This window comes from Chenopodium album, chromosome 17 (assembly GCF_948465745.1).
Source record: "Chenopodium album chromosome 17, dcCheAlbu1.1, whole genome shotgun sequence".
Classification (NCBI taxonomy): Eukaryota; Viridiplantae; Streptophyta; class Magnoliopsida; order Caryophyllales; family Amaranthaceae; genus Chenopodium; species Chenopodium album.
The window spans coordinates 922,935-1,065,632 of record NC_137850.1 but is presented as its reverse complement, the minus strand read 5'-3'; the positions used below and the strand labels follow the sequence as shown (position 1 = coordinate 1,065,632).

At 35.0% G+C, this 142,698-nt stretch overlaps 13 protein-coding genes, 1 long non-coding RNA gene and 2 other non-coding genes across 22 annotated transcripts in view; 13 read left to right on the top strand and 3 right to left on the bottom strand.

The window, feature by feature from the left end:
* Positions 1 to 9,659, top strand: part of LOC145589324 (lysine-specific demethylase JMJ26-like) — a 15,110-nt gene extending 5,451 nt beyond the window's left edge. The window contains exons 6-12 of one of the 2 annotated variants that reach the window (XM_081645851.1): positions 1 to 143; positions 1,219 to 1,548; positions 3,018 to 3,221; positions 7,933 to 8,005; positions 8,122 to 8,207; positions 8,956 to 9,075; positions 9,189 to 9,659. The exon at positions 1 to 143 is cut by the window's left edge and continues 689 nt beyond it. In XM_081645851.1, the coding sequence (XP_081501977.1) occupies positions 1 to 143; positions 1,219 to 1,548; positions 3,018 to 3,221; positions 7,933 to 8,005; positions 8,122 to 8,207; positions 8,956 to 9,075; positions 9,189 to 9,248 (1,016 nt within the window). In that variant the 3' untranslated portion in view covers positions 9,249 to 9,659. Of the gene's footprint in view, positions 144 to 1,218; positions 1,549 to 3,017; positions 3,222 to 7,932; positions 8,006 to 8,121; positions 8,208 to 8,955; positions 9,076 to 9,188 lie in introns of those variants that run through there. The other variant, XR_014101643.1, reaches the window with a different exon arrangement.
* Positions 9,660 to 12,698: 3,039 nt separating this feature from the next.
* On the top strand, positions 12,699 to 21,744 carry LOC145587316 (lysine-specific demethylase JMJ26-like). Its single transcript, XM_081644048.1, has 13 exons — positions 12,699 to 13,326; positions 13,403 to 13,518; positions 14,633 to 14,716; positions 14,792 to 14,934; positions 15,813 to 15,875; positions 15,980 to 16,826; positions 17,400 to 17,729; positions 18,152 to 18,466; positions 18,889 to 18,961; positions 19,078 to 19,163; positions 20,057 to 20,176; positions 20,292 to 20,341; positions 21,151 to 21,744. Exons 2-13 carry the CDS (start codon positions 13,504 to 13,506, stop codon positions 21,227 to 21,229), a joined length of 2,205 nt encoding a protein of 734 aa, XP_081500174.1. The 5' UTR covers positions 12,699 to 13,326; positions 13,403 to 13,503; the 3' UTR covers positions 21,230 to 21,744.
* A 2,120-nt stretch (positions 21,745 to 23,864) lies between these two features.
* LOC145589323 (threonine--tRNA ligase, mitochondrial 1-like) lies at positions 23,865 to 40,578 on the bottom strand. The gene is made up of 20 exons (XM_081645850.1): positions 40,339 to 40,578; positions 40,020 to 40,257; positions 39,834 to 39,893; positions 38,385 to 38,474; positions 36,851 to 36,925; positions 36,558 to 36,686; positions 36,390 to 36,479; positions 35,861 to 35,949; positions 35,678 to 35,774; positions 35,508 to 35,594; positions 33,463 to 33,547; positions 33,005 to 33,099; positions 32,560 to 32,592; positions 32,388 to 32,474; positions 28,173 to 28,265; positions 25,210 to 25,302; positions 24,906 to 25,127; positions 24,648 to 24,719; positions 24,442 to 24,513; positions 23,865 to 24,169 (listed from the first exon to the last, which is right to left on the bottom strand). Exons 1-20 carry the CDS (start codon positions 40,503 to 40,505, stop codon positions 24,074 to 24,076), a joined length of 2,070 nt encoding a protein of 689 aa, XP_081501976.1. The 5' UTR covers positions 40,506 to 40,578; the 3' UTR covers positions 23,865 to 24,073.
* Positions 40,579 to 40,723: 145 nt separating this feature from the next.
* Positions 40,724 to 40,796, top strand: TRNAF-GAA (transfer RNA phenylalanine (anticodon GAA)). The gene has a single exon. It is a non-coding gene; the product is annotated as a tRNA-Phe (tRNA).
* A 3,244-nt stretch (positions 40,797 to 44,040) lies between these two features.
* LOC145589322 (peptidyl-prolyl cis-trans isomerase FKBP43-like) lies at positions 44,041 to 53,987 on the bottom strand. The gene is made up of 11 exons (XM_081645849.1): positions 53,700 to 53,987; positions 53,364 to 53,437; positions 53,003 to 53,238; positions 51,738 to 51,871; positions 50,925 to 51,138; positions 46,493 to 46,745; positions 46,323 to 46,410; positions 46,212 to 46,253; positions 45,932 to 45,980; positions 45,700 to 45,793; positions 44,041 to 45,615 (listed from the first exon to the last, which is right to left on the bottom strand). The coding sequence occupies exons 1-10, from the start codon at positions 53,710 to 53,712 to the stop codon at positions 45,715 to 45,717; spliced, it is 1,182 nt and encodes a 393-aa protein (XP_081501975.1). The 5' UTR covers positions 53,713 to 53,987; the 3' UTR covers positions 44,041 to 45,615; positions 45,700 to 45,714.
* On the top strand, positions 44,320 to 44,392 carry TRNAF-GAA (transfer RNA phenylalanine (anticodon GAA)). The gene has a single exon. It is a non-coding gene; the product is annotated as a tRNA-Phe (tRNA).
* Positions 53,988 to 55,059: 1,072 nt separating the features above from the next.
* LOC145590200 (uncharacterized) lies at positions 55,060 to 58,338 on the top strand. The gene is made up of 3 exons (XM_081646950.1): positions 55,060 to 55,606; positions 56,961 to 57,537; positions 58,025 to 58,338. Exons 1-3 carry the CDS (start codon positions 55,073 to 55,075, stop codon positions 58,333 to 58,335), a joined length of 1,422 nt encoding a protein of 473 aa, XP_081503076.1. The 5' UTR covers positions 55,060 to 55,072; the 3' UTR covers positions 58,336 to 58,338.
* Positions 58,339 to 74,972: 16,634 nt separating this feature from the next.
* Positions 74,973 to 80,430, top strand: LOC145587315 (E3 ubiquitin ligase BIG BROTHER-related-like). The gene is made up of 7 exons (XM_081644047.1): positions 74,973 to 75,391; positions 76,124 to 76,499; positions 76,608 to 76,657; positions 78,215 to 78,256; positions 78,378 to 78,499; positions 78,579 to 78,687; positions 80,161 to 80,430. The coding sequence occupies exons 1-7, from the start codon at positions 75,107 to 75,109 to the stop codon at positions 80,206 to 80,208; spliced, it is 1,032 nt and encodes a 343-aa protein (XP_081500173.1). The 5' UTR covers positions 74,973 to 75,106; the 3' UTR covers positions 80,209 to 80,430.
* A 1,269-nt stretch (positions 80,431 to 81,699) lies between these two features.
* On the bottom strand, positions 81,700 to 85,953 carry LOC145587314 (putative pentatricopeptide repeat-containing protein At5g08310, mitochondrial). Its single transcript, XM_081644046.1, has 2 exons — positions 83,112 to 85,953; positions 81,700 to 82,444 (listed from the first exon to the last, which is right to left on the bottom strand). The coding sequence occupies exon 1, from the start codon at positions 85,921 to 85,923 to the stop codon at positions 83,347 to 83,349; it is 2,577 nt and encodes an 858-aa protein (XP_081500172.1). The 5' UTR covers positions 85,924 to 85,953; the 3' UTR covers positions 81,700 to 82,444; positions 83,112 to 83,346.
* Positions 85,954 to 87,110: 1,157 nt separating this feature from the next.
* Positions 87,111 to 89,819, top strand: LOC145587313 (sugar transport protein 10-like). Its single transcript, XM_081644045.1, has 3 exons — positions 87,111 to 87,569; positions 88,088 to 88,714; positions 89,171 to 89,819. The coding sequence occupies exons 1-3, from the start codon at positions 87,111 to 87,113 to the stop codon at positions 89,636 to 89,638; spliced, it is 1,554 nt and encodes a 517-aa protein (XP_081500171.1). The 3' UTR covers positions 89,639 to 89,819.
* Positions 89,820 to 90,697: 878 nt separating this feature from the next.
* On the top strand, positions 90,698 to 94,126 carry LOC145589321 (E3 ubiquitin-protein ligase RING1-like). Of its 4 annotated transcripts, none has more exons than XM_081645847.1 (2): positions 90,698 to 91,917; positions 93,630 to 94,126. In XM_081645847.1, the coding sequence occupies exon 1, from the start codon at positions 90,860 to 90,862 to the stop codon at positions 91,904 to 91,906; it is 1,047 nt and encodes a 348-aa protein (XP_081501973.1). In that variant the 5' UTR covers positions 90,698 to 90,859; the 3' UTR covers positions 91,907 to 91,917; positions 93,630 to 94,126. The 4 variants fall into 4 exon arrangements, with proteins under 4 accessions (XP_081501973.1, XP_081501972.1, XP_081501974.1 ...); XM_081645846.1 differs by lacking the exon at positions 93,630 to 94,126 and adding an exon at positions 92,905 to 93,588; XM_081645848.1 differs by lacking the exon at positions 93,630 to 94,126 and adding an exon at positions 93,203 to 93,586.
* Positions 94,127 to 104,438: 10,312 nt separating this feature from the next.
* Positions 104,439 to 106,497, top strand: LOC145587312 (uncharacterized). The gene is made up of 5 exons (XM_081644043.1): positions 104,439 to 104,598; positions 104,676 to 104,771; positions 105,709 to 105,779; positions 105,869 to 105,931; positions 106,022 to 106,497. Exons 1-5 carry the CDS (start codon positions 104,535 to 104,537, stop codon positions 106,301 to 106,303), a joined length of 576 nt encoding a protein of 191 aa, XP_081500169.1. The 5' UTR covers positions 104,439 to 104,534; the 3' UTR covers positions 106,304 to 106,497.
* Positions 106,498 to 107,224: 727 nt separating this feature from the next.
* On the top strand, positions 107,225 to 111,784 carry LOC145587311 (uncharacterized). The gene is made up of 3 exons (XM_081644042.1): positions 107,225 to 107,441; positions 107,858 to 108,023; positions 111,347 to 111,784. The coding sequence occupies exons 1-3, from the start codon at positions 107,363 to 107,365 to the stop codon at positions 111,603 to 111,605; spliced, it is 504 nt and encodes a 167-aa protein (XP_081500168.1). The 5' UTR covers positions 107,225 to 107,362; the 3' UTR covers positions 111,606 to 111,784.
* Positions 111,785 to 117,704: 5,920 nt separating this feature from the next.
* LOC145587309 (quinolinate phosphoribosyltransferase [decarboxylating] 1a-like) lies at positions 117,705 to 122,832 on the top strand. 3 transcript variants are annotated; one of them, XM_081644040.1, is made up of 11 exons: positions 117,705 to 117,809; positions 117,963 to 118,106; positions 118,988 to 119,121; positions 119,208 to 119,271; positions 119,356 to 119,438; positions 120,179 to 120,262; positions 120,343 to 120,495; positions 120,658 to 120,834; positions 121,525 to 121,592; positions 122,261 to 122,376; positions 122,659 to 122,830. In XM_081644040.1, the coding sequence occupies exons 2-10, from the start codon at positions 118,019 to 118,021 to the stop codon at positions 122,355 to 122,357; spliced, it is 948 nt and encodes a 315-aa protein (XP_081500166.1). In that variant the 5' UTR covers positions 117,705 to 117,809; positions 117,963 to 118,018; the 3' UTR covers positions 122,358 to 122,376; positions 122,659 to 122,830. The 3 variants fall into 3 exon arrangements, with proteins under 3 accessions (XP_081500166.1, XP_081500165.1, XP_081500167.1); XM_081644039.1 differs by having other exon boundaries at positions 122,261 to 122,832; XM_081644041.1 differs by having other exon boundaries at positions 117,710 to 117,809; positions 117,972 to 118,106; positions 122,261 to 122,832.
* A 10,172-nt stretch (positions 122,833 to 133,004) lies between these two features.
* Positions 133,005 to 135,050, top strand: LOC145589320 (transcription factor TCP21-like). Its single transcript, XM_081645843.1, has one exon. The coding sequence runs from the start codon at positions 133,198 to 133,200 to the stop codon at positions 134,083 to 134,085; it is 888 nt and encodes a 295-aa protein (XP_081501969.1). The 5' UTR covers positions 133,005 to 133,197; the 3' UTR covers positions 134,086 to 135,050.
* Positions 135,051 to 138,495: 3,445 nt separating this feature from the next.
* LOC145587308 (uncharacterized) lies at positions 138,496 to 139,821 on the top strand. Its single transcript, XR_014101246.1, has 2 exons — positions 138,496 to 138,755; positions 139,293 to 139,821. It is a non-coding gene; the product is annotated as an uncharacterized LOC145587308 (long non-coding RNA).
* The last annotated feature ends 2,877 nt before the right edge of the window (positions 139,822 to 142,698 follow it).

Below are 142,698 nucleotides of genomic sequence, written 5' to 3'. Positions count from 1 at the left end.
TAGGAGAACCAATTATCGTCAGGAATGCTCTTGAGACTAATCCTGGTTTAAGTTGGGAACCAATGGTCATGTGGCGTGCTTTTCGTGAAGTTGGAAACAGGGTATTGAAGGTGAAAGCTGTTAATTGCTCAGATTGGTCTGAGGTAACTGCTATGCTACTTGCATCTCAGGACAAACTAATTTACCTGCTTAAATTAATGACCTACATTGCCATTTTATGTTATCTGTTGCTTTGAGTGTTTCTAAGCTCGGTGTTTTTTTAAACCTTATCAAAATCCTATATTATTTAATGTATGGGGCATTTTTTGCTTCTAATCTATATGCAGTTATAATCTGTGATCTTCCTGTTGATATGGAGCCACGATTTGTCTTGATATGCTTTGGACTGAAATGAACTCACTTATATGTCCCTGTTGTCTCTCTTCTGCTTTTCATATCTCCATTCACCCTATAAATGATGAATTTCATCTGGTTCAGGATTTTAATAGGTAGTTTCAGACAATTACTGGTATACTTATGATAGTCATGGATATCGTACGACCTACAAAGTAATTTTAGCAGTCTTCATCTAATAATAAATATTAAATTAAAATCATCATACAGAAATAAACATTGAATTTTTTTTCTTGATCTATCTCTTATTGATGAGGAAAAATTATAAGGAATACTCGTCTATAAGTGAACACGGTTTATTGTCTAAATAGTAAGTACAGAATATGTGAATTTGGAAACAAGCGCACTTCATTGTGGAAGACTTTCTTCCAAATTGTATATGAGGTATGCAATTATAAATACATTTGAATATTCTTTTCATGTTAGCTAATAAATACGTCCAAGTTTGAAATGTTCCAATATGATAGGACTATAAAGAACTAATAAAATAAATGTAACTATTTCACAAAAACTCTGGATTGTAACATTCATCACTCCTTGTGACCTTGCATCCCAAGTTGTGTACTTTTCTATTTTAGTCAATTCTGCAGAAGTCAAGACTTTGGCAAGCTATTCGACCATCATTGATAACAAACGCCCACGTTATTCTCTTAAATTTTAACTTTTGTTTATTTTTTATTAAGTCAACTAGTCAAGCTTTTATAGTGTGTTTTATTTTGTCCTTTGTTTTAGCTTTTGTCAATGCTGTGAGTCTCAATTGTATAGTTTTTTTTTTGTTCTCTGTTGTTTATAATGTGATAAATATTGGGTACCCATTCGCTGTAGGTTGATCTCAACTCTCACCAATTTTTTAAAGATTATTCACGAGGTCGATTGGAGAGCGCTAAGTGGCCTGGCTTACTGAAGTTGAAAGACTGGCCACCTATTGGTAAATTTGAGCAGCGTTTACCACGTCATAGTGCTGAATTTATCAAAGCATTGCCATTTAAAGAGTATACACATCCCAGGAATGGAGTTCTGAACCTAGCTGCCAAGTGGCCTTCAAGAACTTTGAAGCCAGACTTGGGTCCAAAGGCCTATATTGCTTATGGATGTGCCCAAGAATTGGGTTGTGGAGACTCTGTCACCAAGCTTCACTATCATATGTCTGATGTGGTACGTATTTTTATCTGTACTATCTATTTTCTTTGCACCTTGAATGATGCATGAATGTTCTTCCATGCAATCAACATTAATACAAAATTTGAAACTGCCTATAGTGTGTACGAATAGGCAACAAACTAGCTGGTAATGGGTCTGTGTTTGTTAAAGCTCTACTATTTCATACTCCCTCTATTTGCAAGTAGCTGTTCCACTTCCTTTTTCAAGCTCGAAGTTTGTTACTCCTTTTGTTTCCTAATGTTAGTCCCATTTATGTATATCAATGCAAATCTTTGATCGTAAATATCTTTAATCTCACACTAAATTATAAAAATTAGATATTAATAAAGTACTCATCAAGGCGAATAAACTAGATCTCATATGACTATGTTTGTTTCTATATATAGAGAGAAATTTAGAAGATTCCCTCTAATTTTTAATAGTCAAAAGATTCTAAATGGGACTAACAAACAAAAACGGAGGGAGTATTATTGACTCCGTATATTAACTAATATATATGAAAAGTATTAGTATATACAAAAATTTCTTGTTATGTCCTTTTTCTATATTGGATGGTTCTCTGTGACGATTTATGTTAGCTAATCCCTAATCATTTTGGGACTAAGGCTTTTTTGTGTTGTTTGTTTGTTATACAAAAATTTGTATTTACCAAGAATTATTTGATTCTTATATACAAACAGTATACTTTGTATTTTTGTAAAATATGTAACTAAAGGTAGTAATGGTCAAGCTAGATGATTAATTACTTACTAATGGAGGGAGCATTTGTTTTGAGCACTGCAAGGTCTGCAACATCCTCCATTGCTGTTTATACTGATGACTGAATGTTATATTGTCATTATGTTGACTTTAATGGCAAGGACTCCTAAATTAGAACTTGTCTGTTTAATTTAGTGATGACAGTGCTAGAAGAGATATGTCAGCTGTAAAGTTATTCATTACTACTATGCTGTAATGCGATGGTTGTCCTGTTTGGAGATATTGTATATATCTTGCAAGCACAATGAGCTAAATTATAATATTATGCTTTTAATATATGTAGTTATATCATTTTTTTGTTTCTGATTGATGTATTGTTTTTTCACTGGTTAATGGTCAAACCGTTGAAGTTGGCAGGGTTTATGTAATAAATGCGATCATTTGAATTATGCAATAAAATTGGATAAGAATGTGTGTGTGTGTGATTGGCTGATTGCAACCCGATACCAATGAACTAGGTCTGTTAGAGTTCTACAATAATGTCTTGGCCATTTGAGAACTTTTGTATTGCTATGTGTTGAAGTTCTGCTCATTACCAAAGCAAACAATACGCTTTACTAACAAGCAATGTCTTGCGTTTGACATCAATCAGTTCTAAACTTCTAGATGATAGTTTTATTGGAAGGTTGAAGGTTTTTACTCAGTTTATTTTGTTTGAAATGTGCTGAGTCTACTTACTGCTATTTTGTTTATTGGATTTCTAGGTCAATATTTTGACACATACTACTGAAGGTACTCCGCATCTTGGTAAAGGTGCTCATCCATCTGGGATCTTGGAAGGTTCAAAGGATAAAAGTGAAGGTGCTCTTTGGGACATCTTTCGTAGAGAAGATGTTCTTAAGCTACAGGAATATTTGAATGGACATTATATGGAATTTAGGCACGATCATTGCTCCCCATTGAGCCAGGTAATACTACTATTCATTCATTTATTAAGGCATGTAAACTACATAAAGCAAGTGATTGATTTCAGGTTGCAAGTAATATTGTTCCTGTGAGGATTGAAAAATTTCTAATATAAATAAAGATGACATATGTGTAAAATTTTAATTCTTGAGTATTTAATAATTTAATAGATTATACTAAGACTTGATACAAAGAACAAAAGCTTAGCCAATGGCAATAGATGCTAAGGCTTCTGGTTCATTATTTTAATATCTATATAGTGAATCTAAAATTTCTATGGAAACTTTATGAATTGGATACATCTTGCAACACTTTAATAAATGGCATATACCCTCAATTTTTTACTACTCCCTCCTATCCTTATTTTTTATTTTTATTTTTTTTATTTTTATTTTTTTTCATTTGGAATCTTGGCACCATTTATGATATTTTCTTCTAAATTACTCTCAATATATAAAACAAAACGTAGTCATATTGGGTCTTATTTGATTTGTAATTCATTTTTTTAATTGTTTTACTAATATGAAACTAAAAAATATTTTTGGCCAAAGTAATTATTGGCAAGCATGTAAAGTCAAATTGGGAAGAACATTTACATTATAAAAATAAACCCCTCACTCACATCCTTGAAAAGTAATGGCACATTTCCCACTAATTGCATTGAAAAGATGACTCCACTCCCAACTACCATCCATTTCTTTATTACTTAAATTCATCTACACAATAGTAGACTATATAAGTTCAGCTCCCCCCCCCCCCCCCCCCCCCTCTTCTCTCTCTCCCTCTCCCAACAATGGTCCATTTTCAATCTTAGCTTTGTAATGTGGACTACAAAATGAGATGGGATTTTCAGGAGTCAGTTAAAGTATATAAATCTATGCAATTGTACCTAAAACCGATTGGTGGACCAAAATAAATCAATGCATTCTTCTTTTGCTAGCGTTGGAATTAGTCCTTAATCAAGATTTAAATTGCATTGGGCCTTCAAAATGATTAGGCAAAATTACAACCATTGACACCAACTTTGAGGGGTGTTACAATTATTGACACCAACTTGTACCACTAGTTGGATTGACACCAATTTTGATTAAAAAAACATAAATAACATTAATGATACTTGAGTGGGGTCTACTTGACAAGTAAATTAATCATTTACTGTATTAAAATCATTTTTAGTATTATAAAACGGATTATTAAAAAAGTAATAAGTTTCATGTGTTAATTATTGTTTTATAAAAAAAAATCCCCAAATTAAAATATCAAAACCCCAATTTTCTCTCTTTCCTCCTTTATTTTGTTAGTCATCTTCTTTGTTGATCTTCTTATGTTTCCTCTTCATTGATTATTTTTCCCATCCTTCATCATCTATTGGTAAAGATATGAAGTCAATGGTAGATTATTGTAAATTAGTATGCTATTTTTACCAAATTTGGAAGACAAACAATTTGAAGCTGATTATTATTAGGCTCTACTTTCAGCGAAGTGGGTAGGCTTTAATGAATAAGGATTAAGTTTTGTGTTTTTAGTTTACATTTTTTAATTCATTTAATATTGATGAAAGTTTGGTAATTTTAAGTGCAATTGTGAATCTAGCGTCCTAAGTTTAATTTGCAGCCATTTGCTTATTTTATTTTTTTTAATTGAAAATTATGTTTTATTTGAATGGATTATAATGTGTTGTTGGGTTATGAAAATCTATATTATGTGTTGTTAGGTTTGATTTTGTTTCAATTTTGTGTTGAATTATGCCTTCGGAGGTTGAGAAGGGATAAATGAGAGCCCGAGATGATGAAGATAGAAACAACAAATAAGCAAAAAAAAAAAAAAAAAAATGGCCGAAGAAAGGAGGAGAGAGAAAAAATTGGGGTTTAGTTACTTTAATTTGGGGATTTTTTTTAAAACACTAATTGACACATTTTTTTTTTTTATTGATTTTATAATCTATTTCAAAATACTAAAAAATATTTTAATACATAAATTTCATACAAGTGAATTCCACTCAGGCATCATTAATGTTATTTACGTTTTTTTTTTGGCAAAATTGGCCGTAACACCTTGAAGTATATCTTAGGTGCACTGTGCACCCTAAACTTTGTGTAGTAGCCAAAACACCACCAACTATGGTGTTAGGTGCGTCGCGTGCCTTAAATGAAAATTTTCGGCCACTTATTTCACTAGAGGAAGTGAATTTTCACTCTCCAGAACCATCTAAAGAAATGGTGAACCGTTCCTATCCACTTAGCATGCACGAATTCACCTTGTTCAGAGGAATATGTGGCCGAAATTTTTCATTAAAGGCACACGTCGCACCTAACACCATAGTTGGTGGTGTTTTGGCTACTACGCAAAGTTCAGGGTGCTCAGTGTACCTAGGCCATATTTCAGGGTGTTGCGGCCAATTTTGCCTTTTTTATTATCAAAGTTAGTGTCAATTGTCAATCTAGTTAGTATTACAAGTTGGTGTCAATAATTGTAACACCCTTTAATCTTGGTGTCAATGGTTGTAATTTTGCCAAATGATTATCATCAGCTGGTGAAATTGGTCTTGAGGTCTCTTGTCTGTTGTCTTCTTTGCCAAATTCAATGTCTCAACTTGGACTACGAAGGTATAATGTCTATTTACCAGTATGAGCTATCCCATAACACTTTCAAATGTGTAAATTTACTATAACTTAATTCATAGATACCCAAAAGGGAGTAATCTCCTATAATATCAATATAGGGGTGAATTGGCTTCAAAAGCTTACCAAATTAATTTTCAAAACACCCCCAATCTGCCACTACCCTCAAGCTGACAATTTGGAGAGTGTTTGGGGAGATGAAGGGAATGAATATATGTGGAGACTAGGAGATGGTGGGAATGATTTCCCAGATGAAAGCTACCCATTGCCTTGGGGCTAGGGAGAAGAACAGGGAGAGCTGTAAAAAGGGACATACTGCCATATTACAGAGTATAAAAAACAGAAGGGGGCAGTGTCAATAACCTGGAAGCTACCTGAGAAAAAAAGATGGAAAACTACATTGACCATTTTTTGTCACTAAATGTGCATTCCCACAAAAACATACGAGGTATCTCCCTACATATATTGACCAAAAAAAAAAAAAAAATCCTTATATATGCTATCCACCTACGTCCTACGCTATAATTTATACTACCTTTTTGTGGTCACCATTTGCACACAAATTAATGCAATTGGTGAGAAAGTGTTGATGTGGTGAGTGGGTGTAAGAAATTGGCGAACATACTCAAGAAAGTAGGAGAGAGTATAAAAAGGTGGGTGAGTGTAAGAAAAAGGTGGAAAAGTGAGAGAGAGAGAGAGAGAGTAAAAAGAAGAAAAAAGAAGAAATGTTGGAAAAAAGTATGAGAAAGTGCGTAGGAAAGTGTTTGCTAAAAATAGAATAGAGTGAAAGTGAACTTTCGGGAACGGACTAAAACTGAAAGTGCACAGAATTTTCAAGAAAGGAGGACGTAATAGAATAGCTGCAAAATTTTCATTGACATAAGCTATTATAAAAAGTTACTTGCCAGGCATGTACTCTTTCACATGATTCACGTAAAATAAAAGTCGATCTACCTTCTATTACTGTTAAGAACCATAACATATACTCACATGAAATTAAAATTAATTATTGGTATAAAATTAAAATTAATTATTGTATGTGTGGCTGTACTAATACCCTACAATATAGAAGTAGTTGTATGTGTGGCTGCACTAATGCTCTCCAAATAATCCCACACTCCACTTCTCTCTGTTTTGTGCTCACTGACCTGTTGTTGTGTTAAATTTCTTTTGCTCTTGAATCCTCTCTAAGAAAAAAAAAAAGAAAACTGAAGCAGCATCTTTCTTAAGGAAAATTCCACCCCTAACCTACATTGTTCAGCCTTTTCTATTCTTTGGAAAGTGGTCAACTTGTTAGCCTTACTGCATTCATTCTTGCAAAGACATTAGGGTTTTTCTTACTTTTGCCTGCACCAATAAAGTTGAGCTTCATGGGAATTATTTTTCCTTCCTGCCATTCAGGTGCTGTTGGAAATGGTTTATACATCTACTAGTTTAGTTCCCGGATGCACGGTTTTAAACAAAATACATTGTAAGATTTATTTATAATATGTATAAAGAAAGTTTTACTCTCTAATTTTTTTGTATACATGGTAAGTAATTTCTACAGTAAGCATATTACTTATAAAATAAATGTGAAAAAGTCTTAATGAACACTTTTGAACATTGAAATATTAATATACCTGTAAAAAAAAGGATTTGGTAACAACGAAGGTATATGAAAAGTTTATTTTGTTTTAGTATTAGTTAATAGATTTGCTGTTGGAAGTGTTCATGTGCTAGTAAAATATCAAGGATTACTCTCTTTCTTATTGCTTGAGACGTGAGCATTGACATGCTTTCCTTTCCTTTTCTTTTAAAATTTTGACACCCATCCATGTAATTGGAGACCCAAATTTTTACAAAAGGTGAATTGAAATCTATTTTAAGTTCATTAATTGCTAGCATACTTCCCTTTTGGTTGATATCTGGAGATTCGCCAATGCTGTAAGTCTATAACTATATGCGCGTTCTAAGGACCATAGGAATTTTTGGGTTTTGAGCTTTCTTTATGATGACATTAGTTTTAATTTATAATGTTAGCTATCCATAATCTTATTGATATATTCTGCTTAAGTTTCATTGTTTGTTTTGTTTTGTTTTGAAAGTGTAGGTCTTTCACCCTATTCATGACCAGACATTTTACTTGAATGAGGAGCATAAAAGAAAGCTGAAGGAAGTATATGGTAGGTTTAAGATTGTTTTCTGTAGCTCTCCCAATATTTTTTTACTCAGCGTTTTTTAATCATTTAACTCTTCTCTGTTGCTGCTTATATCGGCTTGAGTTCTATGCTACTTACAGGAATTGAGCCATGGACATTTGTTCAAAAGCTTGGAGAAGCAGTCTTAATCCCTGCTGGCTGTCCTCACCAAGTTAGAAACTTGAAGGTAACCATGTCGATTCCTGTAGCCTTGTTTACTTTCACCTGGTGAATTTTTTTAATAATCATTATATCATCTTATTCTACTAAAATTTTGAGTTATTGGTTATTGATGTATGCCTCCTACTATAAGCATGTAATGCATTTGTCAAGCCCTAAGGGTTTGTATGCATGTAAATCAGTATATGTCATTTTCCTTTTTATTTTTATGGATCAAAGCTAGTTTCTTGGTTAATTCGGTCTTCTTTTTTTGTTCAGTACTCATGTTAAGAAGTTTAATAGGGGTGGGTCAAAATGTGTAATAAATTAAAAGTTGATAAAATGGGTTTATGTGATGGAGAGAAAAGGTGATAACAGAAAATGGTGGACTTTATCCGTTATATACAAGTGAAAGATAAATGTGGTGTGTGTGAGTGTGTGTGTGTGTGTTTATAAATACCTTTTTGAAGGGTATAGCAAGTGTCATGTAAGAAAATATCTCTCAAACAAAATGTAGGAATGTAATATTGTCATTCCAAAAAAAAAAACCAATTGTGCAGGGGAATAAATACTTTGCAGCTATATTTAGAGTTTAGCTAATAAAATATTAAGGAAGAATATGAATAGAAGATGTCACATTAGTATTTTTAAGTATTCATTCTTTAACCTCATGCATCATGTGTAAGCTAGTTGTTAAGTTGTATAATAAAAGATAATATGCTATGGAGGGAGTATTATGGATAATTTTGATGAATTGACCTGTCTGTATGCTCCAGTCATGCATAAAGGTTGCGCTTGATTTTATCTCTCCTGAGAATGTTCACGAGTGTATCCGTCTTACTGGGGAGCTTCGCAGTCTGCCTCGAAATCACCAAGCCAGGGAGGATAAATTGGAGGTATGTCTTTTGCCGCTGATTGCATATTTTCTAGTGCTTCCTTAGCATCATTGACTAAAACATAGACTAGAAGAATGTGAACTGGGAAAAATCTGATTCTCTTCTTGGTGTAGGTTTGGAAAATGATTTTATATGCTGTAAAGCAGGCTATGAACGACTTGAAGACCATATAGGAGTCAGATGAAGAATTGGTTGCCTGAGCTAGACCTGAGTAATTTTTCTCGTAATTCAGGTCTGCGGTTAAGGATGACTTGAACAGATTTAAGGCTTCTATGTTGTACAAATTATGTTAACTGATCTGTATCTTGGAATTTAGTTTGACTGATACTTTGATAGTATAGCTTGAACACTCAAAGCAATTCTAATTGGTGACAGTAGCGCGAGTTTCAAGGAATGTGGCACATCATTCCAAGAGTCCAAACTTTGGAACAAAATATTGACCCTTGCAGAAAATCTTAGGCCATTTTATGAAGCTGCTTGTATTTTGTACAAGGTAGAGACAGAGTATAATCAAATACGTAATATGTAGTATAATTCAAAACCTGAATTGTTGATTGATTATCTCAGATTTTTATTTTATTTTATTTTTTATTTTTCACTTCTGTTTTTAAGACACAAATATGCAGAATAGTTGATACTCTGCAGTCTGTAACCGGATAACCCACTTGATGCCAAAATTTACTTAAAGTTGGATACATATTAATCAACCCCACTCGATCTGAAATTTGATATATTTGAACTTAGTTGGTACTTATGTTCTCATGAATTCATGATACAATGTTCTGACTCAATCAAAAATCATAAATCAATGATAGACATGTGCACAAGGACTAGGCATAAAAACACCTATTTTTAGCAATTGAGGCTAGCTTCTTAGCTTGCCTTAGGCAAAGCAAAGGCAACGCAAACCCAAGGCAAAAGACAAGATAAAGTGTGATGATAGAAGGGTGGAGCAATGCGCGAATGAGATGGTTTAGGCCACCAAGAAGACCTCCAAGGCTCTTTGGGAACCGTTGAAAGGACCTCGATTCATAACGTAGTTGGGTCAAAAAAATATTTTATAGAAACCAAATTTGAACGATGTAATACAGTATATATGGACAGCCCCGTTCTTAGAAATTTATGGGCCCTAGACATAATGTGAGAAAAAGACCCCTAAATTACATAAACAAATTTTTTTTATACGCAATAGCATTAAATATAAAACAATGAAAATAACTTACATTATTTGAATAGTATGTCTCCATACACAATACTAGAGTAATAACTTTGCATAATGTTTCAACAATTAAATAAATATGAAACGGTGTAATTGAAAAGATTAATATTTTGGAGTAGATACTCATAGAATCCGGAAGATTAGAAGAAGAAGTGAAGAGATTATATTGCATTGTTATCTCCACCTAATTGACATCTAAGTAATTTAATGTTAATTGCTAATTAAATGCAGTAATTATCTTTCTACAAAGTAGCTTTTTTCTAATGAGTAAAAACTACAGAGTAAAATTCTACAACTATACAAACTGATTTTTTTTGGGCCCCTTTCTGGCATGGGCCCTAGGCGCTCGCACTCGAGGCCTACCCCTCCGGACCGGCCCTGTATATGGAGATCACCTAATCTCATTGTGAGAAACAAGTTCATTAATCAAAGAGTTAAAATTGTAATGTATGCTCCACAATATAATTATCGAATCGTCTATAAAATATCATTACGAAGTATATAAATATCTATAAAATAATTTATGTTACTTGATAAAAAAATGTAATACTTCGTTGTCAACAAAATTTAACATATTGCGAGCTTAAATAGTTAAATCTAGTATAATACTATAATTACATAAATCTATTTTAATAATATTTATATTTTAATATTTCAAATAATTAACCAAACCTCAATACTACATATTTATTTTATACACTTTTATAATCAACTAAATCTTATCACAATTTTTTTTTTTTTTCATTCTTTGAAACTAACTTCATTTCTCCACTTCCTAAAAAAAAGAAAAAAAAAATTGTCTGACTAAATTTTCGATTTTTTTTTCGAGTCTATTTTTTTTTAAATTATTATTTTATTTTATTATGAGTGCAAGACTAAAATGAGTAGAGTAAAAGAGTGGAAGAATTACTTGATATTTCATTGAACCTGTTCATAAAAAAGTTTGACGCATACTCAAAACATTAAGCCATGCATGTTTCAACAATCCACACAATCTCTACGTGATCATTTTGAATATTACGGAATCTCACTGCTATTACTGCTACTAGATTGCAGATTCTCAAACCCTAAATAATTTCCCCCTTTTTTCTGCTACAATGTCTTCCTACGTTCGAAAATAATCAAGATCCAAACAACAACAACAAGATGATGCAGCAGCATTGCGCAAGAATTCTGGCAATAATGGAGACGAGCAGAAAGCATCCTCGAGTAGAAGGGTAACTAGGCGTAATAGTACGATCAAGGGGAAATCCGAAGAAGATGAAGCAATTCGCAGGTATTTTGAAGAAGATGGGGATGATAAACAGAGCTCGAAACGGCGAAGGGGTGGCAGGAGGTTGAAGGGTGTTAAGTATGTTGTTAATGGTGTTGAAGAAGAAGGTGGAAAAAGGGGTAGGAAGAAAGTGGTTGAGAAATGCACACCAAGTGTTCGTGAAAATGTCGCTGAGAAAAGTGATCAGTTTTCTCGGGTTTAAAAGGTAGTGAGGATGGTGGGATGGGACGGCGTAATTCTGTGCAAAAGTCGGTACACGAAGAGGAAGAGGAAGATGATGATGATGATGAAGTGCCGAGGCATTCGAGGAAGCGAAGGAGTGGGAAGGGTCTTGAGGAGGTAAGAGAAATTGGAATGGCTAAGAAGAAGAAGATGAAGCAAAATGTGTTCTTTGAATTTCCAAGAGAAGATATTGTGACTAGGGAGTTGAATAAAAAGACTAAAAGCCAAAAGAATGTAGAAGAAAGTGGCAAGAAAATCATAGTAGAGGTAAGTGAGGATGATGAAGATGAGGAAGAGAGAGAAGCCGAACTTCCTACAAAAGAAATGGAGCTGCAGGATGGCCTAGAAAAGCAAGAAAGAAGAATGTGCCCTGGTAGTAGTCAGGGAAAACAAAGTTTGGAAGTTAATGTTGGTGATCATGGAGAAGAGTTTCATTGTAGTAAGAAAAGAAAAGGAGAGGAAGTTCCAAGGGATGAACAACAATGTGAGAGAATATTGAGGTGTGATTGTAGTGAGTGCATGGGACGTAGAATGTGTTATCAACAAATTGTATCATATTTGTTTCCGGAGACGGAGAAAAAGGTTTCTTCCGAGTCCAGAATATTCACAGATAAAACTGCCCAACACATAATCTCAGCAAAACCAAAAGAGAATCTCTGTAAGATTAACAAGGGAGAAGAAGATAAAGGTTCAGGTGGAGGAAAAGAGTTTGATATTGATTCGAGCATCTGCCCTCTTTGCCAGAAGAATGACAAGCAAAGAGTGGTTAGGTGCACCAAGTGTAAGACAAAATTGTGTTGCATCCCTCAGGATAATATAGAAATCGATAGTGAGGAGGAGGAGGAAGAAGAGGATGGGGAAGAAGGAGGAGGAGGAGGAGGAGGAGGAAGAAGAAGTCGATGAGGAAGAGGTAGAAGAAGAAGTCGATGAGGAAGAGGAGGAGGAAGAAGAAGAAGTCGAAGAGGAAGAGGAAGATGAAGAAAATAAAAATGTCCAACGGAAAGAAATAGAAGATATAGATGTAGATGAAGAGGAAGAAGAAAAAGAAGAGAGGACTCTGAGGAAGAATGAGAGCAGGAAGGGGATGGGCAAGAAGCCTAAAGATAGTATAGCTGAACCTAATGTAGAAGAAAGATCCGAGGGGAATGATGACAATATTAATATTAATAATATATATAGTGACTGTGAAGGAGAACAGGCAGAGGAATGATGTATGACAAATGAAGGGAATTTATGGAGGTGTACAAGTTGCAGGGTTGATGGTCGCAAAATGTGTAAAAAACATATTGAGAGGAAGAATAACAAGCAAAGGTTTCCTCTATATAATAAGAAGCCATGGGTTATGAAGCCTACAGCTATGAAAGGGCTAGAGAATGGTACACTGGGTGTTTGTAAAAATGGCACTGAGAACAAAGAGATCGAGAAAGATACACATGCTGTTTTTGGGGGAAGGCTAACAAAGGCTAGCAAAAATGCCAAAGCTCCTATTCTAATCCAGGAGAAAAAACTAAAGCCACAGAATGTGTATGATGAAAATGTAATACTCCGTACTAGTTACCCCCCAACTAAAGCCACATACCTTTGTTGACGTGTTTTTGGTATTTTATTGTCAGGGGATCAAAATGGATTCGGATATGTGTCATCAGTGCCAGAGGAATGACAAGGGGAGAGTTGTGAGGTGCACTAAGTGCAAGACCCAACGGTTTTGCATTCCATGCATTGGGAATTGGTTCGTTTCTTAATATTTATTGTGCTCCTTATTTAACATGCATTATCTGATTGAAAAGATATACTTCGAAATTTAATATTAAATCCTGATTTTCTACCGAGTTCAAATTGTTCCTTTGCATGTTGAAGGTTTTATATTTTTTTATATATTTTTATTTTTTAATTTTTATTTTATATCAATGTTATAGCTCAAATGGTGATTATAAGCATGAGAAAGATCCCCATCATGCAATTGAAAAGTGGCATGAGTATGACAAATTTTTCTTCTTGCTTGGTGCACAATTCTTAGTTAGACTCACCTTGCATAGGTTGGTTGTTTTTTCCCTTTAGGCAAGGTTCTTTCTGTTTTGTTGGAATCATTTTCTTCTTAATCATCCAGTCATCCTTTTCCAAGCTTTCATGTCAACTAGTCGGGTGATTCTGGGTACATACCTTCGTCTTTTCTGTGCAACTTTAAAATTCAAAGGTATATTATGTGTACCATTCGTAGCATACATAGTACCATTAGAGTCTTATTGATACTGTTAAATACCTCATTGGTACCTTGTAATTTTCCTAGTACATAAAACTCTATTTGTACTACTAGAAAAATATCATGATATATTTAATATTTATACCATCAAAGCTATTATAATACCATTACACCATCTAATGGTACAATTTATTCACTTAATGGTGTCTTTATTTTCTTATGAAAAGTTCACATTACTTACAAAAATACCCCGGTATGTGTTTGCAAATACATACCGGATATGTACCACGAGACTTATTCCAACTAGTCATGTTATAAGCTGATTTGAGGATCAGTCTTTATCTAATTGGTCAAGATTGTGCAGCATAGTCTGCTCTATGTGCCTATCTGAAACCTTTAAATTAGCTTCATACAGGGATGACAAACATGAAGCATCTCCTAATTAAGCTATTGTGCCCTATATTTCCCTTTTTTTTTTTGTTTCCATTACCTTTGAGTAAATGTCATTAAATGTATTGTTGCTAGTTCTTTACCCATGACCTGAAACAACACTGTTGAATTGATATTTTTTTATTTAATTTTAATTTTTATTTGCACAAATAAAGGATGTCAAAATATTCGTGATATTTATTGCATGGACCAGGTATCCACGGATGTCAAAATATGCCCAGTCTGCCTTCAGAACTGCAATTGCAAGGCATGCTTGCGGATGGAGGAACCTATCAAAGTGTGTTTCCTGTCTAGCAGCTCCTTATGTGTGAGATTTTAATATTGAAATTGACATTTTGATAACTTTGTGTAGAATCAGATGAAGGATTATTTTTATTCGAGCCAAAAGGAAAAGATTGAGCAATCCTCAAATTTATTGAAGACTATTCTCCCTTTTTTTGAAGCAATTCAATCAGGAACAGATGATAGAAAAGGAAATAGAGGCCAAAATTCAGGGTATATCATCATATTCTCCATATAGTTCTTGTTTTGCGTTTGCCTTTTTATGCAAGTTATCGGTTAGGTCAATTCCTTTTTACTGTCATTATGTAATTAGCTGCATTATTTAAAAAATCAGCCATAAATGTTATCAGACGCACCATTACAAATGCCTTGAGCCTCAATATGGTTAGGCCAATTCCTTTACTACAGGATTCATCAACTTCATCTCTGGATTCTGTCTTGTGCAATGGAATATATGTTGGAACTTGAGTCTACTATCATGAATATATCTTCTGTGGTGCCAATATACTATCGATCCTATCCTTTTAACTTTTATAACTAGCTAACCTTTGATGTTTAGGAAAAAAAAAAAAAAAAAGAAGGGAAAAAAAAAATTCAGGTGCTGAAAATCATTCACGTGTGTTCTTAAATTGGTGGATAGTTTTTTAGGCATATGTGTATTACAGTACTAAACTATATTTTCTGTGATTAAATTCTTTCGCTGGTGAAATTTCTTTCATGTACCTTGCCTTTTAAACTTACCTGTGCGTCGTGTTTGGAATTTGGAGCCTGTCAAGTGAAGTATTGCATAAAAGTTGATGAACTTCTCTCTGCATACTGTATTGGTATTTTATCTATGAAAATTTCTAGGTTCTTCCAAGTGCCACTTAATATTTGGGCTTGTTGTTGCCTACTCCTTACTAGCTATTCAGACTCAAATCATTCAATGCTTTTATATTTGATTTATTGAGCCATGATGAATATTAGGAAGTGGGACAGCACTTTAGTTTATGGTTTCAGATTTATTCATTACTGTGCATCCACACTTTGGAATATGACTTGATGAAGCTTACTTGGTGACACCCTCTATAATTGATTGTTTCTCCCTGTAGGCTCATCAGTATCCGAAGTGAAGTCCAGAGGAAAACTCAGAAAATAAATACTATTTTTTCCTGGTAAATAGTTTACAGTTTAAATTGCAGGTCTTTTCTACTGTTCATGAAGAAATTTTTTTACTTTTCTTTGTCTTCGAGGAATAATTTGGTGTACTATGGCTCAGCAACAAATGCAGAGCCTCCATTGCGGATTTTCACAGAAGCTGCCCGGAGTGTGCATATAAAATGTGTCTCAGTTGCTGTTCAGAAATTCGTTCTGGGCAGCTTCAGGGTTGTGAAGAGGTGAATGTGGAATATATTGACATGGGTTTCAATTATTTACATGGTGAATTTACTCCTTCCTCTTCAAGAAGAGCAAGTGGAGGTGAAGATGCTCTTGCCCCAAAGAGACTAATTAGAAGGAAAAAAACTGGAGTCCAATCAGTGAACACTAATTCAGGCAAAGATGCTCCTGCTCGATCAATGAGAACTGCTGGAAGCAATTTTCTTGAGCCACAACCTGAAAAAGATAAGGGAAAACTGGAATGGAAAGCGGATGAAAACGGTAGCATAAGCTGTCCATCTCTACAACATGGTGGTTGTCGTGTAATGCTGGAATTATACTCAATATTGTCTGATGGTTGGGTTTCGGATTTGGTGAAGGAAGCAGAGGAGGTAGTAGCAAACTGGGGAAATGAGAATTCATTCCAAACTCCTAGTGGGTGCTCATGTTCTGATTTCGTATGTAATGTTGAATGTGGAAGTATTAAGAAGAAATGTGCTTCAAGAGAAGGCTCTGGTGACAATTATTTGTATTATCCAGATTCCAGGGATATTCAACATGGAGATCTTAAACACTTTCAGTGCCACTGGGTCCAAGGAGAACCAATAATTGTTAGGAGTGTTCTTGAAACTACCCCTGGCTTAAGTTGGGAACCTATGGTCATGTGGCGTGCTGTTCGCCAAATTCGAAACAATAATTATTCCCAGCTATTGGATGTTAATGCTATTGATTGCTTGGATTGGTGTGAGGTGATTGTTGTGTTTCTTGTTGACTGTCGAAAAGTTATACTTAGTTTGATTGATTTGAACTGGTTGATGTTTGTCTTTCTTTACACTAATACATTGCCTTGCATTTGTATTTTCTTCTTCTTAGTTGATAATTTTTCTCTTTTTCAATGTGTAATTAATTGTGATTCCATTTTGTTTGTGACCTGTCTTTCATTTTTGGGTTTCGTTTCTAGCTGTTGACAATGTTGTTACCTGATCCACTATCCTCTGCAAACTGTAAAAGGCAGCATGAAAGTGGTAATTTTGTCCCAATTTAACAAGTTAGGTAGCAAACTTGCAAACCTTTTTTAATCTCAACATAGTAAATCAGGTAACAGTGCTCCATATTGAAGGTTTATATAGCCCTAGTATTGACAGAAATTTACACAGTATGTATCTGAGTAGAACATAGTGTTTAAGTATTCTGTAATATCTGTTTACGAATAAAATATTTTGATGTTTTTGACTTTTAATATTTCTTGTTATATGCTGATATTTTTGGTTTCATTTCCACTTAGTTCTTCTTGATCACTTTTGAAATAAAACTAACTGCAGATTGAAGTCAATCTTCACCAATTCTTCAAAGGGTATTCCATATGTCAATTTGATCGTTCTGAGTGGCCTGTGATACTGAAGTTAAAAGATCAGCAATATGCTAGTAAATTTGAGAAGCAATTGCCACGCCATAGTGCTGAATTTATTCGTGCACTACCATTTAAAGAGTACACACATCCACAAAAAGGAGTATTGAATCTAGCAACCAAATTGCCCAAGAATGCTTTTAGGCCAAGCATGGGGCCAAAGACCTATATAGCTCATGGATATTTCGAAGAATTGGGTCGTGGAGACTCTGTTACAAAGCGTCATTGTGATATGTCTGATGTGGTATGATGGAATTTCTACTTGTGTGGGTGTCTTCATGTCGTTGTCAGTGTTTTCTTACTGCGTCCAACTTATTTTTTGTTTTTTTGTGGGCTAGCAGGTTGTAATAGTTGTCTTTTAAATACCCCCCCCCCCCCCCCAAAAAAAAAAAAAAAAAAATCAATTTAACTTTATGCTAATGTAAGTTTATTGAGACGGAGTTTTTCCCATGCTCAAAATTCTTATATTGCAGCTATGCAAACTCGTCCATTGTTAGACCAAATAACTTGCTCTAATTTACAGTTGTTATTTTCTTTCTATGGAGGCTGGTGGTTTTTGAAAGAAAGTTTTGTTAAGCTTTCAGAGGAATAGGGTTTTAGTTACTACTGAACATGTCTTGTTTGAGGTGTCTTGAATTTGTACTTAATGCTAATTATGTTCTATAGGTTAATATTTTGGTACATACTGCTGAAGTTGATGTGCCTATCCATAATCGTGAGGCTATTTCTGAATTGAAAAGGCAGCATTTTGCTCAGGGCCAAAAAGAAATCTTTGGTGTTGAATCCAAAGACGTTGATGGGGTAGATGGGTCCGAGTTGAAGCAACTTCATGATGGTAGCAGGGTGGTAGAAGGTTCAGAACCTCATAGTGGAGGTGCTCTTTGGGACATATTCTGGAGAGAAGATGTTCCTAAGCTACAAGAATATTTGAGGAGACATTATAAGGAATTCAGACATATTCATTGTAATCCATTGAAGCAGGTAGTATATTGGAAAAAGGTAGAAAAAATTGCATGTAAGGAGCAAAGATATAATTAGTGTGCACTTCCTTTTTTTTTTTTTTTTTTTTTTTCATGTCTCCTTCATTTCCTATTTTAAATCTCTCGTAATTTTTTTTTTTTACTCTTCATGTTTCTCACTTTACACCTTTTTTTTTTTCAACTTTTATTCAATTGATTCTTGCTATGCTCTATTTCCTTTTCAGACTGAATAGCTGACCCCAAATAATTTTGGGACTAAGGCTTTGTTTTTGTTATAGTCTCCAGTATCATTTTTATTGTATATTCAATATCTACTGTCAAAAGATGTTAATTTAAGTTGTCAGTAACAATGTTATTCCATTTGAGGCTCATTCTTGATGTGTCCTGTTTAAGCTTCATTGTCTACCTGCTGTCAATGATTAGGTCGTTCATCCAATTTATGATCAGACATTTTACCTTACTGAGGAGCATAAAAGGAAGCTGAAGGAAGAATGTGGTAAGGTTCTCAATATTTACATGTGATGTCTCTCCTTGTTCCTGTTCATTCGGTCTGGAATTTGTAGACCACCTAATGCCTACTCAAGTTGGGCTAATTTTAATGCTATATTGTAGGAATTGAGGCATGGACATTTGTTCAAAATCTTGGAGAAGCAGTCTTTATTCCAGCTGGCTGTCCTCATCAAGTTAGAAATTTGAAGGTAGTGTAGTTTGTCTCAGTCTCAGGCTAGGTTCTATTTTGAACGATGTTTAGTACCTCTGCTAGTTTATTTATTGTTCGGCTCTCTGTAGATATTTAAGAAAATTTTGGAAAAGATGATCGAGTGTCAGAAAAAGTAAGGGTGTAAAAAGGTGGGTGGGTGTAAGATAAAGAAAAAGATAGTGTATAAAGGTGCAAATATTGTGTGTAATAGGGGTATCATGGTAAAGATAGTATGCCAAAAATAAAATTGAGTTAGTAGAACAATTAAAAAAAAAAAAAAAAGAAATGAAAGAAAGAAACCATAAACAGATAGTGAGTATACCATAAACAGATAGTGAGTATTAAAAAATAAAAAAGTAGTAAATTATTGCAGCTTCTAAATGGTTTGGTTTGTAGTAACCTACATAAATTAGGAGCTCATAAAAATATGCAATTGTAACTTAAGGAGTTATGTTACTTGGACTCGGGTACCCATGTCCGACACGAGTACGTGTCCAAGCGTCTGACTCGGCTATTTTGTGAAAAAAAATCCATGATTTTGAACTAAAAGTGAAGTGTCCGGGTGTCATACCCAATTATCCATGTCCGAGTGTCGAGGATCTGACACGGGTACGTGAGGTGAAATGAAGAGTCCGAGTAACATAGTTAAGGAGATGATACATCTAGAATCTATTACATGAATTTAATTTTTGTAGGCGTTGGTCATTTGATACTAAACTCTATGGTTTTGACAAGTTTGTCCCTAATGCTTACATCAAATGATTTGTGGAATTCTGTTGTTCAGTCATGCATAATGTGGCGCTTGACATGTATGTGATGCTAACCTCTATGGTTTTGATGAGTTTGTCCTTGATATTTATGTCAAATGATTTGTTGAATTCTGTTGTCCAGTCATGCATAAAAGTGGCGCTTAATTTTGTGTCCCCTGAGAATGTTGGCGAGTGCATTCGCCTGGCTGGGGAGCTCCGAAATCTGCCACAAAACCACAAGGCCAAGAAGGATAAGTTGGAGGTATGTCTGTTACAGTTTGTGGTGTAATTGAAGTGATTTTGTATTTTCAGGTTGCACCAATTACCAATGAATACTATTCAAATTGCTAGAAGGTTTAATTCTCTTCTTGATGCAGGTAAAGAAAATGATTCTTTATGCTGTAAAGAATGCTATTAGTAGCCTGAAGTAAGTCATTCTTAGTTAACTGGATCATTCTTCTTATAAATGACTGAACATTTTCCCTTTTTTTGGGACTATAGACAAATTACTGTTTTTCTCTGCCTTTGCTAGTATTGCTACACCTGACTTTAGAAACATTGTTTTGTAAGCACATACAGTCACGAGTACCTGAACGTAATAACTTTTCATCATGAGGGTAAACATCTTTAACTGCTTAGGATATCATGTTATTTCTGTACTTGACATGTGATGTGGTAAATGAAGTGCTTTCTTTAGATACCTTTATATCTCCGCCCCCCACCCCCCACTCCCCCCTCTCTTCTCCCCAAGCTAAGGTTTAGCAGACACCTTAGCTACACCCGACTCTGGAAGCATGTTTTGCAAGCATATACAATCATGTACTTCCTCCGTTTTTTTTATTGCAACAATTGATTTTCATGCTTATTAATGCATAACATTGACCAAAATAGCATCAATTGCATTTTAATAATATTATTAAACATTGATATTTGTAAGTTTATATCGGGATGAATCTAGCAGAAACAACACGATTATGTTTTTCTTAACATAGAGATCCTATTAGATGGTCTAATGTATGAATAATGTACAAAGTCTATTGTTGCAATAAATAAAGGACAAAGGAAACTTATCGTCATTAGTGCCTAGGAAATTATGCCATCTTCTGTTTTTGACATGTGATGTGGTATATGAACTGTTTTCTCCTGATACCTTTATATCCTCCCCTATCCCAGTTTTTATTGTTTTAATGGACTGCAGTTGGAGAACTGATGATGTGTGGTTTTCTGGTTCTACAGTCCTGAAAAACAAAACGATTGGTCAGACACTAGTGAAGAACCTGAGCTTTGGCCTGAGTCTGAGCCAGCTGCCAACTAATTACATAATTAGTTCTGCAGTTATTATTCATATGCTGGGGAAATATATGGGATGTAGTCGAACTGTGTAAGTAACGCTGACAAAAGACTAGGGCATTTTGTGAAAGCTCCATTGTACAGAACTTACAGGGTGGAGATTTTTTACTACTAAGTACTCTATTGGGAACAAAAGCATAATCTAATGTAAGTCCTTCAGCCCTTCTGGCTTGAACTCCCTCCTTTTCACCTTTGTCAAAGATATAGTAGTTGCGCTTTAGTCACCAGTAATCTCAATTTCCTTCTCCTCCTAACCCCTAGCCTTATAAACAAGTACATGTGCATGCCGGGCTATACATACATCATGCGAGGCTGGTGTCTTGGATCAATTTTGCTTTGGAAGTTGTAAAAGATCAATTACGGATGAAACCTGGCTATTTTGTAGGCTGGTGTCTTGGATCACTTTTGCTTACAAAGTTGTAAAAGATCAGTTTTATGGATGAAATCTGGCTATTTTGGTTTGTTGGTTAATTAGGGTGGACGAAGGCCTTTCTACGCCTCTTCAACTTGATTGTTTGATTGTTTAGTATATATTCCCTCTGTTCCTATTTATTTATTGCTCTATAGCCATTATTTGAGTCAACTTTTCATAACTTTGACCACAAATTCCCATTAATCTATAAGATATCATAGTCATATGGAATATTGTTGGATTCGTCTAATTGTGTATTTTTATTAATATTAAGTTTTTATAATTTTTACGCTTTTAGAAATGGAGATATATACGTTTTAACTCACGTCTCAAAGAGCGTGAAAAGTAAAATGGGTCAAACAAAATTAGGGACGGAGGGAGTAGTAGACAAAATTGATAAGGTATATAGAAGTGGATTGCAGAAATTACATGTATCGTCTAATAATGCCTTTAAATCATTAATTTAGCTATTTATGTACACAACTCTTTTCATCAACTCAAGGCCATAATGGGATTTTATATGATCGAATAATGATCATTTATGCGATCCAAACAAAATTATATGATTTCAAGATGCAACCCCTTCAATATTGAGATTTTTTATGCTATTTACCGAAACTTTAGAAATTGGACTAAAGAAGTGGATTATATCATTTAGATTGGACAATTTTGGACTTTTTTAAACTTGGAAAGGAAAGAGGTTGAGATATTTTCCTTGGACCCTACAAAACCCGGAGAGGCCATTTGAGTAATTGAAATCGTCTACTTTGCCTTTAAACAATAAATATGGTTGTTTTTTTTAGTGTGCCTCATTTTATTGGCTTTAGACCACCACGAGCCAATAAAATTCAAAACAACATTATATACTTAGGAAGTATACCATATGGTTCCATGAGTCATCTACACCAGGTTCTAAAACCTTGGAAATTGATCTGATTTTGTGTAATAGATTTTAAATTTTCCTTCTATAATATTTTCTTTTTTTGGCAAGCAAGATTATGCATAGAGGTTCCTGGGACTAGGGAGTCCTACTTTAGTCTCCATCCAGTGGTCCATCCTTAATAATCATGTCTTAAGACGCCTTTCCTTATCTTGCCTTTGCCTTGTTACATTGTTTTAGTCTTGTGTTGCTTTGTTTGTGTTGCCTTGCCTTTACTTTGGCATTATGACTGTCCAATACAAAAAATACACTAACGTCAATTGCTAAAAGTCTAAAAATAAGTGTTTTATATTTTTTTTTATTTTTTTTTTTTTAAGGATGAGGTTTTTATGTCTTGTTCTTGTGCACATATTTTGCCCATGCCACACGCCTGGAACATGGTCATGCCTTGGCTAGGATCAACATCCAACGCCCAACACTTAGGTATTGTGCCTTGATTAGTCTCATACTTAGCGTATAAATCACAAAAAATGTTCAAAGAGTGTAATTAGTGTAAATTCTCAAACATTGAAATTGAAAAAAAAACGATGGAAATATAAAATCATTTCTTGTCAAGGATTAGAAAAGTGGACAACTACTTAAATCAAATAATATATTGTCGAGTTGTTGGGTTCCACTCAATTTCATAATGCCTCAATTGCTCATGGTCGAAGTATTTTGCCGTACTGTGCTTCAGTGACAATTATTTTTAGTGAAATCTAAGGGATATTCTAATATTCATCACGGAGAACAGATGGTTGTTTACATGAGTATGCATACTGTCTGTCAAAGTTTTTTTTTTTTTTTTTTTTTAGGTTTATGCCATTTACAGTTTGCTACTCTTCTAGCTTTCATCCAGGAAAAAAAAATTAAAAAAATTACTACAGCTGCTAAGATGTAATGAACAAACTAATTTAGTTGACTGATTATAATGAAATACATCTATGTTTGCTGTAACTCGGCAATTTATTTGATATTTAGGTCTCTGTTTACTGGAACCATTATAACTTCATAAGGTCGATTAATATTTAACAATATTTTGCCTGTTAATAAAAGTAAAGAAAGCTAAACATTTCCAAATACAGAATTGGATGAATTTAATTTGATCCAACACAATAATGATATTTCTCTTACTTGAGTGTATATTAGAATAAAACATGAAATAGAACAATTTAGACCGAACAAAACCAGTCCTTCGAAAAATGTCAATTGAGAACAGAAGACAATCAAGACAAACATTAATAAAATGCCAATAGTAAATACTGCTCATTTTGAAAGTTGAATAATAGATTACCAATCCAAAATTGTGATTCCACTCTAATAATTGTATTCCGAAAATTCTCAAGCTTGTTCGAAGTAATTAAACATCAATGGTCAGTAAAAGAGTGATCTACAAACACTATGGAACTCATCCAAAACTAGCAACAACCAATATTTGACAATGCTGCTGCAAAATAACATGTGAGCTACTCGAAGAACTAATGAAATGCTTTTACTTCTTCGCCAAAGTGGCTAAGTAGATCCTCCAGAGACATTGGGGAGTGATCATTCTTATCTCTTACCCTAACAGTCACCTGTATACAACAGGATATAAGACAAAAACCCCAAAAGGTAGATAATATCAATTCCAGACAGATAAAATAACAGTGCATAACATATGTACAAATACTTAAACCACGCAGTGCTCAATAAATCAGTAACATTTATCAGAAGGTAGAAATTTTGGGGTGCAATTGTGGGAAACTGAGATTGAATATGAAGCCCAAAAGTTTAGAAATATAGCCAAGCGCAACTTAGTGATATACAAAAAAGTGAAAAAATAAATAAATTTGAGCCTAAGACATACCACTTGGTTTTCGGCATCTTTCTCCCCAACTACCAGTATGTAGTTATACTGTGACATCTGAGCTTCTCGTACCTGCAGGGCCCAAAAATTATAGGCACACATACACATCATGTATATACATGAGCAAACAACACATCATATATATATAAGATTAATAAAAAGGAACCAACTACATTGGAAGACACTCCATAGGAAAAACTGTGTACCTTTTTATTGATGGTTTTATCACTTGTATCTACATCAACATGGTATCCAGCCTGGTGGATGTGATCGCGCACCTAAAACATATTAAGTCATTATTTAGAAAATAACCATACACACTTCAAGCACTAAGCAGACTGATTAAATATTTAGATTCGGGGCTGCAGGGTATTCCTAATAATGCATAGATATAAGTGATGCCGTCAAACAATCCAAATAAGCATCTAAATATTACACAAATACACAACGGTGACCTCCAATACCTCATGGGCGTAAGCTGAAGATTTTTCTGAGACAGTGCATACAATTGCTTGTCGTGGACTTAGCCAAAAAGGCCATTTACCCTTAAAGTGCTCCAGAAGAATTGCAAACATACGTTCCACAGAGCCAAGGATGGCTCTATGGATGATCACAGGTCGCTCCCTTTTAGCTTCATCTTCTGCTGAGTAGGACAAATTAAATCGCGATGGAAGTTGAAAATCCAACTGCAATTAGATTCATATTGTCAGAAATTTCTATGCCAAAAACCAGTCTTCTAAATTAATCTGGAAGCAAAGCACAACATACCTGCAAAGTTGCACACTGGAATTTCCTCTTTAAAGCGTCAGAAACACTGATATCTATCTTTGGTCCGTAAAATGCACCATCTCCTTCATTTAGCTGTACCATATGATTCAGGAACAATAATTTATTAATAGAAACATGAAGGCTCATGTTGTAATGTAATTAACAGAGAAAACGCAAGCCCTTCACTTCAAACCACAAAATACAGCATATTCTACCTTTACCGTAATTCATCCTTCTCATGACAACAGGTATTCTATATTTTAAGTGGAATATAAGGTACAAGCATCACCACAAAAGCAGCCTCTCTCATGAAACCTTCTACGCTAAACCAATCATACACATCAGATCTTTCATTCTACATCAGCCATCAGATGCTAGTATGATACCACGGTACATTGGTACAAGATCATGCAGAATACAAATTCCATACAACCCTAATATATGTTGATTTTCTTTATGGGTGGAGGATGGATGAGAGTAGTATTTTGCACTGAGACATTCAATACATCAAAAGTTCAGGATATTCATTCCATAAAAAAAAAAGGGGGCAGTGATACTAGCATAAGTTGCAAATGCGAGGGATGTGACTTAGAAGAGGCATGCAAGATTTAAATTTAGAGATAGCAAATATTTGTTGAAAGAAATTAGATGTAACTGAGCAAAAAGCAATGTACACTCAGACACGACGGGTATGAGTAAATCTTCAAGCATAAGACATCTTAGGGTTGAAAATTTTAAGCATAGGGACAGGCCTAATCTTGGACACGGATGCAAAGAGTTCTTGTTTACATGAGGCGTTTTGTACTTTACAAATAACAAACATACACACATTTCAAATTACTTATTTCTTAATTTTACATATTTGCTAATGTAAATCTCACGCACATTTAAAAGTGTTGCATAATTATCTCTCCTTTTCCTCTGGTATATTTATTTAACTATAATGTGTTTCAAGATAAACACAGTAGCTAATTATTAATTAAAGAGTTGGGTAAGGCCGTAAGGATACCAAGTAACCATACACAGCTGCATGAGACAAAATGATGAGCTGAAGTAACATAAATAAATGCTTTGCTTGCAACATTGCTTGACAAAGTGTATTAAAGCCAGCCAAATTAGGAATATGACTAATTACAACTCCACTCCAAGATAGCACACAGTACAAACATACCATAGAAGAAATCCGTCATTGAGCTGGAAAATGCCACTTACATGGTTACTAAATAAAAGAAAAAAAAAAAGGACCAAAATTTCTTCAAGGTTTGCAACATCTACCACTCAAAGACGTTTCACAAATATACCATTTCCCTTTCAGGAAACTAATATCTTCGCTCACAATACAATTATCCAATATAGCAACACTGACGTTTCCTATGTTCCTTAACCACCTTGGATTTTGTGGAAGATTTAAATGACTTTTTTGGTCCTTTTATGTTGCAATATTTTGGGCATCATTTCAAAATGGATCAAAATTTCTCAAATCATTCAAAACTTTATCATTCTCAGCTACAAAGCAATAGCTCTAATCTGGGAAAACAAACTCTAATTTGTAAACTTCATTGGTTGTAAATCTTGTAATCAGTTCTGAAAGACTGTTGCCATTTCTGGCACCAGGGCAGGTCAAGCGTTTTTAGGGAAATTCTCTATATCTTTCTTCGATCTGCGTTTCTCAATCTTCCTGTCATAGAAATTCAATTTTGATCTTTTTATCATATCTTCCTCTCCAATGTGGGACTGTGGGAGTTTCAGCAATCTCTTCACTCTGACAGGCATATATTTCTGTACAACATTTCTACTAGTTTTTCATCCTCTTATTTTATTTTGAGCTTAATTAGGTATCCCCAGTTCCCCACTCCTCATTAGTCAAGTGAAGTCCTGCTCCCTATCTGGTTTCTGTAAAGGCTAATAATAGGAGTGCTAGCATAAATTAAACCACATCTAATAATTAAAAGAAATTCTCCACAGTAGCCACAAAAAAAAAAAAAAAAAAAAAAAAAAAAAAAAACAAACAAACAAACAAAAGGTTATCCTCTATGGTAGCTCCATGTTATTTCTTTTTCACTAATTGTCTTAAGTAGGGGTTTTTATGAATTATGATTACATGAGTATGAGACCAATTACCATATCTCATTCATGGAATTAACAGTGTGTTTGGAAGTTTGGATAGAGAAAGGGGAAGGAAAAGAAAGGAGGGAAGGGAAGAATGATTAGGTTTCCTTCCAAATCTCTCCATTGTTGGAGAGATCAATTTCGTACAATTTAATCATTCCATCACCCCCCCCCCTCTCTCTCAATTCCTTCCCTTCCTTGTTTGTTATCCAAATGAAGGATAATATATCCCTCCGTTTCCTTTCCCTTATTTTCCATCCATTTCCTTTAATCCAAACAAAGTGTAAAACTCAGCCATTGCATAACAAATAGGCCATTATTGTAACAAATTCGTGATTTTGGACTAGACATCCCACGAAGACTTGTTATAATGCCGCATCTTTTTCACCGTGCCATTTGCTATATAATGGTGACTCACCAGTCACCACATAGAATGCATTTATACCCATTACACCTGATTTTTATTTAAATTGACCAAAGATATTTTAGCAATTAGTTAGAAAACATGATTCTTTCATTCACCAAAAAACTGTACACACCCATATTATGATAGATTTGGTAATATTAAAGTAACTTTCATAAACTTAAGAAAATGTAAACAAATTTTAATAACATTAATATGATTTATTTGTAAAAACAGACCGCATCAGCTATTAATTGTGACCATACTCTTGATTTTTTTCTATGGCCTCAATGCAAGAAATATTACAAGTTGAGTTGACACTATACAATGCATTAAACAACTAGTTCCACAACAGATAGCACAGATCCCATATTCCTTTCCTTTGAATTTGGGGGAGAGGGGATTAGGGAAAAAAAAAAGGGGGAATAACTGAGAAAAGGTGAAAATTTACCTGCCATGGCTTGCCAAACTCATCTAAAGCTTCAGTAAGTGCAGCCTCCGCCTTATCCCATGTCTCCTTTTCTCCTAGGAAACTCTCTGGTCTCTATGTATTTTATAGGAAAAAAAAAAAAAAAGGAAAACGTGAGAATTATATATTGCATTAAACTAAATCAAGTAAAGGATACAAAGAAAATTAAATGATAATGTAAAACAGAAATAAGATCATATCAATCGACTTAAGGGGGTAACGGTTTATGGAACTTAGGTATGGGTTTAAAATACTTAAAACCCACGCCAAGCATTTGGTTTAGGATTTTAAGAATTTTAAACCCATAGGCCATACCTCAAACCCCCTAGGTAGGGTTTAATAACCTTTTTTTTTTTTTTTTGGAGAGGGGGAGGGGGGTGGGGGGGAGTTGAGTTTGGCTCATACCTATATTTTTAGGTATCAAACGTATTGTATAAAAAAATCAAGTTCCAAACCCATACCATTATGATTTCACTTTTGAATCCAACCCCATACCACTTTGCAAACTAAACACCCCCTAAATTATTTTCATAGTCTAAGTAAACATGTACATCATATAGTACAATGTAACATTAATATATTCTAGAAATTCAACAAAGATGGAGAGTTCAAAAGTTGTGTATTCTTCAAGCTCTCTAATAGACTAAGTCACACTTGGTAATCTCATGCACTCAAGTATAACAAGGGGGTGTTTGGTTCGCATAGTTGTATGAGTTTGGAATAATAAATGAGACTAGGAAAGTCTAGAGTTAAAACTTGATTCGTTATAGTATGTGTTTGCAGTGTTTAAGAATAAATAGTTCTCTTTCATTTTATACTTAAAAGGTTTGGTATGAGTCAAATCAACCAGGTTTCTAAACCCCATAACTTGTGGGTTTGAGATATGGGTTCAAAATTCTTAAGCTAATAATAGGTATAGGTTTCGCCCATTATAAATCCATACCTCACACTAAAATTCCACAAATCAGACCAATTTAGAAGGCCAACCTTTCTTGTTAGAATACCAGCAAGATATATGACAAAATTAGAGCTAGTAAAACTAAGACCGCAATTTTTCCTCTAAATGACTAGCAAAAGTGTGGCTTCCCAAACTAACATAAGCCCAAACATCCTATTGCATGAAATCATGAGAAGGTTTCACTACTTAAAAGTAAGGAATAAGCATAAGTATAAAAACATATAAAAAGAAAATCATATGGGTCAAGGAGAAAATCCATAAGTTATTAAGAGGAAAACAGTAAATCAAGGGATAGTATCATACTCCAAGTTTCTTTTCCAGAATTCTCCAACTCTCATTAAAGGAAACAGTTATCATACTTCCACATCAAAAACAGATTCTAAAGACTCTAATAGTGTGTTTGGATAAATAAAGGGGAAGGAAAAGAAGGGAGGGAGGAGAAGAGGAGGGGAGGGAAGAATGGTGAGGTTTTTTTCCAAATCTTTCCATTGTCAGAGGGATCAATTTCCTACAATTTAATCCCTTCATTTCTCTCCCCTCTACATTTGTTATCCAAATGAAAGATACCCCATCTCTCCATTTCTCTTCCCTTCCTTTCCCTCCATTTCCTTCTATCCAAACACACCGTAAATGTTAGCCAGATGGAGAGAAGTAAATCCTATAAGCACTTTAACATTTAGGTTCCCTTCTGTGTCTAGGTCAGAATAATCAATTCTAGGAATCGAGGCAATGAACCTCAAAGCCTCCCCTCTATGTCTAGCCATGCCTGTTAAAACAGTATTCACAAGTCAAAAATATAGCATCCAAAAAGGTTGTAGATGTGCTCCCTGTTATGTCTGGATTGAATTTCCTACACAAGATTAAAGGCTAAATTATGAAACTATGTCATGCTGATGAGATATGAAAGCCTTAAAGATGAAAAGGATGAAATGCTCCAACAATCATCACTACAAAGCTACTTCCCGAGTTTAGCCTTCAAGGTTAAATATCTAGAGTAAGTGTGTGATGTGAGCAACCCTCAAAACTGCTCCAGCTTTCATAATAATGATTTATTCATCTTTTATATAAGCAGTTGAAAAATATCACATCATTTAAACTAACTTGAAAAACCTCCATCTATCATGTGATAAATTGGTTGTGGATAATGTAAGTGTTTGACAAAGTATTGGTTAGGGTAGCTTTTAGTGGTGAAGGTAGCTTTTGTGAAAAGTTAGAAATATTAGCTTTTGAAATTAGAGGTAGCTTTCGAGGTAGCTTTTAAAATTTTAATCTATAGTATTAAATATAAAATATTGATTTTATATGTAACAGCTAGTCAACCGCTACTTTACTGAACACTCATACCTAAATTATCTATCTTTAACAACTAACAGCTTGTTGACAGCTAAAAGCTACCAACACGTCTAACAGCTATCTTCACAGCTATATTTTCCGAACACACCCATCAGACACAAAAAAATTTCAAAAAAAAAAAAATAAACAAAACAATAAAAGAGGGGGAAGAGGGTAAAAGGACCTCCCCTTTGGTCCTATATCATTCACTAAATTCATTAACACCAATAGGTAGGGAAAAAAAAATTAGTGTCAATACTTGGAATTTTTGGGCGTGGCTAACCACACTTCATCCCCCCTAGTTGTTTTTATTGTTTTGTTTTTGGGGCCTAACTCCTCGAGAGCACCCAAAAAAAAAAAAAAAAGTAGGAACAAAAACACTATATAATCTCTCCCTCATGATGCCAAATATGTTCTGCCTTATAGCTTCGTCAAACTTAAAAAGGATGTGATAAGCTATTCCACACAGTCAAACCTTCTTTTGTACCATATCCCTTGTGAACCACAAAGGACACCAATATAGCATTAATAATTCCCCTTAATGAATGCATCAAGATTCAGATAGTAAATACAAAACACATCACCAATCTTATAGGCATATGACACAAGGTACTGACCAAGTCCTTCAATTAAATAGATTCCTCCAAACAATCCTTCACGTGATGCTAAATTGCTAATGAATGATGATACATTCTCAACCATTGTGAAAACCACCACCTGTACACTTCAATAATTCATCCTCGGTATGATCTCACCACCTACGTTACACGAGTGCTACACAAGCACCATTTAACATTTACCTCGCACAAGAAAAATGTGTTGTTTCTACGGATACGAAAAAGGGTAATCTCACGTTATTTTTTAGAAAACATATCAGGGGGTAGCAGATGTTTTCTATGGACTATGGAGATTAAAAAAGACCTAAAACAATTCAACATAGCTGAAAGTTCACAAACTTGCAGCCAAGTGTTCAACAGGTCACAAGAAGAAAAAGAAGAATGTATCAAAATGCACCTTCTTTGTAACAGGATACATTAATTGAGAACGGAACTTATAAAAATTTTACACAGCAAACAGAGATTGTGGCATCAGAGTTTATCTACATGAAAACACTCGGTATTTATTTAACTTAGACGGTAAAATCATCTTGAGGCTTCCAACAAGTAGAATCAATTATATACGCAAAAGCTTATATAAACTTAAAGGTCTCGGACAAAACCAGCAGATCTAAAAGATCAGCATCAGCAACCAATAAATATCAGATAATCATGGTAATTGATTTGCTTCTGAAGTTCAAAACTATCCTATCTTTCAGATTAACAAGCGTTTTCACAACATAACTCTCCATCTATTTACTCAAAATCAACACACCTTACACAGCTAATTTAGAATAAGTCAAACAAATATTAAAGCAAAATTGCTCCCCTCAGCTGAAACCCCAACCCCTACCCCCTCTTTATCTTCCAGAATCTGGCAAATTGACAAAAGGTCTATGTAACGACGTAAAGCTGAGAAATGACCAGACATCACATAAAAACAAAAATCAAGAGAATTGAAACATAAATTCATTTTACAAACATTGTTACATACTTCCTCCGTTTTTTAATAGTTGCAACACACACTTTTTCACAATATTTAAGAAATGTGGGGTTCATATGATATAATATTTAATTTGATATGGGGTGAGTGGTTGTTAGGAGTGTAGTTTAGTGGGTCATGTGATTTAAATAAGGGAAATAGTATAGCTTTTCCCTTAAATGACTTTCCATTTATAGTGTGTTGCAAGTATTGCGAAATTTCCATTTTAGGGAAGTGTTGCAACTCTTGCAAGTATTAAAAAACGGAGGAAGTATATACTAATGCTGACTACAGAAATTACTACAAAGAAAATGAGAAAATTATCATACGGTTGAAAGTTTTAGCTCGAAGGTAAACCCAAATTTTCCATACACATAATTAATAAAATCCAGTGCAGCCCTGACTTCATCCTTCACCTGAACGTATACAAACACAAGTTAGTATTTGGCACATGCAAAAGTAACAGAATTCAATTTACAACCATCAGCAGATCCAACTTACTTGGCCTTCCCTGCAGAAGATATGAGCATCATCCTGAAACAGTTGGGAGCTAAATATTAGGACCAGATCAATTAAACCACATGAATTGCAAAAGATTCAGGGATCAAAACAATGGCAACATGAAAGCTTTGTGAAACCATCACGGCATCACGCTTAGCAACTCGCGAAGAAGAATTGTTATACCCTATAATATACAACTATGCAGTTAAGTGATGAAACCAATGCTCACAATTGATTGGATCACATCTAGACATCATATACGATTCACTGGTTAACATTTTGGGAGCTCCAGGCCTCCAGCTTTTAATTTCCACATTATTCTTGGTTAAAATTATTTTTTTGGCCTAATCCCCTTCATCAGAGAGATCTTCCAATAAGGAACTAAAAATTACGTCACCCCAACAAGACTAAGTTGCAGAATATCGTTCATTATACAGTATCGTACCTGCTGGAATCTCCTAACACGAGTCAATCCAGTGAGGGCACCACTAGCCTCATTCCTGTGAAGCACCCCAAAATCAGCAAAGCGGAGAGGGAGTTCTGCATATGGTCAAAATTGTTAGGTAGAACTTTGAATCAGAAGTTGCAAGATGATAATATGACCAGAACCGAAATTAAATTGTAAGCAGCAGGAAGTTCTTAATTCATATCACCAAGGAAAAGATTAAGCAATATAAAATTATAATTCACAATTAGTACTTAAAATGGCCAATTTTTTTGATGATTGACTATAAAAATACGTTGCGTTTTTCCAAGCAGATAGTCTAAGCTCCTGAAGACAAATTTCACATCAGTAAAGTCCAATATTCAAGATAGAGTTCAACTAATTTTAAGGCACGCACAAAATAAGATTAAATCCAACCATCTCTATAGCATACCAACAGTGATATGTCAAATGAATACCTCTGTATGAACGTACTCTATGCTCGAACATCAAACAATGACCGGGACAGTTCATAGGCTTAAGCCCGAACTCCTGTTTCTCAATCTGCAAGAGCAAGAATTCAGCCAAAACATCAATAGGAAAATCCACTATCTTATTTGTATATAATGAATACAAATTTCAACAACCCAAACAATAACCTGTGGAACTTTCTCTTTTTCTTTTAAATAAGCCAAAGCATTGAGAAGATAAAACAAGCAAGATTTAAATGAACCAAGGAACTATACAAATTTCAGTCTGATGTCAGGGAGAAATCAGTTAAAGCAAAAAAAATTTAAAAGGAAGCCAATCACCAATTCTCCATATACCTTATTTAAACTTTAAAGTCTAAGGACCATGTGCTTTGAGGAATTCATGTGCATATACAGCGTATACAGCGTATGAAGAGCGCGCGCCAGTTTCACAAGTTAAGTATTTAATCACTATATATAAGTCACAACTTCACAGATTACTAACATTAAAAGTTGAAATATAAGATTTTTGTGCCAAGGGCTTCCACTATTCCTTCCATTTGTTGATACAGGAATACCAGTTTAAAAAAACCTCTCTCATATTGGAACAATACAACCTTAATGAATTGATAGCCATATGGCTTCTCTGATACACTTAATAGAGTTTCCTCATTCTAACATGAATAGTGAGCAAACTCCCTAAGCCATCATCACCTCTAGGATAATGTAACAAATGCCTAGAGCAACAAGCACAAGAGCTTGATCACATACACAAGAAGGGGAAGGAAAGGACAGAAGGAGCAGCTGTTAGGGGATGAAAAAGTGGAGCAGCAGCTGGTAGCGGATTAGCAACCAAATCAGTGAGCAGTGAATGGCCGTGAAGGGTTAGCAGCCCATCACAATGTGACAGTTGCAGCTTTACCCTGCTTTTGTCTTTATCTTCTTTTGGCTGATTATGTATATATAAAAAAGGGAGGTAGGAACTTGCTTAGGTAGCTGAAGTATTGTAGTCATTTGAGAGTATAGACTTGGAGAAAATTCAAGTTTATACCCAGGATAAACAAGCTTCGTTTATCCTGGGGTAAGGTCGTCATTTACTCACTTTAAGGTGAGGGCATGCTTGTCATTTTTAATGTGAATGCAAGTTGGGGTAACTAACGCCACTTAACTCTGTCAAAGTGTCAAGCTTGTGATAACCAGTACTCTTCTTCAATAAGGGCGAAGAACACGAGGAAACCACCAGCCCACCACCATCTTCTTCCTCAACAACTAGAATAACCATTATTTTTTATCTCCTACCCGCAAACCTACCACGAGCATCAATGGTGGAAATTTCATAGCTTCAATGGTAGGGAGATATCAAAGCTCAATTTCAAGCTTTCAATGGAGAAAACAATAGAGGAGGGTAGCACACTTACCCTTTGGGGTTCACCATGCCCTGAATTACTCCATTTTTCTTAGGGTTGTCGTTTTATTTGGCCGCGAAGCTGCCATCAATGTCGGTGTCGGTACGGTGGTCGATTTGCAACAAAAGGATGAAGATGGTGGTTAAATTTCGGTTGTGGATTGAAGGACGAAGGAGATGAAAGAGGAAGATGGTGATGGTAAAACAGAAAGAGGGAAGAACAGAAAGACTGAAGAATAGAAAAACCATGGTTAATTCACAACGACTAAGGTCAAAATAGAGGTAACGGCTGTTATTTCGAGTGTGGGGCCCACACTTATTACTTTCCACTTACTTTTTACATGTTTTATAATTTTTTAATTACATGTCACTGTTTTGTGGGGTTCTATAGCTGAGATTCACAAGTTTTTTATATCCCCGAGATCAATGGGGACTTGCTCATAGACTTGTGTCCTCGAGACACTAGAGAGAGTGGTGGCCTCAAGACTCCTTGTATATAAGTTTTGCTCTTTATTAATGAATGAAATAGCAGCCTACTTCCCTCAATCAATCTTTTAATTGCTTCCTTGAATACTCTAGTCGTTTAAGTAATCTAGTTCGTTACAGATAACAAAAAAAACATAATGCCACGATATGAAGAAACGCTCACCTCAAGCACAAACATATTCTCCTTGTAGTTTGCAGCATGCCCAGATGTTTCCCAGAGTTGCATGTTGTAGATATTCGGACTGATTACCTAATATATCAGGATGACATCACTAAGCCCAATCAGAAACATATTTTCACAAGTCATGAGCATGAAACTAAGTTAATATCAACCTCCTCATAGCCTCTATTCCTGTATTCACTTCGAATAAAATCCATCAATTTATTGTATATCCGAGCACCAAGTGGAAGAAAAAACCAGCTTCCTGGGCTGAAATTTAGAAGAGGTAAAGTAGAATCATTAAAGACCACACAAAATATCATAACTCGCTGTCAAGAATATTCACAGCCACATACCTGAGAGGGTGACAAAAGAAAAGCTCCTGTTTTACACCCAGTATCCTGTGATCATATTTTTTAGCTTCCTCCAGCTGCCTTAAATATTCCTGATGAGGAAAATATTTTTAATTTATTATAGTAATACACACTAGCTCAAGTATAACCACCCTACCTAACATCTAAAAAGTCATGAACTAGCTAAAATTTCAGTAAATATTGTACCATTAGCTCCACTTACAACAACAGCAATAAAGCCTTAGTCCTTAAATGATTTAGGGTCTGCTAATCAAACCATCATAAGGACCCATCCACAAAGAAAAAGCAAACAAACAAAAGGTACTTCCAAAATTAAAGTCCAAATTCACTGAATCAGAAAAAAGTTACTAATAGAGTAGAATCTGCAAGAACTTTCAGCAAAGAATAGAGCTGCAATCCAGATAAAATGTAGTGCATAATCATTCCACAGCTTCAAAATGCCACCATACAAATCTACAGGCAAAAAAATGGTTATAGAAATGCAAAGGAATCTATCACAATTATTAAATACCTTTAAACGCTTTGAATCAGGATAAGAAATTCCATAGACCCTTTGCAAGCTTTCCCGATTTTTGTCACCCCTCCAATAAGCAGATGAAGCCTGATCAAAGAGAGATTTTTAAGAAAATAGAAATACCAATTGCAACAATTTATAGAACAAAACCTAATTTAGCATCACCTTTAAGCAACTAAAAGCTTTAGCAAAGGATGTATTGGGTATATGGGGCCCACGACAAAGATCAACCAAAGGGCCACATCTATAGACTGTTATAGTTTTGTCTTCAGGTAGATCATTGATAATTTCAACCTAAAACCACAAACAAACCAACCACAAGCATGAAATAAAGAGCGAGTAGAAATGGTTAACATGTGATCACGAGACCTCTCAACAAACACGCCCAACCCTAACCCCCCCCCCCCCCCCCCACCCTAACACACAAAAATACAAACAAAATATAGTTCTCAGCTTGCCTTAAATTGGTTGTCAGAAAATATCTCAAGTGCTTGTTGTCTTGTCACTTCAATTCGCTCAAATGGTTGTTTCTCCTGCAAATTAAGTAAATCATGAAGAAAAAAAAAAATCAAACAGAAACTACGAACAGCAAAGTGCTACTAATATATATCCATGCCTAAAAGAGATAGTAAGTACGTAAAGGGCACGAATTAAACTAAAGAGTAATGACAAACAGCAATATTCTATATCTTAATGAGCAACGAAATTGAATGATAGTTTAAATCTTCCTCAGGAGACTACTTGGATAGTCTTCAATCCTTTGGAGGTTCAACTTTTTGCTAAGGTAATGAATAGTAATTTAGTCAGAAAATTGGTTTTTCTTTTCCTTTCAGTACTTCTTTAATTTCAACCCACACCACCCTGCAACCCTACAATTATTGCTCCTCAAAATCTTCAATCGTCTCACTCTCAAAATACAAACCTTTGAATGATTCGACTAGGAAGAGTAAGAAGGCTGAGAACTACCACCTACAAGTCTTTTTAAAGTTTTCAACTTGTTTCATTCGTAATTTTTTTATATGTACTTATTACCTTCACCCCCCACCACTTTGCACCTCTGCAATTGGTTTCCCTTAAATTCTTCAATTGGCTTTTGCTCACTCCACAGATACAAGCCTTTGAATGATTAAACTGAGAACTGGGAAGAGTTATGAGACTGAGAACTACCACCCAATTTTCTTTTTAAATTCTTCAACATATTTCATCCTTTTTTATTTTTTTTTTGTTGTTGTTGTGCCAATCCATCAAGGATCAACAAAAAAAGTTGTGAGTAGAAGGATATTCAGTTTTAACCCATTACTACTAACCTCAGTAACCTAACCTTCTGTGCTCTAATTTCTATTTTAGTTTTTGATCTTTTACCATGTTGGTTTTCACTCTTGTTATTTATTCATAGAAGTGTTCCAACATTTTCCCAATAGAATTTACTATATCCTCTTCCCTCTCATTATTCACCCTTGAGATTTACTTTAAATCATGGCATCAACCACATGAATTAACTAAAAGGAAAATTTTGCAGTTTTTTGTTTGTGTAGGGGTGTGAGGCCGCAAGTTAGCAAGCGAAGAAATCAACAGCTAACATTTTGTTTATATTAAAAAAGGAAGAAAAAAAAACTCAACCATGTATAACTAACTATAGACACATGAAAGTGCAAAGTTTAATCAACTAGAACTCCGGTTCCTTTTAGGATCCTTACCCAATTTGTAAAAGTCAATCCCAGATCAAGAATATAGAAAGAAAATGGTAGCAAAACATTAATGAGAAATAAATGAATCACACATAACATCCTATTAAATAGCTAAATTCATTTTACAAAGCGATCATCCATGAGTCAGATTATTGCAATTAAATATTGCATCTACAATCAACAACTAAGTAGTAAGGCAGTAAGACTACATCAACACAAAGTTATGGCTTCAACAACTAAAAGATGTTTTCTTAAAAATACCTACAAACAATTAGAAAGTAGCTTGTTAATAGAAATACTATACCGCAACAGCTTTTGCTGCCACTGCCTCAATTTGTTTGAAGTGATCCTCATTCAAGCTCATTTCTCCATAAAATGCATCATAAAAAAAACCCTGTCCAAACATGAAAGTATTAAAAGGGTGGAAAACTTATTAAAAAAAATGCTTATAGAGATGTATAAAGATATTACTTCCACTTCTTACGTTCTTAATATTTCAGTTGAGCTCTCAATAATCATAACCCCCAGCACTTCCCACCATAAATCAATCAATTACATACAAGCACTATGATAGGCTAATCTAATATGCTCTAATACCAACAGCAAGATTAACATTTCTACAAAATGATATATGAATTCCATGTCTTGATGAGCTGCATAATTTTAACAACACTCTGTGTACTATATATATCTAATTTATTAAATATTCCTGAATCCTGATTGTCCTTACAAGAGCAGCCAGGACCAAAAAAACTCAATGTCTAAATCAGGCTTACAAAGTCTAAGCTCAAATATAAAAATAGTTACAGACTTAGAGTAGCTTTATTGGTATGGTAGAGCCAAAAAATATAAAAGCAATATTTATAGCTAGATGATGTAAGAGCACTCCCCACTTATCTTACACTTAAGTTACTTTACTGCACGATGGGCAAAATTGCTTGTTGAAATGCCTTACATATTAGACCTCAAGCACGACAGAGTACAGGGATACAAAGAAGCATTCACATCATAAGGAAAACAATGGCCAAGCACCTTGGCACTTGTAATATCTTTCCAGATTTCTATAAAAATAGAAGATGCCTCTATGTGGGGAAGTTGATATACATAACCTTCACTTCCATTTTGACTGTCCATCAAACTATCCGTCAGCATTGAAGTTTCTTAGACATTTCATATTTCGACCAGCGCATCAAACATTAAATTAGTCATATGCACCTTTGCTTTTAATGTTGTATTTACGTTTTTAAACGTCACATTCTCATCCAGTTTCCTTCTTAATGTACCACCTTCTCACACATTACAACCAAAACCCTAAAGTTGCAGACTTTATTCACAGCTAACACTTTTGTCACCAATAACAAAAGTGATTCATCTAACTAAAAGAGAGCTATGACAGAAAATCTCTGAGCTAATAAATGGATAAGAATACAAGCTCACTTTACAATCCTGATATGTGGAGAGAGAATTTATCCTTAAATATTTGCTTGGAATGAGGCAACAATCACCCTAGAGTTGTAAAGAAGTTTTACAGATAACTTTGAGATGAAAGACAGTCCTGATTCAGCAGCCACTTCGAGACTGTTTTCACATTGACAAGGGACACATCACTAGCAGAAAGTAGCTAATTTTTTTAGCAAGACTGGATTATGGCTTGATTTCCCAAAAGTACAGCACATTATCAAGGAATCTGATTAATTTGTATTACCTAAGAGCACAACAACTTACATAGAACCATAAGCAATACTTAACTCACCTCGCCACGAGTAGTACACGGTCCAATACAAAGCTTGCATCCATATTCCGTCTCTAGAGCCTAACAAATCACAATAAACCAAAACACCAATCAATCAATAATTCAAAAATGAACCCAGTAATTCACAAATGAAAAATCTAAGGAAAACTCAAAATTAATGAGAAAAAAAGAAAGATTGAATTGTACCTGACCGAGAATATGAGCACTGGAATGCCAAAAAGTATCTCTACCTTGATCAGAATCAAAAGTATACAACTTCAAATCAGAATCCTGTTCAAGAGGCCTAGTCATATCCCAAAGAACACCATTAACCCCAGAAATCAACGAATTGGAAGCCAAACTCTTGGAAATCTGCGCCGCAATGTCAAGTGGAGTAGTAACCCATTTTTTCCCTTCCTTGACATTTCCATCGGGCAATGTAATCCTAAAATGAGTCAAAATCGGTCAAAGGAGAGAGAAAGAGAAGGAAGAAGAAGAAAGAAAGAAAGAAAGAAAGAGAGAGAACTTGATGGGTTCGCCGGAAATGGAGAGACGTTCGAGATCTTGCGCAGCTTTAATGGTTTCGAATTTAGTGATTCGCTTAGGGATGACTTCTGCGAGGTAAGTGTCGTCTCGAGGGTGAGATGCGGGGGTTGGTTTGGTGGTGTTGGGAGCTTTGTCGCCGCCTGCCATGGAAGCTAAGCTCTGCAGATATGGCGGCTGAGAGAGGAGAGAGAATTTGCAGAGAATGAATTGGGGGGTTTTAGGAAACGAAAGGGTTTCATAGGTGTGTTAAACTCTTAGGGAGTGTTTGGTTCATTTAATTAGAGTAAAGGAAAGGAATGGAAAGTAGTTCAATTATTTATACTACGTATATATATTTATTTAAAAGTGAAAAACAAAATTAACAAGCGGGGATAGCTCAGTTGGGAGAGCGTCAGACTGAAGATCTGAAGGTCGCGTGTTCGATCCACGCTCACCGCATTTTTTATTTTTATAGTTTTTTTTTAGGTGAAAAGTGTATTGGCCCCTACTTGCATTTCAAATACCCGTCAAAAAAAAAAAAAAAAAAAAAAAAACTACTTACATTTCAAATTACTTTCCTCTTTTGTAATTTAATGTGAAACAAATAGAGATTACTATGTATATATGGCGTCTTAACTTACATGTAAACTATTCTCTTCCGTTCCAATTTCTTTGCAATCTAGGAAGGTTATAATAGATCAACATCGAGCTCTAATGCATGTTAACTTCCAACATAATTGGTGTATTATTAGTCTAGCATTAAGAGTATACAATCCCTCTAGACAAATGGGTATTTGGTGTGTGTATATATATATACAGAGAGCAAGATTTGATCCACATCAAATCCTTATCTTATATGCTGCTCTTTCATTATCAATTACTCTCTTCCTTCTTTAGTGTTTGCACTATAACTTTTTTTTTTATTGGTCCTGTTTGGTAATTAGCGGTTAGCTGATTGGTAAGAGCTGGTTGCATTACCTGTTTTGACTAGCTGATTGCATTAGCTGTTTTGACTAGCTGATTTATAAGAGTTTTTTTATGTAGAGTTGTTTGGTAAAATTAGCTTATTATTTGTAGTTGTTTGTTAGTTGAACATATGAAATGACAATTTAGAATATTGATAATTTTTTTTTTTTTACTTGACTAGGATAAGAAATTGGGAGGGCAAGAATGTGAATTAGAGTAACTTTTAGGATAAAATTGTCTTTTAACATTCATTACTCAATAAGCTAATCTAAAAAGCTCTATTTTGTAGCTTTTTACAAATTAGCTTATTTGCCTCAATAAGCTCATTTAAAAAGCTCTTTTACCAAATAACCAAATTAGATAATTTATGTAGTCAAACCTCTAACTTGGTCAAATAAGCTCATTTTTTGTCAAAACTTTAATTACCAAACATGGCCATTGTCTTAAAAAAAAAACATATTTTAAATGTTAATTAATACTACCGTTGTTTTTTTTAAGTTGACACATTTTGACTTTAGCATTAATCATACATTCCCCTTTAACCTTATTTTGTGCTTTGAGCAAGTTTAGCCCCAAGTCTTAAGACTTGAGGTGACATCATCATCTTGACTCTTAAGACTTATGTTTAAGACTTCCCCTATTTTTCTTCTTAAATCTCAAGTTGAATCTTGAGTCTTGAGATTCCATAACTTAACTTAAGACTTGAGATTGGGACCCTCAACTTAAGACTTGAGATTAGGACCCTCAACTTAAGACTTGAGATTGGGACTCATCTCAATTTTATATTTATTGTCCTTTTTTTTTTACACTTTTCTACATACAATACGTCATATTGAGTCTTAGGACTAAAGTGATAAATTTGGGCAAATCTTAGGCCATGTTCTCATCAGATTATTTTCAATTCAGCTCTAATAAATTCAGTTCAATTCAGTTTAGTTTAGTTCAGTTCAGTTCAGCTCAGCTCTAATAAGTTCAGTTCAGTTCAGTTCAGCTTAGTTCAGTCAATGAGAACAGGCCCTTAGTGAGTCTTAACAAGAATTTGATGACATCATTTTCAATGGGGACCACAAACAAATGATGTCACATTCAAGTCTTAAGACTTGGCGCTAAAATTACTTATACGTAATGAAAAATATAGTAATGTGGAATTTTGTTAGATTCGTCACGATATAAATTTTTAAAATATCAAAATTTTATAATTTTTGCTTATCGATAATCAAAGATATAAATGGTTAAACTTATGCATTGGCAAACGTAATTAAAGAAACGTATCAACTAAAAAGAAACGGAGGAAGTAATTTTTAAACTAAATTTTATTGATATTTTAAAACGTCTATGACCATTAGATTCATTAGGTTTGTCTTACCGCGCGTGTAGTTTGTTCAAGTTATTTTGGAACTTAAAAGATAGATGAACAATTATATTAAAGTAATGGTTATGATATATTGGTATTCAAGGATGTGTACCATTATTTATTAATGATGTAAGACATGAACTTTCCAGGAAATTTCTATGAAAATTATTATTTGTCTTTTGAAGATAAAACAAATTTAACTCCAAGTTTGCATTTAAATTAGTCACTTGGACAATTAAGAAATTTACAATAGATGACCTTACTACTTTGTATACTCCATCCCAATATAAATGAATCAATTACCGGTCATAAAGTTCATATTATTATCTTCTCTGATATTATTCCACAACTCTTTCTTTTTAATGTAAAAATCAAATTGACACGTGTATTTGCCAAGACATAACTCTGACCATTTAATTTTAATAAGATACATTTATGCGCCTACACAACACTTGTTAAAACATTTTTCCTAATTCTAATTAAAACAAAATAAAAAAGAATTGTGAATTATACGTTTTGATGGAAGCTTCCTCGGATATAGTCAAACCCAAAAAAAATGCAGTTTTGGAAGTACCGATGATTCTAGTATAGTGAATTTCAACCAATGATAATTTTACTTGCTTTCAATATTTCTCTAATCATAAGTTATCAAGTATACATTGTCAGGTAACCAATAGCATCATCAGATAGATTCATCATATCACGTTGTCATGCATGTAAACCATGTTTTTTTTTTTATTTTTTTTTTTTTATTATTATCTACTGTCAATGTGTTATAATCATGTATTGTACAAATACTTAATAAGTTAATAGTATCATAAATTATCCTAAAGAGAATATACGTACCATATATTCTCTATCACATACATTCACGGTTCGCCTCTATAAAAATAAAAGAGAGGCACACTCTTACTAATAACAACACTTACAATTACAACCTGATAACAACTATATAGTGTTAAGGGAAGAGTTTTTTTTTTTTTTTTTTATTTGTTCGATTTTTTTTAGTGAGGAGGAAGATGGAGATGATCAAGAAAGCGAGCATGATCCTGCTAGTAGTTGCTCTTGTAGTTGCAACAAGGCCGACAACCATGGCTACTGAACCCGGCTTGGGTGAGTTGGGTCAAGGCCAGTTGGTTCGATTGTCAATCACTGCTACCCTTTATTACGATATTCCCTTTGGACAAATTATGGAATTTGCTGCTGCTGCTGCTGCAGCCGCGGCTGACAAAAGCAATGGTGGTGCGCTTACTTGCAAGAATGTAGGCCAAGGTTGCAACGTCGCCTCACCATGTTGTGCCGGGTTGTGGTGTGACAACCCTATGTTGGTATTAGGGGTATGCAAATTCGAAGTTGATAAACCATCAATGCAGCAACCTTAGCCTTTATTTTTTTCCAAGCTAAGCATGCATTCATGAAAAATTATATGGTACTTTGGAATAAATTATTGGATGCAATGTGTTGTATTAGTAAAAATAAGTGAAGTTGTGATTCTCAATATAATAAAATGAAGTTGTGGTTTATTTTTAAATTTTTATCATCTATGTTTGAGTAGTTTTTATAGTACTGTTCCGTTGTTTTGTTGGTTGGAACTATAGCTTCAATCTTAGCTAAAATACCGTTAAACTTTATATATTTTTATTTTAACATTTCATTCAACTTGCGGGGATAGCTCAGTTGGGAGAGCGTCAGACTGAAGATCTGAAGGTCGCGTGTTCGATCCACGCTCACCGCATTTTTCATTTTTATAAAAAAGAAAATTTTTGGCCCTCTTTTACTCTTTCAGATTATATCTAAAGGAAGGACGCAGCTCTCCTCGCCCTTTTAGGAGGCAACTGTGACCAGCCAACGACCCTACTCAGTGGCCAGATGGTTTAATGATAAGGAGCGTAAGGGGATGGGCAGTGGCAAGCATTTGACGGAAGGTTCGTTCAGCACCACCAATCGGTTTCCAGTGTGAAACGAGTTTGGAGGCTGAACTTTGGCTACACTACGATGGTTAGCCACCTATATCAAAGGCTAATGTGGTTTGTTTGGTGGTTGTCGACTTGGAGGAGAGATGTGGATAGTGTGTCAAGGGGTAAGACGGAGTCGAGGATAGCAAGGATAGAAGCATCATTAAGCACCCTTAATATGGGCATTTAGAAGTAAGCGTGGGCATCAAATATCGCTACACTATGTAAATAATTTCTACTAGTATAACTGTGAGGTTGCCCATATCTTCCACCAATAAATTTCATTATTTCTTGGTTCAACAGAAATGGTAAAATTCTATACAAGGATTACAAGTACATTACTCAAAGCGTCATAGCATGTAACTCTACACCAAATACCGCCTCAATGCTGCTCATACTTGCCCCCGTGTCCACTGTAAGCCTGTAACCATGCTTGGATGTTCACTAGTACATCCTGCAGTTTAAGAGAGCTGATGCTGTTGCTCCAAACAGCAGCACTACTTTTGCTCGCCAAAGAGAGGGCGGAAGATGCATCCTTAGAATAAGATGCCGAAAATCCCATTAATCAATGTATACGGCATTTTCTTCACCCATCTTCAAGAAATAATAATGAAAAAAAAAAAAAAAAAAATCCATTGTTCAATTTTCTCACCCTTGCCACACTTTGATGCAAGGTTTCCAAAGTTGACACTTCTAATTTCGTACCTATGGTCGTTTAGCTGACATAAAATTAACTAATTAATACGAGATCAGATATGAGAATCAGGATTACTGCATTTGCAATAACAGAACAATCCATTTCCATGAAACCGAAACAAAAAGTTGGTAATAGTCATCTTTCTATTATACCAAAACCAACGACACAAGGTCGGTAAATAATTGCCACAAAAAATTGCCCCTTGTAAGACATGTACAAAACATATAATCCCCAAAACTGAATCTGATGCATCCTCTCATGAGTCTCAACAGTCTAGTGATGTAAACAAAAATTGCCGAATCCAACCTGTTAAACATATGAAAGTACTCGATTACTGTATAAGTATAATAAAGTAGCAGTAGTTAACCAAACAGGTAAGTTTGTACTGACCAACTCTATAGCCCATTAGCGAACACGGACTAACTCAACATCCATTATTAACCATGAATTTGGGGGTACGAGATTCGTGCCCTCACTTCCGTATCTGCAAAAATACGCCAGGAACATATTATGCAATAAGTACATCATGCAAAACATTTTGAAAGATAGCCAAACGAACTTGCATATTGATTAAAAAAGAATAATAAAAAAATAAAAAAGATCACAGTATAAGAAACATTACCCCAATTCAGGCGGTATTTGAAGCCTTCTCTTACCACCAACACGCATTCCTGCAAATCAAAAGTGACAAAATCATCCTTTATACACTTTTCTTTTACTAGAAGTACAATATAAATGTGTGACAGTTATGGAACCCTAATTCAATACCAGCACAATTTGATAATTTTGAAGAGCTATTTTCAGCTATGTTAAAGGAACAGTATAAAATAACATTTTGAAATATTGAGTTATTGAATTAAATACAGATATGACTGTTATGCACTGTGGACAGATCATATTACCTTCTACTCCAAGCTCAAGCCCATCCATAACATGACCTTTACCTGGAAGACATTAGCAAGTGTTAGAAATTGAGACTGTTAAGGAAATGAGCTCATATATGTATAGCATACCAAGGCGAAATTTGAGAGGATCTTTTCCAGCACTTGAATCAAAAATCTGGTTCCCTTTCTTCAGTTTACCAGTATAATGAATAGAGACCTGAAATCAGTAGAAAGTCAGTAATCAATCCAAAGCAGCCACACTAAATGATAAAGAATCAGCAAACAGTTATCAGACTTACCTTTTTTCCCCTGGAAGCCACTTTTTCATCTTCTTCACCAACCTCAAGTTCCTCAACAATCAAGCCGCCTGATATTGTCCTTGTGTTGCAATTTATTTTTCCACCAGTCTCTGTCAGAGGGTCAGTCACATTTTTAGCTGGGCTTGAAAGGGTTAAGGCTCCAGTTTCTTTTCTATTCTTTCTTTTCTTCTTCTTAACCTTTTTATCTTCAGTTTGGTGTTCATCAGTTGTATCTCCAGAAACACACCTCTTTCTGCATAAAGACAAGTTCATAATCTTAATAAAATCACATCTGAGACATCTATAAAAGACCACAAGCAAAATCCAAGCATGAAAAAGGAAGTACATTAGATCTTTCATGCCACAATTAATCTGAGAATGAAGACAAATCAATCAATCAATCAATCAAAGCCTTAATCCCAAAAGTGGGGTCGGCTAACATGAACCAAATTTGATTATTCCGTGTAGTCATCAACATAAATCTTTCTCCTCCATCCCTTACGATCCAAAACTTCATCCTCACGTAAATCCATGCACTTCATATCCTTCCTCACTCCTTCCAACCAAGTCATCTTTGGTCTCCCTCTTCCTCGTTTAATCCCTCCATGGTCCCACTCTTCCACTCTTCGCACCGGTGCACCCTCGGGTCTCCGTCTTACATGTCCAAACCAACGCAGACGATTTTCCCTTAATTTATCTACAATGCCCGCCACACCTACTTTCTTGCGAATAACCTCATTTCTGATTCTATCTCTTAAAGTGTTTCCACACATCCACCTTAACATGCGCATTTCCGTAACCTCCATCTTTTTAATATGCTCTTTCTTAGAAGCCCAACATTCTGTACCATAGAGCAACACTGGTCTTATGGCAGTCCTGTAGAATTTTCCCTTCAACTTTAAGGGAATGCTGCGGTCGCATAACACTCCCGTGGCCGCTCTCCATTTAAGCCACCCTGACTTAATCCTGTGGGTCACGTCTTGATCAATGTCACCATTCTTCTGGATGATCGACCCTAGGTACTTAAAACATTCACTCATGGTCAAATCCTTTCCATCCAAACTCACCACTTCATTGCTTGTCCCCCTCTGAGTGCCAAAACGACATACCAAATATTCAGTCTTACTCCGACTTAGCTTAAACCCTCTAGATTCCAACCTTTGCCTCCATTGCTCCAACTTGACATTAACCCCATCCTTAGTCTCATCCACCAAAACGATATCATCTGCGAACAGCATACACCATGGAACCTCATCTTGAATTGGTCTAGTTAATTCATCTAGAACCGTTGCAAAAAGAAAAGGGCTTAATGCAGACCCTTGATGCAATCCGATTGTAATAGGGAAATCTTTTGTCAACCCTCCGCATGTCCTCACATTTGTTGACACATCCCGATACATATCCTTAACTAGGTCTACATACCTTCGTGGGATACCTTTCTTCAACATTGCCCACCAAAGTATCTCTCTTGGCACCTTGTCATATGCCTTCTCTAAATCAATAAAGACCATATGAAGATCTTTCTTCTTTACCCTATAAAACTCCATCATTTGTCTTATCAAATGGATTGCCTCCATAGTAGATCTCCCAGGCATAAAACCAAATTGGTTATCTGAAATGCTTGTGCATGCCCTCAACCTTTGTTCAATCACCCTTTCCCACAACTTCATAGTATGGCTCATAAGCTTAATTCCTCGATAGTTAGAACAATCTTGAGCGTCTCCTTTGTTTTTATAAACCGGGACCAAGGTGCTCTTCCTCCAATCTTGTGGGATCCTTGTAGCCGTCCATATCTTGTTGAAAAGGTTTGTTAACCAATCAATACCAATCTTACCCAAACACCTCCACACCTCTATCGGTACCCCATCAGGGCCAACCGCCTTCTTAGGTTTCATCTTCCTCAGTGCAATCTCCACCTCTACTCTCCTAATCCTTCGCACATACTCCATGTTGATTTCTTCATCACTCATAGAGGTATCTCCTATCACAACTCCATTACTTCCATTAAATAATTCATCGAAGTACCCCTTCCACCTGTCCTTGATGCCCTCCTCTTGCACTAGGACCATTTGGTTCTTATCTTTGACACACTTCACCATGCCAATATCCTTCCTTGCCTCTTGTCTTCTCTTTGCCATCTTATAAATGATCCTTTCTCCCTCCTTGGAATCAAGCTTTTCATAAACCTCCTGATATGCCTTTTCTTTTGCTTGGCGAACAGCTGCCTTTGCCTTACTCTTAGCCTCCTTATACGCTGCAAAGGTTTCATCACTCCTACATTTTCCTAAGGCTTGATAGCATTCCCTTTTTTGCTTAATTACTGCTTTCACCTCTTCATTCCACCACGAAGTATCTCTCTGTACCGAAGTTCTTCCCCTTACTTCCCCTAAGACCTCTTTGGCCACTCTTAGGAAACAGTTCTTCATTCGTAACCAAGTCATGTCCGGATCCACCTCTCCATCCCAATCCGCTTCTTCAATTACCTTTTCTGTAAAAACCTTAGCTTTTGCATCCCTTAGGGTCCACCATCTTATCCTTGGTTCTTCTTGTCTAACTTTTTCTTCGCCTTCTCTTTCAGACGAATAGTCATTACCAATAGCCGGTGTTGGGTGACCACACTCTCCCCTGGGATAACCTTACAGTTTATGCAACTTTGTCTATCTATGCTCCTTGTGAGCAGGAAGTCTATTTGAGTTGCATTTGCTCCATTCCGAAAAGTTATCAAGTGTGAATCCCTCTTCTTAAACCAAGTATTAGCCAAAATTAAATCATATGATTGGGCAAAATCCATAATAGCTTCACCACCGGCGTCCCTCTGCCCATACCCAAAGCCTCCATGGACACTCTCATAGCCATCTCGGCTCGCCCCAACGTGCCCATTTAGATCCCCTCCAATATATAACTTCTCTGAGTGGTGGACACCCTGCACCACCTCGTCTAGGTCCTCCCAAAATTGTCGTTTCTCTTCTGCATCTAAACCCACTTGGGGAGCATAAGCACTGATAACATTCACAATCTCCTTGCCACATAGCAACTTCAGCCTTATCAACCTATCGTTCTTCCGATAGACCTCGATCACCTCTTTTGCCAACCTCTCATCGAGAACCACACCAACTCCGTTCCTAGCTCCACCATTCCTTGTTCTGTGGCTCGTTTCTTGCCCAACATACCATACCTTATACCCCAAAACCAAGCCTCGAGCTCCTTCTCCTGTCCATCTTGTCTCTTGGAGGCACATGATGTTCACGCGTCGTCTTTTCATTACTTCTACCAATTCTGCTGATTTTCCCGTAAGAGACCCCACATTCCAAGAACCAATCCGCAAACTAAATTCTTTTCTCCCACGCTCCCTCCTGATCCCAACTCCAAGCCCTTGATTATTTGACACCACAATTGGGCAATATGGCGCGTCGCTTCTGGGCGACGACCTAGCAACCCTTACATACTTATCACTGCACCCGGGTCTGGGAAGTGCAGCGCGTCGCTCAGTAGGGAACGCCCCAATGGCACGCCCTTGCTCATTTGACACCACACTCGGGCAATGTGGCGCGTCGCTTCTGGGCGACGACCTAGCAACCCTTGCATACTTATCACTACACCCGGGTCTAGGAAGTGCAGCGCGTCGCTGAGTAGGGAACGCCCCCACGAAAATATCTGTTTGGCTCATGTCATGGGATGTGACGAAGTTTTATACTGGCTGTCACTGGCCTACCGTAACCCTCCTCCTTTATCCAGGCTTGGGACTGGCAGCGGGAAACCCACTGGCGGAGTTTGAGAATGAAGACAAAGAAAACTAGAAATGTGTAGCCTTGCACCCTTGCCAACTAGTAGCCCAAATTTGGAGAAACAAAGGTGTACTAAAAGCTAAAGAGTAAATTCTGGACTTTTCAGCAATCTAAAGCCGTGGGAGCAGGCAATGATATGCAGTGATGAGCTATTTTTCATTTACTAAACAGTAGGCATATACAACAAATTTCAGTTATTATATGAATATATGATCATATGTTCTAGTTTTTTTTAAATTAAAGTATTCGTTTTAATATTATGGATCTCATAACATTACACCATTTTCATGTCCCTTCACATGTTCAAGATTTCGTGAGAAGTTTTTGTGATCAAGTTTTCATGCTTATCTGCAAACATTATTTACATAACTTCCTCTACTGATGGATAGTACAACACAACGATGTTGAACTGTCAATAAAGAATGTTATTCCATATGGAAATGTGGGAGTGTTGAGACTCCAACACAAATATAAAATTTATGTAGAGGCTGGGAAACATCGTTATAATTATAAGATTACTATCTCTTAACATTAGTGAACACGAAACTCTAAAACCATCATAGAGAAAACAAACTAGTCAAGAGCTCATAATCAAGCCTATTAATGGACTTGTGTATTCTGGTACTGGAAAATAAAGCTTATTTAACCTTTTTGAATCTTCATCACCCATTTCAGAATTTCCACACAGTGAAGAGATAGGCATCTGATCTTCTTTCTCGCTCTCAACCATTTGCTCACAAATAGGATCACTGGAAGTATTCTGTTGCGAAATTGCACCATCATCTTCAGATTCACTCAACATATACGACTTTTTAAGGCGCTTCCGGCTGCTCTTTCTGGTCCCAGCTTTCTTCTGTTTTACTACAGGGTAACAAAAATCAAAATCATCTATTCTCTTTTAACCTAGAAATAAACCATGAACTATATCATGTAAAATCAAAAGCATTTCAGTGACAGAACATACAAAGACTCAGATTAAACAAGTGCACAGAACAAAACAAGTTTATCTCTGCGTGCGGGCATGCATATGCGTGAGTGTGCTTTGAGTATCCCACAAATAGGGTAAATGAAGCATTTTATGCATGCCCATACCAACAAAAACTAACTGAATGTGCAAAAAAAAATCAAAGTTGATTACCATCCAGCATACCAAACATAATTGAACAGAATAGTCCAAGCATTGTTCAAATTCAAGAATCAGGATGCAGCTCACTTCAAGGGACAGGGATAACAGGCACGTGTATCGCATTCATCTTGCAGAATGGTTCATGAGTACCATGATGGCCTCAAATTGCACTATATATCATACATAGAAATAGTTCAAATAAATAAATATAAAGGATTCCTAATCCATGTATATAAAAGGAGCCATGGGTGAAATGACATAGTATTCTCAAATTAGAAATATTAAGAATAAAATACCATTACACCATACAGAATGAGCACATCAAAGAACATACATTCATTACTAGACGAAGGTGATGGAGCAAAGACTTCTGGATCACTGTCATCAATGAAGCTATCCTCTTCATAGTCGTCATCTGCATTAAGATCTTCTGTGTCCGTCTCTCCAACATCTTCTCCGTATGATTCACTTACAATGCCGTTAATAGAAAACATATATTAAAAGCATTAAAGAGAAAGAAAAGGTGTTGCATGCACAGGTCAATTGGCACCAACATCTCTTCCTGCATTTGATAGCTACATACAGTTCATGAGAAGCATTTTCTCTCAATCTGTAGTTCTGTACAGAAGCAGCATTGATTCATGGATATATAGCAGGACTTGTAATCACCAGCATTATTTCAGACTATTTGCCGATAGAAATCGATAATATATGAAACATAATAATTAAATAATCTTAAATGTAGAGCATATAAACCTCTATCAAATTGGTTCTTAAGCAGCCAAACATAATATATACAATGTGCCTCCCCTAGCAGGTGAGGGAAGTAAGGACATAGAATTACCCTACAATAACAGAGAGCCTTGTTTCTCATAATGCTAAAGGCTACAGCTTTACAAAATCATAAAACAGAGTAACTACTCCTGACTCTTGAGACACCACCAAGAAGTTAAAAGCAAAAAAAACTATTTCAGTATAAGCCTTAAAATTCTGTTCATGAATGAAATATAATATAACAAAAACTAACAAGGACAAGCATGTAATAATATTGGCAAAGCATCATCAAGCCATAAAATAACAGAAACTAATACTATTGGTAAACTCAAAACTAACAGATACGAATCAACATTTTGGGCAATCAACATCTTCAAGAAAGCATAAATTAACTTTATCAACTTAATTAGCACAATAAATGGGTCACGCACAGCAACCATTAGACTTACTAGCGTACTAAAAGTTGTAGATTTGTTGAGGTTTTATCAGCTAATTAGCCTAATTTCATATGTCCTATGCCCTGCCAACCCAATTTACTAAAAAGCAAAAAAAAAAAAAAAAAAAACAAATGAGAAACAATACAAGCTAGCACTAATCAATACATTCAATTTCAGTGCTTGGCCCATAACTTTAGTACCTTAAATGTCTAACATCCCCTTATTAAGTACTCGTAGCTGTAAAGCAAAAACCAGGTTACTTTTGCAAAGCTTATGTCATTTTGGCATCACGTAGAATAGAAACACCTCAATATGTGCATGATGAAACACGAAACTAAAATGTATGATGAAACAATGAGTTTCAAATGATTTGTTTGAAAAAGGATACGACTCATCATCCCCGGCCAAACTATGTCGAGCATTGCCTACAAAGTATCCGGTAAGGTAGACACTACGAGGACCAACAACAGATAAAGTGACTTCTTCAGCCTCATCAAACTCCGATTCCAAATGAAGGTACTCAGCTTTATCAGGCAATAAAACACACAACATAACAGGAGTCTTCTTGCCAACATTGCACTGAACATAACTCTTGTTGTTTGAAGCACCCATTCCTAGTGTAGCCTACAGTACCCAAAACAGCCCAAAAATTATAAAAGGAAATTAATATATAAAAAAACACTTTATAATTTGATTATATTTGCAACACTTCAATTCCTTAATCAGGTAAGAACTTAAGAAGAAATTACCTGGGAAATACGGAGTTTTCCACATGATTGGTTAGGTGAAAGAGTAAATGGCTTTCCTGGTTTAATTTCAACTCCTACAAATCATCACAATTTAAACAAATACCCATTAATTTAATCCAAATCCTTAGTAAATTTACAATTAGAAAAACCCCATTTTCAAAACATAATTGTAATCCTAAAATCAATCACAAAACAGGCAAAACCCCATAAATTTATCCAAAAAATTTCAACTAGAAAAACCCCATTTCATACCATAGGTTATAAGATAGCGAACTATAATTACAATTAAGGTACAATTGAACAAAAAAAACAAGAGAGAAAATAAGAAAAACTGACCCCAAAAAGCCATGTTTGCAGAAAAATCACCACTTCAGCACCTCTTCTTACTCTCAATGCAAATACAAATGAGAAATTTGAATGAAAAAACAAAGAAATTTAAGGACTTTGTCTTTTCTCTTTCCGAGATGATTAAAACCCAGTTTAATTGAATATGGGTTAATTAATCAAACCGCCCTAAAATGTCGAGAAATGAGGAGAGAAAAATTAGCATTAAATTGGGTGTTAATGGCGGTTTTGGCGCCAATTCTAATACGTATTCAGGGGATGTAGGGTTTTCTATTTGGTTTATTTCCAAAATTGATGTTTTTTTTTTCGTAAAGCACGGGTTGTTCAGCCCGATCACAGCTTGTCATGTAAGCCCACCGTGGTGTTTGAGGCATTGAGCTACTAGCCTACTACCGCCTTTTCAACTTAATAACCATGTCTAAATTTATGGGCTAAGCAAAACAAATTATCCGATTCGGGATTTTTACTTTTGCACTTCGTTATAGGGCATAAAATATTAAATACTATCGTTGATAAGGAGGAAATTAAAGCGCCTTGTCATCTTAGGTGCACTTTGGTTCGTAACACATAAAATGTTAGCTAATAGCTATCCTTGAGGAAATTTTTCTTAGTCAATACTCAGTTGACTCAAATCTAAGGCAAAACACGTTATTTTTGTTATTTTCATAGATGACATGAGCCAGCTAACCAGCTACTCAGTTGATTTTTTTTTTTCAAACATTGACCTTGAGTTTGACTTGTTTACATTCAGGAGCATTTGTTATGAATATTGGAAATGGTGAGGAAAGGAAATAAATAAGAGAGAGGAAAAGAATTATTAACTCTTACCTTTTCATTTGTTTGGTTTAACCATGAAAAACAATTACTTAAACCTATTTCCTTTTCTTTTTGCAATTGTTTGAGGAGGCCAGGGTAAGGATAATTGCTACTTTAGGTTTTAGAGAGGTTGGTAACAAATGGGTAAAAACCATTCCTCCTAAGTGATGGTAATTGTTACTCAATCTACTAATCAAACACTTGTTAATGGTAATGGTTTAACCGAATCCATTCCTACCCAAAAAACACCCTTACCAAACATGCAAATGTAAATTTAAACTTGACCTTGACTTTGACTTACAAACGAACCAAACATTGACCGAACCAATTACAAAAGTGCTTTTGGCTTCACCCTGCCCCTACATATGGCCAAGTGAACCGACATAAGAAGACTAAGTTACTATATATAAATATCACTCGATGCACCAACATCCTTTCATTCCTCTTTGATACATACAAACCATCCTTAAGCCATTACCATATAACATCAAATTTTTGGCAAAGAAAAAAAAAAAAAAAGCGAGAGAGAGAGAGAGAGATTAATTATCATGGCATACAACAAGAATAATAGTTATAATTACAAGTTGATGTTACAAAAGAAGCAAGAACCTACCAATTTACTAAACTTCATATTCATGTCAACCGTTAACAAAGCCTCTAAGATGCTTTTATCCGTGGTTTCCAACAATTATGCCTTAGATTTTTCTTCACCTTCTTTTACTAATAATAGTAATAATAATAAGTGGAAGGTTAAGGATCATTTGAGGTTTATGTCTTTGCTTTTCACTTGGTTTACTATGTGGGCTCTTCGCCTTGTCTCCGATGTTATTCCTACTTCTTCCCCGCTATTATCATCTCTTAATCATCGTAAAATTACTAGTGGTAGTATGGTTGTTGATCATGGAGATGGCAGTGGTGATGGATCATCGTCTGCGGCGGTTTTGACATCGGTGTCGTATTCTCCTGTTCAGAATCTAGACTTGATTTCTCATGATGGGTTCTTAATGGAGGGCGGTGATCATCATCAACATCGGCTTCAAGCTGGATTGTCTGTTGAAGCCCTTGGAAGAGCACTCTCCCATGTAAGGCTATGCTCTTCTCTCGCTTTATTTTTGCTAAACTTAACTTATATATGAAGTAATTAAATATGTTGGTATATGTTAGACTTTTTGCTACACTAAACTCAATAATTTTAATGCGCAAATATTGATGTAAAAGCATAAATTGCATCACGTAGCTATAGTAGTGTAGTGGAGATTGTTGTCGTCGTAGTAATGCTTGCACGAGAAGTTCAATTTTGTGTTGTTTAATGTTACGGAGATGTCCTAGTTAGAAGTTCTTTTAATGTCTCATTCTTAATTTAATATTTTATAATAAAATTATAAGTCAATTATTTAACTTGCTTATTTAATTAGTTGATGAATAATCGATAAAATTATGTGTTGATTAGGTTAGTGTTTGTTTAGTTAATGATCAATATTTTGACTTTAAGTTTTTGTTACTCCACCATTTCATTATGTTTGTTTCATTTGCAATATTTCATTTAAGAAAGTGAGAAAATTTTAGTATAATTACTCTTAACTTCATCTTAAGTTAACATTTTATAACATGGTAAATAATAAATAGAAATAGAAAATCCAAAAAATGAAATAGTCGGTGTAACACATGTATAAAGAGAGGAAATGGAAAAGTGAAGTAATCTGTTTTGTTGGTTTGTGGGCAACAAGAAGACAAACTATTATCGTACCTTCCATAGTTCCATTCAAGTGGAAGAATTGTATTTTAGGTCACGTGGCTTAGCAAGATAGTCACGTGTCAAGGACAAATATCTTGTGTCGTCTAGTACAAGTGCTTTCGGTGTAAATTTGTGTAGTTATACGTATAAGTGTATAACACATGCCTTTCATGCAAATAGATATAGTGGCTATTCCTCCCTTCTTGGTACTAGGTAGCAAGAAATCAATACAAAACCAAAACCAAGTATCCAACATGGCAATTTCGATTATCGACAATAATATACAGTAATACATCTAACGATATCGATTTAGTTATCATAATACTAATTCAATTTACACACTTTTAAAGTATCATAAGTAAAATAATTGCGTAAACTAGCTAGGATAAGAGTATTGCTAGCTTGTTACTTTAAAGTTTAAATTATTTCAGATTTTTATGTATTTCGTACTAATTAAAAAAGGCAATCTATAGATCATACATAACTACAATTTTTCATTTCATACACGAAGTAGTTCGTAGAATATACATGCTAATTATTATATATGGAGTATTAGTTAATTATAAAATGTCACCATTTTTTTCCTCTTGATGACTAATTAGGCCTTATTCTATTTACCATATTTGTACTAGTGGTTAACCTTTTACCTTAATTTTGACGATTTTTTTTTTTTTTTTTTTTTTGTTATGAATTGATTACAGATACTAGCTTTACTAAATGAGCTACCAGCAACATCAAAGAAATATGAATTTGCGGTAGCAATGGCTGACAGGATACTAGACGATAACACTCGTGATGGTAATGTAGAGCTTCTCCATGTCAATCGTGTAGCATTATCATCCGCATTCGAGTGCACGGTCAATCGATTGTACCACATCCTCAACAATGCTGCGATATCCCATGTTGATCAGGCTAACAATCGCGGTGGTCCATGGACCTTACGTGTGATACGTAAACTTCCCTTAGGAACATACATCTCGGCCTACATGAAGGGTGGCATAAGCGCTGTTTTTCCACATTTGCACTCGATGTGGCAACTCCAAAAAAGGCGGTGCATGATGAACGACGATGGTGGCGATGAATTTGTTGGGAGTGATCAAAGTGTTGAGGTCGTGGGAGCAGAGAAGCTAGCACAAGAGTTGTTGTGGATTATTCACAAACTTAGGGCATGTTACGCGGTTGATGAGGCCTTAGTGCAATGGAGCCTTGCTTCTAACTTGGCTTCCCTTTCTCTCAATGCCAATCCTAGGGTCCAAGCTCTTCTCATTAAAATTTCGGGTAATTTTCCCTAAATCAATTTAATTTACTACTCATTTAGGACCTGTTTTGTTCACCTTATTTTCATTTATTTCAGGTCCAATAAGTTCATATTAATTCAGTTTAGGAAAATAAGTTTTGATAAGGTTTAATAAATTCAGATAAGTTCATATATGTTCAGATAAAATCAGGTAAATAGAACACACCTAATCACACCTTAACGTGCATTGCATAATTCATTGTACTATATCTATGATAACACATTGTTAGAATATATTGATAGACATCAATATATTCTGTTATTGTATATTTGCTATATATGTAGAGTGTATATTATCTCTTCCATAATTATAGGATATTAGGCCCTTGATTGTAGCCTTACCTCACGTATACTAGTTTGTATATATTGCCTTTGATAGGCCAATGAATATTCAAGGAAATTATCTTCTTTCACATATGTACCTAGTGATTATTCTAATAATGTTCGAACTTGTTATTGTACGTGCAGCTTCATTATTAGGAGACATAGCTCAAGCAGAATTCAAGGTTCACACACAAGTCCAATACAGATTGTTAGTGCTGTGGCTTCCGTTATTTTGCTATGCTTGCAGCGGCCTAAGGTACCCAGTGTTGTCAAGTTATGAGAAAATCGACGTTGAGAGAACAATGAAGCGAATGATAGCAAGCCTCTCAGCCACGGAACAAGAGGTCGTGCTAAGAAATTGGTTGCAAGACTTTGCTATATGCTCCTCGGACTGGCCTAATCTTCGACCATCATATGATCGTTGGTGCCAATTTTCTCGTCAACTTGTTGCGTGAAAAAATAAGATCCGATCAATCTATAATTTGGCAAAATTTGGTTTTTATGTATGAAATACTGGATAAATGTTAGATTGCGTTTTGTGCTATATGTATTATATTGCTGGTTTCATGTATTAATGTATTACTATGCGGTATAGTAAGGGATAAAATTGACTCCTTTCTTGATCAGGGTGTAATGAAAATTCTCATGCTTACATTTTCGTGATGAGTAATCAAGTATATATGTTTGGTGTGTTATTTTAAAAGCAAGTGGATAATCTTAAGTTGATTAAAATTAGAGGTGATAGTGTCTTTTTATATATACTCCGTACTATATTGTTTTAAATGTCTAGTTTTATACCCACATACTTCCTTTGTTTTTTAGTTGACGTACACCATTTAACTATTGTATTAGTCACAAATTACACTTTGATAAGTTTTTGTGATATCAACTACAATAAAACATAGTTATGTGAGATTTTTTTAAAATCATTTCAATGTAAATTTTATTGATATCCAATTTTTATAAATTTACAATATAATGTTGATAATTAGAGATATTAATAGTTAAAATTGTTCGATGTTAATAATTAGAGACATTGATCATAATTTTTTTTTTTTTTTTTTTTTTTTTTTCTCTGAGGAAACATTGATCATAATTTTAGATTACCATATAACAAACTAACAAGAGTTTATTAGAAGCTTTAAATATATTAAACTATTAAGCAACATTTATTAGAAAGCATTTTGGCTATGGGAAGCAACAGCACTTGTTATTTTTCTTTTCCAACTTTCGAAAACACCCGCCTTTAGTCAATAATGGCCACTTTGCTACACATTGAGTTGTGCAGTCTTGTTCATTGCACTCTGGATACACAAAACAGTGCCCCCATGGATCAAAATGACCGTTTTCTTCTGCTGTTGTTCCACCTGTAGTTTAAATTTAAATCGTGTCATTTAATTAGGTATTGATATAACTTAATTAATCACATGATCATGTATATATGTAACAAAAAATAAATAAAAGTTCCAAACATCTAATAATGTGCTTAGACATCATGTATATTAGTTATTTTTTCCTTTTTTACCTTCTTTTAAGCAAATTCGGCCTTTATATAATAGTGAAAAGAAGAATAAATTGAAAATGGACTAATTGATTATTAGTAAGGAACAGATGACAACAATAAGAAGATGAAAAATTATTTCATGTTTTATTTGACTAATTTGATACTTATGAAGATATTTGATTTGGTCTTATTCAATTTGTATCTTCAAAAAATTAAATTCACTTTATAGGCCTACGGAAATTGCTTAAACTTACCTGAAGAAATAGCAAGGACTATGACAATGATAAATAGAAGAGGAAATTGCTGGTTGAACTTCATGATAGGAAAACACAAATTTGGATCCATGATTCAAAGTAATTTGTTAGAGGAAATACTCCGTAGTAAAGTTAAATACGGAGTACTATATAGGAGTACCTACAATATTCCATTAAATGCATTTATGAAATATAAATTATGTTTATTTTTTCTTTGCTCAATGCATTTATGATGTACATATCATTTCATTAAGTAGCAAATCTTTATTGATCTTTTTACTTTTTCTTTTGATCTCCTCACTTATTTGATTCCATATTATAATTGAAGATCCAAACTTTATGGAAACCAGGACAACTAATAAGCACAATGTGAATTCTAACCCAGACCCGACAACCGAACTCATGACCCGTAATTGACCCAAAAACACTAACCCGAAAATTGACTCGGAATTAGAAATTGACCCGACCTGACCCATACCCGACCCAAAAATGGAGTTGACCCAATCCTGGCCCGGACTTACCCAATCCGACCCGAAATTGACCCAAAGTGTTTGACCCGAACAAACCCGATACCCGAAATTGACCCGAACAGATCCGATATCCGAAATGTCCCGAACTAAAATTACTTTATAATTGAACTTAAAATGTCTGGTACCAAAAATAACTCAAATTGTTTATCATCAATCGTAGCTAAGCTCATAAACCGATTTGATAGTTCTTATTATGACAATAACTAACAAAATATAAAATTATTGATTTGAGCTTGATCCACAAATGGAATAACGCGACACATGACCTGACCTGATTTTGACCCGAAGCGTATATGACCCGAACATACTTGACGCGAAAATGGTCTGACCCAAAATGACCCTACCCAAACGACCCATTTCCTAGGTCTAGCCATAACTAGTCATGTCCGAAAATCTCTTTCACTTTGATTTTATGTCACAAATTTATTTGTTGGCATCATTAATGCATGAGTGAAAATGTGTAAACAATTTTTTTTTTAGTGTAAGTGTTTGTACACTATTCTTATACACAAAGTTTCATATGTGGCTGACCACACCACATGGTCGGGGTTACTTATTCAGGGGTTCCTCGGCCGCTCAAGGGTTACTCAATCAGGGTTTACTTAGTTAGGGTTACTCGGTCAGTCAGAATTTATTTGATTAGTTAGGAGTAATCCGATCAGTGTTTTGGTATGTGTTACCCGACCACACGGTGTGGCCAGCCTCACAGAAAAAGCGCTGAATCTTATAAGAGTTGAAAAAATACAATTAACATTAATGGAAGCAAATAAATAATAAATATTTTAAAGAGTATATCTGTTGAAACATTATTCATAGGAGTTATCTCAAATTTTTTTAAAGGTGAGGGGTACTATGTACACTATTTCCTTTTGTTGCATGGTCTTCTCGAAACACAAACCCAATCCAAATTAAGTTGGCCCAAATACATGAAATTGATGACCCAAAACTAACACAAATTGAAATTGATTTGACCCATTGTTGAATCAAACTCGAAAGTTAAGTGAGAAAATATTGCCCTTGACCCAAACTAAACCTTTCCCAAAATCAACTATGGCTTAAACTAAAAATATATTGTTGGGGATTGAGCTAACTCGGATGTATCTAACCTAACCAATACTTAGACTATAAGACTCCAACGCTGAATAAGTGAATAGTGAATACAAGTTACAGTATATGACCTGGCTCGAAGTCAAAATATCATTGCTTAAATATGACTTAACTTGAATGAACTCAACCTAAACCCTCAAAAATTAGTACTTAAATACGAGTATAAAGTTATAAAATGAGAATTAATTACTTTTAATAAATCTCTCAAAATTAAAATTCTAATTTTAAATAGATAGGCATTAAATAATACTCGTATTTTATATTATGAGTAATTAATAATACGAATAGGAAATAACGTAGATGAAAAACACAAGGTTTTTTTTTTTAACTAACAAAAGAAACACAAACAAACTAAAGAGCTAAAAGGAATACAAAAGAAAACGTCGCTGACGAGCCTTCACCGCAAGCCAGTAGGCAGGGGCTACCCAAGAACGAGAAACCTTACTAATCCTGCAAGCGGCTAGATCCTGCATGACCGAACCAATCTCCTGAACCAACCACAAGCAGGCAATATCAACGGAACAAGAACCACGCAGCAGAGAGACCAAAGAGACACAATCTGAATAAAGGGAGATCCTTCCAAAATCCCTTCTTAAGGCCGATTGAAGAGCCCACAAACAAGCCTGTAACTCCGCCTGAAGAGCAGATGAAGCATAACAAGCCCGAGAAGTGCCTCCCAAAACCAAGTCCGAAGACAATTATCAATAAATCCAACCAGCTCCCGCATTATTGCTCTGACTGTCCCAAGCATCGTCAAAGATTAGGCAAACGTCCAAAGGCTCGTATCCAAGGCCTTTCAGCCAATGGAAGGACTGAATAGGAAGACAAATAGAGGAACCCTGCTGATGGGACAACTGATCATCAGAAAAGCTGGCTGCCTCTTTAAGACAGGAAAACCATTACTGGACCAAAAACAAAGTGGAGACAGGAGAGAAAACAGCATTCTGGAAGACATAATTATTACGAGTCAACCAGGCCGCCCAGAGCAATGAAATGAAATAGAACAAGGCGTTCCAACTCTTGTTCTTGGCAAACCCAAAAAGCAAATTCATAAACCAACTCTCAAAGGATTGACCAAAGGGAGAAGTGAACCCGAACCTTGGGGGAGCATCATCCAAAAATTGTCTTATGAAGGAACACTCCCTGAACACATGTGTCGTATCTTCCGGATGATGATAACATAACACACAAAAGGGACTAACAGGGACCCCATGCTGATTAAGAATGGCAAACAAAGGAAGAGCGTTATGGAGCATTTTCCAAACAAACATCTTCAACTTCGGGATAATCGGCAAACCCCAAAAGCGCTTCCACCAAATAACAGGGACTGGAGCACTAACTATAGAGACCGTCGACTTGCAGACAAGCATCACATAGGCTGATTTCGTGGTAAAAATACCATTCCTAGTATACTTCCAATAGACAAAGTCATCCATCGGCTTAAAAGGACGTTCCGCAGAGAGTATGCGGAGAGCCGTGGAATTGTCAAAGAACCTGTGGACCAACACAAAATCCCACGCGTAAGAACGCGGATCAATAATAGAAGAGACATGAGTCAGTAACTCCGACTCATCCAGATGACCTTTGAACTGCCCGGCCCCTCGGGAGCCCAAATATCCTCAATGAGGCGAACCTAGGAACCATTTCCCATTTTCCAAGCAAACTCGGACGCTAGAGTAGTCATTCCCGCTGATAAACTACGACAACCCCAAGAAGCACGCAAAATTCTGTCTGGACTCGGAGAATTTAGCGAGGGATACTTCGCAAACAAGACCCAAGAAGCCAACAACTGAGGGTTACGATGAAGCCTCTAACATTGGCGGGCAAGCAAAGCCTAATTGAAATGGTCGAAGCTACGAAGACCCAACCCACCCAAGCCTTTAGGAAGGTGCAACAATGAGACGAAACACAGAGCTAATCCCCGAGATGAAGGGGACGAGCGCCACCAAAAGCGAGCCAACATGTGATCAATGCGCCCAGTGACCGAGGCAGGGACACGGAAGACCGACAAGATGTGATTAAGGAAGCTACCAACACCGAATTAATTATCACTAACTTAGTGGCAGCTAAAAGACCCACATCAATAAGATCCGACAATCGATGGGAAATCTTATCAATAAGAAAGGTGAACTCAGAAACCTTACTTCGACCCAAATCAACATGAGTTCCCAAGCAGGTATCGAGATTGTCCTTGCTCTGAAGTTGTAACCTCTTTGCAAAGAAGTCCTTGTAATCCGAAGGAGTGTTACGGCTGAATTTGACAAAAGACTTCTGCAGATTACTCATTTAGCCAGACCGTTCACAGAAATCCTGAAGAGGATGCATAAGGTTATCACACCCATCAGGCGTCACTTGAAAGAACAGAAGAGAATCATCAGTAAAGAACATGTGCGAAATAGAAGGAGCTCCCCTGGAGATACGAATACCCGTAATCAACGAGCGGCTCTCGGTGTAACTGACAAGCTAAAGTTGTAATCACCTAATAAAAAATAATACCTAAATCCACTAACTATGTAGATAGGGAAGAAGGGTCGAACCACAGGGAAACAAGTCAATTTATTCCTAATAAATCTATATAATCTAGATTATCAAGAAACCAATTTGTTATTATAAAGGAGAACTAAACTACTAGGAGTAAAAGTGAAAAGGAATAAAAAGTAGGAGGAAAATCAAGGAATAAAAGACCTAGGGCATAGGTTCACCAATAAATAATATTTCAGGGTAAAACATAATAATCAATCATCAATGCATCAATTAATCAGATCATAAAGGGCTTTCGCTACGTATTACAATCACAAAATTAATCTACCGGTATTAAATCTCATCTCTCGAATCTCGACTTAACCATTTATAAATTAACCTGCCTATTGAAACTAAGCCTAAATATAAATTCTCATCTCTCGAATCTCGAATTACTATTGCTAAACTCATACATAAAAGACCAGTGCTAATCTAGTTGCAGAGCATTAAATCAATCAATAGGAAATTAATCAGGCATTGACAATCAACAACAATAATTTACCCCTTCATATTATTTATGGATCCCCATAAACCCTAAAAAGAAAACTACTCAGACATAATTAAAACTAAACTAATCAAAGCAATTAAACAAGACATGATGGAAGAAATAAAGTAAATAGCTGAGATTAAAGAAGAAGAAATCGTTACCAAAGTAATCAGAATTAAAGAGTTGAATTAAGAACAAAGTTGTAGAGAGAGAAAATAATCTAATAACTAAGTAGAGAGAGAAAGTCTAAGAGAGGAAAAATCCTAATCAAAAGCATTAAATCGTATTTATACCCAAAGTAATTACTCCTAATTAAAACTAAGATAAATCGCCGAAATCAGCTCCTAAAAACCTCGCACCCGATCGAGCGAAGCGCCGCCCGATCGGGCCCGCCTTTCTCCAATATGAGCATCTCTCGCGCCCGACCGGGCGCGAGCTCGGGGGCGAACTAAACTTCCTTGCCCGGCCGGGCGAGCCTTCGGGCGGTGCCTATTTTGGCCGGGCCCAGACACTTGGGCAAGCTTGGGCTTCTCGATTAGGCTCCGATTCTTCGGCCCAATCCGGATTTCCTTTTCGGGTCTTGAATACTCGGTCCAAATTGCCTCGGAATCTCAAATTCTAAGCCCTTAATCACCGGTTCGATGACTCTAACCGGTCCTGGGCTATAAAAACTGGTCGTGCTCCTCCAATACTCGTAATCACTCCATAATATCCCGGGGAAATGCTCCAAAAGTGCAAATCCCTACAAAAGTCAACCAAAACTACGAAAATACTAGAAAACACCAATTAGTAATAAAAGTGGCTCTAAAGAGCCAAAAACACTACCAATTATGACCAAGGGACGGGGGAAAAACACTATATAAAATGGACATATCAGTAACGTAACATAGCTGAAAGGACTTCCATACATAATGCAAACAAATAAGATGACAAAGGATCGCCCTGGCGAAGACCACAACTAGGACGAAAAGTAGAGGTTGGATTTCCATTAACCATAACCTGATAAGAGACGGTGGAGACACATTGTCGAATCAAATGAATCTAATACGGGGGAAACCCAAACACTCTGAGAAGCTGAAAAAAAGAAATCCGAATTAACCCTATCATAAGCTTTGTTCATGTCCAACTTCAAAGCCGCATAAAATCGTTTCCGGGCACGCGAGGCATTCATAAAGGAAAGTATCTCATGAACTATCAAACTATAATCCGACATAAGGCGACCAGGAACAAAAGCGTTTTGAGAATCTAAAACCAAAGACGGTAGAACCCGACGAAGCCTAATGGTGACTCTGGTGAGACACTTCGAGATGCACTAATACAGAACATTACAGAGACCGATTGGGCGGAATTGAGAAATCATCTTTGGTTTGTCCACTTTTGGGAGTAACACCAAAAAAGTCAGATTCCCCTCCTTCAATAAATAGCCATGAGCAAAGAAAAATTGAACTGCACTTACAACCGAAGGACCCATGATACCCCAATGAGACTTGAAGAAGGCTGCGGAGAAATCATCTGGTCCAGGTGTCTTATTACCATGGATACTAAACATGGAAGATCGAATCTCCTGAGGGGATCAAGGCAGGAACATGTCTTTTTGCTGATTAGCTGACAGGCAAGGTAAATGTAAGTCCTCCCACCAAGCTGAATCTATTGGCGGGGCTGACATTGAAGGTTGATATAAATCTTGGTAAAACAAAATGATCATTGACCGAATATGATCAGGGTTTGAAATCCAGGTCCCATCTGACTGTTTAAGGCAGTGAAATACATTAAGACGACGACAGGATTGAACTGCGAAGAATAGCAGTCTGGAATGAGTGTCACCCAAAACATCCCATTTTGTTTTTGCTCGTTGCCTCCAATACATGTAGGAAACGTAAGCTTCAACCACTTGTTCTTGACAAGAGTTGAGAAAAAGACACCGCCCAACCCGGGATTGAAGTGATGAAGCTGCTTGACCAACCGAATAAACCAAAGCCTTCTAATTAATACCCCAAGCCTTCCTATGAGAAATACACCAGGCCAACAACTTATCTCGAATAAGATCAAGCTTTCGAGATAAGGAAAACGTAGGGGAACCAGCTATGAAGGCGGCACTTATCGATTGAATAATCAGAAGAACCTCGTCTGCTGATAAGCACCAGTTTTCTATCTTATAAGGACGAACAACATATCCTTGGTCTTTGGAGTCCGAAACAATGATAGCTGCATGATCAGAGAATAAAATTGGTTGATGAAGAACATAGGTATCAGGATTATCCTGTAACCAAGTAGAAGTGGCATAGGCTTTATCTAAACGCTAAAAAATTGGGTCCGTATCTAGTCTATTATTGGTCTAAGTGAAGCGAGGTCCCAAAAAAGTGATGTCAGTCAAACCTAAATCAATTTTCCATTGAATAAAATCTAGCCTACCAGGAATAGTACTATTACCTCCCACTTTATCTGAAAGAAATTCTACTTGGTTAAAATCTCCAAACAAAAGCATATTCGGAAAGGATGTCACTAGATTGGTTATAGTATTCCATACATCCGATCTATCAGCTAAATGCGGAGCACCATACACAAACATGAGATGTTTTATTTCATTACCCATCACCAATTTACAAAGGATAACATTTGGAGAAATATAAACAGGCACCAAGTCTAAAGGTGCAAACCAAAAGATAAACAAACCCCCACTAAGTCCCACTACATCTATTCCACAAGAACCCAAAAAGGAAAAAGATGCTAGTTTTCTATCCACACTATCTACAGGGAGAAAAGTTTCCATGAGAAACATCACATCTAAGCTAAATGAGCGAACTAACGATCTAATATAAGGAATTTTAGGGGAGTTCGCTTGTCCAAGACCCCTACAATTTCAAGCTCCGAACTTCATCCCGAACTTGGTGGTTCTTTAGGGGAAACCACCAATCCCTCGGACGGGATTGCTTGCGAACCTGAACCTGACCCAGAACTGCCTTTGCGTTTCTTGTATGGTAAGAGACAGGGAAGACAACCTGAAGGAGAAGCGCCTTGCACCCGATCATCAGTCAGAGGAGGAGTTGAAGGTGCTACCGCTTGGCCTCTTAGCAGGACACTTATTTGCAACCTAATCCAAACCCTTCGTCCCTTGTCCAAAATACGAACGGATTTTGAAGTCTTACTCTGGACCGACTCTTTCTGCTCAGATTCACCCTTAAATTCTTGTTGCTCACCGATAATATTGTTCAAAGAAGGAGGAGATGATGGAGGTGAACAATCCATCGGAACCACTTTATCAATTGAGGGCGTTGATGAGGCAGATGAAGACGAATATAGGGTGGGCGAATTTGAATTTTCTGAAACTGGAACAGGGGAGGGAAAAGAAAACGCCTCCGATGAAGAATCCGCCACATAGCCGGAACATTCCGATCGGTCAGTAGGGAAGGAGCCAGAGAGAGAAGGAGAGGAAGATACCAAATTGTCTGCTGAGGTTGCCCAGTTACTTGGACCTGCTCCGAAAGGGTCGTCGAATAAAGGATCATTCGAACCTAATGGAGGAGGAGACAAGAGTGGAATAGCCGGAGAAGAGGTCGGGACAACCTGATCTAGAAAAGGGGACTGAATTCTATAGTCCATTTGATGAGTGTTTGCTTCATTGGGCCGGCTCAAGTCTGGAAAAAGATGCGAGCCATACTGATTAAAGGGAGAGTTCGTTGGAGGAGATACCTGGGCCGAAATGATACTTAAGTCTAGAGTCCAACGATCATGGGTTGGGCCCAAAAGAGAGGGATCAGGATGATTATCTTGACCGAAATTGGGATAATCTCAAATTCCATTTTGACTAGAAGAAGACAAACGTTGCCGCCTAAAAAGAGATGAGAACATATGATTTTCACGTGGAGGAGAGTTCCTCCATCCACCCATGTAGTGCCATTGATTATCACGAGCACCTACATGAATAATCCTTGCTTCATTTCTTGTTTGTTGATCAGGGACTTCTAATTGTTCATTAACCACGCGATTAATACCTAAATCACGCCTCCAAACTTCATTAATTGCACTCCGATAAGCCGAAGGAGATAAGGGGGGAAACAACCCCGGGATCGCACCCGACGACGTGGAGGAGCAAAGGAACTAGACCCAGAATCTGATGGAGAACGGGGAAAACCACCCTCACCACCATCATAATCCGAAGGATGCGAATCCGCCGGAAATTCAGAAGGATCATTTTCATCATGAAATCCAAACCACAACTTCGTTGTCCAGACCGAAGGAGAAGGAAAAATGCCCTGTATAGCATTTGAATATAAACTATTATCGGTAGGACCATACAACACACGAGTGTCGTTTTCGTGCATCCTACGAAAGCAACGCTCCAAATGATAAGAAATTATATCATCATTTTTGTCACACAAATTCTGACCATGTCCTACAAAACCACACTTTTTACAAAATCTAAATATGCCTTCGTATTTAAAACGAACCCAACGTGAAGCGATTTTCACGTGTTGGAAAATAACAACCCGCAATCAAAGGCATAGAAAAATCCACTAAAATATTAACTCGAGGACAAGAAATTAAAAACTGACCATTGCCTTCATCGACCATAGTGATTTTGCCGACATGAGAAAGAACCGCTCCTACAACTGTCGGGGTAGAGTAGCGAATAGGAAGCCCTTGAACACCAACCCACATATCCACCAGATGCAAATTCATGGTGTGCGGAATAGAGTGACCCCGAAGCCTTTGAAGCACAACCAAGCTACCCTTGAAGTGAACCCAACTTCGAGAATCGAGTTCACTTGCATCCGCTTCCGAACCACAACAAAAAAACCAAGTCTTTTTCATAGGGAAACGTGAACTGGAGCACGAAGATGCCAGAACCGCAAAACAAGATGTTGGAACAAATCTAGAGTAAAGTCACGATCGTCCCAAACCCGCCCGATCACACAGCAGTCCCAATCGATCATCTCATCTTCATCCATAGGTGGGACAATATTGAATTCTTTGACAGGCTAAAGTCGTATCACCTAATCAAAAGTATTACCTAAGTCCTCTAATTAAAGTAGGTAGGGAAGTAGGGTTGAATCCATAGGGAAACAAGTCTTTCTATCCCTAATTAATTAAAGCAATCTAAATTATTAAGTAACAAATTATTATTATCTAATGGAAACTAAACTACTAAGATTAAGGGTAGAGAGAAATCAATGAATAAAAGACCTAGGGCATAAGTTCAACAATAAATAATACTTCAGGGTAAAACATAACAATCAATCATCAATACATCAATTAATCAGATCATAAAGGGTTTTCGCTACGTATTACAATCATAGAATTAATCTACCGGTATTAAATCGCATCTCTTGAATCTTGACTTAACAATTTATAAATGAACCTGCCTATTGAAACTAAGCTTAAACATCAATTCTCGAATCTCGAATCAATATTGCTAAACTCATACGAATTAAATCTGGCCAAATCTAACCGCATAGCATTAAATCAATCAATAGGAAATTAATCAAGCATTGACAATTAACAATAATAAATTACCCCTTCATATTATTTATGGATCCCCACAAACCCTAGAAAGAAAATTACTCACACATAATTAAATCTAAACTAATCAAAGCAATTAAACAAGTCATGATGAAATAAAGAAATTAAATTACTGAAAATTAATAGAGAAGGAATCGTTACCAAAGTTAACGGAAATAATGGATTGAATTAAGAACAAAGTTGTAGAGAGAGAAAACAAGAGAGAAGTTTAATCTAAAAACTAAGTAGAGAGAGAAAAGCTAAGAGAAAAGGTAAATTGTACCAAAAACACTAAAACGTATTTATACAAAGCCTCTAAAAATCCTAATTAGAAACTAAGTAAAATTGTAGAAAATCACTCCTCCAAAACACGCGCCCGGTCAAGCGCGCCTTTTTGAACCTTGAAGCATCTCTCGCGCCCGGTCGGGCGCGAGCTTGGGTGAAGCAACGCCCTTCCTTATTTCGCCTCGCCCGGCCGGGCGCGCCTTCGGGCGGAGACCCTTGAGCCGGGCAAGGCCACTTGGGCACTTCTTGGACTCTTGATTGGGCTCCGATTCTTCGGCCCAATTCGGATTTCCTCTTTTGGGGCTTTAATACTCGGTCCAACGCCTCAGTATCTCATATGTCGAGCCCTTAATCACCGGTTCGATGACTCCAACCGGCCTTGGGCTACGAAAAGTGGTCGTGCTCCTCCAATGCTCGTAGTTGCTCCATAAAATCCTGGGAAAATGCTCCAAATGTGCAATTTCCTACAAAACTCAACCAAAACTACGAAGACACTAGAAAACACAAATTAGTAATAAAAGTGGCTCTAAAGAGCCAAAAACACTACCAATTATGACCAAGGGACTAGGGTAAAACACTATATAAAATATACATATCATTCTTCCCCTATGATGTGGGGGTAAACAAACGTGTGAGGTTGAATATACTGTGGCATGACTGTAAACCTAAGTGAATTAGAGCTAAAAGCGATAGGAAGCAAAGAGAAGAGTAAAACTGAAGAGGAAAATAGAGGGTATTCATTCTCTCACTAAAGGTCTTTTTCTCACTAGAGATTTTTTCCTTTTGTATGGTCATACTTGAAAAACACAAGTTGTTAAAACAAATTCTAACACGAGTATACTTGTAAATTTTAACGTTGCAAAAGCCAGACGCTACGGAACCAAATATCCTACTACCTCCGTTACATATAAGTTGCAACTTTCACCTTGACACGGATTCTAAGACAAAATTTCATAATAATGGATTAGTGAATAAAAGAATAGTTAATTAAGCAAGGTAGGAGAGAGAAAGTGAAGGTAATTAATAAATTACTCACCACCATCAATAACACCCACTCCACCACCGTCGACCAGCAGCAACCACAAGCACCCCCGAACAACCCTTAAACCACCACCGCAGCCCTAACAACCTTAAAACCAACCCAAAATCACCCACAATCAACCCAAACGACGACATTGAAACCACCACCACAGCCCAAACAACCCCAAAAACCACCCCCGCAACCTAAACAGCCCTAAGATCGCCACCTCTCAACCCAAACGACACCAAAACCACCCCTTCTCAATTCTAACCACACCAAAACCGACTCTTCTCAGCCGAACCACCCCAAAACCACTGTAATACCCCGTATTTTTATGTATTTTTTATAAAGTATTTAAGTATTAATAAAATGTATTGTTAAGGGCTCAAGTATTTTAATTAATATTTTAAAGGGTTAAAGTATTTTAAGTAAAAGGTTTTATAAAAGTAAAATATATTTTGGATCAAACGTTCATTAATTATTGGGCAATGTAAACTATTCCTACATACTCTTATTGGAATAACTCATTCCAAAACCCATAACTTAAGCCCTATCCCATAACTTAAGCCCACATTTTTATAAGCCCAAATTTAACCCTACACTCCCTACTCTATAAATATACCATGAATCCCCAAAAATTTCCCACACAAAAAGGTTAGTCTTATTTTCTTTCTCCTTTATTTTATTAATTTGTGGTTTTGATTTTATTGTTTGAAATTAATTTAATTAGTATCAAATTGTATTCTGATGATTAAACTTTATAATTTCAGATTTTATAAATGTCATAATTTTCAGATTTTGTAAATTTTATAACCTAGGGTTTTTAATTATTGAAAATCACGATTTCAGGGTTTTTACGAACAATTGATTTAGGGCTTTTATAGTAATGATGTTTTGAAATTTTGGTGATTATAACTAATGATTACTTTAACTTAATTCCAGATTATTTTGAACACGTAAATTCGTGTTTTAATTTTTAGATTTTTGTTCGTTAATATTAATCCCGTTTTAATCCCGATTAGGTTCTGAACTCATCCGATTTTGATAAAAAAAAAAGTAGTGTTTTCCATGTGGAAACAACGTTTTAAGAAAGAATCACTACCTTTGGTAGTGTGCACCACCCTCTCGTGGCCAAATTCAGCCTCTAAATATGATTTTCGGGCAGTTTTTGATTTTTAACGAAGTTTTTTATGCTTAAAATTTTATCCTTGAGTTTGATTAATAAAATTAATTATGTTTAAAGTTAATTAAGTATAAATATGTTTTTATTGAAGTTTTAAGAGGTTTTTCATCATATTACATTGTTGGAAATTACGTGGGTTAGTAATATTAATTGTTGTTTTTTTTTTTAGGAAGTGATTATTTCCTAGGAGACTTTTAATTGAGTATTAAAGTGATGTGTTGATAAAGTTTTGAAGGGTTTTTTTTATTTAATCTAAAGTGCTGGAAATAGTTTCTAAGTACTACTTTTGATATTTTATAAAGAGGGTTTAATCACCCATTAAAAAGGGAGAGTATATTAGGGGTTTTTAAATAATTTTCAGATTTTTATTAAACTTTAAACTTGCTGTAATTTCATGTATAAGAATATATTTTAAGGTTTTTATGAAGAAAATTTAAAAAACTATATATAAGCCTTTAATTTTAACTAAAGGGAAGGTTTTAAAGTGTTGTTTGATTTAGATTTTGAAGGTTTTAAAGTAAGTTAGTATTGCTGTAAATTTGATTGATTGGGTATTGATTGAGATGTTATTGTTTGGTTTAGGAGAGGAGTTTATTGAAGGTGATTTCTAGATAGTAAAGTGGCATACCAATTCGTTTATTCAAGGTACGTACAAGTTACAAAACCTTGCTTTTAGGTGCATGTTTAAGGACGGATCGAGAACTTAGTATCATGTATAGAGATGACTGGGTTAAATTGTTTGGTTATACATTGTGAATTTCATTTGATGTGCACTATTCCTTATTGCAATTATTGGTTATGCTCTAATTATGCAAGGTGCGCTTAGAGGCAAAGATATGTGATTGGTGAAATGATTTATTTATTACTCATTCATGATTAATGAAATAGGATGAGTAAAGGAAAGATTCAAGTCTTATAAGACAAGGTTAAGAATTTGGGGTGCCTTATGCACTCAAGGTGTTTATACACCGAGGTAGTAAAGGAATAAATAATAAATGTTGTTTTGTCACTAATAAATCAAGAATTGAAATCGGAAACTTGCCTTGCTTGATTTAATTGTGTTTGGAATGTTTGTATTGTTATGCATATGAGTCATCACCAAGTCTAAACTTGTAAATCACGTAAAGTGCAAGATGGATGAGCAATAAAACTTTGGATTTGTGCACATCTGGAGTAATGACAAACAGGGGTTGGGGTACACGGGGTATTAGCCGTGCACTTTTCTCGAGGTCGTCTGATCTACGAGTCTCTTATTTCAAATAATTTTCAAAAAACTAGGAGTTAGGTGAGATCTCATACTAACTACGATCACGGAGTTGCGCCCGTGGTCGTTGGATGTTTACTGATATTTCCGAAAGGAGACATGGGGTTTTTCTTTATTGATGTTCCAAATGGGACATGGGTTGGACAACCTTGTCTATTGTTAAATCCAATGAATAAATAAATGAGTTAGCTACTACCAACTAGTGAAGTCTTAATAAAATTGTTAGATGAGTCGTGTGTTGAGTCTATAATTTAATGATGTATGATGTTTGATTATTAGTAGCATGTTAGGGATTTCTTATTTTGTTTCGCAGCTTGTATGTACTCAGCTTTGCTGATTGCGTGCTTTTGTGTGTGTCTTTCTTTGGTCACGGCCTTCGCCTTTCAATGACCCTGTGACGATCCAATTTTTACACTTGTAATATTGGGGAGCAGATTAACCACAGGTTCTTACACATTCAGCATTCGCATCAAGGTTGTGGGATTTTGAGTGGAGTGTTGGTTACTTTTCATTATTTATTTTGCTATTTACTTTTGAATTCATTAAACTCAATTTCATTTTATACTATTTTAACTAAATTGGGTTTTGAATAAGGGCCTTAATGGTTCCAAGTTGTAAGATTTAATTTAGTTTTGGTTATTGGTTTTGAAACTTATTTATAACTGATTTAGTTTTCCGCTGCTAAATTCTGATATAGCCTTAACGTTTGAACACGTGGCGGTAGTACGCTAGTAATTCTCTTGAATATTGTTCAGGTTACTCCCGGGTTTAAAGAGAGAATTATTGGGGTGTTACAACCACCAACACTCGCCATAAATCAACCCAAAACAGCCACCCTCATTCAGCCCCAAAATCACCCTCACTCACCCTAAACCAACCCAAAACTACCCTTACCCACCTTGAACCACACCGAAACCACCCTAAACTAGCCTATTCACCCCTCAAACCATTATATCTAAACAATTAAAAAAAAAAAAAGAAGAGAGAGAAAGGAACAGTAAGGGGCGACTTTGAATATGGTGATGAGCAGCGATGACGTTGACGGTGGTGGTTAGATGCGGCGGCGATAGCGACGTTAAGAATGGGGTGTTGGGTGTTCTGACAATTTTGTGGGAGTTACCTACTTGAAATCTTGAATGAATCTTTGGAATGGAATTGTTTTAATTTATGTTATAAGTTAGATTAGGAGTTTAATGAAATATGATTTAGGTAGTTAATAGTGTTTATGAGTTTTTTTAGTAAGGTTAATTTTGTACTTTTATTTGAAAAAACTTACTAAAATAGAAAAAAAAAGTGAAAAGTTACAACTAATGTGTAGCACCCTATTTTAGAAAAAGTTGCAACTAATATGTAACGGAGGTAATATATATGTGTGTATATATATATATATATATATATATTTTTTTTTTTTTTTTTCTCATTCAGGTTTTCATCTTCATTTAAAAAAACTTCAAACTCTCTCTCTCTCTCTTCCCCATTCAATTCAACATTCTACGAATTTTTTCGTCACTTTTTTTCCGTCAAAAGAAAAAAAAAATCAAATTAAAAAAAAGCCGATAATTCTCCGCCGCCATGGATGAGAACTCAAAGATCGTCGTCGATGGTGGCGCTGCTAAAACATCCACCGACGATTCCGCCACAACAAACCCTAACCCTAATTCCGATATCACTTCTTCTACTACTACTACTTCTACAAATTCCAACTCCGCCGTCGTTAACGGCGGTGATTCCGTCGCCGTTGATGGCGATGATGGATCGGACGGTGCTGGTCTCTCTCGACAGTCTTCAAGAACTCCCTTCACTAACCTCAGTCAGGTTGATGCTGACCTCGCTCTTGCCCGCACTTTACAGGAGCAGGTAATTTCTTTATCATTTTATGTTTTGAAGTTTTTATTTTATAATTTAAGCGATGAATTTGGAAATTTATGAGTTGCTTTTGATTTTGATTTTTTTGTTTATTATTATTAATGGTGTTTTTTTTAGTAATGACTAATATTGTAATTGTGTAATGAAAGCTTAATTTTTAAACTTAAATGACGAATTTAGAAGTTTATGAGTTGCTTTTATAGTTCTATTTATGTTTGTTAGCTAATTGATTGTTTTTTTATTTATTCCTTATATGCAAGCTCCATTTTATCCGTCCTAATAACCTAATCGACGTGTGATCTCAGTAGTGTAATTGTGTATTGAAGGTTAATTGTTGTAATTTCATCCGTCCTTTATTCCTTATATGCAAGCTCCATTTTCCTTTTTAAGACGTTTCCATTGCCCTAATAACCTAATCGACGTGTGATCTTAGTACTAAACTTTGTTGTCGATAAAATTTGGACATACTATATTACGTGTCCATCAGTTTTATACAACCAAATATTTAAACCCGTGTAGGAGCATACATTTAGGGGTGGAGGGAGTAATCTACGTGAACTTTTTGTTCGTTTGTATTGGGGAGCTTGACAATTTTGAATAAAGTTGGAAATAGTAAAGTGTTTGTTTTCTGCAAATGTGATGACGAACAGAATGTAATTTCGATGAATGTGCTTAATGTGAAATCTGTTATTTACTTGGTTTTCGTGATTTGTTTTTGAGCAGGAAAGGGCATACATGATGCTAAGCATGAATGGGGGCAGGGGTGGGATTGGTTTTGGAAGGTGGGAGACTGGAATTTATATTCCTGATGATGAGGATGACGACTTTGGTGATTCCCATGATCATGAATATGATGATGAAGACGATGACGATGATGATGATGACGAGGAGAATGAGGAATATATTGACCATTATGATGACGAGGGTGAGGATGCGTTTGATGTTCACGCTCATGATGATTCTGGAGATAACGATGAACCTCATGTTGAACTTGATCCTAGCGCGTATCCTGATGATGAGGCATATGCAAGGGCCTTACAGGATGCTGAAGAGAGGGAAATGGCTGCTAGATTGTTGGCTATGGCTGGCATTACTGAACGTAAGTGTGGTCTGTACATGAGTTCTGGATTAGTAATGTTACATTCTAATTCATCATATGATTAGTATAAGGACTATGGGCTTAATATTAACTGTCTCATGGTTGCAGGAGAAATAGTAGATGTGGAGGATCATAGGGCTCATAGGGAAAATTCTCAGGTAGTGTTACTCTTTTCAAAGTTGTTTTATGGGTTATCTATTAGTTACTATGTATTTGTTGGTTATTTCTGCTTTAGAAGACACTTCAGACAAGTAACTTTTTTGGTTTGCATTTCACGTGATCGAGAGAAAAGAATATAATTTTAAAGCATAATTACATGAAACATTGTCATTAATTCCTTTTGTAACTTAGATATGAGTTAAAAAAAATTATAAAATTTGACCGTTTATGTTAGTATTTGGTCATTGTGTAATTATGTGTATTATACTTAGATCTCTCATTGATAGATTTTTTATTATTATTATTATTATTATTATTATTATTATTATTATTATTATTATTATCTCCAACACTAGTTTCTTCAAGTATGCTATGTGGCATGCAACTTTTTTTTAAATAGCTTGTCAACTTATTGTTATTTATCAAGAGATAAACAAGTTGTGGACACCGAACATGCAAGGGCTCCATAGGAGTTTTAAACCATTGCCACGGATTGTTGTATTGGTGCAGTCACACAGTAACTTGATTTCAATCCAAGAGCTTTTGCTGGTTGCTTTCCTATTGATCCCCTTCCCCCAGGCCTGAACATGCAAGGGCTCCCTGGGAGTTTTAAACCATTACAAATGCTGTATTGGCGCAGTTGCACAGTAACTTGATTTCAATCCAAAAGCCTTTTGTTGGTTGCTTTCCCATTGATCCCTATGTCTGATTTAAATTGAGATGATTGTTGCTATTATGGAGACTCCTTTTCTCACTTCAGCTTCCTTTGTATGTGTTTTGGACTTAAGTCCCTCTCGCATAGTGTATTAGGTCCAGGTCTTATATGACTTATTTTCTATCCCTACCTCCACAATGGCAAAGATGTTTTTATCACTCCATTGTCCTATGAGTCATCACTTATTCACTTGGCTACTAATTTAGAGTGAACAAGAAGTTAAAGGGTTCCGTCTAACATGTGATTTAGTCCATTATCCAAATTGAAATGTTGCTCAGAAGATACTCTACACATAGTTTATATAGAAACACTATCTCATGTTATACCTTAGACTTGAGACCTTATTAATATACCTTCCTAAAAGGCACAAGATATTTTTAGGAGGTTATATTCAATTGTTCATCTTCATGGTGATTCATCTTTGGGATAATAGGGTAAGGGAAGGAAATTCTTTGATTGATTTGTAAAGTAATCTTGTTTACTATGTATGTATTTCATACCATAAACTACAGAGTATCATTTAAAACTTAGAAGACATTGTTGTTTTTGGAGCGATATTGGATATTTATTCTCATGGGAAAAGTGCAACTTTTTGAAACTTTGGCATGGAGAGTTTTTTTTTTGGGTGCAAGGGGGTGCCTGCTACCTGGAATATGTAATTAGGAAAACTGTTTGTTTAATGGATGTTAGCATATTAACTTATTGAAAATTTTACCTTTGACCTGTTGCTTTGTGAACCTTTCACATTTATTTTTTGTCTTCAATTCCTGATCGCTCAATTTTCTCTGGTTCTTTTTCTGGCCTTCCTGAAATATGTGGGTTTTTACTTCCTATCTTTCAGGATACGTGGGAGGAGGTTGACCCTGATGAACTTTCCTATGAGGTAATTCTGGTATTTTTAGAATGCATGGTCAACAATTCTGTAATCAGATTGTGTATGATGTTGTTCCTGACGAGTGATGTAATTGTATTCGACTTAATGAAGCTCACTTCAATATTGACAGGAACTGATAGCTCTCGGTGATGTAGTTGGTACAGAGAGTAGAGGATTATCAGCTGATACAATTGCATCGCTGCCTTCGACAAATTATAAATGCCAAAACAATGAAGAAACAGAGACAGATACGTAAGTGGGACAGGAATAGGTTTCTTTTCTTAATACTCTTTATGATATGTTGGTGTAATTTTTTTTGCTGCTTTTGCAGTTGTGTCATTTGCCGATTAGACTATGAGGATGGTGATGGAATGACCACACTCCCTTGCAAGCATGCCTATCATTCAGATTGCATAAATGATTGGTTGAAAATAAACAAGGTGAGGTAGCACTGGAAACCTAATATCTGATATTCATTATGCCTTTTCAATTGTACATTCACATGTCCAATAGTTCATATTTTACAGTCAAGTATTTCTTGAATAATTGTGTGTTAATCTTGTAAGCTGGCTACTTTATCTTACAAAACCCTGCATGCATCTGGGCCTCCTTGAACCCTTGTCTATGCCAACAGAAGGACACATAATTGGTTGTTGTTGACCTGATCTGTATTCAATAAAGTTCTGCATAATATTGACAACCATAGGATCACTTTCTCCTGCTGACCCTTGCAATGAGAAACCTTTTGTATTGAGATTAATTTGTTGTTTTGTTAGACTTTCTCAAATTACTGGGACTAATTCATTGTCCCTAACTCTCAAATTAAAGGCTCTCATATGAAAATGAATTAATCAGTCTATAGAGTTTAATCATGTTTAGCTTGGACTTGTGCTGCAGACTACTGAGACTCTGAGAGTCATCAGTCAGTGCTAGTATTTCATAAATTCTACCCATTATACTCCCTCCGTCTGTAAATAAAACCCACTGGGAAAGGGTTTCTAGGAGAGTAATTGTAATTGGGTAAAAATAGAAGGTAGTGTGTTAGAGGGGTTTTGTTGATCAATGTGAATTTGAAAACAAGTTTGTGGATGATGGACCTCCTTCAATGAGATTTGGGGCTTTGAAATGGGACAATAGGAGAAATGGGGCTTTTTATTTTGGTACTAGCATATTGGTTTTATATTCTTGTGCCCTGTATATGAATGGACTGTCCTGTTCCAATAGGTGCCTTAGATTAAGAGCAAGTACCTTTTCAACTATGTGTGATTGGTGATGCACAGCTAATTGGAAACTTTTCAAAATTAATAATTATGCACTATAGCTAACATGCATTAATGTAGCGTCCATGTTTGGAGATTGCTAAGTGATTGTTATGCTTTAGGCATGTTGAAAATTTCATCTGCAAAGTTGGCAAGAAAGACCACTAATTTGCACATTGTATTATGTCGTGGAAATATTTTCTGTAGATTTATCTTAAGGAATTTCTTTGCAAGTCTTATTGTAATTTAATTATGATATGTTTATAGGTCAACTATTTGAAATGCTGTGATTAAAATGATTTAAAACCTTGATGCAATATTGATTAGAAGAAAACTCGAGTAGACTCCACATCTGAATTATCATGCATTGGATTTGGACTATTTACATCTGTATAATGGTTACTGAAGGGAATTGATTTTCCAAAAATTGATTTAATACTTCCACTGTGATAGACAAATAGCACTGTTCTCTTTGCTTTTCTCACAAAGAGGAGTGATAAAATTGTTTCTCATTGTTGAGATGTTCTAGGAGTTAACATAGCTTATCCCCATGGGGAACTTGTTCGGTCATGTAGCAATATTTCTTTTATCTTCTTTTTCTTGTTCGGCTATGGAGATCTACTGTTTCCTTATCTGTTCTACTTGTTGATGCAGGCGTGTCCTGTTTGCAGTGCAGAGGTTTCAACGTCTCAGAATAGCTAAGAAATGGAATAGATGATACTTTGGTGTATATTAGATTCTATATGAAATTGCCAATTAAAGGCCATAGATCAGGTTGTCATGCTTTTCTTTCCAGGGGACAAACTAATTCTTCGGTTATTGTATCTGTTCTTGATTATTCCCCGTTTGAGAATGGAAAACCTTCTTTTGTCTCAATTTTTTCTCACTGGAGTTCAATATCAATGCCTTTTGCTTTTTGGCGTAGGATGCAGGTTTCCCGGTGTAATATTTAATTAATCTTTCTTACTCCATAATGTTTGTGTAATCAATTCTGGCGTACTGTATTTGATCATAGCATAAGCCTATGGTGTAACTTCTGCAGAGTAAATTATTGATTTCAGGTAGTTGTGAGACCTGAACATTTATAGGATTCTCCAGGCAGGGCCTATTAGTAGTGAAGAATGAAAATTGTACTGTCCATTGTATTGTCAAAACAGGTGTAAATATACTCGGTAATCTACACTTCAACCAAAATATATCTTGTTAGGGACTTATTGGCATGTATATTTCAAAGTCTAGTAGGGGAGCATAGACTTCATTGTTGGTGCCTCAGGCTCACACCACACCTTTACCCCAATTAGCCTCTTTCTTGTTCTCTGGAAAATTTCTTTTTTAGCTTGAGATGAAAATGAAGTAACATTTATTCCCGCTTTTCTTTTAATTTATGGTGCCGGATACTGGATAAGGGGTACGAATAGTTACTTATCGTGCAACATTATTATGGTAAAACATGTTTTCATTGCCTTAAACCTAAAATAAGGGGTACGAGTAGTTTCTTATTGTGCAACATGCTTATGGTAAAAGAAAAATTCACTTTAATAGTCCTAATTTTGGACGATTTACTCTGAATAATCCTAAATTGAATTAGTTTATAATAATCCCACCTTTGATATCAGTTTGTCTCTAGCCGTCCTAACTGGTCATCAACCTAATATAATAGGTTTTTTCGACATGTGAAATCACGTGAGTGATCCAAAAAAATAAAAAAATTCTGAAAAAACCCTATCCTCCCTACCAGCCACCCCTCCCCCTAGCCCAATCGGAAACAACTCCAACTTGGCCAAAAACCTCCCCCTTCCCCTAACCCCCCCCCCGAAAACAACCTTCCCTCAGCCCCACCCGATAAGATGTATTTTAAAATCAACTTAATGAATGGATATGATTAATTTTATTAAATGGAGGGTTGGAATTTATTCTACAATGACCACAATTTCATTGTAGCCATTTGATAATTATCCTCAGAATTAATAATATGAAAAACCTTAATCATCCATTCTACTCATTTGAGTTACTTGCGATTTTTTTGTCCAACTCTAGTCAAAACGAAAATTCTTGAATAAAGACTCAAATCAAAAGAGATCGTATATTTTTTTTTCTCTTAAGAATAAAGATCTTTTATGCAAGAGATTGATTTGATTTAAAGAACCCATTACATAAATGAGAGGGAAGATAAAATCTTAAGGTGCTATTTGATAAAATCTATCCTTGTTATCAGAGAGCACATAGGCCAATACAAACTTACAAACATGTATGTACAAGCAAATGACTGCAGATGATATTGTGAACAATCGTTGAACCCTTGTAATAAACTGCAATACTTCATATATGTACCATTTTTTTATACAGGTAAACTACTCAACCTACACACTGCAAGACAAATCCTATACCAAAATCGTAAAATGACATGTAGAATGAACTGCTCCAGTGGATGATACGAGGAAGGCCAGGATGCTCATAAATCTAATACACAATCCCACAAATACGATTAATCCCGTTGTCAATGCTGTGGTGGTTCAAGAAGGTCAAAGTAAAGCAAGCACCCGCAATAGGTCCTTCCTTGGATCCCAAAGTGAGGAGGAAGGGTCAATATTAAATACTTCCTCTGTTTCTCTTTACTTGCAACACTTCCTTTGAATGAACTGTCATAATACTTGCAACATAGCTCAATAATCAAAAGTATACATCTATATCAATGATCAGCGATTCAGTGGAGAGAATGTTCAAAGATGTTTTGTGGTCGGAAGTTAACCATTTCCTTGGTATTCATGGGATAGTTTACCCATGGCATTGAGTAGTGAAGAAGATAGTGCACCAAGAATTGCGAACAGTCATGGTGGAAAAATTAGTATCTCTCTCACCATGAGATATTGTAATATCAGAAAATCGACTGCTTCTCCAAAGTTATTGAACTTTCATGAAATTCTCTGAAGTAGTTACCCTGTTCGATTAGGAAGAACAAGACATCAATCAATAGCAGGATGCAACTAATCACAATCACAATGAAAATGCCAAGAGATATGACAAACATATTATGTGTTTGGGAGCTAATGAAAATATGTTATTAAGTAGTGTGGAAACAATCTAAAAAGGATAAAAGGTTTCCTCTTAAAAATATTGCTACACATTATATAACATGTCTCCTCAGATGCAACTGAAAATTTACTAAGGTATAGGACAAAAGAGCAAGGAATACAGTAAGGAAAGTAAAATAAATAAATAAATAAATAAAGTGCAGACTGAAAAATCATCACAGGATTAATTTGGGGTAAACATGTTAATATGCACACCTAGGCACGCTCTTGAATTGAGTACATAGACAGAAGAAAACAGCTCAAGCAGTATGGGGGAAAAAACACTTTCTTATATATGTTATGAAACTTTATAAATATGATAAGAGTTGTATATATGACCAATGAACTACAAAGTCAGCCTCATAGGCTCGTATCCTAGCACCCAGTGCCTCAAGCCCCATTATAATATACACCATGCAAAATTTTGGAGCCATTACCAATCCAACAGTGACATAGTTTGATAACCACTGTCCCCTAATGAACACCAATATTAGTAAATTCATTCAACAAATTAGATTATAGCTGGAAGTGTACCTGTGTTGGAGATATGGCAATACTCGAAGTCATTACAAAAAATTGCCAGGTGATGATTGAAGTCAACAACCTTCTCCATGTAAGAAGGATGGGAATGCTCTAAATTCACAGTTCTCATAGCATGAAGCTTTCAAATTGTTATCCGATGCTGATGGTCTTAGGCCTAAAATTTAATTAAATATTGGCTTAAACTCATGCATCAGCTTCCAAACAAATAATGGGATTCTCCCCAGCCTCACTCTTCACCCCAATTCAAGGAACCATTGGAGATGCCACCTTTCGCAAGGAGAGTATTAACATTGCAAGAAGTAGAAGGATCATCACACAGTTTGGCTATTGCATTTCTTACAACTGCATAGTTTTTATCTACAGGGTCTGGAAACATTCTTTTTTCAACAATCTTCTTCAATATGTCCAAAGCCAAGATATGGTTCTTGTTCAACATACAAGAATCCAACAAAGCTATATAAACAAAAATGTCAGCACTCATTTCCTTTTTCTCCATTTCACAGAGAAAAGATAGGGCCGTATCAGGCATGCCATTCTTGGAGAGGCCACTGATTAAAGCCATGAAAGCAATTCTATTGGGGCAACATGCTTTTATCTCCATTTGATTCCAAAGCTTAAGCGCATCGTGAGGCTGCCCAGCATTGCATAGCCCATCTATTAAAGTTGTATAGGTTATGACACTGGGTTCCCTGTCTTCTCCGGCCATTTTGGAATAGCAAATGATAGCCTGATCTACATTACCAATCTTGCACCATCCGTCAATAAGAGAGTTATAGGTTACAGTTGATGGGATAAGTCCCTGAGCAAGCATATCTTTCAACATGTTCTCAGCTTCTGACATTCTATTTGCTTTACAGAGGCCATTAATCAAAATATTGTAGGTGACTACATCAGGTCCGTAACCATGGGAACATATATAACGAAACAACTCCAGAGCACGGTCAACTTCCTGAAGTTTGAAAAACCCATCAATAGCAGCAGAATATGGAACTACATGCAGAACAAGACCTTCTTCCACCAATTTAGCAAGAAAATTAGAAGCTTCCACTGCTCTCCCATGTCTACACAGCTGTTTAACAAGTGTCGTAGAATTCTTTATCCATGGTTGATGGCGGTAAACACACATCTCTTTCACTATACTTGTAGCTCCAATGACATCCCCTTTTCTACAAAAATACCCATATATGGAGTTGTAGGTGAAATGAGTTGGCCCAATTCCTGATTGCTTCATCTCTTCCAAGAGGTTAAGACTGTCAATTACTCTATCAGCATTGCTTAAAGCATCGATTAAATTGTTGTACAAGAGTGTATCCTTTTGGCAGCCAAATTTCGCCATAGCTCCAAAGAGCTGAAGTGCTTCGTCCAATCTGCTATTTTGGCATAGAGCATTAATGATTATACTAAACGAAGATGAGTCCAAGCAATTAATTCCTTTAAGCTTGAAAAACTTCTCTAACCTACTACCATACTGAGGTTTTTCCTCCATCATCATTTTCACCAACTCGAGGGCTCTATCAATAAAACCAATGCAAACAAGACCATTCAAAACAGAATTATAAACCAATTTCACTGATTCATTATCAAGACACTCTCCGTTTTCCTCAAGTAATTGTGCCATTGTCTCCTCTTCATCAGTGAAAGATAGAAGCTTTGTGAGTATACCAACATCAGGAGAAATCCCAGAATCTTTCATTTCTGAAAACAAACTTAAAGCTCTATGAGGCTTTTTAATCTTGCAAAGACCTCCAATCAGCACATCATAGACACCAATATCAACTAAAATCCCTGATCCACGCATTTTTTCATACAGTTGAAGGGCCTTATCAACTTTGAAATTAGATACAAACCCATGTATTAATACATAAAATGTCTTCTCATTCAATCTCAAATTGCAATCTTCCATCTTTTCAATCAGCTCAAATGCCCTATCCACCTCCCCCCACTTACTGAAAGACACAGCTAAGATTGACATTATATGGGAGTCAACCCATCCTCTTTCAAGCATTTTGTTAAAAATAATCAAAGCCTTATCAAACTCCCTAGCATTGCAATAAACCTGGAGAAGCGGCGTCATCGTATACTTATCAACCATCCACCCAAAACTCTGCATTTCATTCAATCTCTTCTCAGCTAGAACACACAAGTTCGATTTAGCTATGGTCTCTAACAAACAATTATAGCTATAATTATTAGGAACACAAAGACCCATCTCCCTAACTCGATCAAACAACAAATTAGCTTCTTCTACCAATCCTACTCTCCCCAAACACCTAATAAAAAATCCCAATGCCCCAGGAGACATAAAACAACGAGAATCAATCAATTCTAAAGCTAAAGCTTTCATTGGGGCATTTTGTCGAACACCTGATAGGGTTGAAGCCATAGCATTAAAAGTATAACAATTATGAAAATAACCTTTCTGGGTTTTCGCCCAAGTGAAGAATCTGTACGCAACTTTCCAATTCCTAATGCCCTTTAACACAGCTTCAACGATTTCAGGGGTGAGTCTGCAACCCAGTTGACTCAGTTCTTTGCTGTTATTGGTCTCAAAACGATTCTGGGTAAAAATTGAAATCAACCCATCAATAATCTCTATACTATCAGGAGAAAGATTAGGATTGTAAGGGTTAGAGCTAAACTTTCTGGAGAATGATGGAATTAAAGACAAATTGGTGATGAATTGAGCAGCAGAAAAGTGGAAGAGTTTGATTGAATCCGTTGATTTATGAAGGGAATGGTTTTTGATGAATGCTTGATGTAATGCACTGAAGAGAGAGCTTCGAGGATGGTAATGGCGTCGCATTTTGAGTGAACATTCATATCACTCACAGTCACTGCCGTTCAGATCTTCTTTGAATAGCATAAATTTGTTTGATGTGTTTTTCCTTTATTAGTTTCTTGTTGGGACTCTTGAGACTACTTTCGTGACTTGGGGATGACACGGGGTCGTGCTAGTTTGAAAGCGAACTTGGTACGACGCAACGACGTGTGAAAAATGTATGACCTAATACAAGTCGGCTAAAGAATGACTTAACGGGATTTTTTTATGTTAGGGTGCATGTCATGTTTAACCGTGAATTTTATTTAATTTGTTTGGGAATGAGTGAGACCGAGATTAATACATCAAATTTAGTAATCATAGTAAAATTATCTTGGGTTAGATTGAAAAATTGGAGTGATAACATCTTGTTAATCCAACAAATGTTCAGAGAGTTTAAATGAGTTGGTATCTTATTTGTAGATCAATGGACAAATGCCTAAAATTGGTAAGTATCTATTATGTAGGTCGTGGTCATGAATCTCATGATAGCACTTGGCCTAGGGAGCATGAGCACAATAAACCCGTGTTGGGTTTTGGTGTCCTAAATTTTTTTACAACAATTTGATTGGACATGCTAGTATATAATATTATTGTGATTTGCACATTATTAGCACTTTGCACCCAACATTGAGTTAAATTTTAATGACGCCATTATCGAAAGTTGTCGTGTATTATGAATAATTTTGTTAATTTTTTTTTTTTTTTTAAAATTATTCTACTTCTAGTGGTAGTAGTTGCATTGCTTGTTAGATGTCTCCATCCCTAACAAGTTTATAACTAGTTGATGGTTAACCCTTATCTTTTTCTATATTAAGACCTTAAGACAACTATCAAATCAGCAAAAATAGCAGAAATCTATCTAAGGATACAAAATTAAGCATTATCAACCATGCTTTTCAATGTAGTTTATCTAAAAATCCTCCCCAAATATAGGAATTATTTTAAGGAGATTATAAATTGTTTCAAAATGATAACAAAACAAGGTACCTTCTGCCATTATTCACGCTAAAGGGTCAATTCAATAATCTAAACATTTGAGACACCCAAAGAAAAAGTGAACGAATGTATCAAAGTTATTAATAAAACTTTTAGCTTAGATAAAAAGTTCGCCTTTTCTTTAACGAGTGTTATCTTGTATGTTATAGTAGTTTACATTACTCATCATAAACATGGCAGGAGGAGTGATTGTAACGGGTGGTCGTGGAGGTAAACAATACGAAGGCCGTGTTACCGGCTTTGTGATAGTTACGTGCTTGGTGGCTGCCACGGGTGGCCTTATATTTGGGTATGATATCGGAATATCCGGGGGTGTAACGTCCATGGATATTTTCCTACACAAGTTTTTTCCAACAGTGTATGCAGCAGAAAAAAAAGCATCAGGGCAAAACCAATATTGCAAATTTAATAACGAGTTGCTAACGTTGTTTACTTCCTCTCTTTATTTGGCAGCACTAATTGCCTCTTTTTTTGCATCTAAAGTGACCAAGGCTTTTGGAAGAAAAATTTCTATGCTTTTTGGTGGAGTTGTCTTTCTTGCTGGTGCACTTCTTAATGCATTTGCTGTTAATGTTGAGATGCTTATTGTTGGTCGTATTTTACTTGGTATAGGCATTGGTTTTAGTAATCAGGTAATTTTACCTTTTATTGTTTATTTCTCGATATTTTACGTACAAACAAGATTCTTGATATAAGTTTCTAAAAGCTCTTTATACTTTACCAATTTACCTGTCACGACAATAATCTTCAATACACGCGTACATAAGTCTTTGATAATGACCATAAATATTACACAAATGCATTTTGATGAATTCTTTAACATTGTTTCTCATGGTAATGCATTGTAATAGATATAATTTAGTTAGTATTATATACACCTTATATAAGGTGTTTTGGGTTGAATTTTCTAAAGTCTGAACTGGTATGGTCTAAATTGTTATGTATATGGTTTAAATTGGTTTGATTTTCTATTTAGATATCGTTTATTCTTAACAATAATAAGGTAAAGAGAACAAAACTTAAAAATCAATAAAGTTAAAAGTGTAAAGAACTTTCAGAAACAAAAATAGTATATTAGTATATGTTAATCGATTATTTCTAATAAAAAATAACACAGTGGTCTATGTTGATGTACACATAAAAATTGCAGTCTATACCAATCTATCTATCAGAAATGGCACCACCACAAATTAGAGGGGCTCTCAATATTGGATTTCAATTGGCAATTACAATTGGTATATTGGCTGCCAATCTCATCAACTACTTTGCACAAAAAATGGGGGAGAAAGGATGGAGGATTGCTCTAGGACTCGCCGGTGTACCGGCTTTAGTGATCACTGTTGGTGCCTTGATCTTACCAGACACCCCAAACTCTCTGATTGATAGAGGCCACCAAGACCAAGCAAGGGATTTGTTGAAGAAAATTCGCGGAACCGAGAACGTTAAAGAGGAGTTTGATGACATTCTTGAAGCATATGAATTGTCTAAAAAAGTTAAAGAACCATGGAGTAACATTATGCAACGTCACAATAGGCCTCAACTTACCTTTGCTATTATCATCCCTTTTTTCCAACAAATTACTGGGATTAATGTCATCATGTTTTATGCTCCTCTCCTCTTCAGGACTATTGGGTTTGGCGATGATGCTTCTCTCATGTCGGCTCTCATTACCGGGGTTGTCAATGTCGTCGCCACCATTGTCTCCATTGTTTGTGTTGATCGCTTTGGTCGTAGGGCTCTCTTCATCCAAGGTGGTCTTCAAATGATTATAACTCAGGTATGTTACAAAATTATACCGTACATGCTCATTTAGGACCCGTTCTCTTTAGCTTAATTTTAGTTCAGTTCAATTCAGTTCAACTCAGCTCAGTTCCTAATTTCATTCTCTCATAAACAATTTAGTTAAGCTCATTTCAGTTCAGTAAATCATAATAGACCCTTAGGGCTTGTTCACTTTAGCTTAATTTCGGTTCAGTTCAATTAAGTTCAGCTACAATCAGTTCAGTTCAACTCCAATCAGTTCAGTTCAGTTCAGCTCCTAATTTCCTTCTCTTATAAAATATTCATTTTAGCTCTATTCAGTTTAGTTCAGCTCAGTAAATGACTAAATGTGAATAGGTCGTTAGTCTCAATTTAATTGTCACACGTTCTTTTTTGTGTCCATTCTAAATTAATGGACACACTTGCATATTTGCACATACAATTTACTCATACTAATCATTTTTTTTGGTAGGTGATTATTGGTGTAGTTCTTGGCCTAAAGTTTGGAGTCACAGGGGTCGGGTTAATAAACAAAACTGATGCAAATATCGTAGTAGCATTGATATGCATCTATGTTGCGGCATTTGCATGGTCATGGGGTCCTTTGGGATGGTTAGTTCCTAGTGAAATCTTTCCTTTGGAGACTCGATCAGCAGGACAAAGTATCAATGTTTCCGTCAACATGTTGTTCACCTTCATTATCGCGCAATGTTTCTTACACATGTTGTGTGCCATGAAATTTGGTCTCTTCTTCTTTTTTGCTGGTTTTGTCATCATCATGACAATCACAATCTTCTTCTTCTTGCCCGAGACCAGAAATGTTCCTATCGAAGAAATGTATGGTGTGTGGAAGGCACATTGGTTCTGGGGATCATACATCCCTGATAACTTGGTTGGCCATCATTCTAATAAGAATGCTGAAAAAATGCTAAATGCTTAGGGGGGAAAAAAAATTAAGTAGAACCACCTCATTCAAAAGGACATGTTCAAATTTCATGGTTGGTGTTGATTTATTCAAGTCATTTTTTATAAGTTAATTTGTGTTCAGCATTTTTTTAATGATCGAACTAAATTACAAACAATGTATCAAACCAATAACATTTTTTATTTATAAATCATTCAATTACAACATAATGATACACGAGATAAAAAAAAATAAATAAATAAAAAAATAAAAAATAAAAATTGTGAACCAAACACAAATTTTGGCCTTCTGATCTACCCCTTCTTCCTTGATTAATTGTGCCAAGGACAAAGGCATCGTGTCAGCGCATGGACAACCTTAACTATTTCCCTTTGTACTCAACAAAGGATCAATCTATTAGTTGAAAAATTTTAGTGAATGCAATATGCCAGGACTCTATTGGCCTTTTTTCAATTAGTGCCACTACATTAAATTTGTATTCTAAAAATGATACATTGATGTAGATCCTTTTGTAGATATGTTATAAGTATATACGAAGTATATTTTATTAATAACATATCAATTTGTGGACAACTATTTTTTGCTGTAAAAACGAGGAACTTATGTTATTTTTTTTGCTAATTCCGAGCTCAAATCAAACTATTAAGAACTAAAATGACCCCTAAAACCTTAACCGATGAAAAAGTTTATCGGACTGCAATTTACAAATTTATAAAAACTTGTAATTTGCAATTTTTTTTAAATGGATTGCAAAATACGGAGCACTAATTTATTTATTATTTTTTTTTTTTTGGTTGGTAAGGGGCCCTACCGGGCCAAAATCTCTCACATGCCCTCCTGATCCGAGTTAACGGGCTACACAATCTGAAAGAGTTTGCAAGTTTTCCTTAAAAATACATCAATTTAATACAATACAGTAAAAAATTAAAAAAAAATAAAAGTCAAAGACGAAAGTAGCTCGTGGAAACTTCCGTATGCACAAGTCAAAGTAGACAATGAATAGAGTATTCGAGTTAACATATGAGTTCTACCACACATGATACAAAATCTAGTATCTTCCAGAATCCTGTAGCATTTTTATTTTATTATTTTCAACAATAAAATTCCCCAATTACTATAAATTCAACCCACACAAATTCGAAATATTCTCTCTTCTTCAAATCAAAAACCCCCAATTTCAATTTCTTCACCAATTCCCCTAATTTTCTCTCTCCTCTCCACAAATTTTCCGATCAAATGTCGTCCGCCGGCGTAGCGGTGGTGCCGCCGCAATCATACTTCTGTTACCAATGTAATCGCACCGTAACCCTAACTCCGACGCCCAATTCTGATCTCTCTTGCCCTAATTGCAGCGGTGGTTTTCTCGAAGAATACGATTCAATTCCGCAAAACCCTAATCCTAATCGTCTTTTCGGTTCTTCTGCTGCTGCTGTTTACCCTGATCCTTTCTCTCTCCTCGCCGATCCTTTTTTCACGGCGGTCTCTCGTGGGCCTGGTGGGCCCGCTGTGTTCTCATCGACGACGATTGATTTGCAAAACCCTAGAAATTTCTCACCTTTGATGTCACCTTCTTCGGGTTCTCCTGCTTTTAATCCGTTTGATTTTCTGCAGAGTTATCTTCAGAATCTACAGCAAAGTGGTGCGAATGTTCAATTTGTTGTTGAGAATGATCAGGGTGATCCGAATTTCCGGCTTCCGAACAATTTTGGGGATTATTTTTTAGGGCCGGGTCTTGAACAGTTGATCCAGCAGCTTGCTGAGAATGATCCGAATCGATACGGGACTCCCCCGGCTTCAAAACGAGCGATTGATGGTTTGCCCAATGTTGTGATCACTGCGGAGGTTGTGAATTCGGATTCGAATTCGTGTGCTGTTTGTATGAACGAATTTGAGGTTGATTCGAGCGCGAAACAGATGCCCTGCAAGCACTTGTATCACTCTGATTGTTTGATCCCGTGGCTTCAGCTTCATAATTCTTGCCCTGTTTGCCGGTACGAGTTGCCTACCGATGACCCGGAATACAACAATCAAAAGGCGGGTGGTGGACAAGGTGGGAACTCTGAAGGGTCATCAGAGAGTGGGAGTGGCAGTGGTGGATCGCAGGGAGAAGGTAGAAATAGTGAGAGGAGGTTCAGAATCGCGCTGTCGTGGCCTTTTAGGATGTTTGGTGGCTCTGAAGGAAGTAATAGTGGCAACAATCCGGGCTCGGGGGCTCGACAAGGTGGTAGTGGTGGTGGGGGTTGTGATCATGGTTCGGAGCCAATGCATGAAAGCTTGGATTGAAGTTAAGAAAGGTACAATTTTTAATGTGCCTTCTTTCTCTCTTTCTTCTGCATTTTGGTCCTTGGCTTTATGGGTAGATAGTTGTGAAAATATTATACTGTAATTGACATTATATTAGGCTTAATTTTTTATAGGTGGTGGAGAATGCCGAAAATTCTTTATATCAATTAATTACATATTTCTAATGATTTAGCTCAAAGTTGTGTAGGGTAAAAATTATTTAGGATTAATCAATTCTTCGTATTTGGTTAGTCAAATTGATACTTGTATTATAAAAATTTGTTACCACTCCAAGCCAGTTTTATAACACAAAAACCCTTATCAACTATTCTGCTTGGTGCTATCATGTCATTGGCAATGATATTGGGATAAGAGTTGAACTTTGCCTTGGGTTTGGGTGAATAGATTGGCTTTGCTATGTTTGTGAAATTCTTACTGGTCCTAGTACCACCGCACCACTAGAAGAGAAACAACAATCGCCAAAGATTGTGGAATTCTAGATTGGTACAAGCACCTCATTACCACTAGAAAAGAAATAATCTGTTTATACCAATTGCAACTCTTAAAAAATTGCTAGTAGAGTTTGTTGCTATTGTTTACTGCGGATGCTAGCCCTGGTTGATTGTGTTGTATGAAACTCTAGGTATTTCTGTTAGTAACACAGCAGCCATTACATCATTGATGTTAATCGTCATGCTACATCATTGAGTTCAAGAGTGTGGTTTTTCTGTTTAAAACTTATTTATGGACTCATAGATGATAGATCTATGCCATTATCAAAATGTCAGGCCATGTTGGTTGTTCCATTTTAAGTATTATGTATTTAGCCAGCCACAATATGAGAGAGAGAGTGAGGGGTTTGGCATTCTTGGCTCATCATGTGGTCATCTAGTGTTTCATGTCCTTTTTTAGTTTTGCTTCATTATATGGGTTATTGATTTCATAGGGGTTGATCATTTCAGAGTATACAATATTATTTTAAATATTAAACATTATAGTTCTGTGCAGGTTTATGGCCAGAGCTTTATAATTTGATTTTGTTATTCTCTCAAGCTCATTTTTTGCAAGACTTTCGAGGAGGGTGCTGCACTTTATGGACATATTTATTTATCTTATATGTTTGATACACATCAATTTGGGGTTAGATTGGTAGGAAAAGGTTGCTAGAGAAGGAAGAGTGTTTTCAGTGTTGATATTAGCTGTTACTATTTGGTCACTTGTGTTTGTACAAAATCGTATTTGAAATCAAATTGGCCTAATTTTAAAACTGATATTGTCCTCCTGACATTCCTTTAGTTATATTGACCTTGTGGTGAAGCTTTGATCTACTTCTTTGAGAAGAGTTAACGAACAATGAAATGGTCCAGCACTCCAGCTAATATTACTCGGTATATTATAGTGTAAATATTACTGCATGATCTGGGCGGGGAACGTTGGGCAGCAGCTCCAGTCCAGCCAGCTTTATGGTGAAGCTGCACAACTTTGTTCACTCTGTTGTCTGTGCATCAGCTATTAACTCTAATACTTTTTGTGTATATACCGCACTTCATCAATATCTTGGGTTTGAGTTTGTCAAATATACAAAGTGTGAGATTGTGCTCAAACCTTTCACTCTTGTCTTCAATTGAAGTACTTAATGCTTGTAAATCTGCTATTCCACTTCGTACATGCATATGCTGGAGACAGAAGTGATTTTTGTGCTTATCTTTACTTTTTCTGATAGGAAATGTACAGATTGTACACGCCTACACGGTTATGAAGGTCCCTTATTTTCAAGGGATTGTGCATTCGCTAATTGTCCTTCGAGATGCCTCAAGCTATGACAAATTGACAAGGCTTCACTGTTTCAGGAGTGTTGCATTTGCATGATGCTTTGGAATGGGTTTTAAAGTGTCCTGCTGCTTTGCTGTAATCGGCGTTATGTCTTTGGGTTTTTTTCACCCTCTAACAATAAGAGCACCCTACCTCTACTAGATACCGAGTATATCACAAATAAAAAAGAGTTGCAATTGAAACGTAAGTACGTAACTAACAAAGGAGATGTCTAAAATGATAAATATAACCATCATTTAGAAACAGAGAGTAGTAACAATGATAATGTTGATGTGATAATATGATGTACTTAAAATACATGACACATCACACAATGGATTAGGTTCATTTTAGGACCCAGCTTTACTCTTTACCATTCTCGACTCCATTGTTTTTACTTTTCCGAAATTCGTCTTTGATTTCTAATTTTCTACGATTAAATTCCTTATTGAATTTATTCAACAACTGTATACAAATTAACAGAATCATTGCAAGAACATATCATGCAACTAAATTAGCATGATAGTAATATTGCATATGTGAATAACATATATTATATATGATGAAGGAACACATAATGAAAATGAAGTTTTGTCAAAACTACATTTTAAATCCTTGTTTTTGTGAAAAATCACTTTTTTTTTTTTTAAAAAAAAAATGTTGTAAAAAAAACCATCCAATTCAAATATTTTTGTGGTAATTCACCACATATTGTAGGAAAATGTGTTTTGAATACTAACGATTTAGGCCCCGTTCTTTAGAGCTGCTCTGCTTTGCTTTGCTGAAATCTGCTATGCTTTGCTCTGCTGAAATTTGCTCTGCTCTGCTTTGCTCTGCTTCAATCTGCTCTGCTCTGCTCTGCCCTGCCCTGCTCTGCTCTGCTTAAAATTAATACTTAATATTGAATTATTATAATAATAATAATGTATATTTAATAAAAATAATAATAAATAATTAATACTTAATGATAATAATAATTAATATTTAATAATAATAAATAAATAAATAATATTTATTAATAATAATACATCCTCCGTTTTCTTTTACTTGCAACACAGCCTTGTGGCACGTGTTTTGAGCTCTGGTTTATGTAATATAAATGGACAAATTTTTCATTATAATTTTTACAAATGATACTTAACTCTATTCTAATTTTCGTGTAAAAATTATATTGATAAAATCGCTCGTTTACCCTCACTAATCATCTCCTAAAACTGCGTGCTTAAAAGGTGTGTTGCAAGTAAAAGAAAACGGAGGAAGTATATAATTAATATTTAATAATAATAATAATTAATATTTAATAATAATATAATTAATACTTAATAATAATAATATTAATAATAATATAATTAATATTTAATAATAATAATATTAATAATAATAATAATATTAATAATAATATAATTAATATTTAATAATAATATATTAATAATAATATAATTAATATTTAATAATATTAATATTATTAATAATAATTAATTTTTAATAATAAAATTTAATGATTATAATAATAGTAATAATAGTAGTAGTAATTGTAGTAGTAGTAGTAATAATAATAATAATAATAATAATAATAATATTTAATATTTAATAACAATAATAAAGCATTACAATTATTATTATAGTAGTAGTAGTAGTAGTAGTAGTAGTAATAATAATAATAATAATAATAATAATAATAATAATAATAATAATAATAATAATAATAATAATAATAATAATAATAATAATAATAGTAATAATAACAATATTAGTAATAATAATAATAATAATAATGATAATAATAATAATAATAATAATGAAATCTGCTCTGCTCTGCTCGGCTCTGCTTCAATCTGCTCTGCTCTGCTCTGCTTTGCTGAAATCTGCTCTGCTCTGCTGAAATCTGCTCTGCTCTGCCCAGAAGCTCAAAAGAACAGGGCCTTAGTCATCTTTTGTTCAGTTGTTAATGGTGAATTACAACAAAATTTTTAAATTCGGTGGTTTTTCAAAAAACAAGGATTTAAAATGTGGTTTCTTACAAAATTTTCTAAAAAAAAAAAAAAAAAAAAAAAAAAAAAAAAAAAAAAAAAAAAAAAACATTTCACAAATTTCTGTTCCATGTTCTTTTAATTATCAATAAATTGTACTTTTTTCTTTAAATATGTATAGTTTTCAAATACAAAATGATAAGTAGTACGGAGTAGTATATTTTATTTTAGCATGTGGATTTTTATGTATGTCAATATATTTAGAATTGTAAGTTCTTTAACTTTAAGCTGTATATGTTGTCAACAGCAAAATAATGCGTATCATCTAATAATACTAGCACACCTTTATAAATATATTGTATTCCTACATGTTTTTAACAAAACATGTAATTTTTATTAATAGATCGATATTTTTAAAATAAATCAAATAACACACTTTTGTTTTGAAAGTGCTCGTGTTTTTTCTATACTTTTTTGAAAAGCAAGATAGAAGGAAGGTACGGAAATGATGGGAGAAGGAAAGAAAGGAAAAGATGGAGGAGGGAAGGAGGAAAATCCAGCTCATTATTTTTATTTCAATTCTCTCCAATTTTAAAGAGATGGTCTAGTTTTTTAATAAGGGAGGATAAATAGATATATATCTCTCTCCCTCTTAAACCTTCTATCCAAACAAAAGGACTTGTTTCTACTACCTCCGTTACAGGTTAATTATGTGCAACGATTTGACATAAAGTAGAGAGGGAAAATGTCTAATCGTTGCACATAACCTGTAACGGAGGTAGTATTTATTTTACTATCTACCCTTTCCTAGCCAAGTCATCTCCTCTTTCAGATCGGTTACTTACAAAGAGTTGTTAACTTTAAAAAGAATACAAAATGTGTAAGGTCAATCCAAACTACAAAAGGAGGAGAATTTAGGGTCTGTTCTCATTGACTGAAGTGAACTTATTAAAGCTGAAATGAACTGAAATTAATCTGATGAGAACATGCCCTAATTCATTTATCACAAACTTAAAGGAGATTTACTAAAATCAATTGGTGATATATATAATAGGAGTAACACTTCAGATCAATTACCTTACAAGATGACACTTTCTCTCCTCTTTTTCCTAGGTAGGACAACTCACAAGTAGTCTTATATTTCGTAGTTTACAATGCGGTTTTTACATTACCCCTCACTTTTGAGTGTAATAAGAAATTCATAGGTTAGTCCTTAAGTGTTGCCATTGAATTAACAATGTTCCGTGTTTAACTTCATGATAAATTATTTAGTTAAACATGCCAACCATGTTAATTTCGAAATAAATATAATAACAAAGATTGACGTTTTTCTTCCACCGGCCAAAAGCTTGATTATAGTCATCACTAAGCTACAAAACTCCACTAATTCTTTACTCTCCAATAATAATAATAAATAATAATAAGTACGAAGTATTTATTTAATGGTAAAAAGTATTAGAAATTAGAGTATATAAAATGTGAAATAATCGATTGTAATGGGAGTAATTATATAAAAAGGCTAATTGGTTGAGTAGTCATGCGTTAGGTCGTACGGAAATGGACCCTTTATGAGTTGGTGTTATCATAATTCATAATTAAAAAATAATAATAAAAATAAAAATTGGGGAATCTATTTTGCAACTTGATGGGTTTTGGTTGGGCTACAACCTCCCATGTATTCAAGGCAACAGTTTTAAATCTGACCATATAAAAATAAAATACATTATTAAACCATGACTTTATGTTATTGTTGGCCAACAATCTGCGACATTTTAGTACCTGCCATCTATATTTTGCACAAATCCAAGATATTAATAGAAATTTTAATTAAATCTTAGTAGACCACACTATTTAATTATCGTACACTTTAGAACTAAATAAAATAAATTAAGATCATCGTACAATTCCTGTCATTGTTTTTATATTATAAGATTTAATTTCAAATTTCAATTCCTCAAGAAATGTAATTAATAAGGTTATACAAACCTTTATGTTTATTTGCGTTAGGTAGAGGTGTAAGTATATGTTAGATTTCGGGAAAACTCCTCAGCGTGAAGTGTATACCATTGATTAATATATATATAGAGGTTTACAAGAGTCGTAATCCTATTATGATAAGGATACGAACTATAACAAAATATATACAAAATTATCCTAATATGCGACAAATATTATCGTAAATATAATATCTATCAGTATATATATTGTCGTGTACCAAAGGATATATTTATATGTATATATGATACGAGTATTAATAGTCTGTTGTGTTCACCTTATTTTCACTTATTAAAATAAGTTCTGATGAATTTTGATAGGATAAATTCAATAAAAATAAGCTACAATAAGGGTAGCTAAGTTCAATATTTAAGATAAGATACTATGACACACCCTAAGACTAACTATGAGATTATAACTAACATTGATCGATCCTTAGTATATCCAGTAAAGCTAGTTCAGCACTTCAGCTAGCAATAGAAAGACTATTTCTTTTTTTTTTTTTTAGAAAGACTATTTCTAAAAGAACTATAATATTACAGTCGACTAAGATGATCTACTTACAATTTTTCATTATATATATATGCGAGTGAATTGAAAGATAAGGATGAGGATGAGGGTTACCCATAAAATCATATCAAAATAATCCAACCATCTTGACCTATTAGAAAAGGATGAGGGTTTGTGTACAATAGGTTATAGGTCAAATTCGTTACTCCTATAAGTATGCTACCCTTGTGGCTCTTTTAGGCAAAAATAAAACAAACCAAAAAAAACAAGCCAAAAACCGAAATAGGTTTGTTTAAATAAAATCCTCCTTGTGTCATATAAAAAATACGGAGTAAGATAATATTTGAATAATGAGTTCAAATAAAGTTATCTTAATTCAAACTATTACTTTGTACATATAAATAACTTTTGCAAAGTTTAGATGACTAAAAATCAGGTGATGAATAATATAATGCATATTAATGTTAATAAATTTTAATTTTAATGAATTTAATAATAATTTTTTTTTATTAATTTTTTTAAAAAAAAGAAAAAGTTCAAGAAAGAGACATCTATTTATGCAAATTGAATGACATAAATACATAAATGTACATATATATTGTTGAAAGAAAAAGTTAATAAATAGAAGTGGTCCTTTTATGATTTGTGATTTAGTGTTTATAAAAGATGACACTCGTCTAATTGAATGTGGATGGTTAAAAATGAGAAATTGTACGACACAATTCTAAGACATACAAACATTTTTCAAGTTAAATACTAGGTGCATGTATACATGTATACAACAAACTAACCGCAAACTCAGATATTTTTTTTACTATAAATACCTCTAAAGTCTAAACCTAAGCCTTACTTCTCTCAATTTTCCTTCACCAAACCCTATCCCTCTCTCTCTTTTTCTCTCCTACTTTTCATTTGTTTTTTTCAACCCTCTCTTTTCTCATCTCCTTCCTACTAGGGTTTTCATTTTTGTGCATTAAATTGTTATTGTTATTGTTATTGTTATTGTTATGCTGCGATGATTCTCTCTAGTTACTAGACCCATCTAATTTCAATTTATATCCCCTTTCCCCCCGCTAATCCTCTATCCTAGTAAATGGACCGACCCGTCTTCTTACTAGAGATAAGAGGACCCTGATGGCAGGGGTGGAGTAATATATATACAATCGTGGTTTGCTGATGCAGCCTCATCAAGATTCACGATCAGCTAGCAAGTGAGCAATCGAATCGATCCGATATTGGCGATTCGTGCTTTCGGATACGCGAATCTTGATGATGCTGCATTGGCAATAGACGATTAATTATGCTCATTCAAGATTTTGAAGATGAAAGATTTTAGTCAACTGCTACCTACGAGGTTGGAGGTGAGTGATATATACTTGTATTTTCTTTTATATTATTTTTGCCAAATAAATTATTTTATTTTCATTATATTTTTTTGGAGGGGAACTGTTAATTTATGGTTATGCAGGTGAAAGACAAAGATAATATTAACAGATGATTGATGAAAATAATGAAGAAATAATATTATGGATTAATTTACTGTCATATATTTCTGAGTTCTGACTCTTGACTGGGTTAAGGCACCCACTTTTCCAAATATCTGGTGAGAGAATTTAATTAAGGAATCTACAAATTTCTCTCACACTTTACTTTTTGGTATGATTTTATTGGTTGCTTTATTTCCTCCCCTATCAAATCGTCGATAAATGCTTGGTTCATGCAACCGACCTTATCTTTTATCAGAATGCTTGGTGAATGGTGATAAATCTATTTAATTGTTAGCTTTTGGACGGGTCTTAACTATGTGTTTTTCACTTCCTTATAGAGATAGATGTCGTAGATCTATCATTTGTCGCTTAATCTTTCGTCTCACAAATTTTGTCACATGACATAGTTTGTGAGAACACGACTTTATGGCTGGCCGTGTTATGTACGCGCGTGCTTATAAGTTATGTTGTTGGATTAGACATGACAATGTTGGTGACATGGTCTTGGATGGCCGTGTTCTACGACTGGTAGGCGACCTACAAGCCAGCTAGGACTAACAGATTATGAAGTATGAGTTAGGAAAACACTTTAGACTTAAGAGGGGTCAGTGGACCGGCCGGTACCAAACGGAGCGTGGGTCATGCCATGCCATGGTTCTAAGCTAAAAATGCGGCATACTGTCACAACACGTGGGCCGGCTTATCGCGGCCACTGCCAAGCGCAGTTAGATTGTTACTAAAGGAACGTACAAGTAATAAGGTTAAATTAATATATGATCAGAAACAAGACAATGGAGCATTAGTTTACAGTTTACAAGGGTGTTTAATTTACATAGACAAATAGTATATACTGCTGACTGGTTTTGAACACAGATCTCATGTTCATTCATCTTATAATAATATACTTAACCTAATAATAAAATAAAAATTATTGTTGTAGTACAATAAAAGATAAGTATATTTATAGATAAAATTTGCCAATGAAATAATACTATTACAAGTTGTTACATAATGTTGTCCTTTCTCCGAAGTGGGGATCATCACTTAGTGATTGCCAAAAATAAAAATCCTAGGTAGATTTACTCAGAACCTTTCTTTTTACACAATATTAATAATGTCTAGTCATTTTTAGTTTAAATTTTCTAGTTATCCCCACTAATAACAAGCTTAAAATGGTGTGGGCTAGCTTAAGAAAGAGATAGCCAAAGAGGTTCACACAACTAGCAACCTATATTGGTCCCTTGAATGGTACATATATTACTCGTGTTGCCATATCGATCTAAAATAAAATTGAATTGGCGTGTGTGTTTCCATTTGTGCAAGTGTGCATATATACACGTTATGTATCCCATCTTCAAATGTTGTTCTTACTATAACGGCGATTGTCTCACATAAAAGTGAAAAGAACAACATTTAGTGGCAGAATGGTACGCACATAAATGTCAACTTGTGCATAGATCCTCTCACAGTCTAGATCACTCGATCTCATCTTCTTAAATTTTGAGTTGAAATGGTATACCAATTTGCAAATAGAGTGGACCATGATGTGCAGGACAATTGGCCAACGTGCTGTGTCTTTTTGCCCTTCTTGATGCCATACTCCCATATGTCTAGTACGGTGATAGCTCACTGCCGCTTGCCTTGTGGGCCATTCCTTATGTTATTTGTTTTGAGCCCGTGAGAAAACACACATGTGAGTGGAAGTGTTGTCCAGCATTAGTTCAGTGTGTAATATAAGTGAAAGTTTGTATTAGGATGTGTATCCCACATTAAAGATAGTAGCTAGAAAATTGTGTTCATTTTATAAGGTTAGGGGGCTACTCCTTTCATTACCGTTATAATTTTGAGGTTGAACCTTCTTGGTCGTATAAAGTGGACAATTGTGATAGGTGTGCCTTAGACCCGTTTATCATATCATGTAAACATATATGACAAGTTTTTTTGAGCATTACAGTATAAATTAGTAAGTATATAAAGAACCTTCCACGGTATTATTAATAGTAGTATAATACTTAGCTTGTATAAGTTATACTTTATAAGTTTTCCTGAATATTACTCCTTCAATTCCATCCTAAATGAAAGCCTAAAGGCCTCTTCACATATCAGTGTTATTACTTTATATCCCAATAATAAGTAATGATACTACTACAAAAATGATACACCACACATCGCTTTAGAAAACAATAAAGGCTTTTTAAGGCAATTAAAGAGATGTCAAATATTCATATCTAGCACGTGTAAACATTACGAGATGATATCCAAAGTAATAAGGAGACACATTGTTTAGTAAACATTGTACTAAGTAAATAGGTTAATTCCAATTCATTGAGTGATCATGCATTTCATAGACAGCAAATAAATGATAAATAACTAAAATAAGGTGAATGACCCACTTATATCTAAGGTAACCCTTCGTTCTTTAACGACAATTTCATATAATTGTATATTTCAAAACATCATATAATAACTTGCGGCTTGTGTTCTATGATGCTCTTCTAAACTACTATAGCTTCAAAAACTAAAAAATAAAAGGTGAGAGGATGCAAAAATTTGAGAGAATGCAGTAAAAATGTGGATTTGACTGAGTCTAATAAGTGGGAGATGATTGAAAAAAAAAAAAAAAAAACTGCCTCCTTTATTTTCATTTGATATTTAGCGAAGGAATTAATTATTTTGTGAGTACAACATGTTCTAGTTGACAGAAAAACTATGCTAGAATTCAATTATGGAGAGGTTGTTTGAAGCTAGCATATTAAAGAATCCTAGAATATGATACATTTGAGCATACCACTAATTGTGTACTTTAATTTGTAGAAAGTTATAAACTAAAACAAAAAACTTGTGAAATTTGGACAAATAAAACCATACAATTTTGAGAGAGAAAACTACTGTGTGTACAACCTCTTTTATGTCTAATGTCGTTAGGTAGGCAAAGCGGAAACAGACTTGTAAGTAAAACCAACTTAAATTTCTAATAATAATATATTGTTACGAGTAAATGTTAATTACCGAGTACTTTAGTTGGTAAATTATTGTATTATGATTTATTTCTACATGTTAGACTCTTGGTGTAATTTTACATCCTCTTATATATTCTCACATACTCTTCACCATGTATTCATGGTAAGGGCTAAGGAGGATTTAAAACGGTAGCACAACACATTGAATTTTTGAAAAGATGGCAAATTAAAGTCGCACTTAAGACTCTAGACTAGATAGATCGAGTCTCTTCTCACATCACTCCTTGCAAACTCAAATTTAATTTAATGAACGAAGAAAAAGGCATACATACCATAATTACCATTTATTACAAGAGAAATTTGGATCCAACATACATATGAAATAAATTCAAGTCAACTTCTTTTCCAATCCCACTTTCAAATTGTTGTTTCAAAAATTCATTATAATGGAGGGTTTGTGAACATATTGCATATTTGCATGTGATTGTGTAGTTGAATTTGATTAAAAAAAAAATCAACATGTATTTCGACATATAAATTCTCACATAATTGTAGTATACAAAACTCTAACAATTAGTAAACACAACTCCGCCTTATAGGGAGGGCTATTTGACAAAAACAAACACAATCGCTGCACTCATAAATAACATATAGATATATCTAGCCTACATCTTACCTAAGATAACCTACACCACTATTCTTTTACCCACTCTTATGTACCAAGAAAAGAGGTCTTTTGGAAAATTTAGAAAGGTGAGATGGTACTTTGTTAGATAACACTATATAGGGCTCCGTTATTGCACAACATGGAAAAATACGAATAAACACGACACGAGTTTTGTCATGGATCAAACTTAGGACATGGTCTTTTATTGAGAAAACATAACATGACACAACACGATAAATTACACTAAAATAATCAAAACTCGACTTAAATACAATTAATTACGTTAAAATAAGTGTCATTCGACTTTATTACTTTCAAAATAAGTGAAATCTTAAATATACACGAAATGTCACACTATACTCGGTATATTTGAAGCTTGTGAAACCAAGCTACTCTAATCAATTGAGATTTGCGCAGACCACTGCTACGTATGATGCAAAGACATACAAAAGCTTAATATTTGTCAAGAAGCAAGAAATCATCTAATATTTCCACATAAGTCAGAAGGGAGAGAGAACTTGCTCCACACAAAGTATATTAGTAGAGAAATCTTCTAGTTGTTCTAGACTTCTAAAGAAGTGTGTTGCCAAATTTTGTTGTAATCAATCTTTATTTACCCTTTAAGAGCTTAAAAAGAGTTTAAGTATACCATGTACTCATCTTATGTTACATCATATCATATCATATTACTAATATATAAAGCCGATCTCGCAGCTAGGTCACAAGACAACAACATTTGGCATTTTAGTTTTTTTGTCAAGTCTAGTGTCGAGTCACGTAGGCGATGAATAGGTATTATTATGACACATAGGATGCTAAGTAAGCGAATTTTGAATAGATTTTTTTTAAGATAAAAAAGTTGTATAGTGTTAATATTTCATGTATACAAAATTAATTATAACTTTTAATAAATATCTTATAACTTAATACTAATACTATCATAAAATTCATTTTAAAAACTTCTTTAAAATGAGATTTATTTATAATATATTTTAATAAAAATTTAGTAAAAATAAGTTTTAATCCGAAAAAATAATTTTAGTTTGATTATATTGATTTGGAATAAAAATCCTGCAAACGTCTTCCCTAAAATAAAAATACGATTGTATATAACATTTAAGTTAAAAAGTTTTAAGACAATCCAGGAGACCGGGATCGCCCATCTTAAAAAAAACCCCAGCTTCTTCAACCTGCAGAAAAGAGTTCAAATTGTGGAGAGAGAAAGTGATGGAGAAGACAAGCAAAGAGCTTTTGCAATTGGAGCACAAAGACCCGTCTTCTTCCTTTAAAGGTCACCTTTCTCTCTCTACCTTTATTTTACCCATTTTTTATATTAACTTTTTCGTAAAATTATTGGGGGTGAAGCAGAATCAGCGTTGCTTGTTTGTGGGAAGAGCAAGAAATCGGCAGAAGAAAACCCAACTCAAGGGAAGCCCTTCCCTGCGCCACTTCCCAAAAGCCAAGGTTTTTTTTTTTAGTAATATGTTAATTTTTGAAATTGCAGTTTTATTATAAAGTTCCAGTAATTATTATAAGATGATATTCATGTATGATTGAGCACCTAATACATTCATATTTAGAAATTTTGTATGAAATTTTGAACATTGGGTAATTTGGGTTATACTGAAGTTGTAGAAGGGTGTTATGAATTTGTGGGTTTTTTTGGATGTTGATTGTTGGGGGTGATGCAAAGTAAGGGAGAGTTTCTGTGTATCATGTTTGGGATCTTTGAATTGTGAGAAGTATAAAGTAATGTTAATTGCCAAACACACCTATAGAATTGGTATTCACTCTTTGGATGAAGAGGTGTTGTTTTTGTTGATGCTGTTGCTGTCTCCCTATTTCGGTTTTATGCATAATTATGCTGCTGAGATCAGATGCTAGAGCGTGCTGGAATTTAGCTTGGAATTGGTATTCACTCTTTGAATGAAGAGGTGTTGTTTTTGTTGATTCTGTTGCTGTCTCCCCTATATCAGTTTTATGCATGGTTAAGCTGCTGAGATCGGATGCTAGAGTGTGCTGGAATTTAGCTTGTTGTGGCACTTTGCTGGTATGAGTGTGTATATGACCATAGAAAGGCATGAGGTTTGAAAACAAGTAATATGTTGTTTGCGCTCAGATGAGACGAAAGCTTTTGTTTTTAACTTTCAACTGTATGACTGATGTATCAAAGCCAGGTAAATTGTAAACGGATTGCTTTAGCTTCGTCGTTGTGCTCTCCATTGGTGACTATGGATTAGGAATTTAGGATTGTACTTTAATGATGATATAATACTGACACTTCACAATTTTAGCTTGTCCTCCTAATAACCTGATGTTTGTAACGATTTTTCTTTTTTTAAAAGATTTCTATAGAACTTGTAACATTAAAATTACTTACAATTTCTGAGCTGATTTGCAGTGCTTAGTAAGGTAAAGGATTTCCTAGGAGTAATCTCTGAAGCTAACGAAACTCTCCAGCTTAATGCAAAGGTAAGAACCAACAAACCTTAGTAAAAGGCTATTCTTGAGATCTTCAATTTGCACCTCCTAACTCCTAAAATGAGCACATTTATATGCAGGATAAACCTGAAGAGTTTGATATTGAAGTTTTTCATGGCAATGAATCAGAGTACATTGAAATGGTATTGCTAAATTTTCTCTCATCTATTATTCAATATTTGGTGAGATTAAGAGTAGTACGTCAGAGCTTACTCAATAGGTCAAAAATGTAGGATTTGATGCTGGGTGTTGCTGATCTTCAAACTCCAGAGGCCATGGAAGCTGCAGAGGCTGCAATGGCTGGAAACCAACCAGTTGTTGATTTATGTACCAATGACAGCTCTTCAGAATCAGAAAGTAGCAGTGATGATGATGAGGATGATAGTGATGAAGATGAAAATTTGAAGGCCGATTCTTCTGAAGGACATTCAGATATGCTGGTAGATGGTTCTCCAAGACAGCAGTCAGAAAGTCGTACAAAGAGAAAACAGCCTAAGATTGTTGTGCTCCCATAATTCCGTTATTTCCTTTATATGTAGTTTAAAGGTTTTTTATTTATTTATTTATGTGTAGTCTAAATGTTGCTACTTCCCTTATACATAGATAGCTATTGTTTATTATTATGCCCACATTATAGTTGGATGTTTGGAAATATGTAAACTTCCAATGAACAGTTTTGCTTTTATCATATGCAAAGCATTTACCTCTTGTTTTTGCTCTTGTTTCTTCATGGTTAGCTCTGCTTTCCTACTTTCTACGTCATTAATTTAGGTAGATTACCACTTTAAGGCCATTCTTTGTGAAATTTGGTTTTAGCCTTTTAATCTGGATGAAACGGAAGCATTTACAAGCAAATTTTCTATCAGGTATTATGCAGACTTTCAGCCTGAAATACAGATAGTTGTACGGAGTATTATATGAAACCTATACCTAAATTCTCGTCAACAAAATAATTGTAACAGAGTAGTATCCAAAACTCTAACACCCTTAGAAGACAATACTAAACACAACTCCACCTTATAGCCTTATAGGGATGTCTATTCGACAAAAACACACACAAGCAAACTGCACTCATATATACTAAGAAAGGATGTCTTTTGGAGATAATTTTAAAAGGTGAGATGGTTTGTTATATAAAGATACCATTAGATACGGCTCAGTCATTGCACGGCATGGCCAAACATGACATGGTTTGGGTCATGGATCAAATTTGGGCCACGATCTTTCATTAGAAAAGCACGACATGACACAACACGATTAATTACACTAAAATAATTGAAACTCGACTTAAATATGATAAAACACATTAAAATAAGTATAATTTGGCTTTATTACCATCAAAGTAAACAAAACCTTAAATGCAAATAAATTGTCACATCCCTAGAAGTTTAAGTCATGTCCAAACACGACCCACAACCATCTTTTTACCGCCATACATTCATTGAAACTGTTTTGCCCAAAAACACTTACAGAGACTGCTGCGCGCACCTTCTTGAAGCCCTGAAGAGTTGAAGGAAAGTCGAAGAAATCGCTAGAATCGTCCCAGTTCAACCGAGTAGCCGATTATTGCTGCCATGGCGGGTGAAGAGAGGGAAAGCAAAATGGGAGAACCCATGGAATGTGTTGCATCCCCCACCAATTCCCAGCAAACTGGTATAATTTTTTTTTTTTTTTTTTTTACTCGCTTCTACTTTTCTTTGTTTCCTTTGATTTATGCAATTTCAATTTCTTTGAATATTTATGAAATTGTAATAGAAACTTTGTTTGGATTTTGGTAGTTTTAAATTTAATTGTAGTTTACTTGGTAGTAATGAAACTTGTATACATTGGATTATAATACCCTAATTTAGTTAGTGGCCTTCAAATAATGTGAATTTTAGATAACAATGAGGACATTAGGTAAAATTATACTTTAAAAGTTGAAAATTTTGGCTCAATTTAACCCTTTATGTAACTATGATTAACTTGAACTATGCTTAATAGATTGTGGTGGGATATGTCAATTGATGGTGGCGATAAAATGGGTGTGAAAATTATCTAACTATGATTTATTGCTGCTGGAATTTCAGTTTCCGATGATGATGAAATAGATTACTCCATCAAACCCGAGTTTTATGATTCTGATCTTGATGACAAGGATGAGTCATGGGTGGCTAGAAAAAGGAAAGGTCCACGAACAGACGCCGTGCTCAGCTGTCCTGCTTGTTTCACTACTCTTTGCTTGGAGTGTCAAAGGTATGCTGTTAAATCCCTGAATCATGGTTTTTTGTTCCGGCGTGTTTTGGTGGGAAAACAACTATATGATGAAGTCTTGATTGTTAGAAGTTCTGCGCAAGATTATTACAGCTTAGGATTTCGATGTGAAAAAACCTCTAGATCAATGCTGTCAATCTATTCCATTTAAATACTGGACATTTAAGAGGAAAAATACAGAGTTACTCGATAATATAGCATTGTAAGTAAAATGCAGAGATTAATATGATGTGCCTGAAAGAAAAGAAGGATAATGATTCTCAAACTTGTAAGCATCTTTTTTTTTTTTTTTTTTCCCTGGCTTGCTTCATTCCTCAATGGGATTATACAAATGCTTGCAATGAAGGATATCTTCCATCCAAAGCTTTATACATGAAATAGTTGGAGGGTATCAAATATATCATCTCGACATCTTTACTAATCTTTTATGTATCAATATCAATCCCTCGTTAAATTGCTGTTAGCCGTATGAAACATCCTACATTTCATGATCATCTTGAAACTGTAGATTTTACAATTTTAGGTAACACTATACTCCGTATATTTATATTAGAAGTTTGTGAAACCAAGCTACTCTACTCAATTGAGATTTATGCTGACTATTACGTATGATACAAACACATACAAAAGCTTGATGTTTGTCAAGAAGCAAGAAATCATCTCGAATTTCCACATAAGTCGGAAGGTGGAGAAAGTAAGTGTGTGGTGAATTCATTTCAGCTTATATTTATTTTAAAAAAAATAAACGAAACTTGTTCTAATATAAAGTATATTAGTAGAGAAATTTTCTAGCTGTTCTATACTTCTAAAGAAGTGTTTTGCCATATTTTATTGTAATCAATCTTTTTTTTACCCTTTAAGAACTAGGAAGAGTATACGTATGCAATGTATTCATCTTATGTTACATTAAAACATTCTGTTTCCATAGGTATTGTTGAAAATATTCTCTAGTTGTTTTTTTATGCTGTCCTATTTACTTTTCTATGCTGAGGGAATACATATTTGTACTGTTGTAAATTATTGTGCTCCCCAGTATTTGCGTCATCCTTTTTTAACTGATTAGTGAAATGGTCTTGATACGGCTATATATAATCATACATGATTAAGGCATGACTAATGTCTAATGCAATGGTTGTAAGTAATTTTTAGCGCACTTCTTTGTTTACCAGACATCAAAGTTAAGAACATTCCCAGGTAGACATGTCCTTCAACATGTTTCGCGTACAGTAATGCGTTCAATCAATCAATCAATCAATCAAAGCCTTAATCCCAAAAGTGGGGTCGGCTAACATGAACCAAATTTGATTATTCCGTGTAGTCATCAACATAAATCTTTCTCCTCCATCCCTTACGATCCAAAACTTCATCCTCACGTAAATCCATGCACTTCATATCCTTCCTCACTCCTTCCAACCAAGTCATCTTTGGTCTCCCTCTTCCTCGTTTAATCCCTCCATGGTCCCACTCTTCCACTCTTCGCACCGGTGCACCCTCGGGTCTCCGTCTTACATGTCCAAACCAACGCAGACGATTTTCCCTTAATTTATCTACAATGCCCGCCACACCTACTTTCTTGCGAATAACCTCATTTCTGATTCTATCTCTTAAAGTGTTTCCACACATCCACCTTAACATGCGCATTTCCGTAACCTCCATCTTTTTAATATGCTCTTTCTTAGAAGCCCAACATTCTGTACCATAGAGCAACACTGGTCTTATGGCAGTCCTGTAGAATTTTCCCTTCAACTTTAAGGGAATGCTGCGGTCGCATAACACTCCCGTGGCCGCTCTCCATTTAAGCCACCCTGACTTAATCCTGTGGGTCACGTCTTGATCAATGTCACCATTCTTCTGGATGATCGACCCTAGGTACTTAAAACATTCACTCATGGTCAAATCCTTTCCATCCAAACTCACCACTTCATTGCTTGTCCCCCTCTGAGTGCCAAAACGACATACCAAATATTCAGTCTTACTCCGACTTAGCTTAAACCCTCTAGATTCCAACCTTTGCCTCCATTGCTCCAACTTGACATTAACCCCATCCTTAGTCTCATCCACCAAAACGATATCATCTGCGAACAGCATACACCATGGAACCTCATCTTGAATTGGTCTAGTTAATTCATCTAGAACCGTTGCAAAAAGAAAAGGGCTTAATGCAGACCCTTGATGCAATCCGATTGTAATAGGGAAATCTTTTGTCAACCCTCCGCATGTCCTCACATTTGTTGACACATCCCGATACATATCCTTAACTAGGTCTACATACCTTCGTGGGATACCTTTCTTCAACATTGCCCACCAAAGTATCTCTCTTGGCACCTTGTCATATGCCTTCTCTAAATCAATAAAGACCATATGAAGATCTTTCTTCTTTACCCTATAAAACTCCATCATTTGTCTTATCAAATGGATTGCCTCCATAGTAGATCTCCCAGGCATAAAACCAAATTGGTTATCTGAAATGCTTGTGCATGCCCTCAACCTTTGTTCAATCACCCTTTCCCACAACTTCATAGTATGGCTCATAAGCTTAATTCCTCGATAGTTAGAACAATCTTGAGCGTCTCCTTTGTTTTTATAAACCGGGACCAAGGTGCTCTTCCTCCAATCTTGTGGGATCCTTGTAGCCGTCCATATCTTGTTGAAAAGGTTTGTTAACCAATCAATACCAATCTTACCCAAACACCTCCACACCTCTATCGGTGAAAACTCAGAGCTCCTATTGGTTATGAAAATACAAGTGTTTTTGAGGATGCACTAGTGGTTGTCAGGAGTGGCATTAAGGACACAAAAATAGGATTTGGACTCGACAATATTTGCCTAGAAAATACAGTGATGGAAGGTCATGGAATACCATTGTTATTTTTAGAAATGGCATAATGTGTTTAGGCATAGACATGATTTTATCTTATTGTCTTTCATTATAATTTATTATAAGAGATAAATCATTTGTCAGGACTTCCACCTTTAGCTTAACTTAAGCTTTTTGACTGAGTTGGTTCTCTTGTATAGTAATTAGGCCAGAGGATCTTTGTACAACTCTGGCAAGAGCTGATTGCTAGCAATAATAGAGTGCAATTTCTCATTGCAAAGAGCATTTGCATGAGTTGACAAAATTATTGATTACTATCCTTTGGTGTAATTTGATGAATACATTAATTTTGTATGCAAGTGTATTCATTAGCAACTAGGATGTCATGTTTGGTATATGATCTCTTCTTTGCATGAATTCTTTGCATGAATTTTGCCTAGTTGTTCTAGTATTTCATTGAGAAAAGTTGTTTTGGTTTTCCTTGCAGGCATGATATCTACCTGACCCAGTACAGGGCTATGTTTGTAACTAACTGTGTAATTACTGCCAAAATGGTTTTTCCACAAGGAAGCAAGAAACGGCGAAAGTATAGGAAGGCTAGAGAGCCTATGGAAACTGAAGAAGCAAGTTCAACTAGTGTTGAAGCAGTTAGGCAAGTTTGCTGCTCAGTTTGTTCTACAGAGGTTGGAGTTATTGACAAGGATGAAGTTTATCATTTCTACGACGTTCTTCCAAGCGAGTCTTGAGTCCTACCAATACATTTCCTCATTTTATATCATGGAAAGATCCAGGTCTTAACTGCCTGTAACTCCTTGTGCTGAATCTGCTGAATTACTTTTTCTGCTTGTTTTAGAACAAATTGCTCTCCAGTTAGATGACTAGTTAATATAGCTATACCAGTTTTCATCTTCAGGGTGATTTTGTATATATTCTTCTTTCTCATGTCCTAGAACAGGCGAATTGCTTCTAAAAAATCCGCCTGTTCCAAAGACCCATCGTTACTACGACATAAAATTTTGCTGCTAATCGGTTCCATATTATACATTCCTCTCAAGTAGCATGCACTCTATTTCTTGTTTACTTTCCCTCTTTTGGCATATGTGGTGTTATAGAAAACTAGTCACGAGGTCAGGGAAAATATGAAAGTGAGAAATATAAGCTACTTGTATTAAATTGAATAGTTATTACAACTTAGGCAGCTGGTTTTAAGCAATATGCTCGATTCTAGGCCTGATCACGGATCGGATATCCGATCCGAAAGGGGATTTCGGATCGGATATCCGTATCCGAAAATACGTATATTTGCTATTTGTATCCGATCCGAAAAGTTCGGATATCCGAAAATCCGGATATCCGAACTTTTCGGATTGGATATATCGGATATCCTATATCCTGACTACTTTGATTACAAGTTGTTTTAAATGGCAAAATTGATTTTTTTTTTCCCATTTTCTCCTCATGTTACTCACAACCTAAACAAAGAGCGATAAAATAGATGTGTAATTATCCTATTAGAAAGAATTATCCTATTAAAAAAATGGACTTGTAAATATTGTCCACAACTAATTTTCAGGAAAAAAAAAACAAAATAATAAAATTACAAAATACAAATAACCTGCCATGGCTGCCAATTTGCCAAAATGCAAACTAATTGGGTAATTGATACAAAAGTACAAATCATATAACAAAGAAAATTTAAAGTCCAAATACATTAATGTCCAAATAGTTAACAATACATGCATTTTATCTTATACTAAAAAAATAAGTCATCAACGCCGGAAACCGATAGCGGATCAACAAAGTATGAGCATACGGCAAGTCAACAACTCTACAAAATATGAGATATCAAAATATTAGATAATCATAAGATAAATAAAAACAAAAAAGATGCAGAAATTAAACTAGTAGAACACTGAGTCCCCTGCTTAGAACATTGGTGTAAGAGGTAAAAAAAAAGTCACACAATTAACGTTTTCTCCAAATTTAATCAACAACAATAGATTAATAGAACCTAAAAATCAAGAAGAAGCAAACGAACAGAAATAGAATTTTGAAAACCCAATTAACTAATTAAAATTATAAATTGTATCAAAAGAAGAAAAGGGTTAATTACCTTGGTGGAGGAGTAAGGGGCGCCGCTTCTGGTGAAGGAGTGAGGGGCGGGGCGCCGCTTCTGGTGGAGGAGTGAGGGGCGGGGCGCCGCCTGGTGGAGGAATGAGGGAAGATTGTGGTGGTTTTGAGTCTTTGAAGGTGGTCGGAGATGGGGTGGTCTGAGGTTCTGAGAAAAGGAGTAGAGAGGAGAAATCGAGAGATAACTCAGAGAAGACTAAGAGAGGAGTGAGAAACTGAGAAGAGAGAGGCGGATTTGAAATTAGGATAAGTTGAGTTTTTGTTGGGCTTGGGCTGTTGGGCATATGGATAATATTTGAACTTTAAAATATGGGTAAAAAAAGAAGTAATTTTTGGATATCGGATCGGATTTCCGATCCGATATTCGATATCCGACTTTATTTTCGGATATTCGGATAACCGAAATTCAAATTTTCGATATCCGATATCCGAAAATGTTTTCGGATCGGTTATCCTAAATTTTCAGATCGGGTGCGGATCGGATTTTCGGATAATCAGATAGTTTTGCTCAGGCCTACTCGATTCTTATATTGTTATCTGAGTTAATTGCCTACAGGTTACAGGCTTCGGTATAAAAAATGAAGCAATGAACCCAAAACCTTGCACTCATATGTATTATGGACAAATAGCCTCAAGCTTCACGGTTCCTTAGTTTTGTATTGCAGGCCAAATAATTGGAAGTTAAAAGGTAAGGGTGATGTAACACCCCAATAATTCTCCCTTTTTCCAAACCACTTAATTTAAATAAAATAGTGGAGAACCATTAGCATGTTACCGCCACGTATTAAAACGTTAAGGCTTTATCAAAGTATTGCAGCGGAAATCCAACTTAAATCTTAAAATAATATAATTTAGAAAACCAATAAGTCAAAGCTTACAAATTGGAACCATAAAGGCCCTTATTAAACCAAACTAATATTTAAAATCCCAAAACATAATTGAAATAGTAAAACATAGATAAGTTCAACACAAAAAACGAATACTCTCAATCACACCAATCCCTTGACAATGCGTATGTCACGTCCCCGAACCTCACATCATCAAGCTAACCTGTGCAATACTGCTCCCCAATAATACAAGTGTAATAATTGGATCATCACAGGGTCATTGAAAGGCGAAGGCCATGACCAAAAGAAAACACACACAAAAGCACACAATCAGCAAAGTTGAGTACATACAAGCTACAATGTACAAAACCTAACATGCTCAATTAAAAGTAAATAAACATACAAAACGAATTCATTAATCAAGACTCCACACTTAAACAATTCAATTGACTCATCATAATTAGTAACCAATTCCAAACACTTGACTCTTTATATTTAGTTTGATTAATTTAATTTGGAGTAAGCAATAGACGAGGTTGTCCAACCCACCAAATCATTTTGGTCCCAAATGACCATTTAAAATAAAAGTTTAGCGCAAAGCAAGAATGGGCGCGACTCCATTCTCACAAAGTTAGTCTAGGATCCCATCTAACTTTCATTATAAAATAAAAATGTAAATACCAAAAGAGAAGAGGACATGTTGATCAAACAAGCCTCGAAAAGCCACGGGCTACCACCGTGTACCCCAACCCATAATTGTCAATACTCTAGAAGTGCACCCTTTCCAGAGTTTTATTGCTCATCCTTGTTTCACTTTATATGATTACAATTTTAATTAATAGTCAACTCATTCAAGTAGACCATACATAACAATCATATATCAATTCACTTTTAATCTTATTTAGGACAATGGTGATCACATCACAAATTGACCTTTAATTCCTTTAATCTTCCAAATTATCCAAAATTGTTGAACATAGTCAACCCACCTACCCATTTCGGCCTAATCCACTTTTACTCAACATACTAACAAGTCATGCTTGAGTAATAAATAAAATAATAATAACCTTGTGGAATAATTAATAAATTCATTCCACTTAAACCATTCAATTCCAATCCTTTAATAATCCAAATGTGGTTAATAAACCAATCCAATAAAAATATGCTTGTATCAATATTCCATACAAACAATTAATCCAATATAATTCAACATGCTTGCATCCATAACTCCATACAAACATAATCAATTCACCAAAACATGTCTCATAAACATAAGCACGTGAATTAATTAAATGTATAACCAAACAATTTCCATCCAAGTGTTCTCTAAACATGAAACTAAGTTATTTCTTTTTGGTACCTAAGCATGATACTACTTACAACGAAGTAGACATGTACGTACCTCGTATAAACAATCCTTTGTGCCACTTTTAATCACTCAAAAGTCTCCTAGGGAATAATCACTTCCTAGAGAACAACCAATAACAATAAATTAATACTCAACCAAATTTCCAGCAACTTAAATTTACTTTAGACTATTTAAAAAAAATCTGAAAATTATTTAAAAACCCCTAATTAAACTCCTTTTTAATGGGTAATCACACCCTTTCATTAAAATCACAATTATACTACTTTAAATAAAATTCCAGCATTTTAAATTAATCAAAAACCCTTTAAAACTCAAGGATGAAATTTAAAGCATAAAAAAACTTCGTTAAAAATCAAAAACTGCCTGAAAATCATATTAGAGGCTGAATTTGGCCACGAGAGGGTGATGCACACTACCAAAGGTAGTGAATCTTTCTTAAAACATTGTTTCCACATGGAAAACACTACTTTTTTTTATCAAAATCGGATGAGTTCAAAACCTAATCGGGATTAATATTAACGAATGGAAATCTAAGAATTAAAACACGAACTTACGTGTTCAAAATATTCTGGGATTAAGTTAAACTAATCAGTAGTTATAATCACCAAAATTTCAAACATCATTACTATAAAAGCCCTAAATCAATTGTTAGTAAAAACCCTAAAATCGTGATTTTCAATAATTAAAAACCCTAGGTTATAAAATTTTACAAAATCTGAAAATTATGACATTTATAAAATCTGAAATTATAAAGTTTAATCATCAAAATACAATTTGATACTAATTAAATTAATTTCAAACAATAAAATCAAAACCCATAAATCAATAATTATAATTACACAAATTAATAAAACAAAGGAGAAAATAAGACTAACATTTTGTGTGGGGAAAATTTTGGGGATGTATGGGGTATTTATAGGGGAGAGAGTTGTAGGGTAAGTAGGAGTATTGGGCCTCATAAAATTAATGGGCCAAATAGGTAAATGAAATGGACTAGGCTTTGTTTGTATGGCATAGATTGTAGAATGAAAGCTCATAAAATAATTTGTACTAAAATAATTTTCGACCCAAATTAATAATTTGAAACTTTTTTAAAATAAAATCCGGAAAAATACAAATAAATATTATAAATAAAATAAATTTTCATTTATAAAATATTTAAAAATACGGGGGATTACAGGTGAATTCTCAAATAACTATATAATATAGATGAGAGGATTTGACCTTGTCACCTCAAGGTCGCAAAAGATGAATCCCTAAGAAATATTAGCAGTAGATCTAACTCATTTAAGGTATGCTCATGGTCATTGCAAAAATCTTCAATATATAAAATTGTACTTATCGAAAGATACGTCTGATGCCACGCGATATAACAACTATCAACTTATCGAGTATCAGCTTTTCTCCCTCAAAATGTATGTAGTATACAATAAAGTTTATAGACTTATAGAATCATTGAATCAATGTGGATAATTGAAACATATAGGTAAAGATGGGCACGAGCCGTGCCGGCACGCGGGCGGCACGGCACGACGGCCCACCTGTGGGCCGTGCTGTGAACACAAATTTGGGAACCGGCACGGGCACGGCATGGTGGCCGGCCCGTGGGTCGGCACGCCGGCACGGCACGTGGCACGCGGCACGGTCGGGCACGACCCGGCACGGTACGTGTTTTATTCAATTCTTTTTGTGTTTTTGGCTTATCGCACTCGTAATTTTTTTTTATTATATGCATTGTTGTTTTTCGCTAAATTAATAAAATTATTTACATAAACTTAAACATAATTAGATAAATAATTTATATAACCTTAATTAAACTAAAGTTGTTCAAAACAAAATATATTAACATTAACATAAACATAAATTAATAACATTATTTATATAAAATTTAGTTGTACTAAAAAATATATATATATCGTTTTTTTATATACATATATTAATTAAAAAAAAAAAAAAAAAAAAAAAAAAAAAAAAAGTGGAACGGGTTGGCCCGCGGCCCGGCACGGCCCGGCACGGCCCGCCAGGCACGTGGGCCGTGCCGTGCCGTGGGCTGGGGTGTGACACATTTTGGCACGGCACGGTACGTCCACCACCGTGGCACGGCCCGCGAAAGCACGACACGGCCCATTGTCCATCTTTACGTATAGGGTGCATAATACAATTCAAAATAGAAGGATTTTTTACTTTATGAGGGATCCGATCAAAGAACATACTTGTATCTTTGAATTTATATGATGGTTAATGGGTTATTTGCTTATTTAGTTGCACAAAGAGCAGTCAAATCATTTGAATGAGTCATAACTAGTGTGCCCATTTCAAGTTCGAGTCATTTCTCATTTCAGGTTAATAAAATTTTGGTTCGAGTCATTTCGGTTAATTAAATGGATCTCTGAAAGAGTCGGTTTTTAGTGTAACAACCCTACATACATGATGTTAAACTTAAAACCGGTGCAGCCTGGGCCCAAGCTCAATGCTATAAGGCCCACAAGTCCACAGCGCATTGTTCTTTCCTGCGTCAGAACCTTTTGCCCCTCTTTCTCTCTCTTTCTTCAGACATTCTCATCCTCTTCACCTTGTTTTCTGCAAAGTGCAAACCACTTCCAATTCCAGATTAAAACTTGAAGGTAAACCTCTTTTTAAAGTTTTAAAGGCCTAAAATGAAAACTTTATGGAATTAAGCATCATTCTTTTGGTAATTCTATCTTGTAGACCATAATTCTTATCAAATGATCAATAAAAATTACAACTTCACTGACTGACTGTTCAATTTTTGGTAGTTTTTGCAGTTTCAATTTCACAAGAATTACCTAAAATTGGGGAATTATTGAAATCTATGGAGTCAAAGGCGCCACCTTGTCATCCTACTTATAATTTGAAGGCTGTCATCAAACTTGCTCTTGCTGAAGATTCTGCTGATAAAGGTCCCTTTTTTTATCGCCATTTTCCCACTTTTCCTTTTCTTTTTGTTTAATTTATTTAAATTCTGCTATGATGGGTCTTCATGAATTTTGAATAACCCTTGAATATAAGGGGTTACAGTTTATGGGTTGTAATGAATTTCGGGAAAGGGTGTTCAAAATGAAGAAAAAAAAAATCATGAACAATGGTTTTTGTGTGGCACATTGAGATCATTTAGGACATGCAATTATAAAGTTGGTATTACATACAAGAGGTTTGTTTGTTATTAGTCCATTTTTGTATAATGGTTGTCAATTGAGAATGGTTTGATAAGAGGGTGGTCTATGGGTGTTTTTATCAAGGGCATCTTCATCTAGGAAAGATGCTTCGAATTTAATTGCATCGTGTATTCGTGTTGATGATGAGGTCTATAAATAAGTTTGTGTCGCCGGTCCAATTGCAAGACATGGAATTTAGTAAAGGTTGGAATTGACTTGAATTCAGATGGTACAATTGTATAGTTGTTGGAAATGAGATGTAGATGTCTGTATTGACATTTTAATATGCTACTTTCTGGATGATTGGTTGGTGATGCTGTCCTGAATTTTTATCATCTGAGATTTTTTTTCTTTATCGTTCACTCTGCCTAGTGGATTCTAATTGATAGGAAGAGCTCATAGTGTACTTTAGGGCCTTGTCATTGAGTTGAATATAATTGTCTGCCTACTCCATATTACAAGAAGTTAGAGGGTATCAATTGAATGAGTTTAGAATTGGTCAAGAGATCAAGTAGTACCTTTAGATGAACTATCTGTAACAAGTGGCATCAAGCTTGTGATCACTACATTACTAGTGAATCATAGAAGTTTGAGCATTGTCCTGATCTAACGTTTGTTCTTTATAGGGGATGTGACATCGATGGCCACAATACCGGCTCAAATGGAAGTGGAAGCCCAATTTTTGGCAAAAGAGGATGGAATTATTGCAGGTATTGCCCTTGCAGAAATGATATTCCATGAGGTGGATCCTTCCCTAAAGGTTCGATTGCATCATTACATTTTATTGACATAGTGTTGCTTGTTCTGCTGTTTTTTGGACCTCTCAACAGTTACATTATCTATCAGGTGGAATGGTGCCAGAAGGACGGGGATCATGTTCATAAAGGACTTAGATTGGGGAAAGTGTATGGTAATGCACTGGTGACATTCAGCATATCATTGAAAGAATATCCGAAATTTCTTCCCCAATAAATAAGTCTATGTTTTTGTGCAGGAAGAGCACATAGTATCGTAGTTGCTGAAAGAGTGGTTCTGAATTTTATGCAAAGGATGAGTGGGATCGCAACCCTTACCAAGGTATATGTTAATGTAGTGATATAGGGAGCACAACTGCATACTCGCCATACTGAACTCACAGAATGCTTATTATCACCTTAATGCTCTTCTCAAGTGCATTTGACTTGAATTTGATTTACAAACCAAATATCTTAAATGAGTTCAATCCTGTTCACTTGCTTTAAGATGCCAGTCATTCATTATGATCAGTTAATAGATTTTTCCAATTGGCCCCCGGCTCCAGTATATATTATTGTGAAGATTATTATTTTGTTTGGAACATTTACAATATACTCCCTGAGATAATTCACTTGATACTGTCGTATATATCATCAAGCCTTTAAACCAGTATTTTGTGATTAAATGTTGGACCAGATGTGTTAGTGATCTCACTTGTCTAGTTGATAGTTTTGTTGGTTGAATAGATTGTATTGATGTATTCACTTGCTTCTAGGAAACAGAACTAAGACAGTATGACTACCAAGAAAAGGAAAAGGACCTAAAAATTGTGGGGTGAAATCTACAAAATAAAAAAATTGTAATTGAGAGATGTAAATTGTTGTTTGGCTTGCTCGTGCTACAAGATTGATTTTGTTAAACGTATCGTGGTGTCTAAAGTATGCTACCCACTGTTATCACTAGCTTTGCATTATGCACTAAAAGTTTGATGGGTTCTTTGTGGAGTTTGGAATAGTTCTAGGTTATTTGTTTTGTTACAGCTCGTGTATGACAAAATAGCTAAAAGTTTCATTTGTCTTCAGGCAATGGCTGATGCTGCAAGTCCTGCTGTTATTCTGGAAACTAGAAAGACAGCTCCAGGGTTACGCTTGGTGGATAAGTGGGCGGTGTATATCTTTCTCCTGCTAATCAAATCTTGTTAATGTTCCAAGTAATGTTGCTGACCTTGGTGTTCTTCTGCTGTTAGGTTCTAATTGGTGGAGGGAAGAATCACAGGCTTGGTTTGTTTGACATGGTGTTGATAAAAGATAATCACGTATCAATAGCAGGAGGTATCACAAAAGCCCTGAAGTCCACAGACCATTATTTACTGCAGAATAATCTCCAGATGGAAGTTGAGGTAGTAATTTGCTCTCCCTTTTTTAGTTAGCTTAACTTTGGCTATGCTTAAAAAGATGTGTACACTACATATAGTAGGTGAGTCAAGTGCTCTGGAGGAATATTGTAATTAAGGCAGTGTGACCAAATTTGTAGCACTCTGATCCTGCTTTGTTTGAAACAGATAGAGACCAGAACCCTGGAGGAAGTTAAGGACGTGTTAGAGTATGCATCCCAGAATAAGACTTCCTTGACGCGGATAATGTTGGATAACATGGTTATCCCGCAATCTAATGGAGATGTTGATGTTTCCATGCTTAAAGAAGCTGTCAGAATGATTGATGGTAGATTTGAAACTGAGGTAGCTCCTAATCTACAGCTAGTATTGCCACTTGGGAATTGAAATGTGACTATATTTTCTCTTATGCAAGAAAAGTTAGCATTGATGTGACATTATATCTGCATTGTAAGTTTGTAACCTTTACTTTTGATTAATGTATAAGTAAATATGGAAACAAGTAAAATATACAAGGATTACAAATGCTACTGCTAACAATCCTCCTCACCTCTTTTTTCACCTCCAATCAAATAAAAAGAAACCATTCACGATAGATTCTTAAAGAAATGTTAGTTAAAGGGAAAAAGGAAGCTCTATTGGCTGAATCAATCTTCAGACATGCAATAATAAAATTATAAAAATACAGCCATTGGATGCCTATTAGAATGAGTAAAGAAGGATGCCTTGAATGATATGTGAGTACCATATCTGATGTTGTGTATCAGCAAATCTAGTTACCTTTGACTTGCAAAGTAGATTATGTGCTTTCGTTGAATGTTTCTAAAGCTGTTTCAATTATGCAATTATTGATCTTAGTTCTATTGTTTCTGTATGTTGTGGACCAGAAATAAAGTGTTCATTTTTACAAAATGTTGGTTGATTCTTGACATGTTGGCAGATTTTTACCAGTCTGGGACCAGATACATTATGTAACTCGTGAGGTCCTCTTTTCTTTTGTTTAGTAATATTATTTTCTTATTCATATCGTAACAGGCATCTGGAAATGTTACCCTTGACACTGTACACCAAATTGGACAGACGGGTGTGACCTATATTTCTAGGTAAGAGCAAAACCTTCTGGTTTTTTATTATTGACGTCATGTATCATCAGGGGTTTTGATATTTTTGTGTTTAAGACTTGTGGTCCTATAAGTTAATTTGTTGAGCATGGTATGGTAGAAAAAGGATTCGAAAATGAGGCAACCAATTACCCTTTTGTGTAATTGAAGGATGCTGATAACTTAGCTTCTGATCTCTGGGGTCATGGAGTGTTGTGGATGCTCTTCCACCCCTTGTTTCAAATTAATGACTTGTGAATTTGGTTGGAAACGCAGAGATAATATGAGTTTGATCTGTTTAGCTTGCCGCATTCCTTGATTTATGCAATTGGTCATGCATTAACTGACCCTATAGGTACCTGAAACAGATTGAAACTTGTGAACTCCTAGGAAGTTATCTTTTTTTTTTTTTTTTTTTTTTTTTTTTTTTTTATAATATCCTAAGAAGTTTACCTTATCAAATTATAAAGTGACCTAGTATAATGAGATGTCTAAATTATGAAATGGGCTTACAACTGTAGTTGTTACTTGCCACATTCATGGTTTTAACCTTCTCATTTTCGTGCTGTCAGCTTTGTTCCTGTTTGCTACAACTCTATACAAGTAATCAATGCATACTCTTTTCCTAAATTAACCATTCATATTATAAGAATATTCTCTTGATTCTGCAGTGGTGCTTTGACGCATTCAGTGAGAGCACTAGACATCTCCCTTAAAATTGACACAGAGCTTGCGCTTGAAGTTGGGAGGCGTACAAACCGCGCATGATCTGTAGCCTTGTGATTTGGTATGTGGTGAAGTTTACCTCCACCCTTCTTTCTGACAAATTTTACTAAACAACTTTCAGTTCCTGCTAATAAATGTCGTGAACGCTGACCAAAGAGCAAAGTGCCCTTTGTTTACTCAATACCATTGATTATACTGCACTAATAACATGCAGTTCAGTCCTTGTATCCGTACATAATAACATTGCTGATGCTCATCGTAAGATGCTGTCTTCATTATGCTTCCCCGTTCTCGCTTTCATATTCATAGTATGACTGTTTTACCTAGACTCCACCATTTGCAGCCTCATACTAGTTCATAGTGTGTACGACTGTACACACTTTGGCGGAGCTTGATGGTGCTTAATACTCTGTATGTTGCCCCTCTGTAAAAATGCTGGAATTTGGCATTTTTGTACCTTGTTGGTTTGATTCTATACGGAATGATTATTGAGCAGTTTTGACGTTACATAATGGATTAATATAGTAATTTTAATTTCCTTCTTTCTAAGATTATATTTTTCCATTTACATAAGGTTGTGTGTCAAGTTGTGCTACTATATTGTTGCATCAAAAGGTGCTACTATATTGTTGCATTCTTCTACCAATAGTTGCAAAAGCTCACCTTGGACTTCAAATTTTTGCAATTATGCATTAGCAATTCTCAAACTATTCTTAGGGTAACATTTTGTTAGATTTATTTTAATTTACTTGTTAAAATATTAATTCCTTAGAGTTAGTATATTAACTTATCAACTTAAATGAGACAAATGGAATAATGAAAGTACATTATAAACTATTTAATCCATTGTGAGCTTCGACATGATTCAAAGCCATGCTAGATTGGAATTTGTTGTAGGGCTCTTTAAATAATTTTCAAACAAGCATAGACCAACATATAATTATAACATAGTATTGTTATTTTATAATAACAAAAGCAAACTCTCAAAAAAAAAAATTTAATAATAACACAAGCAAACACACTCGTGTACCCTAGAAATAAAAAGGGCTTTTGGGTCCTATAAAAAGGACCCATTTGGACTCTCTTCTATAGTGTGATCAAGTTCAACTTTGGGTCATAGTTGGGGGCCCATATTATACAAACCAAACGACAAAAAATCTCATAAGAAATTTTTTAAAAAAATATGTAGAAAAAAAAAATTAGGAATCAAAACATTTGGATAATCTTCAAGAAAAGGTGTTAATTAATTATGCAACATGCATGACCACCCAAAATAATACAAATAATAATTAGATTGTAATCAAATTGTTTAATGTGATTGCTTGGATGTACTAATCTATACTTTTGATTATTAAAATTAAAACAATTATAAGCCAAAGGAGTACGTCAAATCCTCTAGCATCATTTTCAATCATAGTTGTAATTAATTATTATGATTGCCATATCTATAATGGTTAGTGAGAGTAATCATATATTTATTGTTTTATGAAAGAAAGAAAATTAGTCCTACTATAATAATCCAAGTATTTTGGGGACAAAGAATGCACCAAAAAATGCCCTATTTGATATAATGCATATGTAACTAAGTGCTTTTATGTAACGACATTTTTCATGTCACTCGTTATCTATAATTCTATATGATGTATGTTTGATTTTCGTGTTTTTTGTGAGCAACTCTTGGATTAGACTACCTTAGACTAGACTAATTTGTTGTTTATTAATTATAATTGCTAATAACAATAATTTCGCAAATGATTTTTTTCTTTTGTTTTTTTTTTTTTTCCTTATTTTGGGTGCATCATACTTAATATGAAGTACATGATGACTGATGAGTACTATTCAAAAAAAAAAAAATACATGCTGAGTATGTCTCACCTAATATATTTATGCTCTATATGGCAAACCCTGTACTCATAAGAAGTTTCCATAACCATCATACTTAATACATACTCCGTATTTAAAATATACATCTTGGTGCTAGGTACATCAAATGGTATTTCGTATTTTGTTCATTTTTATAATTATTGCACACTTGGTATTCATTTAATTACTCCGTATCCAATTAGCAATAATATAACCTTACACCCGAGTACATATAGATATAGCCAGCCGATAGTGGGCCAAGAAATATTGAATGGTGAAAATTTCATGAGCTAATCTAATGAGCTATACTATTTATTTCTTGCCATTAAAATATTGATTATGTGTAAAACTGGTGGCGTAAGTTTTATTACACTTTTCTTAATCACTAGGGCAGCTAACACGCGCAATGCGCGCGTCAAAGCTAGTCATATCTATAAGGTTTTTTTTGGTTTGGCATTTACATCACAAATTTAGTTTTTTTTTTTTTTTTTTTTTTTTGAAACAAAAAATCACAAATTTAGTTAAATAAACAATAAGAGAAAATATATAAAACAACTATATTTAGGAGGTATAAATGTTCAAGATAACTAACATTATGAAAACATAAAAGTAAATAAATATTTTAGAGGATATAGTTGTCTAAACATTATTCATTAAAAATAGTTTGTACATATTAATGAGGGTATGTATGTAAATACACATTTTGAAGGGTATAATTGGCATTACACTATTCATAAGAGTAGCTTTCTACTTTTTATAAGGTAGGGAAATCTTAGTAGCACATTATTTTTTAAGTAGATGGTGTAGTATGTGACCCAATAATTTAAGTAATAATAGGATAATAATCTAATGAGAGAGATATGGTTTTAGTTAACTGCTACAAAGTTTGTGTATCCAAAGTGGGTCTATTTTGCATGGTTTGGAAAATGATGGAATTAGTTTTTATCTAAAGTTATGTCTGAGATGCTCTTATTTGTGTGTAAAATCGTTTAACAAAAAATTTTTTTGCTTAATTTTGTCTTATTTGAGCTTATCTAAAATCATATCGGTTGAAATAAGCAAAATAATTTAAAATTAAGTTGACTAAACATGACCTTAGTATACATAAATGACTATTCTTGTTTAGTGAATGATACCCATCTTAAAAAAAAATACTACGTATAAAGTACTTAATTTCAGTTTAACTCCAATCAGTTTAGTTCAGTTCCTAATTTCTTTATCTCATAAAATATTCATTTCAGCTCAGTTCAGTTCAGCTCCAATCAATTCAATTCAATTCAGTTCAGTTCAATTCAACTCGGCTTAGTTCAGTAAATGTGAACGAGTCCTAAATAAGTATGTATTACAAGGTTTTTTGTTTTTTTTTTTTTTTGTTTTTTTTTTTTTTGAGAGAGAGAAAGTATGTATTACAAGTTAAATAATTATAAGTTTTTGGATTTGGGAATCAATAAAGTTTTTATAATTTACAAAACCAAATAGAATTAATTAATCAAGTCTATTCGTGAATTAACTTACGTTCTATAGGGACATATTTATCTTTAATTTTACATCCTATCAATAATGACACTCCCATGCACTGATGCACTTCCAACTTTCCAAGGACGTTGATTAGATCACATAGTTACTTAAAAAAATAGGAACGGAAAAGGTATTAATTTTAATGTAGTTTTTAAAAATTAACCCTTAAAACACACCATCAAACGTAAATATATACTTTTGTCCCTAGAACAGTACTTAGATAAAAATACCCTAATATTCTCTCAAAACTAAACAAGCCTTTTAAGTCTTTTTTTTTTTTTAATACAATTGTTTCATTATTTATGTACTCCGTATTTAACAAAACGCTAACGGCGTATTACGTTGAAAAAGGTGGGCCACAATGATAGAAAACAATAGCACAAAGGTCAAAAGTTGTCACTAATTTAAAAAATTAATTCTTGAGATAAAGCTAATGTTGACTATAATTGGAGGAACTATTATAACTACTACGATACTCGTATACAGATTACAGAGTATTGATGTCAAAAGGCTGACAAATACAGTATTACAAATAACTGACCAATAAATAACGACCAGTACTAATGACAACTAATCCAATTATTATTATTAATGTTAATAAACTTTACGGAATGTATAGTACTGTAAATTTCATGCCGAAAGTTTAAAATATGAGTAACCAATTACGTAGTAAATTTAATCTCACAATTAAAATAATTCTCCTTTCAACCATAAATCTTATCCAAAAAGAGAAATAAGAGCTCAAGTGTCTCATTTCACTTTTAATCAATCAAAATTTTATGGACGAATATAACATGTTATAGCCACACTTATATACTCGTATAGTATAACATTGATCATCACGTAAAATATACCCTAAAGCTTACATCAATTTAAGGCACTCAATACATGTTGAATATTAACTTTGCTTGTAAACTCGAGTTTGCGATTTGAACTCTCCAACATGTGTTATTAACTTATTATTATAATATCATGTGAGCACATTCACCACCGTATAGCTCTGAGTTATGCACTGCAAACACCACTATTTGGCTGTTCATTTACACTTATAATTTTGAGATTCACATTTTTGTAGTCAAAATTTATTCACACTTGTAAATTTATCATTTCTCCTGGGAGTGATTTGAGTTCAATACTCAACCCGTCCCTCCTATGATAGGAGGGGCACCCCTGTATATAAATAAAATTAAATTATGATAATGTGTTTTAGCTCAGGCAAAACGGAGTAGAATAGAGAAAAGAGAGATTACGTTCGAGGGTGGCTTTGTGATGCATGTCAAAGTGTGAATTCTGCACCCCACTAGAAAGGTACGTAATTGCCAATTTTCCATGCTGTTGTAATGTTTTGTATCTTGTCATCTTGTGTGTTTAATTGAAAATTACTCGTGCATTTAGAAATTGGAACCCACTTCTTTATCCTAAGCTATTTTCAGAAATTGACTCCTATAGTCCTATATACAGCAGAATTAGTAAGACGAACAATGAGAGTTAAAATATGTTTATAAATAGTAGATTTTCTTTTATTTTTTTTTATTCTATAAGTAAGGGTATAGTTTTGATAAGACTATCTTAACTTTTTATTTACCTTTTTTTTAAAAAAAAAAACAAAAAACACTAAGAGTTATGTATATTTAACCATATAAATCACATGATTATTAATCATTAAGGGTATAATAGGTTTAATAAATTTTGACGACATTTTTTTTTAACTTTAAATTTCAACATTATTGTAATCTGTGTATAAATAAAATTATAAACTTGTTCAATCCATTTCGGTGTTTCTTTATTATGTATAAAAGTTAATTTATTTATATACTTCGTATAAATTACTAAATATGGTCAAAGGGTTTGTAAATTGAGATATATGGAGTATTATTTAACCAACTTTCATTTAAATTACATTTGATCCTAACAAAGATCTAATCCTAAATTAATTAATTGTACATCTCTTCTCTACCATATAAAAAATACACTTCAAAATGAATAGTATGATATCAATTGTACCCTTCAAAATGTGTATTTACATATATACCCTTATTAATATACGAAAGTGTTTAGTTACTTAGGCCATGTTCTATTCACCTTATTTTAAGTTCAGATAAGTTGTGATAAGGGTTAATCAGGGCTACCCAACTTCAATTTATAACTAAAATAAGTTCTAATCTAAATTCAAAGAAGTTCAGATAAGTTAAGATAAGATGAAGATCAGATAAGTTTAGTAAAAATCAAGTGAATAGAACGCACCCTTATTTTACCCTCATTAATGATAATATACACTTTTTTTTAAATGTCTTTTTTTTAACTCTTAAAAACAGTGTATGGACATTTTTTATTTATATATTTTCTTCTCAGTAATGCTATAATAACTAAATTTATGATGTAAGGCCAAACAAAAAGAGATTTCGAATTTGGCTAGTTATAAGCGCGCACAGCGCGCGTTAGTTGCCCTAGTAATTTTAAAAGTGCTTTGATCAACAAATTTTAACTTATTTAATTTCAAACAAGTTTTAAAACATTAGCTTCATTATTACAATAAGCAAATGTTAATGCATATAAGTCATAGCATTCGATTAAAAAAGAGCCAAATCCTAGATGTTATCATATTTTATCTATCAATATTAAGGTGCTTAATCAAGTACATGCCAATGATTGGTAATGGTATATAATAAAAGAATATCAAATAAAATAAGCAACATGTTTATCTTTACACTATTTGTCAATTATCTCTATAGTTTTGAGGGGAAAGAAAAGGTAACAAATGGGATGCACTAGTGTAAAGATAAATTTAGTTGGTGAGGAGAATCAAGAGATGAAGTGTCACCCTAAAACCAACTGGATCTATGAGACAATCACCTATAATTTTTTTATTTTTATTTTTTTTCAATAGTTTGCCTTTTTTTTTTTTTTTTTTTTTTTTTTCTTTTAGGTTATTATATTGGATGAAGAGACATACGATATAAGAATTTAACAAGATAATTTCAGTGAAAGGAGCATGCACAAAACGCGTGTAGTAGTGATTGTTTGCTAACTTGGACTCTTTGAGTAGAGGTGGTGGTAGTAGAAGTTGACTTGTTTCGAACTTTAATTAGGTTGGTTTTCTTCATTTGAGATAAAGTATTCTTAATTATTATTATTATTATTATCATTATTATTTTTATTATTTTTTTAATGGTATATTTTTCCCTATTTTGATCTGGTTAAGAAGAAAAATATATACTTTGTATTATTGTTATTAGATAAATTACGCAAGTTTTGATGGAGTTGGAAGGAAACTTACCTTATGTGTTGGAAAAATACTTGTTGATTCCAAGAATAATAATAGACAAACCAAGAATTTCCCTGGAACAAATTCGATCTCCATACTCGAATCAAAAACATGTCCTCCTTCGATTGTGCAATGGTTTGGTACCCACTGGCTTAAAAGCAAAATACGCTACCACTGATACAAGTTTTCCGGTGACGCACGCCCCCCAAGTTTTACACAACGACCTCCGCAATCCATGTACCCGAACTCGAAGGTTGAAATTGTTCAAGAACTGTTCAGATCTCAAAGGATAGGTTTGTGTTTAATGTGTTTAGATTTTCTCGAAAGTTGTTTTATTAAAGAGGCACTTGTTTGTATTTATAAAGTTCTAATAAAGGGAAACCAATAAATCCAAATGACCTATCAGTTTATGATGTGCGCAACTAGCTAGGCCCAACTAATAGCCACTCCAAACAATATTTGACATACACGGTCATGTAAAAGAGGGTTCACAACCGTGTAGACAGGTTCATTTGCAAAACCACGCAACCGTGTAGAGTAAGGTACACGACCATGTATGTCACACAATCATGTAGTACAAGGTACATGACCGTGTAGCGGATAGTTGTATAATAATGAGTTTTCAACCAAGGAGTTACTCTCATCTGCTAGGTCGGACAAACCAACCCGATTCAGTCTGAGACAAAACCTTTTTGGTTGCAATACTAACTCCAACATTATGAAGTTATGAGTGATGACTTTGAGGTGTCATGAGCTCGAGCCCCACCAACTACATTTTGCATGGGAGTAGAGGATTTGAGGATTTCCTTACCTCCCCTTTCTACTCTCAAACATATGACTCTTATCATTAACAATTAATTAACATTTTATCACATACTTCTATCGTTTTATGTGTAATTTTTTATCGCTAAATATCTTTAATTTCAATTAAAAATATCAAGAAAATTACATATTATAAATTACACCATATTACGAATTGAAAGTAATAAGACCTAATTAGGTTTGGTCAAATTAGACCAGATTAGGTCAGATTAACTAGCACTGATATCAAAGTGGAAAAATAACTACAAGAATTAAACAATAATGAGACTATTTGAGTACTCCCTCCGTTTTTTTTAAATGCATCACTTTCTTTTTATGGGTGTTGTTTTTTAATTGCATCACTTCCTTATTTAATAACTTTATATTATATTTGATCATTTCTCTCTCCTACTTCAAACCTCACTTAAATTATGTTACTCCATCATTTTTCTTTCTTCCATAGTCCCCACTTATATAATAAAAATATCTACTCTTCCTCATTATTTTCTCTTACATGGTCTCCATCTTACTTTTACAATTATTAATCCACTCACAATATAATATTACACTCCTAAACTCCGCGTATCACCAAGTGATGCAAAAAAAAAAATAAAAAAAAAATAAAAACAACCGGAGGAAGTATTATATAATACATCAACACTATATAAATACTCAAATCTTCTTCTATACCTACATGCTATAAATTTTTTCACAACTTTCTCTTTTTATTTGATTTAATTTTTCATATCTTTTGCTAATGTATAATTAAATATATTAATTTTCTTAAAAAAAAAAAAAAAAATTGAAAATCAAAATGTGTGCTAAAAGTCACAATATGACAATTAAGGAGAGACAGAAGGAGTACATTATATAACATTTATTTCCGCGGAAAAAAAAAACATTTATTTCCAAGTATTGATCGAAGGTGTGTTAGTTTATGAAAAACGAATTCTCTCTTCGTTTTCTTTTGAATTGTAGCTTGATATATATATGCTAATATGCTCAATGGTTAACACACGGATGAAAAACTGTTTATTTTATCTGAACCTATATTGTTTGCAAAGCTTAATGCTCCATGTACTACTCCTTTCCAATTACTTTAATAAGTTTATCAGACAAAATTAAACAATACTCCCCCCTCCCTCTTATTTAGGCTTTGTTTGGATAACTAAGTGGGAGGGAAAAGAAGGGGAGGAGAGGGAAAAAAGATGAGTTTTCCTTTCAAATCTCTCCATCGAGATCAATTTCTCACAAATTAATCCCTCCATTTCTCCTCCCCCCTTCAATTCTCTTCATTCCTTATTTGTTATCCAAATGAAGGATACTCTATCCCTCCGTTTCTTTTCCCTCTGATCCCTTTCCCTCCATTTCCTTTAATCCAAACATAGGGTTAAAGTGTTAAACTTTCTGCTTTCTTTTTTTATTGCATCGTGAGGAATCTCACGCTTACTAATGCATTACTTAAGCTATTAATATCTTCAATTATACTTTTGTAAAAATTATAAAAAATTGATATTTGAATAGTAAATTTTGAGACGAATCTAACTAGATCCCACATGAATATGCTTTTCCTAATAGATAAATCACAAATGATGGTCGAAGAAAATTAAGAGCAACTCCAATGGCAAGCTAATTGTCAAATTAGCTTGTCGTGCCACATAAGCTTTTAAGCTAATTGTCATTTTAACTCCAATTGCTAGCTAATAGCTTACTATATAAATGGACCACACCTTCTTAATTTACGTTGATAAATTTCATTTAATATATTCTAACTTGTTTTATTTTAGTCTAACTTGCATTTTCTAGCTCAAATGATTAAGCTAGTAGGTAGGGATTATTTAATATTGCAAGCAAGCCCCTATCTACAACCATTGAAGTTGCTCTAAGTAAATAGTGTAAAAGTACTTATGGTGCAATAAAAGAAAAATAGAGGAAATATATATTTTTTCAACATACTCTATCTAAATATTAAATTTCTCACCTCTTATGTTCCCAATTTTAAAAAAAAAAAAAAAAAAAATCCTCTCCCATCCCTTATTTTTTTAGTACAGAGTAACATATTATTTGATTTATCTCTATTATATTTTCTCATAATTCGTAATTTTTTAGTACTCCATTTACTCCACTTATATAATTTTATATCAAAGTCAATTAAAGGTATGTTCTAATCACTTAACTTTTACTTATCCAAGGTTACATAAAACGTATCAGACCTTATTAAAACTTACTTTGGTTGTAACTTGAAACTTAGATGACCTTAATCAAAACTGAACTTTTCCGAATTTAACTTGTCTAACTTATTAGACCTGAAATAAGTGAGAATAAGATGAACAGAACATGCCCTAAGTTGTCTAAATTTGTGTTGATTAAAGTGTAATTTCTTTTTTTTTTTTAGAATTTTTTTTTTAAATTTTTTTATTTTTTTTATTTTAAAATAAGTTCACCATTAATGCTTTTTGCCTTTTTGCACTATTCATTTAGCCAACTTTGACTTATTTTTGTAATTTATTTAAGTACTTCTTGAAAAAAACATACACCATATTAGTCCATCTCCAATGGTGAAAACTCAACTTTAGTATTAAAATATAAAATGAGTTGTTTTTTATACTCAACGGTGATACCTGTCCACTTCTTAAGTTGAGTAGGGCGTGTTCGACAAAATTTAGCTGTGAAGGTAGCTGTTAGCTGTCAATAAGCTGTAGCTGGGAAGATAGATAATTTAAGTAAGAGTGTTCGGTAAAGTAGTGGTTGACTAGCTGTTACACATAAAAATCAATATTTTATATTTAATACTATAGATTACATTTTCAATAGCTACCTCTACTTTTAAAAGCTAATATTTCTAACTTTTCATAAAAGCTGCCTCCACCACTAAAAACTACCGTAACCACTACTTTTCCAAACACTCACAATTTTTGTTAAGTAGTGGTCAAACCATTAAAAGTTACTCAAATACTAGCGTCGAACACGCCATAAACTTAGTAATTTATTAATGTCCTTTACAGATAAATACTCTCTTTCTCCTAAAAAGACGTTTGATGAGTCTCACCATAAGAGACGGTCTTGTGGATACGAATTAGAATCGTGAGGAGAGTGATTAAAAAATAAAGATAAGAGAGATGGGGCCCATAAAGACAATGGGGTCCAGTAAGTACCCCACCACCCATGTGCCCTCCTTCCTGTCTCCACCAGCTCCTGCTTCCTTCTCTCTCTCTCTCTCTCTCTCAATCATTTCTTTCTCTCTCTTCATAACCCCAATATTCCTCCAATTCTTCCTCCCCCACTTCACTCCTCTCCCCTTCGTCGGCGGGCTCCCCCTCCTCCTTTCTCCCCTATTTCTTATTATTTCCCTCTTTTTGGGCCCCCATTTCCTATATATTTTTTTTATTTTTTTTTATTAAAATTTCAAATTTCACACTCCTTAATCATTCCCCCATGTCGGCGACAGACGGAGCAACCAACGGCGGCGTTGGCGGCGCTTTAATCGAACACCCTCACTCTCTCTCCTCCCAACACCAACAACAACAGCAGCAACCTCAGCAACAACAACAACAACGGCAGAATACGACAACAACCGCCACAACAGCGCTAGCAGTTAAGAAAGCGCCTGCCAAAGATAGGCACAGTAAAGTTGACGGTAGAGGAAGAAGGATAAGGATGCCTATTATTTGCGCCGCACGTGTGTTCCAGCTCACACGTGAGTTGGGTCACAAGTCCGACGGTCAAACCATCGAGTGGCTTCTCCGACAAGCGGAGCCGTCGATAATTGCTGCAACCGGCACAGGCACCACACCCGCCTCGTTCTCGACTTCTTCTCCTCACTCTTTGGCTTCGCACCATCATCTTCGCACTGCGGGGCTTTCCTCTTCTGTGGACAGTAAAACATCACCGTCTCCGTCCCCGACACCGTTTTTACTAGGAAAGCGCCTCAGGACTACCGCCGAGGAAAACGAGGCTCAAAACGGCGTCGTTGATAAGGAAGACGTTGTTACAACGGCTTCACTTGGGCCGACTGCTGGGTACTGGGCTATCCCGGCCCGGCCCGATTTCTGGAGCTTTGCTGCTGGGCCTGAGATGGTTGTGGGCCCGGGTGGTTCTCTTGGGCAACAAGCGGCGGCTGCGGCTGCTATGGCGGGTAGATTTCTCACTCATACGCAGCAGCAGCAGCAGCAGCATGTTACGCTTGGAGAAGCTTCTAGAGTTGGGAATTACTTGCCGATTGCTCAGGGACATCATCTTAATCTTCTCGCTTCGTTGTCGGGAGCTCCGGCTTCTGGTGCTGGTGGGTCTTCCGGTGGCCGGAGAGACGATGATCCTCGTTAATTTGTTGATGAATTGGGAGATTGTGTATTGTAAGTAAACCAAAAAAAATTGTGCATTTGCTGTTTAATTTTGTGTGTTGAGAAGAGCAGGGAATTTTTTTAGTGAATTTTGTTTAAAATTAGGGTTTATGTTTATTATCGAGTGTGAGTGTGTGTTTTCTTTCTCGAAGGGGAGGAAAGAAGAACAAATTAGGAAGTTTGCTGTTTGATTGATTAAATTCAATTTTAGGGTTTTGATTTTTAGGGTTTAGGAATCTCTTTCCCTTTTTTAGGGTTCCTTGTTTTTTTGCTCTGCTGCTGCTGTTCTGTTCAAATTGGAAGGGGGAGGAGAGAGATTGAGATGAAGAAAGACTGGGTGGTGAATTGAAATTCATTGTAATTTGTCAGCAGAGTTTTTGAATTTGTTCAAATGAAAAACTAAAAAATTATGGGAAAAACCTATGGGAAGGTTTTTTCCTGTGAATGTCAAGTTGCAATCTTTTTGTAATTCTATCTTCCTTGATCAATTGCATAAATCCTTAGCAACCCTTTTCGTTTCGCCTCAGTTCAGTTGAATTTATGGTGTGGAACTCGTTGTGCTCATCGCCATTGGTGTGGCGAATGCCCGAGTTTCTCAGCTGTAGTAGCTCTAGCATGTTTGGGGACTGTTGTGTGGTTAATATGTTAGATGATAGCCTTGTGCTCTGCTGTTGTGCATGCATGCATTGAGTTGTGGTGGACTTATGCTGTGGATGTTCGCTCTCAATCTGCGTCGCCGTGATACTAGGCTGCTGAATTTACTTTGTTCAGTGATTAATCTGTTATGTTCTTGTTAGCCTATTTCATTTTGTGCAATCAAATTAGCTTGTAGCTAAATTATGTATGTATCTCTTGTATGTAATTGTCTGTAAATTGTAACTTGATTGCTTAGCTTTAATTTATTTTGGTGTGAAAGTAATAAAGGAGCCATCTTTTGCTGTTCCACAAGCAATGTTTCTTATTTCTACTGTTTTTTTTTGTTGTTGTTACACAACACGAACTTCACATGTTACTTAAGAGGAACCCGAACTCCTACACAGCATGAACACAAATCAACCCGAGCTGTTATTATTTCATTTTCTTACATAGTCTTTGACATATTTGGTGAACAAGTTGAAATTGGCACGGAATCAATCACAAACCCGACCTATCTCTTTGTTTTGCCAGCTTTTACTTTTATGCGAGTTTGTATCATCATCGGTGTTATGAGCTGTTGAGGAAAATGATTGTCATTCTTAGCTCTGGTTTGAGGTAACTCTGTTCCCCCAGTTCAAGTAAAGCTTTAAAGAAAGTTGTGGTTGTTTTCTTGGAAGTTTATTTCAGTTTAATTCAGCGATTGTTATCGCGTTCTCATTTAGGCAGATTCTATATTGATGGAGAGGACAGAATTGTTGGTAAGATATTACGATTTCCTCTTTTAGGTGGAGTGATGATAAATTGATGATAAGGAACGCTTGGATGCTGTAGTTTCAACTTGATAGTGTGTTGATTGAGTCAACACATATTAGCTGTCAGGTTCAGGAATTGAATGACCTTGTTCCTGGTGGGGTTTTTTGTGGTTGCTAGATTCTGAAAATGACACCCCTTTTCTTGCTTCCTCAGAGTTTTCATTACCTTCACAGTACAGGGTAACCGACTTTTAAACCCGAATGTAGCGTTGTTCCAACTCTCCGAGTGCCCTGTCCATGGTGCTGTTAATCTGTAATGCCTTAAATAGGCTAAACAATGATATATAACCATTTCTGTTTAAGACAATGTCACTGCACTTTACCCTCTCGTGGGATCGACGCTTAAAATGGCCAACTTTGATGGATGGCAACATACTCAATACATAAACACACCTAAATTTCTGTCAGTCTCGCTCTGATTCCTCTGAAGCCTTGATGTTCTCTTCAAGGCTTCATGCTCAAGTCTCATACTAGAAAATAAGCTTAATGATATTAGTCTTGGCCATTTTTTTTATCCCTTCATATTTTTTTAATGAGCTTAGAGTTAGTAGGAATAATAATGAAGTTGCATGGAAACTTCTTCATCTATCAACTTTTGACGACAGTAATGTTGTAGCTTTATTTAGGAAATGTTCATATTATGATGTGACCAAATCCCTAATGAACCCAATAAGTGGCTACTAATTATATGCCAGATTTGCACTAGGTGTGTTTATATGATTATATTAATCATGTCATTAGAACCTTTTGTGTCCTGTCAATTTGTCTGTTTCAATTAATGTTATCTTGCAGTTTTAAGAGATTAGTGCTGTACTTAAGCCTAATTATACTAGTATACTATTACCAACATTCCACTGTAATTGATATATGCCAGATTTTAGAACCATATAGCAGCAACATCTTCGAAAGTGATCGTTTGGTTGGCATAAAAAGCGAAGTTAACACATTTTTCCGTTCAAAATGTATTAGGGCTTGTTGTAGAGACATCTGCACTGTGATTAAATCAAGGCCAAAATGAGGAAAGTTATTAACCCAACACCCGACCCTCTACATTTACCATAGAACAAACTAATTTCCACAAAGCGGAACTCAGCTTGTTTACAAGAAATTCCTAGAAAACGCAACTTCTTACATTTAATCAAACGATCACTTACTAAAAGGATCGACGGTAGGGTATTGATGGGTGTAAGTGTATAGTCAGTGAATGAATGGTATGTTTGATTCAAAAACACGAGGCATGCTAAGAATGAGCAGGCAGAAAGTAAGTTGAAGACTAAACTCTGCAATGTAAGTGGCAAAATATAGTGGTGAAAACTGAAAAAGAGAAGGATGGGAGAAGAGAAAAGACATACATGCAAAGATACAGTACAAGTACTCCATACTCTGCCTTTTTTTTCTTTTTTTTTTTTTACTTAGTTTATTTATTCTGGGCTCCTCATAATCGATGCCAATGATTTTTCACCAGCTCATATTACTTAAGTTGTTGGTTCCTCTTTTTCCTACTTTTGGATCGATTTTGTATTCATTTATTTTCCCACTCTTCAAAGTTTATACTAAACTTGGAAACAAAATATGAGAAGAATAAATTTGACTAGTTTTTTGTGCTTTTAAGCTCAATTTATATATATAAAAAAAAAAGGTTCTATTTAAACAAAAAAGGAAATTTTTATTAGAAAATAATGTGCATGGTTTTTAAACTTGAGGATTTTGAATAATAATAAATAAATTAATTCTGAGCTTCTTTGATGCAATTATTAGTTTATATTTTGGTTATTATATTTGAAACATGTTAATTTTGATAACCGATTTGATGATTTCACCCTACATAGTTTTTTTTATTTTTTTTATTTTTTTTTCTTTAAACAATTTTTTTTTTTAAGTACCATATAGCACCACATATACTCCGTAAGGAATATGATTACAAGTTTTGATAAGCCTAACTATGTATAAAATTAAATTATACTCTTAGTGTTTTCTTTTGAAAAGTAAGATGGCAAAGTTTATTAAAAGTAGTTAGATTAAGTACGTCAAATAAAAGCACCCCAAAACGAAAATCAAATACATCAATAAGAAAACATAAGGCCGGGGTTATATGAAGTAGGTGTTATTATGACGTTTCTTGGTTGAATGGTTGTTGTTCTTCTTATTGGTTAAATGTAACCATTAACCTCAATTGACTCAATTGCCATCTCTAATAATGAGCTGAGTAACACTCAATACTAATGAATAATATACGAGTACTCAACTATGAAACCAAATTAGAGTTTGATTGGATAAATGGAGCTTAGCAATAGAAGAATTAAACTGTATGGCACGAAAGCACACTCACAATGAGTGGGGTAGTAGTAAAGAGCAGAAAAACGTCAGTTCCCTATCTATCCCAATACAAGTTGGCAGTTGGCAAGCACTTTACTGTGTACATTTAGTGAGTACTTTGTAACTAACATGTGCTGTGTACTGGATCTTATGTCTTCATGTTTGTCCTACTTTTTACATCTTTCTTGGCTGCTATCATGTATCACAACCACAAACTCATCACTAATGCGTACGATCAGGATTCAGGAGACGTTGGTTCATGGTTTAATTGGTGAAATTGATCCGTACTTGATAAATAAACTCAAACCCAAATGAGTGGTTATCTCGGCAGTTACATGATTTGAGCCCAAGAATAAAAGTGACTTATATTGTTCATTAGTAATGGACCCATACAACCCGGATAACTTAAAATCGAACTCTAAATGACTCATCCATCGAATACAACTATAGTACATGAACCAAGGATCTTCACGGTTTATACTAATTTTGTTTCATATTTTTTGTAACAAAGGATATTATTTGTGAGATATAAAATACAAGTATACCTTTGTTACAAATAATTCGAAACGAAGATAGTATATATGAAATGAGGAGTATGGGCTTGGGTTTGTTTGGATTGATCCCTTTCTTTGACTTTGCAAAGTTATATGAAATTGTAATATCCAAATCCAAAGCCTGATGAAATCAGCCCAATCAATTAGCCCAATCAATTACCATCTTCTTTTTTCATTCTAAAAAGAGATATGGAGTCTAAAGTTTCAAAGACGAGGGAAATTGTGTGTGCGAGTGTTTGGGAGCGGGAATTAGATGACAGTGCCACAACAAAGTTTATTAAGAATATTTTCCTGAGTGGAGTGCACTCCCAAGTTCCATTGAAGAAGCTTCTGAGGTAAGATGTTGGTTTCTTTTTCGATCATCGAATTTCTATTTCACAATCTAGGGCTTATCTTTGATTTAATTCTCAGTATACTCAATTTATTGTTCGATTATCCCGTTTATAATTTAATTTAGGGTGCAAACTAGTTTATAATTAAATTCTGAAGTTGGAGGCGTTCTCCCTGAAATTATGATTATTGAATCAAATTTGGTTTCTATTTTGATTTCTAAGGTGTTGCAGAACCGTTTAGCTTATTATTATTATTATTATTATTATTATTATTATTATTATTATTATTATTATTATTATTATTATTATTATTATTGTACAGTTTCAACTATTGTACGGTTTTCTTTAAGCAAGTGTTAAACAGTTTCAATTGTTGGTGTTGTTGTTGATATATTCGAACAATGAATTGACAATAAAATTGTTGTTGTTAATATTGTTGTTGTTGTTGTTGTTGTGCAGTTTCAAATATTGAACGCTTTTCTTTAAGCAAGTGTTAAACAATTGCAACAAAACCTAACAAGTTTATCTGTTGGATTGAAGGTAACAAGTTCGATCAAATGGAGGATTACATAAGCAAATTACCAGATGACATTCTTATTCACCTCCTTTCTTTCTTGCCTATAAGAGATGCTGTTAGAACAAGGTCATTGTCACCTAGGTGGAAAGACCTTCCCGATTTCCGTTCCATCCTTGAGTTTAATCAGTTTCTAGAGATATGGAAAGCACAAAAAATAAGTAAATTTAAGCTCAAATTTTACCTTGCAAAAGAATATGATTCACATATTGATGGCTGGATTGCTAGTGTTACCGGAAAGAGAGTTGAGGAATTGGACCTCAACTTACTTTTTCGCGCAGTTGTGCTCCAAAATATGCTTTATCTTGTCATCTTTTCTACTCTAAGGCATCCTGTTTGAAGCATTTACGCCTACTATGTTGCCAGCTACCTCTTTGTTCAGGGTGTAAAAGTGGATGTAATAGTTGGCTGGCTCACTCGATTAACTACACTCGAGTTGAGCCGTGTCACTTTGCTTAAGAGTGATATGGATCATATCTTTTCTGTTGTTTTGAATCTCACATCACTAACCATCAATTCAATATTTCCAAGCAACCAATACCATGACTGTTTAAATGTTAAACTTCCCTATTTAAAGAAATTGGTTTTTGCGACAGACTCAGCCATTTACCTCGATTGTCCTTATCTTCAGATCTTTGATTATACTAATAATTGCTGTGATGAAATCACATTTTCCCAACTCCCTTGTTTGAGGGAAGTGTATTTGCGGATTTTTAGTCAAAGAAATGGCAGCTGCTCATCTAAGTTTGTTCATCACCTCACCAGAAACGCTCCTAAGATTCAGCACTTATTTCTTAGGTTAAACACTGAGCTTCAGACTATGCGTAACAATGCTTGCAAGTACTGGTGGTACCTGAAGATATACGACAAACATGTTAGTACTGGTTGTTGTTGTTGTTGTTGTTGCTGCTGTTGTTATTACTGTTGTTGTTGCAAGTACTGGTGGTACCTGAAGATTACTATTGTTGTTGTTGTTATTTTTATTATTATTATTCTGATTATTATTGTTGTTGTTATTTTTATTTTTAACAATATTTTTAATGGTGTGTACTTGTTTATTGTAAATCGAGGGTTCTGGTGCTCGTCATGTAATATCACGACGTTTGAATGCGTCAGTTAGGAGACAGTCTTCTCGTTCAGCACCGTCACAGCCCGAGCAGCAATACGGGTCTACTAGTGGTTGGTCGGGAGACCAACAGTCGGGTAGTAGTCGGCCTGTGTATTCGGCTGGTAGAGCACCAATATCATCTGACGAAGACGATGAAGACTTGGGTAGTCATGCTGATGACCAGGATGAAGAATCAGGCCCTCAGGATTATCATATGGTATATAGGGGTCAGTATGGGAGATTTGTTGGTAGTGGATCAAGTCAGCCTACTACTAGCTCTGTAGAGACATGGTTAGTGCAGGAGCCGATGCCGGGTGGTCCCGAGGATGGGACTGTTATCCCTAGTTTTGGCGGTCACGTGGCCCGATATATATGGGCGGAGCAGGAGCGTAGTGTTTTGCGGTGTTTGAGTAGGACAAAGTTGTGTGTTGATCTGGTTAGGTGGCGAGGTCGTCAATCAGCGGAGAGCCAACAGTCGATTGATGCCAGTTGGTTGTCTCACTTACCCGGGCTTATGTTCAAAAGACTTGATTGGCCGTTGATTTCTGCATTTGTTGAGAGATGGCAGCCAGATACAAACACATTTCATATGCCATTTGGGGAGATCACGATCATGTTGCACGATGTGTACAACATTCTCGGGCTACGTGTTCATGGGCAGATGGTCACCACTACACCTAGCACGGACGTGCTACGAGACGCTTGCTCGGTTACCATGGATGTGACTCCGGATGATTTGTCTGAGATTTGCGGCACGAAGACGATTTGGCAAGGTAGTGGGGTGTTGACTGATAAGATTTTGGAGTCAACATTGGAGGTTGAGAGAGAGTGGGGTGATCAGTATAATGCGTACGTGTGGTTAGTGCTTGGATGTACATTGTTTGTAGACAAGAGTGGTAACCGTACACATCCTTCCTTCCTCCACGAGCTATGTTATGAAGATGTCCCTATTAACGAGTACGCATGGGGCATAGCTGCACTAGCTTATTTGTATCGGCGATTGGGCACGACATCACGGAAAGGTGCTGATTCGATCGCTGGATGTCTGACGCTGCTGCAAGCGTGGATTTACGAGTACTTTCCGTGCTTTCGGCCTCAGCAGGGTACCTTGACGAGGGACCTTAATATCCCTCGTGCGTCTGTTTGGGATGTTGGCGGGGGATGTCCTAGCAAGAACTTGGAGCGCCTATTAGCATTTCGTACTAGAATTGATGCGCTGACTGAGCGAGAGGTGAACTGGCTACCGTACGGAGTTGATCCTGGGGAACGAGTCCCCTCCACTTTATTCATTGGCTGCATCCGGTACCGTAACATCATTGAGCCGTACATGCCCGACAGAGTTGTTCGACAGCTTGGATTCGTGCAAGGGATTCCACGTGACATTATCAGGCCAAAGAAGGCCAAGAGACCGACTAACTTGAAGATGTACCGGGTAGACTTTCCGACCGAGATGACAGATGTGATGTGGAAGAGGTTTGTCCCTGGCGCGTCCCACAGTTTAGTATTTGGTGCCCTCACCAGACTCGTTGCTGGAGCTCCTACAGTTTTTCCAGGTTACATGCAGTGGCTGTATAGGTTTTCTCAACCTCGGGTATCTCCAGGTTCAGGAGTTACAAGCAACCTTCCAGAGCGGACTAACACTGATTATGTAAGTTTTTGTGCTTATTGTACTATTAAGATTGACGAATAATAATTGTTTTTTATTTAATATATTTTTGTTTGATTTGCAGTGGATGAGTCGGTCCATGGAGATTCACCAAAGAGCATTGGCGGAGTATCCTCACATGTCGCATGAGACCAAGGCATTGACTGAGCAACTTTTATTTGATTGGAAGTCAAAAATGGGAATGTAGATTGTTGTTTAGTCATTTGAACTGCTTTATTATTTGTTTGAACTGCTTATTATTACTTTGTTTTTTAGATCTCAAGGGATGTAAAAACAGAGCTGGACATTTTTTTTTTTTGTGGCATGTGATGTTAGACCTTAATGTTAGACTTTAAACAGCGTAGTTAAAGTACATTAAAATCTAGATTTCAAATTAAAATATCTACAAATGTTCAAAGCTAATCGAAATACATTACAAACTATCTAACTAATGCATCCCACATGTTCCTTCTACTTTCATATTGTTGGTCCCATCCATCGACACTAGCCTCATGGTGCTCAGTCCACCAACCGGCGATCGGCGGGAGAGGTGAATCAGGTGTTAGGTCAAGACGGATGAAATGTTATCCACCAACTGTAGCAATCACGAACTCTCGAC

Coding starts and splice junctions, on each gene's coding strand:
- LOC145587314 (XM_081644046.1), bottom strand. CDS start 85,923: ATGCGACGCCATTACCATCCTCGAAGCTCTCTCTTCAGTGCATTACAT.
- LOC145589323 (XM_081645850.1), bottom strand. CDS start 40,505: ATGGCAGGCGGCGACAAAGCTCCCAACACCACCAAACCAACCCCCGCA. Junction 40,258..40,338: donor ATTTCCGGCGAACCCATCAA/GTTCTCTCTCTT, acceptor GACTCATTTTAG/GATTACATTGCCCGATGGAA. Junction 24,720..24,905: donor CTTCAGCTTACGCCCATGAG/GTATTGGAGGTC, acceptor AATATGTTTTAG/GTGCGCGATCACATCCACCA.
- LOC145587312 (XM_081644043.1), top strand. CDS start 104,535: ATGGAGAAGACAAGCAAAGAGCTTTTGCAATTGGAGCACAAAGACCCG. Junction 104,599..104,675: donor CCCGTCTTCTTCCTTTAAAG/GTCACCTTTCTC, acceptor GGGGTGAAGCAG/AATCAGCGTTGCTTGTTTGT. Junction 105,932..106,021: donor AATCAGAGTACATTGAAATG/GTATTGCTAAAT, acceptor TCAAAAATGTAG/GATTTGATGCTGGGTGTTGC.
- LOC145587309 (XM_081644039.1), top strand. CDS start 118,019: ATGGAGTCAAAGGCGCCACCTTGTCATCCTACTTATAATTTGAAGGCT. Junction 118,107..118,987: donor TGAAGATTCTGCTGATAAAG/GTCCCTTTTTTT, acceptor TGTTCTTTATAG/GGGATGTGACATCGATGGCC. Junction 120,263..120,342: donor GCTTGGTGGATAAGTGGGCG/GTGTATATCTTT, acceptor TTCTGCTGTTAG/GTTCTAATTGGTGGAGGGAA.
- LOC145587316 (XM_081644048.1), top strand. Junction 16,827..17,399: donor ATTGCTTGGATTGGTGTGAG/GTGATTGTTGTG, acceptor AACTAACTGCAG/ATTGAAGTCAATCTTCACCA. Junction 18,467..18,888: donor ATTGTAATCCATTGAAGCAG/GTAGTATATTGG, acceptor GTCAATGATTAG/GTCGTTCATCCAATTTATGA.
- LOC145590200 (XM_081646950.1), top strand. CDS start 55,073: ATGGCATACAACAAGAATAATAGTTATAATTACAAGTTGATGTTACAA. Junction 55,607..56,960: donor TTGGAAGAGCACTCTCCCAT/GTAAGGCTATGC, acceptor AATTGATTACAG/ATACTAGCTTTACTAAATGA. Junction 57,538..58,024: donor TCTTCTCATTAAAATTTCGG/GTAATTTTCCCT, acceptor TTGTACGTGCAG/CTTCATTATTAGGAGACATA.
- LOC145589320 (XM_081645843.1), top strand. CDS start 133,198: ATGTCGGCGACAGACGGAGCAACCAACGGCGGCGTTGGCGGCGCTTTA.
- LOC145587313 (XM_081644045.1), top strand. CDS start 87,111: ATGGCAGGAGGAGTGATTGTAACGGGTGGTCGTGGAGGTAAACAATAC. Junction 87,570..88,087: donor GCATTGGTTTTAGTAATCAG/GTAATTTTACCT, acceptor TAAAAATTGCAG/TCTATACCAATCTATCTATC. Junction 88,715..89,170: donor TTCAAATGATTATAACTCAG/GTATGTTACAAA, acceptor TTTTTTTGGTAG/GTGATTATTGGTGTAGTTCT.
- LOC145587315 (XM_081644047.1), top strand. CDS start 75,107: ATGGATGAGAACTCAAAGATCGTCGTCGATGGTGGCGCTGCTAAAACA. Junction 76,658..78,214: donor CTCATAGGGAAAATTCTCAG/GTAGTGTTACTC, acceptor CCTATCTTTCAG/GATACGTGGGAGGAGGTTGA. Junction 78,500..78,578: donor GAAGAAACAGAGACAGATAC/GTAAGTGGGACA, acceptor CTGCTTTTGCAG/TTGTGTCATTTGCCGATTAG.
- LOC145589321 (XM_081645847.1), top strand. CDS start 90,860: ATGTCGTCCGCCGGCGTAGCGGTGGTGCCGCCGCAATCATACTTCTGT.
- LOC145587311 (XM_081644042.1), top strand. CDS start 107,363: ATGGCGGGTGAAGAGAGGGAAAGCAAAATGGGAGAACCCATGGAATGT. Junction 107,442..107,857: donor CACCAATTCCCAGCAAACTG/GTATAATTTTTT, acceptor CTGGAATTTCAG/TTTCCGATGATGATGAAATA. Junction 108,024..111,346: donor CTTTGCTTGGAGTGTCAAAG/GTATGCTGTTAA, acceptor TTTTCCTTGCAG/GCATGATATCTACCTGACCC.
- LOC145589322 (XM_081645849.1), bottom strand. Junction 46,254..46,322: donor TCCTCTCAAATTTCGCCTTG/GTATGCTATACA, acceptor AATGTCTTCCAG/GTAAAGGTCATGTTATGGAT. Junction 45,981..46,211: donor GCTTGAGCTTGGAGTAGAAG/GTAATATGATCT, acceptor TTTGATTTGCAG/GAATGCGTGTTGGTGGTAAG.